Here is a 138128-nt window from a genome sequence, read left to right on the forward strand (position 1 = left end):
ACCTGCAAGCGCTTGGGCTGGCAGATCCCCTCCGACGCTGAAGCGAAGCGTGCCACTCCGCCCGCACACGGTATATGGCTTTCTCATGCGTCTTGATTGTTGTTTTTTGTTTTGTGCTTGCCCTTCGACTCCCATCATGGATCAATTGCCTTCTCTTGCCCTCTTCCGGTGCACATCTCTGACGCCGCCGTCCTTGCTTTGCACCACCGCCACTACCTCCTCCCCCGAGAAGTGCACCCATGCGCACTCCGAAAGCGCATCTGCTGCTTATTGTTGACATACCAACACACGTGCACACAAGCACACAGCGACCAATACGCATCTGCGCCCCCCCCCCCTTCTCCCCCTTGGAGGAGAGAAGGCGGTGAGCGTGTGCCGCTGAAGGAGGAAGACAACGAGGAAAGCACGAAAAGGCAAAACAGCTCACCCTACCAACGCCGCAAGACAAGATTTTTGGAGGAGGTGGGGAGAGGGAGAGGCCAAACAACCGTGAAGAGGTGCTGGTGCCTTTCTCACTAGTTTGCCCGTCAGCGGTTCTCCTTTTCCCTTCTTTTCTGTCGTCTTCGCTCTTCATCCCTTCTTTTATTTCTGTGCTTCCTGGTGACTTTGCTGCCCCCACCCCCCACCCCCTCTTGTGCCTTGTACCTCCTCCACCCTTCAGTGGCACGACGACCCCCTCCTTTGCTTCGTTCGTTTCGTTTTGCCTGCGGCTCACAAGCATGCGCACACGTGCACACAGACATACACACGCGCACACACCCACACCCGCAGTGAACAAGAGAGGGCGCACCGTGTTTCCTCTCTCTTTCTCTCCATCACCCCCTACCTCCCTCCCTCCCTGCTGCTTCTATACCAACTTGCATTCATCATAGTTTTTGTTTAAGGTTTGTTGTGCTAGAAGGAAATGATTCACGCATGCTTTAGTTTCGCACCGACACACACGCACACCCACACCCGCACCTATTGATAGCGTATTCTGCCTGCCTCCGCATCCGCGTCGCCTGCAAGAGTGCGCCCCACTACACCGCGCCGCGTCTCCCACGACCATGCTCCCTGCCAGCTGCAACAACGATGAGCCCTCTGCCGCGCCTGCTGGACAGGCGCCTGCGGGTCATGGGCAGCTGCATCCGGCGACGCCATCGTGCTTTTCTGCAGTGCCGGATGTTCTGCCTGTTGAGCTACAGGTGGAGACCATGTCCACCCTATCTAGCCGCGTGTTCCTGTACGTCTGGTACGTCGTCCTCGTGGTGGCGTTGGTGGTGCAGTCCAACGTGCGCTTGCAGTGGAGCAGCCGCAATTTCTGCGGGGCGGCGGAGGAGGTGTCTGTCTATCATTTGGATGAATGGAACAGTAGTGCCTGCCTGACCTGGGAGGCGTACTGGTTGCGAAAGGCTTATCCACGGAGGCGGTCACAGGATTACTTGCAGCAGCAGCAGTGGATGTCGCTGAAGGGAGCCGGCGTAGTAGCTGACACAACTCGAGCGTTGGAGAGCGGTGACTCAGCTGTGTATCAATACGTGGCGTGGCCCCCAACGGATGGGGTACTGCGCGCCAGATCTGCCTACAGCTCTTGCAGGGGCAGTGACGCAGTCATCCCGTCTGAGCAGTACCTCTCGCCGCACCCACCTCAGGAGGAGAGAGAGGTGGGCAGTGCCTCGGTGCGCCAGCGCGCTGCTACGTTGTCCTCGCCGCTGGACTCCTCAGTAGTCGGCAGCGCATGGGCTCCGAGTGGCTCTACTATGCCGCCGTCGCCGTCGCTGTCGACAGGCCCGACAATGCCGCCGCTGCACCTCAAGTACAAGCTGCGTTGGACGGCACAAGCTCTGAGCGGCGTGCTGGATCACCAACTCAATCGATTCCTGCACGTCTTCATTAGCCTTGCCTCGCCTTTGGCCATAGAAACGGGAGTGTCGTCTGCCAGTGCGACGTGGGGTAGCTCTGTGAAGCACTCGCTCTGGGGTGTGTCACAGCGAGTCTACGAGGTCCTTGTAGCACTGGAGGAGACGTCGCTCGCTCCATGTGAAAACAACTCGGCAAGCAGCAGCGGGGGAGGCTGGAGCAGTGACGGTGACAGCAGTAGCAAGAGCGACCAGCCAAAGTACGTGTACACGTATCGCGCAAGCGTAACGTGCTGGCGTGATGCGCCGCGCTGCAGCAACATTGTGCTCCCCTCCAGTGTGGTGATCCCAGCCAACCACAGTCAGCTTACCTTGACACTGATCGACGTGGACGCTGAGCTGGCGGAGGCGTCACTGCGCAGCTTCATGGTTGGCCACGGTGACGATGACCTGAATGCGGTGCCGACGTCGCGCCTTCTCGCATGCGAGGGAGCTCTTGCAGGCGCAGTTGACTCACCCTGCACGCATCAAGGGCCATCAGTGCGACACATTCCTCTAGCATCGAACGCGACACCGAGGCCGACCCCTTCGAGTGCGGTAGGGGTCATGTATCAACGTTCGCAGTACACGATCGGTACGCTGGTGTTTCGCTACCTTTTCCTCCTCGTGACTCTTGCCTCGATGCTCCGCTTCCTCTGCAGCAGTCGACAGGCGCACCGCATGCAGTTTGAGCAGAAATGGACCTTGGCGGCTCAAATCGGGCTCATATTCTACCTCAATCCCGTCTACTTGTGGTGCATCTACGCCGGCGAGGGCACGCGAAGGGGCAGTGCGAACGGCATTAGAGGCGCGAACCACGGAACGCCAACGACACCGCCTGCGCTTGCCCGTTTTCTCTTACAACTGCTACGGCTCCTCCTCTACTATATCGAGTTCCACGTTCCGACGCACTTTGCGGCGCTCATCGTGTGCTATATATGGAGCATCATCGCCGGCTCGTTTCGCTGGCGCGTGCCCACCAACCATGCTGCTGCGGTGGAATCAAAGCACGCGCTCCACCCTCCTGCGCGGCAGACGCGCACGTCGAGCTCCGCGTCTGCCGCGCAGGAGGGTGATCTGCAGCCGTCGGCGAGGTCATCTCACGAGTCTGCTGCTGGTCGCTTGGCCGAGGCAGACGCGCAGGCGGTGCCGAGCTCGAAGGCGGCGCGTTTCCGTGCGCGAGTCCTGTTGCTTTCGTTTCTTGCCCTCGTCACGAGTCTCGACGTGGCCAAGTGCTGCTTGGAGGAACAGGGTGCTGGTGGGAACGAGCTGACATGCAAGAGCCCGATGTGCCTGCGTGTTGACAGGTGCATTGGCTATCTTCTTCTGTGCGGGATCTTGTCAAGCGGGGTGGGGCTCTACTGGCTGCGCCGCAACCTCGCCCGCCACCCGTACCTCTCCACCCGTCCCCAGCAGCTTGCCTGCCGCATTATGATCTTCATGTACTTCACGGGTGGCATCTACAGCGTTTCCCAGGTAGCCCTGCTGGACGCCCTCTACGCACAGCTTCTGGGGGTCATCTACTACCAGCCCCTCGTCCAGCTCCCTCATTTGCTGGTGCTGACGAGTTTGGTGAACCACATGACGTACGTGTACACGACAACGCAGTCGTCGCTACGGATCCCGCTGCGGCCGAACGATCCACGCTGGAAGCGCGTCGGCTGGTCGTCGCGGTGGTACCGCTGGCTGAACTCGCACGGCGGAAGCCTGTACGTCTTCTTTAGCGAGGCGGAGGAGCGGCTGTTTTACGACGTGCAGGTAGCCTATCAGCTGGCGAAGTGTACGTGCAAGCTGGAGAGGAGGCAGAGGAAAAAGAGCCAAAAGAGCGCCGAACCGCCGAAGACGAGGGCGGGGGAAAGGGCAGAGGCTGGCGGCGAGGGCAACGGCGGTCAACATCGGCGTCGACCTTCGCTGACGCAGAGCAGGCGGGACATCAACGAAGCTGGTGTCGAGGGCCTCCAGGGTGGCAACCGCTTTACGCCACCGCTCCTGCCACCAGTCGACGCTTCCGCTTCCGCCGCTGCCGTTGCTACGGCTGCCCCTTCCACGGTAGGCAGAGAGGCAGCCGAGGATGCAGGGTTCGCCGATCCACCATCGCGCGAAGAGAGCGGCTGGTTGCCACCTTTCGACATGGCAGGTCCACGCCGTACGCTGTCCGCCATCACCACCCACCCGTCTACCTCCTCTTCAAGTCGAAGGGCCCACGCTGACAACGGCGGCAGCGACGAGAAGATCAGGATGCACGACAGCTCGAGCTCGCTAGACCTGGGTGGGTCTCTCAGCTGTGAGGACGAGGCACGCGCACTAACGGTGTTGTGCAACCCCACAGACACGATGCCTGGCGGCGGACTGGAGGTCATCGGCACGCCTGCCTTGCCACACCCCTCGTCGGCTTCGGACGCCGACGACGCAGCGGCCGGTTGCAGCTTTCGTCTTTCGCAGAGCGGAGGGGATCCGCGTTACGTGTCGAGCCGCGTCGCCGGCCGTATGCAGGACGCACGGCATGGTGCCGAGAGCAGGCTGGTGGACGGCACAGCGACCTTCCTCGACTTTCTTGCCGAAACGAGCGTCGAACGGCCACTGCGTGTGCGGCTGCGGCAACGAGCGCGGCAGAGCTTCGTATTCTTCAACCTGGAGACCGCGATCGACTGCCTGAATTTGTCGTGGGAGGCGTACGCGGTTCAGGAGAGCCGCGGCGACGACTTTATCTCCACAGGCATCCAGGTAAACGCGGCAGAGGTACCGAGGGCGGCGCTGGGGTTTGTGGAGCGCGTCGCCATGGCGCTGCTCGGCCTGTGCTTCAACCCATCTCCACACGTTTGTCATGCCCTCGATGACAGCGAAGAGGACGCGGCGGCGGCCATCTCATTCACATCGGGGGGTGATAGGACGCCACTCTTGGATGAACGCCGCGCATCTCGATCCCGATCCCCCGTACGTGCGCCACTTGGCGCAGAGGTTGCGTCATCGGCGACACGGGCGACTCAGGCTGATCTGGCGGCGGCGGCGCTGTTTCCTCACTGCGGCAGCAGCAGCACTAGAAGCGGCAGCTGTCAGCCCTTTTTTCGGCAACCCGCCCCTGCGGCTTCCGCAACATCGCCTTGTTTTGGCGGGACCTCGTCACCGCCAGGTGCTGCCGCAGCCGGCGCATCGTCGTTTTCTTCCTCTCCTTCCAACAGGATTGGGTCGTTCCCGACGAGCGCCTCGGCAGCGACCGCCAACGCCGGCGCCGATGCTGCGCGACTGCCACACATGAACCCGGAGCAGTACGGCTACCATCGTGTCGCTGTCCTGGAGGCGCGTGGGGTCCAGGTCGTGGTGGTGCGCATGGACACGTCAGGCTCCTGCCCGGTGCACATCGGCAAGGTGCCGCGCCTCGTCATCGCCTTCCGCGGTACTGACAACGTGGCGAACGTAATGGAGGACATACGGTTCCGGCAGCGCACGTGGAAGGAGATGAAGACACCGACCCTGTCGGGCCGGGCGTCTGTGCACAGCGGGTTCCTAGAACTGTGGATGTCGCTGAAGGAGCGGGTGATTGACGTGGTGTTGAGGGAGCTGCGCAGCCAGTGTACACCGCTTGAGGGGTCAAACGCTGAGGTCTCTGCTGCTGGCACGACAGGCCACGCAGGGGAGGGTGCGAGTACCGTGGCTGGCTGCTCACCGTCGCAGGCGGGCCACGACATGTTTCATGCTACTGTGCCATTCTCGGATATCTGGTCGTTGCGACGCAACGGCGGCGGCAGGGGCTGCGCTGACACTCGCCAGGGTGCCTTTGGCAGTGAGCAAGGCGGTTTCGAGGGCTTCATGCGTGTCTATGTGACCGGTCACAGTCTTGGTGGTGCGCTGGCGTCTCTGTGCGCCTACACGCTGCGCCGCATGCTGCTGCTCATCCAATACCCGGAACCGGATCTCGTCGTCTACACGTTCGGCCAGCCTCGCATCGGCAACTTCGTCTTCAAACAGTACTACAACCGCGCCGTGCCGTGCACCTTCCGCGTCGTGAACGAGAGCGACGCTGTTTCCGGCTTCAACTTCTTCGGCGGCCACCACGTTGGCGTCCAGGTGAACATTGACCGCCACGGCAACTACATCTGCAAGCCCATGTACATTGAGCGCATGTTCCGGCCCACGCGCGGGCGCGGATTCGCTCTCGCGAACCACGCCATCTCGGCCTACGCGAGTTCACTGAATGCGATGGCCAACGTGTACACACACGGCGCATGCCCTTTGCGGTGTCGCCAGCCCTACATGGGTGAGATCGTGTCGGTGAGCAGCACCAACAGCGAAAAAGACACCCGCAACGTGGAGACGGCCGGGGAGGAGGACTAGCAACTTGCACGGTTGACCCTGCGCTTCCTGCAACGAGAGGCGTGGGAGGGAGGCCGACGACGCGTCGAGTTGAACGGAAGGAAGACACCATGAAGGAGGGAGGGGGATGCGTAGGCGGGGGACCCGTCGCAGGAGTCTTGGCTATCCTTCTCGTTCTACCGACCAACTCTGTCGTCGCTCTCATGGCGTGCGTTGCTGTGCGAGGTTTGGGCCTCTCCGTGCACGGTATGCTTTCGGATCCTATGCCGCGTTCCTTCTCCCCCCCGCAGGTGAACGTGCCTCTTGCCTTTTTTTTTGGCTGCGTAACACTCTCCTCACCCGAGTGTCGTGGGGGGGGGGACATGCTTGTCATGCACTCGGTGCCGTCGGCTGACCAAGCGAACAAACGTAACCAACAGATCACAGGAAAACGTGAAAACGAAAGCGAAAGGGGTCGGCGCGCGTGACAGGGGCAACGGAGCATGTGCGCACACGCCGCGCGGCTCTGCTTTAACAGGCGCTACTCCGTCTCCTTTCTCTGCGGCAGGGAATCATCGCAGCTTCGATGATGAACTCGCCCCTTGCCTCTCTCAAGGGAACGTGCCTCGACGACTGTACGAGGCGGAGGGGGAAGGGAAGGAAGCGCTTGCTCTCCTCGCGTCATTTCTCCTTGACGGTCGGCGTAGGCTCTTTCGCGATAACGGGCATGACGCGCTGACCCCAGCACCACTTCTACCCTCCTCCCATCGCTGTCTTTCTCTCTGCGGCGTCTCTGTCGCTATCACTTGCAATGCCCCTTCTCCTCCTCTTCTGCAAACATCCTCGTTTCTTCACGCACATGTCCCCCACCGCATGCACGCGTGCAAACCACACAGATACATCTTGCATACCGACCCTCACCTACAGGCTCCAAAACATATCGCGCTCTCTATCTCTCTATCTCCCTCCACCCGTATTTATTACAGTCACGAGACATTCGAAAAAAGCAAACGAACAAAAAATATAAATATCACGAGCGGATTGAAACCCGCGTTGTTGCTGGTTGTTGACTGTATTGTTGCTGTGTGCTTCTTACCTTTTCCGTCCCTTCCCGCCCCCTCTTCCTCTCTTCGTCACGTCGGCTTCTTCACTTCCGCTGTTTTCTTTTTTCTTTTGTTCTTCGTGCTTGTCTTCTCTCTCTCTCTGTGCGTGTGTGTGTGTGTGTGCTCTCTTTTTTCATTTTTGAATATTACTACTGCCGGGTCATCACGCGTATCACTCGCCGCCGTTGTTCTTCGCTACACCGTGTGTGCTACCGGGGCTTTGTGCCGGATTTTTTTACTTTCTCGACCCCCCCCCCACCCCTCCCCCTCTCTCCCTCTTTCTATATCCTCGCGTCATTTCGTGTGCTGTAGTCTCGCTTCGCCTTTTTTTTGGGCCGTCCACTCGTGAGTTGTGCAGTGAAACAGAGCGACGGGACGACGTACGGGAAATAAGGAGAGCCGAAACACGAAGAGTCAGCCAATTACTCTGCCCGGTGCACCTGCCGCGCCGCGCCCCTCCTGCTTCTCCGCTTCTCACCACATTAGACTTTGGCGACGAAACGAGTGCGGTTAAGTCCCACCGACGCAAAAGCGATTTGAAAGGGCACTGACACTGCCCAGCGCCTCATTGCTATTGTTCCGTGTGAATCTTTTCAATTCCAACCGTTGTTGTTTTCGCTGAGCGTTTTCGGTACGCGCGCTCTCTCTCTCTCTCTCCATTGGGCCAGTCAGCGCGCAGACGTACAACGGAAGCGCAAACAAAACAACGACGACGACGACCACCACCAAAACGGGAAAAACGATTCAGTACCGCATCATACAAGGACATTCAGGGAGACGCGCAGTATCCCCCTTCCCTCTCTTTATCTCGTCTATTTCTTCGTTTCGGTGTCCCTTCCCTTGCACGTGCCGTCTTTTAAGCTCTCTGTGCGTTTTCTTTTGCGTGCTTTCTTTCACTTTTCGTTTGTGTGAAGTGGCCTGCTTCTTTTGTCTTCTGTGGACGTGTTTGCCTGCTGGGTTTTGCCGCCTCATCGAGCATCCAAACGAGGGAAACGAACGAAACAGACCCAGCTGGGCATCCACGCGTACCCACACACGCACCAGCGGCGAACAGGAAACAAGCTCGCTCATCTCTTCCTCTTTCTCTCGTGTACATGCGAGAAGCGGTGAAACAACACGGGCAAGCACGCGAAACGGAGAACCCACGCTTTCGTAGGTTCCTGTAACGACGACACAAGGCTTACGTGTCTCTCCCTCTTTCTCTCTGGCTTACACACACACACACACATACACATACACATACACACACATACACACACCGTCTCCAGCCCATCTTTGCTTTTCGTCTGCATCCTTCCCTTGAACTCTCCCGTATCCATCCTTCTCTCTTTCTGTCATCATGACGACGCAGCAGCCAGAATGGACGCAGGCGGCGTCGGACTTGATGGCTCGCATGGCGGCACTGGCACGCAAGAAGGCAAACGGCTACCTCGACCCCGTGCATCTCGCCTACGTCATGTTTGAAGATGAAAACAGTCTTGCTTCTCGTGTCGTGCGCAAACTCGGTGCCGCCTCAGTCAAGGACGGACTGGAGGCGCGTGTCGACGCGATTCCCACGCAGATGCCTGCGCCCACGCAGCCGCGGCCCAACTCGGACATGATGCGTGTCATGAACACGGCGGAGCAGGAGCGTGCTGCCCTCGGTGACACCCTCATGGCCGCTGACCACTTCCTCCTGGCCCTGCACGAGAGCAAGGAGGTTGGAAGAATCCTGGATGCTGCAGGGGCTGGAAAGAAGGCGATTCGCGCCACGCTGCTCGAGATGCGCAAGGGGAAAAAGATAACCTCCGACTTCCAAGACGACAACTACGAGTCGCTGAACAAGTACGCAGTTGATCTCTGCAAGCAGGCGGAGGACGGAAAGCTGGACCCGGTTATTGGTCGCGCAGACGAGATTCTGCGCACTATCCGCGTGCTGTCACGCCGCACCAAGAACAACCCGGTGCTTATCGGGGAGCCTGGAGTGGGTAAGACCGCGATTGTGGAGGGCATTGCGCAGCAGGTGGTGCGAGGCGACGTGCCGGACACCCTCTCCGGTATTCGCATCTTCTCACTGGACATGGGCGCGCTGATCGCCGGTGCCAAGTACCGCGGCGAGTTCGAGGAGCGCCTGAAGGCCGTGCTGAATGAGGTGAAGGAAAGCGACAATAAGATCATCCTCTTCATTGACGAGATCCACCTCGTGCTCGGCGCCGGCAAGTCCGACGGCGCGATGGACGCCGCGAATCTGCTGAAGCCGCTGCTGGCCCGTGGCGAGCTGCGCACGATCGGTGCCACAACGCTCGAGGAGTACCGCCAGTACGTGGAGAAGGACGCCGCCTTCGAGCGCCGCTTCATGCCAGTGCAGGTGCATGAGCCGTCAGTCGAGGAGTGCACGAGCATCCTGCGTGGTCTGAAAGACCGCTACGAGCAGCACCACGGTGTGCAGATCACGGACAAGGCCGTTGTCGTGGCGGCGCAGTTGGCTGGCCGCTACATTACGAACCGCTTCCTGCCGGATAAGGCGATTGACCTCATTGATGAAGCGTGCGCCAACGTGCGCGTGACGCTGTCGTCGCGGCCGGCCGAAATCGACGCCCTCGAGCGCAAGAAGCGCCAGCTGGAGATCGAGGAGAGGGCACTGCAGCGCGACAAGGACGCATCGGCCAAGGAGCGGCTGAAAGCCGTGAAGGCGGAGATTCAGAAGGTGGAGGAGAAACTTGGCCCTCTACTTGCCAAGTACGAACAGGAGCGTGGCCGTATTGACGAGCTGCAGGCAACGCAGGCAAAGCTGGACGAGAAGAAGGTGAAGCTGGAGCGGGCAGAGCGGATGCGCGACATGGAGACGGCAGCAGACCTCAAATACAACGTCATCCCAATCCTCCAGGACAGGATCCGATCCCTCAAGGAGGCGATCGAGAAGCAGAAGGCGACGATGCTGCAGGGCACCGTGACCGAGACGGACATCGCCACCGTTGTGTCGCGCTGGACCAATATCCCGGTGACAAAGCTGAGCCAGACCGAACGCGAGCGCCTGTTGCACCTGGCCGACCAGCTGCACCTCCGTGTGAAGGGCCAGGATGAGGCGGTGAGCCGTGTCGCGGAGGCCATTCTGCGCTCACGTGCCGGCCTGGCCCGTTCGGACCGGCCCACCGGCTCTTTCCTGTTTCTCGGTCCCACCGGCGTGGGCAAGACAGAGCTATCCAAGGCCGTTGCCTCAGAGCTCTTCGACGACGCCAAGTACATGGTGCGACTGGACATGAGCGAGTACATGGAGCAGCACTCTGTGGCGCGGCTGATCGGCGCCCCGCCGGGGTACGTCGGCCACGAAGAAGGTGGCCAGCTGACGGAGCCGGTGCGCCGTCGCCCATACACGGTGGTGCTGCTGGATGAAGTGGAAAAGGCGCACCCGAACGTCTTCAACGTACTGCTGCAGGTGCTCGACGACGGGCGGTTGACTGACTCGCACGGCCGAACCGTGGATTTCTGCAACACGATCATCATCATGACATCCAACTTGGGTGCGCAGTATCTGCAGAACATGGACACCTCACCGAAGGCCTACGAAGTGGCACAGGCACAGGTGATGGGCGAGGTAAGGAAGTTCTTTCGCCCGGAGTTCATCAACCGACTGGACGACATCATCCTCTTCCGCTCTCTGGGCTTAAAGGAGATGACCGGCATCATCGACCTCATCACAGAGGAGCTCAATGGCCGCCTCAAGGACCAGTCCATCCGGGTCTCCCTCACCGAAGAGGCCAAGCAGTACGTATTGGAGTCCGCCTTCGACGCGGATATGGGCGCTCGCCCGCTACGGCGCTGGGTTGAGAAGAACATTACAACAGAGCTCAGCCGCATGATCATCTCGCAAGAGCTGTCGCCGAACAGCACAGTAAAAGTGACTCTCAGCAGCAATCATAAAAAGCTCTCTTTCTCGGTGAAGCGGACGGCGGCGCAGACATGAATCGCAGCGGCGGTTGCGGACTCGGACAGCGCGGATGCTGAGAACGGCGCCGAGAGCCGGTCTGCTCCCGCCAATGGACATGAAGAGGCAAAGCGAAGACGAGCTGAGTAGCGGCAGGCATGGCCGGTGCCGCCGCCGCCGCTGTTTTTTTTCTGCTCGTTCTGTGGTGAGTACTACCAGCGTTTCAGCTCTCTGCTCCCTCTGCCTCAGAACAGTACAGCGCCTTACCCACCTGCGCTGACGAGGTTTCTGCTTCTGCAGTTCGTGACTACCTATGCGCGCGTTGGCGTTCTTCTGGCCACATCGCGTCTGCTGAGCTTCTTTTCCTTCTCGTTGTATGCACGTCTGCGTTGTGTGCGCCTCTTCATGGCCCATCCGTGATCGCGGATTTTTTCATTGGCACTGTTATTATTGAGTGTGCGGGTGTGGAGTGTCCTTCCCTGCCCTTCATGGCCGCCAACTCCCTTCCTTCCCCTCTCTCTATCTCCCTCTCGCCTTCCCACTCGCCCTCTCGGTCCGCTTCTTTTCGTTTTCTCGTTCTCTCTCTTTGTTGAGGCCTCCCTTATGGAAGCGCAGCTGAGAGTGTGCATGTGTGGGCAGGCGATCCATTCCTCGTTTCGCGTGCGTGCTGGAGAGAGGAGAGGCCCTGGGGATGGCGCGCCCCTGCAGAGGCAACCAACTCAAAACGCGGAAACACCGAAGCGAGAACAACAAGGCCGAACATACACACGCACACATAAACGCGACACGAATGCGCGTTGCGGCGGCCGCCGCTGTCCTCTTTCCCAGGCGTCCATCCTGTGCATACTTGACACACCTTTTTCTTCGCGTTCCCGCCCTCCTGATCAGGTGTGCGCGTATGCGTTTCTGGGATGGTGTGCGTCCGTTCTGTACACTCTGCTGACCGCGGGAGAAGAGGTGTGCGTGTGCAGGCATCGGGAAGGTGCTGCGCTGCTGCTCTCGTGGATGCGGGTGTTTTCTTCCGTTTCTGTGCCCTTTTGATGTTGTTGCTATTTCCTCCCCTCCCCCGTACCCGCTGCTCAAGATTTGCGGTGACCTTTTGTTTATGCTGCTACTGCTGATGCGACGCATCAGTGGCACGCGCTCGTGCTGTGGCGCATTGCTGGGGCGCCGCGCCTTTTTCGCCTTGCCACTGTTTGCCCTCCCTCTTGGATCTCTTGCCATGATGCCAGCGAGGGGAGGAGGGGGAGGGGGATGCCTCAGCGCAGGGTATCGTGGGGTGCTGCACTCCCACGCTCTGCGGAGAAGCTAAGCAAGCCCCCCCCCCCCATCCCTTGCCGAATGCCGGTCCGCCTCTGGTGGTGACACGATCAAGGGTCATGCGTCATGGAGAAGTGAGAGCGATGTGTCGCTACTGACGTCGGCAGTCAGGTCGTGGATGGCGCTGCGTCGGGGCGACCTGCGGCAGTGGACAGACTTGTGCCGCTTATAGGATTGCCAGAGTGGAGTTCAAGCCTTGTATTGTGCCAGAATGGACACGCTGACAAGAGACAGCAGCAACCAAACGAAAAAAAAAATGGCACTTTCAATGTGCAATATTCAAGCCTGCTGTGGCGGCGCCGTCGTGCGAGAGTGTCGTACAGCCACTAGTGCTTTTCTTTGCCTGTTCCCACTCCTCTGTTCTCATGGAGAGACGTTTCGTACTTCCCTCCTCTCTGCCTGCCTCTGTGAGGGAGATGGCGCCATATTGTTAGTGGCGTTCACGACGACGCATCTGTCGCACTGGTGTCTTCGAGCCACCCTCGACCCCGCCCTCTTCGTGACTTTCCGTTGTGTCTTTACCTATCCCTTTTTGTTTTTCTCCCACCCCCAACGCTATAAAGCCGACTTTCTCCCTCCTCTTCTTTTCGTGTGTACTTGGGTCCTTGCCAGGCACCTCACCATGTGTGGCGCTGATGATCATGCGGATGGACAGCAGCTACGGAGTGGGGCCGCGTGATGGTGCGCAAGAGCTCGACGACGACGATGAGCACCGACACGTAACTACCCTCCCGTCGGTTACGCACAGACACGCGTAGGCGTGCGAACAAACGACGACCGAAAAAAAAACGAGATGAGCGCGTCAGGAGAAAAAGCAGAGGCCGGAATGGCCAAGGTCCCCTTCATCGGCGCATACATTGCTTTCAGTAAAATGCATTCCCGACAGAGCATTCCGCTGCGGCTGCAGGTCGGGCAGATCGACTGCCTACACAATCGCATGTGCGCTCTGGGCGTTTCCATGGCCTTTGCTGTCGTTGGCCAACGACTGCGTGCCGCTCTTGCGCTGCCATCACTCCACCTCTCTCTCCTCACTTCCTTTCCTCTACGCTGCGTATTACTGGTCTTTGTGTTCGTCTCTATCAACCTCCCTCTTTCTACTCTTCCGTTGCACCGCCCGCTGCATCGCGCCGGAGTAGCGACCACCAGTGAGGTGGTGCACAGAGAGAGAGAGACGTATACCTCAGTGGCCATCGCCCTCTGCTGCCTCCGCGACAGACGCGGCCGCTTCCGCCCTCGAGCAGGACGCTGAAGGCGGTCTCGTGTGGATCAAGGCATGCAGTCCACCCCTGTGCGTGTGTCGCCGATGGCGCGGCGTGCGTGAGAGGAAGGGACGCGCAAAGGCAAGAGAAGCCTGTTAGATGCATGGTCCGATTCGACGGCAGACTGCTCGTCCTGGACGACTCGGATGTAGCCGCAGTGCGACAGGGGCGTGCGAGCTGTGGTCGAATGCTTGTCTTTGCCGACTTGCCCGTGGCATAGGGGCGGGATGAAAATGGAAAAAAATCGCTTTGTTGCATGCCGACTGCTAGGCTTGCCGCCCCCATCAGCTCGCTCGCGAAGCGCTGACCTCCCTTCCTCTTCTACCTTCCTTCACATACCTTCCTTCTCTCTCCCTTCTCTCCTTCAGTTTTCGGCCACCGCTGGCCGCCCCTCTGCTGTTTCGGTGGTGATCACTCTTGCTGTCCTCTCGCCTCGCGTCGAGGGTTAGTCTTTACGAAAATTCGTCATCGTCGTCGTGGTTATGCCCCCTCCATTCGTTGTGATAAGCGCTGACGCGGAAGGTGGATTGCGCGCCCCTGAGTGTTTCCGTGCGTGAGTGTAGACGTGTGGTAGCGCCAGCGTGTCTTGTGGCCGTGCCGTCCTCTTCCCTTTCTCCGCTTCACTCTCGCCTTCTTTGTGCTACCTTTTTCTGCTGTTTCGCTTCTGCCCATGTCCACACACCTTTTGTGATCCGTTGTGCAACCGGTGCTCCCCCCTCTTCCCATTTCTCCATGAAGAGCCACACGAGATTGGAGCATCTTGACAGAAGCTCGACGTAGACAGCCGCAGTGCTTGATACAGCTGCTATGAGGGCTCTTTCTTTTTCACTGAACCGCCTCTTACACACCCCCTCTGCGCCTCTGCTGCTGATCGACACACCCTTCCGTCGAGAGCCTTCTTCTTGTCTTTCTCCTCTACATAGTTGCCTCCCTCCTCGTGGCTCTCACGCCGCTTGACTGAAGTGTGGAGCGACTGTCATTGAACAGAACTTCAGAGCCCTTGTACACGGGCGCTTGCCGCTCTCTCACTTCTCCGGGCCACTGCCTTCTACGGAAGTCCCTCGCTCTCCAGAGTAGCAAGAGAGACAGACTCGATATGCCCTCCGTAAGCCTGCGCAGTGGCGATGCTGCAGCAAATTTAGCATCAACGCAGTCACCCTTCGCAGGGAGACCAAATGCCTTTTTCTCCTCTCACGGCAGCGCTGAGGGCAGCGGCGATGGCAGGCGATTAGCTCGCGAGTCGGCGCCGCCGCCGCCGCAGCAGCAGCAGCAGCAACGCGCACCGAAGCCCTCCGCACCGATCTCAAAGGGCGAATTCGTGCAGAAGGCGCGGGAGAGGGCGGACGCGTCCGCCAAGGCGCGCGGCAGCCGTCCGTCTCGGAGGGAGTGTCAGCCCGAGGAAAAGTCTTGCAAGCGCCGGAAACAGCAGTCGGACAAGGAGCACAGGCAGGAGGTGGCACTGCGGCAATCATCGGCGCATCGCCGTCGCGTCATCCCGACCGCGCCGCACCGGCAGATTTTCCTCGTTGGCGACTACTACTGCGGCGCAGGTGTGCTTGGCGCGCAGGAGCACGAGAGCTTCCACGCTGCGTACTCGAGCGGCGGCGGCGGCGGCTTTGGTAATGCCCGCGGCGTTGATGGAGGGATGACGTATGCAGGTGCTTCGACCACGGTGCTGTCCAACCGCGCCGCCACCGGCATGTCTGCCCCGAAAGGCATGTCGCTTCACGCCTCCCCTCCTGTCCCATCCGGCGTCCAGCCCTTCAGCAACTCCTTGGGCATTCGCAACATGCAGACGGACTCGCCATCGCACAGTCCAATGGCGCAGTCGTCCACTAACACTGCTGCTTTTGCAAACTCCCATTGCAGCCATCGCAAGCGCAGGGGCCCCAAGAAGCTGCGTGTGATGCAGCGCTTCTACGAGCCGGTGGAGCTGCAGGTGGAGTCCATCTCAGCCTTCGCGATGCGGCTCACTCTTGTGCTGTGGCACGCGTGCCTTATCGCAGCTCTCGTCGTCGAAGTCATTCCGAAGGTGCAATGGTCGATGGTAAACATCTGTGGCCCAGCTTACGGCGTAGATCTGCGGCGCATGGACAAGTGGACGAGCCCCTGCGTGACCTCTCCGCCGACTGTAGCGGCTAACGGCACCCTCACGACACCAGCACCGGTGTCGCTTAGGTGGGGCGGCTTGAACTTGACCCATCAGCATAGCAGCATGGTGCGCTACCGGCGCGTGGCCTTTAGTCTACCTCCGCCAACTGACCAGGCAAGTATAGTGCAGGTGTACAACGTCGTCGCCGAGAGTCGCATATCGGGCAACGGAGTGGAGCGGGTCTCGAAGTACCCCTTGTCGATTCGCTGCGACAGGACGAAGACTCGGTGTGATGTGGCGCGTGTGCCGGAGCTCTTGCTTGGCAACACGCCCACGTTTGCGGGCGAGTTCAGCTTCACCCTGACCTTGGTGCCGGAATCGCTGGCGGCCGGGGCGGCCGGTGGCTCCGTCGGCATTGCCTATCAACGCTCTGCCTACACGGTTGCCACGATTCTGTGGCGCTACACGCTGATGGTCTTTTCCCTGATTCACACGCTACGATTTGTCGCGTACTGCAAGTACACGAGCACCCTGTACGAGCAGAGCTGGACGCTTGTCCTTCAGGTGGCGCTGCTGTGGTACATGAACCCGCTGTTCGCGCTGAACATCGCGAGCTGGCCCTTATCCTCCATGCTAGCCTTCATGGAGTACCGCATCCCCACCTACTTCATGGCGGTGTCGATTGCATACATGCTCTCCGTCATGACCGCCTCGATGATGTGGGCCCGCCCCCTCGAAGCGAAGCTGAACGACGGTGCTTTCGCCAAGCTGAAGGCCTTCCTCGCGCGAAGCCGAAACGTGTGCGACCCACCCATGTGGACCAAGATCCTTATCTTTGTCTACATGCTCAGCATCTGTGTGCTGGACATCGTGGATGCGGGCGTGAACAAGTACATGTGGCAGCTCACCTCCAACAGCGAGGTGCGGTTCAAGCGGCTCTACTGGTTCGTCATAATCCTGCAGATTGCTGGCGGTCTCGTCTGCCTGTTGCTACTCTTCTACCTACGCAGCTACCTCGGGAAAAAGCCGTACTTGGAAAGCCGTCCGCAGCAGCTTGCCTGTCGCGTGTTCTTGATGGTCTTCCTGTCCGCCATTGCTTACTGCGTGATTCACTGTCTCGTTTTCTTTTTGCTCTACAACCGCGGCTACCCGGCGCTGGCCTCGCAGCAGCCGTTGCTGCAGCTTCCGATGCTGATGGTAGCGAGCTTCTTTGTGAATATCATGACGCTCGTCTACACCTCACAGAGCCGCGACGAGAACGTACCCGTCAACCCGAGGGACCCGCGTTGGAAACACATGGTGTGGCCCGACACGTGGTATCGCTGGTTGGCGCGGCACGGCGGCAGCCAGTACATCTTTGCCACAGAGCAGGAGGAGACGCGGTTTTACCGTCTTCAGTTTCAATTTCGACGGCGGCAGTACATGGCGAAGCAGAAACGGCTTCAGAGCTCGGGCGGAGCAGTGGCGAGATTCGTACCCACTTTGGCCGGCTCCACCGCCACCGCCACGCTGTGGGAGCGCGCGCAGAACGCAATGCCATCCGACCTGTTCTCCTCCATGCGTGAACTGCAGGGTGACGGCTGCCGTGCGACGAGCTCGCTGCAGCGCGACGGCAGCGCTCTCATGTCGTGGCGCACCGACGTATGCGCGTCGCCGCAGCCGAGCCGCCTGGTGAGCACAACAGACACGGACGACGACGCCGATGACGGCGACAGCCAGCGCGATGAGGAGCCACCGATTGTGCGGGACAACGGCCGTGGCGCCATCAGCCCCGTGCGCTGCGATGATCCTTCGGGTGCGCCGGAGGCACGAAGAGCAAGCCACCCGGCCATCAAGTCGAGCCCGTCGCGACGCTTCGACGGTGACAGTGGCGCTGGTGCTGCGACCACCACACTCGACATGCAGAGCAGTGGCTTGTGGCGCAGCCATAGCCATGTGGACTCGAATGGCTTGATGCCGGTGAGCGTAGCGGCACGCTACATCATCAACATGGATCGCTTTAGCACCTACTTTCTAGCGGACGGCGACGGCGCCGCTGGTGGTGACGGAGGCGTTGCGGAGTCGTACGCCGGCGTCAGGCGCGATAGGTCATTGGCAGGAGACGCGTACGCTATTGAAGGCCCCGCGCGATGGCGGTCCCGGATGCGGCAGAACGCATCTGCCGCGCGAGGTCTTGACGGCAGAGACGGCAGTGCTGCATGTTGTAGGCTCTCGCAGCGTCAGGCAGCATTGTCGGAGAACGCCTTGGCGCACACGTACACTGGTTTTGACCACCACAGGGGCCGTGCTTTGTCACTGGCGCCGTTGAAGCTCGCTGGCTGGTGTCAGCACCACGCACGCTCCCGCTCGGATGGGAACGCTCTCACTAGCTCGTGGGGGGATGCGGACGCGGAGTCCGCCAGGCGCAGCTGCAAGACAGCCTCACGGCATGGCACACCTCCACTGGCGCCGCAGTCACGCTACCGAGATCCCTCCGCCGGTGCAGACGTGCCAGGGGACACCGAGATACCCATAGCAGCGTTCGCGAGAGCGTTGCAGGCGGCAGCTGCGACGTCGGCGGAGGCTTCCATCTCGGTGATGCCGCACACCAAGGTAGACGAGGAGTGGCACAAAGATGACAAGCGGCGACTAGGCGAAAGCGAAGTCGCCTCAAGCACCAACAAGGACACCTTCGTGCGCCAGCGCGATCCTCTGCCTTGCGCGACGCTTCCGATGCAGGCGCCGACTGCAGACGCATCCGATGCCAACGATGGGGGCAATCTCAAAGGGATGCCGCTTGTGAGGAAGGATGACCCTCCCACTGCGGCGTGCATTTCACCACTGTTGACGACAGACGTGTCTTGCGTTGCGCCAGCGAGCGACGGTGTTAATGCCGATGCGCAACAGGTCTCTGTACGTGACGGCACAGGAAGTCATCTGCGCATATCGCGCTCCAGAGACGGCGACGCGCTATCCGACCTCTCTTTGCGCACCTCGGGCGACAGCGATGATGTCAGCAGCAGCGACCGCGCGCGTGGCCGCACTCGCTCTTTGATGCGTACTCTGGTTCTGGCGCGGGAGCGCTTGGGAGCGCTGATTGGGACGGCGGAGCGGAACCTGCTGGAGCGGCCGGTTCGCGGATTGGAGCGGCTCGAGACGCACATCTTCGACGCAGCATATCGGCCTTTTCAGGCAATGCAGTACCTGCCCTTTTTCAACCTTGAGACTTCCATCGACTGCTTTAATATCTCCTGGGAGGCCTACGGTGTGGAGGAGAGCACCGGCGGCCAGGCGATCGAGACGAGCATTCAGATGACGCCGCAGAGCGGTCCTCGCGCTGTGGCCAACGCTATCAAGAATCGGCTCTGCGGCTGCTGCCCAGCGGAGGAAGACACGGGCGGCGACGACGCCGAAGATGACAGCGAAAGCGAGGCGGAGCAGACAGTCGCGGCCGCGCGGGAAGTCGCTGGCCCAATTGTCGGCGCTACCGACGGGACTGCAGCAGTCCCGTCTGCCATCGGCGACGCTCGCACGGGGCAGGAGATGCATCTGTCCACCACGCCGTCCACGCGTAACTCGGACACGGTCATTGTGTATATACGCAGCGACGATGCCAGCGGCGGCGCAGCCGCGTTGCTGCCAGCCTCCACGCCTGCACTCGCCGGTAAGCGTCCGCCCAGCCGTTCCGCCTTGTCACCCACTGAGACTGAATCGGGGGTGCCGGCGCCGACGGCAGCCGCAACCGCCGTCCCCGACTCAGCGGTGCTGCCCATCAACGTCGAAAAGTACGGCTTTGTGCGGCTACTGGTGGCGGAGGCGAGGGAAGTGCAGATGCTCATGGTGAAGATGGATACGAGTGCTCGTGAACACAAGGGCAAGGCACCGCGCGTCATCATCGGCTTCCGCGGGACTGCGAACATGAGCAACGCCAAGTACGACATGAACATTCACCGGGTCGTGTGGCGGGAGATGGAGAAGACGGCGGATAGGGAGGCAGCGAATGCGGCGGGCGAAGAGATGTCCGAGTTGGCGAGCACCTTTGACGATGGCAGCACCACAGCTGCGCAGCACCTCGGCTGTGCGTCGTGCATCCATTCGTGCATGCGCAAGACGTCGTGGCGGCCAACCTGTCACGCCGGGTTTCTTACCATCTGGAAGACGCTGAAACCGACAGTGCTGTCGCGGCTGCGCGACGTCCTGTGGGGTGACCGCGGCACCGTCTACCGCATCTTTACGACTGGCCACAGCCTCGGCGGCGCCCTGGCGTCCCTCTGCGCGTATAGCATCACCTACATGCTGAGGCGCATGGACTACCCCATCGCCGACGTGACCGTCTACACGTACGGCCAGCCACGCATGGGCAATCGAGCGTTCCAGCGCATTTACAACAAGGCCGTTCCGCGCACATTCCGCGTTGTGAATGAGAGCGACGTTGTCGTGAACATGTTCATCTTTGGCGGCTACCACGTCGGCATCGAGGTGGACGTGGACCGCAATGGCAACTTCATTGTGAAGCCGACAGCGATTGAGAAACTGTTTCCGCCGACGAAGGGGCGGGGGCTGATGGTGGTCAACCACCTCATGACCAGCTACGGGATTTCGCTGAATGCGATCGCCTCTCGGACCCTATGCCCGGCGCGCGGGCTTGACTTTTACTTGACCGCCGACCCCGAAAAGGTAGAGGCCAAGACGGTGAAGATGGAGGCAATCCACGCGGCGCCGTCGTCGAGCCGAGAATCAAGGCGACAGGACGTGTGCAGAGAGAGGGAGAGAGAGGCCCGAACTGGCGATAGCAAGGGGGGGAGCGCGGCCCGGTGACGACCACTACGGAAGATCGTTGCTGTCGTCATATCGATAGTGGTGCCCTCATTTCGAGGGTGTGATGGCTGGCGTGCAGCTGCCGTCACTGCTCACGTTTGCGAGAGGGGGAGAGCAAAAAGAGGGACCTCTTTTTTGATCTGCCCACGTCATGAGCAGGTAAAGACACATACGCTCAGCCGCGCTCGTACGCGCGTGGCAAGCACGATGCATGGACCCGCGGCGTGCGCTCTTGCTGTTGTTGTCTGCTGAAGGGGTGATGACAAGGAGCCCCTCTCATTCACGCGCATAACGGAGGAGATACTGATCTTTACGGCTGCGCGTGAGGACGCACCACCGCCAATATCACCGCCTCCTCCCTTTATGTGTGGTGGCTCACTACATTGTGCATAATGCAAACTTGCAGCTTGGACATCCATGAATTACCTCAGCGTTTTGCGCGATTTAAGGATGCCGCGGCCCGGACGAGAGCGGCGGGGCGCACTTGTGTGGCCCTTTTCAGTGTTGCGAATTCATGTTGTTGGATATCCTCGTCGTACTCATGAGCATCGCTACCGTCCGTGCCTCCCCTCCATCGGAGACCTGCGCAGCACACGTGCGTATCTATGCTCCTCTCTCCCCCTTCACCTCTTTTCTCGTTGGCGTCTCATCGGTCGGTCCAGCGACTGTGTCGCACTGCCCATCAGGAAGTTTTACAGCGACCCCCCCCCATACACACACACACACACACACTTCTCCTCCACGTCGACAAAAGTTAAAGCAGAAAGTGCCGCACCCACGAGCAGTGACAGACACACACACACACACACACAACGCGTGCAAGAACAAAAAAAAAACAATCGCTCAAATGGCGGCGACGGCAGCGAGCACAACCGAGGTGAAACCGTCTATTCTCCAGACGACAGACGCACTCCTCGCCGTCCCTTCGAGCGAGACCGTGTGGTCGGCGTGGTACAAGGAGTCGGAGGACAAGTTTTTGGAGTTCAAGAGCTTCGAGCTGGCGCCGGCGACGGGAGGCCCAGGCAACATGTCCCGCGCCGGGTCTGTTCGCACGTTATCGATGCGGCAGATCAGCGGGCAATTTGAGGAGGAAGTGGCCAAGTCATGGGAAGAGGACTGGGAGGACGAGGATGTGGAGGACACCTTCGAGCACATCATCGGCCAGATTTCACAGCTTCACGCCACCAAGGCTGCGTCCAAGTAGTGTGATCAGAGACGACCAATGGTTGCGTCTGTGTCGGGGATGCGAGGGGGTGCTCGGTGGGGAAGGGGGAGGGTTGTATAGACGGAAACCAGTATCAAGGCAAGTCGACGACGCGAGGAGGACGCGCGCTGACCTGATTAGCCTTTGGGTGCTGTTTTCGTCTTCCCTTCCATCCTCTTTCGTCCCTTTTCTCTGCCATGTCTAAGACCTCCATTATGTTGCGACATCTTTCCAGCTTCGATCATGTCGTCTGTGTGCGGCTTGTCCCCTGACACGTGGGCGCGTCTCTTTTGAAGGATTCGAAAACAAAATGAAGAAGACGCAGCCGCGCGTTGCCGTGGCTGTGCGTGGGCGTGTTTCATGCCTTCCGTTTACGTGGCAGTGGCGGGTACTGTCTGACCGGGTCATGTCAATGTCCTCGACCGCCTCTCGATCCCCTCCTCGAGAAGGGTGTGAGGCAAGAAAAACGCGCTGCCCGGGGCTAGCAAAGGAATGTGCTGTCGCTGCAATCGGTGGCGGACGACTGAGGCCAAAAATGGTGCGCTGGCTCGTTCAGTGCGGCGACTTACTTTGCTAGGGCATTTTGTTTGTTGCTGTTCAACACCTCGTCTCATCCTAACGTCTCTGCCGCTCCTTTCTTTCTCTCTCCCTCGCTCGCGTATTCCGCATCTGATCACCGCACACCTCCCCACTCCCCCCTCTCTCCCTCCCCTCCCCCCCCCCCCACCACGCACCCACACACGCCCGTGCGTGTCTGCGACAACGACTCAACCCACCTTGGTGAACACTGCCATGCATGCCAGGTCGTCCTTTGCAGAGATTGATATTAAGTACCGTAAGTTTAAAGGCAGGCAGAGGAGTCGTACGAAGGGCTGGGGTGCTCGTCCGGCTAAGTGACGAACTGACCGTCTCTGTGAAATCGACTTTTCGCTCGCACACTTCGGTGTCAGTGGGACAGTGCTAGCAAAGCAGTCCTTCACGGCATCTCGCACGACGCCAAACACGGCAGACCACCGCGAGCTCGTTGACTCCATCGTATTCGCCGCCGCCCAAACAGTGAGCGCGGCCGCGGCGTCGATTCGCACGACATCCACAAGGCGAGGCAAGTAATTGTGGCGGCAGCTGCCCGGACGTCAAGTCGCTATGTTCTCGCGTAGCGCTTGGCGCCTGGTGGAGAAGACAGCCATTGCAGCTGCCAGGCATGAGGTCCCCAACAGCGACAATGCGAGCCACAAGAGCCAACCCTCCGCCTCCATGCCATCATCGGCTACCACCGGCGCTTCCGCAGCCTGCTCTTCTGTCGCTACGCCTGCGCCGACGTCGTGGATGGCGGGGGCGGCGTGGGCCAGCCTGGGCAGCGAGTTCAAGAGTGTTGCGGAGGACAAGTTTTTGAAGCCCATTCCGGACCAATTCCTGACGCCGCGGGCCACGACCGACATCCAGCCCGCCGAGGAGCTGCTGTCAAAGCTGGTGGAAGAGAACGCGGAGCGGTACAAGGGCATCGACGTTCGAGACCCATCCTCGATGGCCATCTACGAGGGCGAGCGGCCGCGGTGGATGACGATGGGCGGTCAAGTGCGTGCTGTATCAGAGTTCATCTCTGGCCACCTATGCCACCACATCTCGCTCTCTGAGTGGAAGGATCTGTTCGACCTAGAGTACGCGGAGATGGACCTGACGTACTGGCTGTACGTGCTGCATGTGCACCTCGTCAGCCGCCGCGCGACAAGCATCCCGATCGAGAAGTTCAACCGCCGCCGCGAAGTGCTGGAGGAGCTGCTGGTGACTATGTTTGATGGCTGGGCGGCTACGTCCGAGGACATCATGGGCCGTCCGCCACTGAACAAGATTAAGTACTACATCCGCGACATGTACTACGTGACGGCAGTTAACTTCGAGGAGGCGCTGTTGCACGACGGGCCAGGGGCGGATATGATGCTGATGGGGTTTCTAATGAAGTTCTGCCCGCTTCCGCGGCCGGAGGATGTGCCGATGTTCACGTACTACACTCTTGTCCATTACGTCCGCTTTCACACAGCCCTCTTCGACCGCATTCCGGATGAGGAGTTTGCCAAGGGGAACTTCAACTTCTTGAGCCCGACCGACCCGCTCATCTTCAGCAAGTACAGCGATATCGCGTACGACGAGGTTATTCGCGGCTGGGCTGTGGAGGAGGGGGAGGACGGTGCCGGTGAAGCGGCACCGGCTCACTCGTAGCGTCGTTCTGCTGCCGCGCACTCGTGTGGCACCACTTCGTTTTCCTTTTCTGCAGCGCTGACTAAGCACGCACAGTGTTGTGCTGCCTTGTAGTGGTGCTGCCGGCAGCTGTGCGGATGCCCCCCTCCCTCCCTTCTTTCGTAGTCGTTCGCTCTTCTGTTCCGTGTGTGCGTCCCACAGCCCTCGCGTTTTTCCTTTCCCCTCACGATCCCCCCCTGCTCGACGCATGTTCTCCTCCCTTTGATGAGTCGCACGCTTCTTCGTGTTGTTAGCGCTTCACGACGGCACGAAATTGAGAGGAAAACCGCGTCCGGTAGAGGCCTATGGACGTGACGGTTGAGGGATGCCGGAAGAGAGATCAGGGACGGAGCAGTAAGGTTATGTGTGTCTGGTCAAGGCGTGTCGATTGCTTCAAGGAGTGTTGCTGAGGTGGTGGCGTGTCTGTGTGTATGTGCGTGTGTCTCTCTCTCTCTCTGGTTGAGCAAGGACGCCTTCTCCCTTGTTCGCTGGGTGGTGAGTGCCCCTCCTCTTGGCGATCCAAAGCACTGTGCGTGGGTATCGTTCTCCATGCACGTCTGTGGTGGCTTCGGTTTTGTTGTCCGGTTGTGGGGCTGTCGACGTTCACATTCTTTCCATTTTTGGTGATTTCCTTGCTAAAAAAGGAAACAAAAGCAGGCACCACTGGCACACAGCCACACACACACACACATATATATATATATATGTACACACACGGCTGCCTCTCTGTGTTCGCGCGAATGCACGAGTATGCGTGTGCTTCCGTGTGAGGTTGCTCTGGGTTCACACCTCTGGCGTCTACGCCCCTCCCCCTCCTCCCTTTCTCCACACAGACACGCCCGCACAAAGTCTCAGAGGCCCTTTTTCGCGGCTGCACGTCTCCTCAATGTTGTTTTCTGTCGTTTCCCAATCTCTCTCTTCCCCTCTCTCTCTTGCGCGCGCTCACACACTTTCTTCTGGGCGACGCGGCTGTGCATCTGTCGGTTGCATCCACGTGCCTCTGAGGAAGAATACAACTAGTAACGCACACAGACGCACCCCGTACTCAAAGCACGCCGCCATCCACGAAAAGCACGCACATACACGCAGATTACGCGATTTCTTCGTCCTCTTTACCCTCCCTTTCCGTTTTGGTTTGGGTTTCGTTGCTTCGATTATTTGTTACTCCTCACATCGGAGACACGGTGCGTCACGCACAGTTTTTATTTTTATTGTTCCCCTTTAACGACGACAAAGAAAACAGAACCAAGCAGAGGACAAAGTATCCCTCCCCTTCCCCCTCCCACCACCATCACAGACGCTCTCCTTATCATTCCCGCTTCTCTTTGGGCATAAAAAAAGTGTGAAAAGGACACCCCCAATTTTTTTTTCTGTTTTTGCTTTCGTTTAGCGTTAGTTGGTTCTTTGGCGTTTGATGTGTATGTGTGCTGCGCTGCTACGACGCGAAACGGGTCCCACCTCCTCACCATACGCACGGCGCAGAGCACTCCACATAAGAGAGAGGGACAACCAGCGCTGCTGTCTCTCCGCAGTGCGCCCCTCCACGCACGCGCGCATACACACCTTGTCGTCTGTGGTGTGGGAGCTCGTTTGACTGCCCTCTCGCGTGTAGTGAGGGAGCGGTGTGTAAGCCTCCACCAAAGCGGCGGCGAAAGAGACGATATCAGACGGTAACGGTCTCTCTTTTGTAGACTCTGTTTGCTTCGCGTATTGGCACCAGCAGAACGCGTGTGACGAAGCGCTCGTGCACGAAGTGACGAAGACGGATCACGCTTCCTCGCCGTCGCACAACAGAAGCGTCTTCTTTGTTTTTCTCAGTTGCGTTCCACAAGAACCCGCGGGCGTCCGCGTGATCGGTAAGGGAGAGCGATTTTCAGCGCCATTCACTTCTGACCTTTTCGTGACGTGTCTTGATACTTAGATTGTTTGTGCACCCCTATTATCTCTTGCCTTCGCGGAGAGCGTGAGAGAGACGAACCCAATCGCACACACATCTGCCATCGCGAGCGGCTTCAGCCGAGACGGAGCAGCGGGTCATCGCTCTTCTTTCGGGCTTATATTTTATCGCGTTGCAGAGACTGTATTCCCTCTTCCCCCCTTTTTCCAGCTGATCATGAAGCGTATCAGCGCCACCGAGCTGCAGGGCAACGTGCTCAAGCTGCCGCGCCTGCCCATTCCGTCGGTTGCGGCCACCATGGACGGGTACCGCTCATCGCTGCGTGCACTGTGGTCACCCGAGGTGACGGCACCGCACCTAGCCAAGCTGGACGCCTTCGTCAACTCCTCCGCCCCTGTGCTGCAGAGGCATCTGGTGGACGCGGACATGGCCGCCGCCGAGTCGGGCAAGGCACCGTTCACATATGTGGAGGGCCTCTTGGCACAGTCGGCCCTCAAGAGCCGTTCCCCACAAGAGGTGAACATGAACGCTAGCTTTGTTCTGCAGCAGGACATCGCTGGGGCGGATAGGACGCAGGCTGGAGTGGCATCGGCCCTCACATACGGTATTGCGTGCTGGATTCAGGAACTTCGGACGAATGGTCTCTCCGTCCCGGCTGATCCGGCGGCGCAGTACGATGTGTCGCCGCTCCTCACCGAGTTTGGCCGCAGTCTCATTCCATCCAAGGAGACGGATCTGCTACACACCACGCCGCTGGAGAAGCTAAGCCACATCATAGTACTGCATGATGGCCACCCTTACATGGTCCGCGTCTTTGATGAGCACCAGCGCGTGCTCGACCGCAGATTGATCCAGAAGGCCTTCGAGCTGATCCTCACCATCACTCCCGACCAGGACAATACGTCTCCTGTGTCGGTGCTGACGGCTGGTAGCCGCGCTGTGTGGGGCCAGGCGTACCAAGAGCTCCTCAAGACCCCCGAAAACGCCGAGGTGCTGCGCCTCTTCCACGAGAGCATCCTGGTGGTGTGTCTCGACAGCATGAAGTGGGGCAACGACGAGAGTCTGGCAGAGGCCTCCGCTCTGCACGGCAGCAAGGAGGAGCTGGAGAACCGCTGGTACGACAAGCATCAGATGATCGTCTCCGAGGATGGGCAGGTGGCGTTCAACTTCGATTCGACAGCGAGCGACCGCGTGCACTGGGCCAAGTGGATAGGCGACGTACTCTCTATTCTGAAAGAGAGGGGTGTTAGCGGAGGGTCGACAGATGACATCGACGGTGCTGCCGTGAGCCGCATCGTGCGCCACCTGAGCGTGACATACGGCAAGTCGTTCGTCTCTCACATCCGCGCGGCACGCCAGGAGGCGCTGGCGATCGTGACGGACACCGAGGTGCACTCCATTCACCTTCCCTGTGGCAGGGCGCAGCTGTCCGCGCTAAAGGTGAAGCCGGATGCGTTTGTGCAGATGTGCCTCCAGTTAGCCATGTATAAGATGCGCAACAAGCTGTACAGCACGACGGAGGTGTGCAGCACGGCCGGCTTCTTTCACGGCACCACGGAGCTGGTGCACACGACGTCTGAGGAGATGCTGGCGCTGGCGAAAAACCTCGCGCAGCTTCAGCAGGACGGCGAGCACGCGGCGGCGCTGGACACGAACGGCAAAGAAATGCTCACTAAGCTGATCCGCGCTACGAGCGACCGACACGTCGCCCTCACAGCTGCCGCATCACGTGGCGAGGGCTATGATCGCCACCTTATGGCTCTACGCCACGTTGCGCGGATCAACGGTGACAAGGCCGCGCTTGCCTTCTTTGAAGACGACCTGTTCCTCAAGACGAGCAGGTCGGTGCTGAGCACCAGCGAGTTTAGCCAGTCGTGGCTGCGGTACTACACTTTCGGCCCCATGCAGAGCAACGGCTACGGCCTCGGGTACGTGATCGATGAGCAGGAGGTGCGCATTTCTCTCTCCGCCTTCACGAACAGCCCGACAACGAACGTGGCGGACCTGAAGGCGGCTCTGATGCTGTCCTGCAACACCCTCTGCGAGGTGCTTGGAGGCGTGCCAGCCGCAAACACCGCTGCAGCAGAAGCCCCAAAGTGAGCGCCTTGCAACAACAAAAACGAAGGAGGAGAGGTGTGTGTGTGGGGGGGGGCTCGAGGGGTAGAGGGAGAGGGGAGCATCCGACGCCTATGAACGAGAGACAGACGAGAGGCTTGGCGTGCGCACTTTATCGCGACAACCCCCCCCCTCCCCAACCAAGCCCACACGGAAATCCAGCCAGCACAGCGAGCCGCTAATGCAGCCTTCTTTCCTCTTGTTTTCCGCTGTTCAGGACGCGCCACCTCACCCGCTGATCTCGCGCTCTCTTTTGCGCAGCGTTTCTTCGTTGCGGGTCATGGTTCTCTTCGCTCTGTGCGTTGCTATACACACACGGATTACTGGCAGTCCCCTCCCCCCTCCCCCTTCTTCCACTTCTCTACACAACGCACGGGCACTATTGCTGGCACCAACCCACAGGCAGAGAGAGAGAGAAGGGTTATGGTCGTGGCGGTGGTGGGGGGGTGAACACAATAATCAATACGAACATTGTTGGCCCAAAACGGGCCTGCGTTGGTGTATCGTGGGGAGGCGTTTCGCAGGGTGTCTGGCCCGAGTTGGCAACGCTCATCCCCCGCTCCTCCCGCCGCGAACATCGTTCTGTCCTGGTGCTTTCTGTCTCTCTGTCTTCCGCCCCTTTTCTTGTCATCGTGTTCGCCCTTCTCCTTCGCCTTTGTGGAGGGTACGCGTGAATATCGCCGTCTCACCTTCTCGTCCGCCCCCACCCCACCGTTTTCTCTACCAGTTGTCCCTCCCCCTCCCCCCGCATTGCGCCTGTGCGATCTTTTGTTTGTTGTGTCGCTGACTTTCTCGAGCGCCTCCTTGTCGAATTTTGTTTTTGTGTGTGTGAGCGCATAGAGAGAGTCCAGGAAGAGGTGGCCCACGGGGAAGATGGGGAGAGAGGAGGGGCGGGGAGAGGGAGGAAGGCACGCCGAATGTTTTTCGTTGCGCTTTACCCCTCCTCCCTCGGCATCACTTTTCTTCGCAAGCGTCTCCGCACCTCTGCGCACTTGGGTCGGTGCGTCTCTGTCTGTGTCTGTGCTTCACATTTTCCTGTTCTTTGTCAGGGCGGTGTGTCTATGTGTGTGTGCGAGTGAGCTGCTTTTCTCATTTCTGTTGGCACGCTTGTTTTCGTCACTCTCTTTTTCTCAGTAGCTTTGCTGAAAAAGGTTAACGTGTTATCGTTTGTGTGATGATGTCGCTGATGTTGGTTTCTTCATCTTACTGTCGGCCCACTTTGCACCTCTCCTTGTTTTTGATTTCCTATGGGCGCTCTTTTACATCGTATGCTCCGGCGCCCACCCTTTCTTTTTTTTTTGTTTGGTTGAGACTTGCTTGTGCTTCATATCCCTTCCTCTTATTAGCGTCTCTCTCTCTTTCTTCGCGTGTGTGTGTATGTATGTGTGTGTGTGTGCGTGCTCCTTCTCTACGCCGCAGCCGACACGGGGATGTTACCTCCTCCTCTTCTATGCCTGTTAGGGGGAGCATTTTTTTTGTTTGTCCCTTGTGGCGTGGTTCTCGCGTCCATTTGAGGTGAGGGAGAGGGGCTATATGGTGTGCGAGTAGCAGGGCAGAGTGTGTGCTGCTGGGTTTGCCTGTATGTGAAGTGTTCGTCGTTGATTGGTGTGCCCGTTGTTTCTTCTCCATAATCTACTCAAGCCAGCTTCACTTTTGTGGCTTGGTGTACTCTGCAGTGAGATTAGGGCACGCTGCATGCGCCCTCTGAAGTAGGTCTCTAAAGGGATACCAATCGGTCAGGTAAGGGGACGTTGCCGGTAGTCGGTCGTTTTGGCGTGCACCTTCGCTGAGGCCAACGACACGGTCGGGTCGAATGGGGGAGGCTGGGTGTAGCTGGAGACGCGGAACGAAGAGGGACAAGAGCGTACGAAAGCTGCTTTTTCTCTTTTGCGTCAATGCCGCTTACGAGCAGCCTCTGGCTTCCGCTGAAGGGAGTGCATCACGCCAACAAGAGGACACGTGTTTCTGGGCCTTGCTCAAAGGGCCTCTTTCACGTTCTCTCACGGACGCTGCTTGCGAGTCTGTTTCTCTCTTGTTTTTCGTTCGCCTCTCTTCCGCTCCCACGTCTCCCTTCTCTCCCCCTCGTAGTCTCACATTACTTTCTACTTGTTCTCTTTCGGGTTTGCTGTCGTGAACTGTCTCTGATGACGGAGGGCACCGCAGTGCGTGGTATCGCAGGCTCCCGTGCACCCCCTCCCCACACCCTGTGTGGGACGGAAGCCAAGCATCCCTCCCCCTCCTATCCCTCCCGATGCTGGGCCGCTTCTGGTGGTGCCAGTGACAAGTGCCGACGACGTAGCGAGGGAGGCCAGAGAGATGCATCGCCACTGATGTCGGCCTTGTGGTCCTGGATGGCGTTACGCGTCGGAGCCGCCTGCGACAAGGAACACGTCTGTGCCATTACCGAGATGGTCAAGGTGTCCACGGGACTCGAGCGCATCGCACTCGACCCTCTCGCTACCTACCGGTGTGTGGAGCCTAAGTGCCACCCCCGAGGGAGGGGTGCACCGAGAGTGGTGACCGGCACGGTAGGGGAGCGGCTGTGTGGCGACCCGCGAGGCCGCGGGTGGGTGGGTGGGTGGGTGGAGTTGGAGGGCAGAAGTCATGCTCTCCGATGACACAGTGGAAATCTTGCGCTGTAACGCGTGTGTTCACGGCTGCTTCGCGCCGGGCGGTGGGGTTCTGCGACAGGCCAGGCAGAGTGAAGCTCAAGACATGCGCTATGTCAGAATGGATACATTGAAAAAAGGGGTTTCTGTGACTATTAGCCAACTGGCGTCCCTATGCTGCGTTGTCACCCCGCCCTCCTTCCTTCTCATTGCGAATCTTTCGTTGGCTCTGTCTCTGCCCCTTCCACCCACTGGCAGGTCCACTGCATTCGCCCTCCATCCTCTCTGTTCCTGCCTCCCTCATGGCGTTCTTGTTGCGTGTTGTCCGCCTTCTTTTACCTTCTCTAAAAGACACGCACAGCAACCTCTGGCGAGGACCACGCACGCGCGGAGGCGCGCTGGCATCCCAGATCCGAGACACACGGATCCATGAAGGTAAGATCAGAAGGTAGGCAAAGGAAGATAGACAGTCAGAGCAACACAACTCACTCGCCTGCTTGGCTGTGCACGCGCACACTAAGAGCAGCTCCCACAGCCTTCCTCGTCTCTTCCTCGCGTCTTTGCGCCAGGTGCGTCCAAGGTTCTTGTCCAGCGAAACCCTGAGTCTTCCGCAAAAGCGAGCACAGCGCGGCGGCGAAGGCTGCGCAGGCTTTATCTTCCCTTGCTCCTTCTTGCCTTGTTCTCTCCCCTCCTCCTCGCTTCTTCCTTCCACTCTAGGTGTACGCTTGTAACACCCTCGCACCCTCTTCGTACTCTCTGTGCCTCTTCTCTCTCCTTCTGTTTCTTGCTCGCGTTTGCACTCCCCTGCTCACCATCGCCACTGCTGCGTGAATGCTGCCGCATGGCAGCCACGCGTCTGTGGACGAAGTCGTTTTCCGCGTGCGTGCTCTGAGAGAGAACACCAGGAAGGCAGGCAAAGGAGTCGCCAACTCACCGCTGCGCGGGCGCCTCCTCATCGTCTTCTCCCCACCACCAGCGCTGTGTGCGGCTAGGGCTTTGGACGGCAGAGCGGCTGATTCCTGTGCCGCCTCCGCTTTCATTGTATTGGTAGGCGTGTGTATGTCTGTGTGTGCCTGCTCGTCTGCCCGTCGTATGTGATTCCTTTCAACTTGGAACCGAAGCACTCCTCGCTGATCGTGCAAAATGTCCCTCTCATCTTCCATGACGGTGGAGCAGCGCATCCTGCAGCGGCTCTCCGCCTGCGCCGAGGAGGCCATCCCTTATGAGCGGCTCAAGAGGGAGCTGCAGCTCGGCTCCAGCGGCGGCGAGGGAGCGGTGCGCCAGCTGATGGAGCAGAATCGTGTGCGCCTGCGCCGCGGCAACGGCGCCGACACGCAGATATACATCTCCATCGTGAACAACATTAACGAAAACCTGTCTCTGGTGCTCGACGCGGTGCGGGGGAGCGGGTCCAGTGGGATCGATCAGACACAACTGCTGAGCAAGGTGCGGATGCCCAAGACGGAGCTTGGCAAGGCCCTCGCGGCGCTAACGGCGAAGAACCTCATAAAGGAGCACCGCTCCTTCACGAACCGGGCGAAGCGCATCTACACACTCTTCAATATTGACCCGTCGACGCACATCACGGGGGGCGCCATGTACTGCGGCGAGGAGCTCGACGTCGCCTTTGTGGATGAGTGGCGTCGCGAGTTGACACGGTTTGTGTCAACGCGGCGGATGGTCAGCTTTGACCAGATCAAGCGGCATGTCGAAGCAGTGCAGAGCGCTGCCAGTAGCCGTGGCAGTGGCAGCGCTCTGCCCACCGCAGGTCTTGCGGCGAATCACCCGTCCGGCACATCCACTCAGCCGTACAACCTGCCCGTTGTCTTCACCATGATTGACTCAGCGATGCAGCGGCATGTCGGCGGTGGCCCGTCGTCGTCGACGTCTGGCATGACATCCGCGGGTAGCAGCTACGCGTTTGTAGCGAAGCAGCTCTCCGACCTGGACCTGCGCACCCTCGTTCACACCCTCGTCCTCGACGGCGTACTGGAGATGCTTATTCCAGCCACCACGGAGGAGGTCAACACACCTCAGTACCAGCTTGCGCACGGCCAGAGTGTGATGCGGCACTTCACGGCGCAGGCGCGGCGTCCTCGCCAACGGACTTTGTCGACAGGCATGGAGGGGTCGGCGCTGCAGCGCGTGCGCCACGAGAATGACTCGGCGTTGGGGCTGTCTGGGCACCCGTCCGCTGCTCCGTCCTCTTTGGCGTCAACTGCTGCGGCTGGTGTCGGGAGTGGGTGCATTCCCGATATAGAGGATGACGGACTCAGCAGCAGCACCATGGAGGTCCTTCGCCAGTCCAGCCTCTGGGAGCCGGCGCCCGTCTCGCAGCCATCTTCGAAGGACGCTGTTGACGGCTGGTCCTACATGCCGGCTGTGGGTTTTCCCTGCCTCGGGTGCCCCCTTCTGGATCAATGCTCCGTTTCGTGCCGTGGCGTGGTGAATCCGAAGGGATGCACCTACCTGAAAGGCTGGCTAAGTTGATCCCCTTCCTCCTCCCCCAGAGACAAGTCCAGAGGTGGCACCACGAAAGCGAAACATCGAGCAGCACCGTCGCTGTAGTCTCAGCAGTTGTGGAGGGAGTTGGACCTTCCGGCGGAGTTGGGAGGGGTAGGGGGTTTGCACTGTTGTCTATGAGCATGTGCAGAAACGGAGGGATGTGGACGGTGGTGGTGGTGGCGGTAAAGCTGCCTGTCCGTACGCACGCCTTTTTTTCTCGAGCGCTGCGAAGGAAAGACTCTCTCACACCCGACCCTATCATCTCTCTCGTCTCATAGCGGCGACACAAAACTCGGAGTGTTTGTGTGTGTGTGCGTATCTTCTGCAGCGCAGTGAACCCTCACTCCCACTCCCCCAAACTAACGTAGGCGTTCCACTGCACACCAACAGCGCACAACTACAATACAGGCGCTTTTTGTTTACTCCCCCCCCCCTCTATGCCTTTGCCTTGCTCTAACGCGCGCCTAAGAAATAACCGCACACACAGACTCACGCTCACTGCGCTCAGTGCCACCGCTGTCGACGTCAGAGGTGAGGGCCAAAGAACAGTGGCGAGAACGCGGGACTCGATGAACAGAGGGGGCGTCGTCCCCTCACACCTCTCTTTCTCATGTGGGCGGGTGCCCGTGTGCAAGTGGGGCGTTCGCCTCTCTCTCTTGCTACTCGTGTTCGCTCGCCATTCCGTTTCCCTCCCTTGCCTTCTCCCGAATCACACGCCGGGAGAGCATGAACTGCGCGCGGCAGCAGCCGACCCATCAGAGGGTGATGTGGTACACATGGGACAGGCCACACCTTCCTGCGTGGTGGCGGAGAGGAAGCACAGCTTTCCCCCCTTGATGGCCACAAGACGGAAGGACGCGAAAGCTAAGCGAAAACACAAACAAAAGCGGCATGCGCCACCGTTTTCCATCCATGTCCGGGCGCTATGGGCCGGCGAAGAGGGAGGCGGAGGGTGGCAAAGCCCGCGTGGGCCATCCGCATCTCCTCCACCGCCTTCTCCGCACGACGGATTGGCCTCTTTTTGCCCTACACACGAGGGGGCGCAGATGTTTGTGCCGGCAACCGTTGAAAACCTTTGCATTTCGCTTCTGCGAGCAGCTCGGCTTCCTGCAAGCCCGTCTTCCTCTCTAGCTTCTGCGCTGCTCGCTCTCGTCTCCCTTCCGTCTCCCCCCCCCCACTGCTCACGCACCCCCACAGACGGGGCGCCGTTTCCCAGAGAAGGACATCGACGTGGCGAAGCGTGAGTTGCCTGGTTCGGCGGAAAGTAGAAGAGCAGCACAGAAAAAAATCGTTTCCTGCCTTCTCCTGCTGCTGCCGCGTGTGGTGGTGAAGTGAGGCACCGACTCTCACCACAGACGTAGAGATTCACGCACGGCCTTTTTGAGAGAGAGAGATCCAGGGGGCCTGCGCAACACACCGCACAAACACACACACACACACAGAGGGGCGCCTGTGCTCCTTTGCTTCCCTCTCTCCCTTCCTGCCTGCCCATTATCTGCATGAGCATCTAGCCACTCTTGCTGCTGCAGCCTTTACGAGGGGACAATGTCATTGCCGTGCCCCTCCTCATCCTCGCCTCTGCTAGGCAGCATCACCAGCGGTGTTCGCTCGCCGTCAAGGGGACCAGTGCAGCAGCAGCAGCTGCTGCACCAGCGACATGCCTCGATGCGACTGCGTCTCCACAAGGACGGCAGCATTTGCGCATGCCCAGAGAAGTCTGGTGGAGGTGTCAGCCAAGCATGCGCTCCGCCGCTGCCGGCTACTTCGGCCTTTGCTCGAGGGAAGGAGGAACCGAGCGCAAAGCGTCATCATGCAGAGCCGTCATCTTGCCCAGGACCAGGCGGCGACAGCAGTTCTGTCGACCGGAGTGCGGCGGCGACAGTCGTCACCATTGCCGCTCCTCTGCTTTCTATACCAAACCCCTCTTCGCGGGCTGCGCCTTCGCCTTTTCGTTTTCTGTGCACATCTGTCGGTGGGTGCCCGGTGGTCGGGGCGAAGGATGCACGCGTTCACCTGCCAGACTCGTCAGCACGTTGTGACGTGAGCGGCAGTGTCGCTCCGAGGGACCTTTCGACCACATCTGCGCACTCAAAGGCGCATTCCACGGCGGCCGTTGGGCGGGCCTCGCCCTCGTCGGGCGTCGTGTCACCACCGCTCTCTGCGACTTACCCCTCCCTCGTATCTGCGTCTCACGGCGCACGCGTCGTTTGCTCTCATCCGCAGTCCGCATCGGCGTCCACCGTGCCTGGCGCTACCATTGACACATCAGCACCGTCGCCAGTGCCATCGCCGCCGCACCGCATCCATCAACACGAGCTTCGCCCCGCGGATTTCCGTCGAGAGGAGGTCCTCGGTGAAGGGAGCTATTCGATCGTCACCCTTGCCACGCACCGTGCGTCGGGCTTGTCTTTCGCGCTGAAGGAGATCGACCGCAGCCGCCTGCGATGGCGACCGCTGGAGGCGCAGCTGCGCTGGGAGATCAATTTGCAGCGGACGCTGCGCCACCCGCACATCGTGCGACTCTACAGCTACTTCATTACGCCAGACTGCATCAGTCTTGTGTTGGAGTACTGCAGCGGCGGGACGCTGCTGAGTCGGTTGAGAGCTGCACCACAGTACCGCTTGTCGGAGCGGCAGGCATCGCGCTACACTCGCCACGTGGCGAAGGCGCTGGTACATCTGCACGGGCTCGGAGTGGCGCACCGAGACCTGAAGCTGGAAAATGTGCTCATCGATGCAGACGGCATCGCCAAGCTGGCAGACTTTGGCTGGTCGCGCTCTGTCGTGCATCCGTTGCCATCCAGTAAGTCAGCGGCTGCTGCTCAGACTGCAGGCGACAGGAACGACGCACCATGTAGCAGCGCGGAGCACAACACGAGCAACGAGGACCCGACGGAAGGGGTGGCAGAGGGTCGCCGCACCGTGTGTGGCACGCTGGACTACCTCTCACCTGAGATGGTCTCCGGCCAAGCACACTCGGCCAAGACAGACGTCTGGTCGCTTGGTGTCATGCTGGCCGAGATGCTGACCGGCACGCCGCCCTTCTACACCGAGTCGACTCAGGAGACGCTTTACGCCATCCAGCGGCTGCCGCCCAACCTCACCGGCTTACACCCTAAAGGCCACGGACCAGGGCTCACTGGTAGCGGTGCCTCCACCTCGGCCAGCGTGTGTCTGATCCTCGACGAACCTGTGGCCCTATCTGCAGGCGCGCTTTCTCTCATTCACGCTATGCTCCAGAAGGACCCGTCGGCGCGACCGACTATGCCGGAGGTGCTGGGCCACCCCTGGCTGCAAAAAAAAAAACTCGCTAGGAAGTCATGAGGCGAAATAAGTGGCGTGGATGCCCTTCCCTTTGCCTGGCACCCTGTGCCGCTTCTTTCTTTGAATCCCCTTGCGCTGCCTGGTGCTGCCTGGTGCTTATCCGCGTGCGGATGCTATGTACGCATGGCTGTTGAAGCGTCTCAAGGACAGCTGCCGTTGTTGGGCTTCTGTTTTTGTCGCGCATCGCTTTAGAGTTTGGCGTGCCACTGTTGCACGTATGTGTATAGAGCAGCCGCTCCTTTATCGGGGTGAATCCTCCAGTAATTTTGCCCACACAATGGCGCATGAGAACGAAAAGAAATGGCGACACACGGCTTTACTGTGAGACTTACCCTGTACAGCACATGGAAAAGAGGAGGAAAGAGATGAGCCAGCACAGGACAGCTTCTTTCCCACATCCCCGCCTCTCTCCGCTCGCGTTGCGCGTGATTTTTTTCCACCTGACGCAACCCACTGCGACGCTCTCCGAGTCACCTGCTTTACAGAGCCGGTGGCTGATCCCGTTGCCGCGAAAAATCGTCTCTCCTCCACTCCCACGTCTCTCTCTCTCTCTCGCCCAATCTCTCAAACCGACCCCCTTCACCTAAAGCCCTCCACGCACGAAAAGTCACGCACAACACAGCCGGTTACTTCGTTTCTCCTTCTCTTTTCTTTTTTTTGTTCTTATTTGCATTTCATTAAACATTTTAAAGTTCACCTCTTCCTTCACTGTCGCCACGTGTGTGCTTCGTCATTCTGGGTCTGTGTGCTCTGTCCTCGTGTGTTTTTTCTCGTTTTCCTCCCACCCAATCCACCTCGCTCCTCTACGAATCAACCACACGCAAAAACTCAACAACAGCAAAAAGAAACAAACAAGAAAAGGAAGCAATCGACAGAACGGTTGGGTCCATCAATGCCCCTTCCCTTCCTTGGCTCGTCGCTGTTCCTCCTCTCTGGCCCGCAACCGCATATTGATCGACTAGTTTTCTTTCTTTTCCTTTGTGTGTGTGTGTGTGTGTGCGTGCGCTGACCGCGTACTCGACTTGCAATCACCCATTCCTTGCTCGCCCCACCCGGGGTGCACAGGTTATCCACTTCTTTCACTTTCTACCAGCCTTCACCCTCATCCCATCCACATCTCCTCCCCCCTCTCTTCCCACCTACCCATTCACCGAACCCTTTGCCCATCTCTCCGTTTCCGTCTCCCTTGCCTCCTTTTATTTTGTTCTTTGCCTATTTTCTTTCCGCTTCTGCCTCCTGCAACAAATTCACGGGATTGATAAGCGTCTCCTCCGCGGCTGTTCATCAACAACCCCCCCCCCTCCACTCCCCCACCCCTTCGAAAAAAAAAGAATCTGCAGCGGCGCTCTTCGTTTCGACTCAGAAGGCCTCGCTACTCGTTGACGTTGTGTGTGTGCGTGTGCATGTCGAGCGTCTCTCTTTTCGCTCTTGAAAGTCGAATCTCATCATTATCGTCAACGCTTTCTCTCTCTCTTTCTCTCTCTTCGTGTGCGTGCGTGTCAGTGCGTCTGTGCTCTTCCATCAGTGACTTGTTTCCTTTACCTCTCCTCCCCCCTTTCCTCCCTTCCACGCCCCTCACACCTGCCGATTTCTGGTACTTGTCCCTTTTCCCTGTGTCTTTCTGTGGTGCTCTCTTCTTCCTCTCTTCGTTTTCTGTCTGTCTGTGTGTTCCGTGTTTTTGTTTATCTGCCACCCTCCTGTTTTCACTTTTGGGAAGATTTTCTGTGGTTGGCGTTCTTCTTTTAGCGGTTTTTTTTTTCCTTCCCCGTGTCTTTCCCCCCTTTTTGTCGTTTCCTTGCTCTTTCTTGTGCTTCGACGTGTGTGTGTGTGTTTTAGTCTTCTCATCCTTCTCTTCACTCATTTTCTTTTGTGTGTAATTCCTCTCTCTTCTATTTCTCCATTCTCTCTGACCGCTCAAAGGGGCTCTCTGTTTTCTTCCCCCGTCGTAACTCCCCTACGTCATTATCAGCACCGTCCTACACCTCTCCCCATCCCTCATCATCATCTTGCTCTTTGTTTCCCACACAAGCCCTCCCCATCACTCCCCGAACTCTCTCTGACACTCCATCGCACACCCACCCACCCCACTTCATAACCGGTCAGACTTTCACCATCAGCTACGCCTTCTGCATCAGTCCTTCTTTTTTTTTTCACCCCCCTTACCTGCTAGGCTTCTCTCACATTTACAGCTCTTGTGCGTTTCCTATTCTCTCTTTTGCGTCACAGCTACGCTCTGACGACTGCCTGCCTGTGAGCGTGCGCCTGTGCGCGTGCTTGGCTCTGCCCAACCCTGACTCGGTGTTACTGCTTAACTTGTATCTCACGTGTGCGCATAGCTCTCCCTCTCCTTCTCCCACTGTGTGTGTGTGTGTGTGTGTGTGTGTGTGTGTGTGTGTGTGTGTGTGCTAGCACCACAGTTGCAAGCGAAGCTCGAGAACGGGGAAGAGAAAGAGAGAGTGATTGCGCTGCTTGCCGTGTCCATCCCATGGCATGACAAAAAAACCAACATATCTATCTATCTATATATCTGTCTGTCTCTTTCTCTCTATCAATATATATATATATATATATAAACATCAAAAAGGAAAGGAGGGAAGGCAGCGAGTAAGTCGGCCTACGGGATCCCAACAGGGAGACACACTGATTTTATCAAACACGGGAGCGAAGCCAACCGTTCGGCTTCTTTTTCGAGAACGTCAAAAGCGAACGAAACAAGCAAACAAAAACGAACGAAAGGGAGTGAACCACGCAAACGACAACACCAAAACAAACCCACCTTTGCCTTGGAGGAACACACAAGCACACCACATACACGCTTACTAAATCCATACACAGAGCCCCTCCCCCCACCGACGTGTTCGTAGCTCTTTCTAGTTATTCTACACCCGTAACGGTGGTAGCGGTCTATCTAATAGCTACATCACACCTCCAGCAGCTCTTCGCTCTTTCTATCCCGCTTCTCCGAAATCATTTATTCGTTTTCCCCTTACCTTTCGGCGTCTCTCTTTAGCCAGACAGTTTGTAAGCGTGCGTACGTGGGCTTGCTTCTCTTTCGCCTTCTCTCCTTCGTGCTGCATCCTGGCGTTTTCGCTTCCTCCCTCTCCGTCTGTTTCTGTGTGCCGGTATTTTCTTGTGCGCCCCCTCCATCACTATCTATCTCTGTCTTTCTGTGTGTTTGTGTTCCTGTGTGTGCGCGTTATTTTCCCCCTAAACTCTTTTCTCCTCCTTTCGCTCTTTACTTTCATTTTTACCTCTCCCTCTTCTCAGGTCGCATATTTTTAAGAGGGTGTGCACACGTGCACGTGCGTTTTCTTTTTCTTTGCTTGCCCATCTCTCATCATCCCCTTTACGCTTCTCTCTTCTTTTTTTGTCGTTTCGTTGGCTCTCCTGTACCTTTTCTCCCTTCTTTTTCCCTTTTTTGAATTTGAATCGCCTTCTCACGACGACGGAATACCGCGTGCAATCGGTTCCTTGTACGCTACCACCTCCTCCTCTTTTACTCTCTTCCTACGGCACCAGATACACATCTACACATCTATCTATATCTCGCTTCTTTTTGTTGTGTTGCTTGATTGCTACACGCCCTCACTCGAAGCAACAAGCACGCTGAGGCCCCCCTCCCTTCTCCTCCCAAACCTCTTATCCGAACCTTGCTCCCCCATCTCATTTCTGCACTCACCTCAACGCAAGGCGTAAAAAGAAAAGGAGATACCCTTACCATCACCTACGCAAACCCACCCACTAACACATCCTATCTCACTCGCTCGCTCGCTCGCTTTATATAACTCTCTTACATTCGCTTGCGCACACTCACACTCGGCGCCTGTGCGTTTTCTCGCTTTTTTCCCCTCTTCTCCGTTTCCAGCTGTTTTTTTTTTGTTTCCAGAGCACGTGTGCCGTTGTGTGACTGTTGTGCCCGACAGAGAACGTGACCGCTCCAGCACGCGCAGGCTCGCTTTTCCCCCTCTTTCCCTCTTTCTCTCTCTCTCTCTCTCTTTGATTTCGGTAGCGCCGCGAGACAAAGGTCGTCCGTTCTCCCCCCCCTTCTCCCTCCTTCTCCCCCCCCCCCCGCACACACACACGGCGGCGGCGACGACGACGACGACGAGAGCAGCAACAACAAGAACAACAGCAAAAAAGAAAACAGCAAAGGATCTTGTTTCAGTGCGTTTTTTTTTTGGGCGTGCGTGTGTGTGTTTACTGTATCGTTTTTGTTGTTGTCTCACTCACACGTTCTTTGATTGGCGCACGATTGAACCCCACCTTTTTTTTGTTGTTGTTTCTCATCTTCGATCATCTTCTTGGCTTGTTCTTGTGGTGCTCTCCTTCAACTTGCTCTTTGCGTTGTCGCACGCACACCACATCTTCCGCTTCTTCAGGCCTCATCGATAGAAATACAGGAAGCGAGAGGAACAATCGATAAAAAGAAGTGTATGCGTGTGTGTGTGTGTGGCACACAGCTTATTTGTCACCGATCATTATCTCCTCATCTCTCATAACTGCCATCTCTTCTCCTTTGTTGATTCAAGCTCTTTTTATTTTTTTTTTTTCGTTTCTCCTCTGTCGCGCGGTTTTTCTTTGGCGTCCTCACACGAAGACTCGAGCGACTTGCCTCTCTCTCCCCCCCCTTTTTGCTTATCTTGAGGTCTTTCCCTCTCTCTTTGTAGCCCGACTCCTCAGTATCGTTTACGTATTCGCTTCTTCTCATCACCGCGCACACTTACAGGCCAAACAGGAGGCGCGTTAACGGGATAGTCTTTGCAAAACAACCACAGCAACAACAACAAACTAATGTACTTTGTCGCAGCCGCCCCGACGCCGGTGTCGCCGCCAGGGGTCATCGCGACATCTGCCCCTTTGCCGTTCGGCACCCCGATGAAGGACATGTCGATATCGTTCAGCAACAGCAATTCTTCCACCGCCGTTTCTGCGGCACCGCCATCGTACGAGGCTGTCGCGCTGGACCCGAAAGGCCCTCGCAGCCAGACAAATCTCTTTGTGCGCAAGCTGGCCTCCGCTGTGACGGAGGATGACATGCGCAAGCTGTTTGAGCAGTACGGCACGATCATGTCCTTCGCACTCATGCGAGACATCCACACCGGCGAAAGCCTTGGCACTGCCTTTGTACGCTACAGTACCCACGACGAGGCCAGCGCGGCCATGGCGGCTCTCGACGGGCGTGAGCTCTACGGCCGTCCCATCTCGATTCAGTGGGCAAAGCGTGAGCACGACAGCACTCCGTGTGGCGACGCTCGCCGCAAGATACGCAAGCTTTTCGTGCGCAACATCCCTCTCGACGTGACAGCGCGTCATCTCCGCCAGATCTTCTCCAAGTTCGGATCCATCAGCAACGTTACCCTGCATAGTGACACGGCCCCCGCAGCCGCCCGCGACAACGGCGACAACTCGCGCCCGGCCAGCCAAATGCGCAACATCGCTTTTATTCTCTTCCAGGACGACGACGTTGCGGAGCAGGCCGTGGGCGCGCTGCACAACACGTGCCCGTTTGACAGCTGCGAGGGGATCCCGCTCATGGTGAAGCTGGCCGAGGACAACCGTGACCGCATCGACCGAAAGCAGCGTTTCTGCGAGGGCAGCGTGGCGAACACGACCGCAAAGGCATTCGCAACGGCCATGATGCAGAGCAACCACCTCTGCACTGCCGCCTCCGTCTCGCCGCTGACCGTTCCTCTCTCCACGCCAGCCTCGGCAACGCTCTCGCCCCCGACGCTGTCGATGGATGTCAGCCACAACAACCCCATCTTCATTCACGAGGGCCACGCGGCTTCGCTGCCGCCGAGTGGGCAACAGACGCTGCCCTTCACTGTTTCAGCGCCGACAGCCACAGCGACTCCCATGCTGCAAACCACAGTTGATGCGAACGGGAACACTGCGTACTTCTACGTCCCACCCTCGCCGAACAACGGTGTCGCGCAGCAAGCGCTGCCAGCTTCCGCAGCCCCTGGCCAGTACGTCATCGTGTCCAGCGGGCTTCAGGGCTTTACGGCGGCGAACAGGGTGGTGTCGCAGCCGTCGCAGCCCTTCTACGCGGCGGCTGCGCCTCCATCCGTGCCGCAATACTATCAGACCGTGACGCTGCCGCAGGTCTTTGCGGACGCGCAGGGCCAGCCGCTGCAGCCGCAGTCGAACGTTTTCGTCTCCGGCTACTACTCCTACTCTCCTAACCCGCAGTCCTCTCCGCAGACGCCACAGCAGGTGCCGATCTTTGAAGTGAAAGCGGCGCCCATGACACACCCGCTGCACACCGGTGCGTCGGCGCCAAAGGCGGCTAGCGATGTCTTTCAGAACCAGTCGCCGCTACAGCACCAGCTGGCACACGCTCAGCCGCCCTTCTCGGTCTCACCGCAGCTCAGCAGCCCTGGTGGTGTGCGGGAGCCTGTCCCGACGACGGTCTTCTCTGCGACGGACAGCCCAGTGAACGGGGCTATCAACTCCACCAACACCGTTCCGCTCCAGCTGCAGGTGCCCATGACACTCGTGCCGCACAGCGCTGCGGCGCCGCTGAGCGCCAATGCCAAAGCGCGAGGACACTCTTGCTTGGGCCCGACAAGGGACGGTGCGCACGCTGCGGCACTGATGTGCGAAGTGCCGATGCCCTCCATGGTGCCGTGTATCGAGGACGATGACGTGACGTGGGGCAACGTCTCTGCCAAAACGCCGGCTGCAGCTGGTGTTTCAAGAAGCTTGTGATGGAAGCTAACAGCTGGATGTGGGTCGGGTTGGACTGACATACACAGACGCGCGCACACACACACACACACACACAGGCATACGCCCATCCAGACACCAGCACAGAAGAGATGATGCACTGAAGTGCCCCATTCTGTGTTCGTGTATGTTTGTGTGCCTCTTCCTCGCTGCATTTTTTTTTGTTCGCTCACTTCGCTTTTTCTATGGCGCCTTGTGTCTTGTTTTCTGAGGTTATCGTTTTTTTTTGTTTCCTTCTGTCGTTGATTGACTTTGTCCCCCCTTTTTGCTTAAACATGCTAAGCACTCAACAGTTTTCGATGTACGGTGCCTTCTCACTTTCTCTGTGGGGTCGGCTTCATCTGCGCGTGTTTTGCACTGAACACGACACTCTGCGTCTGCTCGCGCTGATGCAGCTTGCCCATGCTGCTGCACAACAGCCTTTACACTCTTAGGTTGATGCGCTCTTTTTTTTTTTACGATTTTCTTGACCTCCCCATCCCTACATCCCTTACCCTTTCCCTGCTCCTTCTCTCTTTCTCTCACCTGTTTATCAGCCACGCTCTTGCCAACACCGTCGATTTTTTGTTGTTGTCTCTTCCCTCGCTATACTTCACTGGCCACATCTTCCTCTCTCGTGCTCTGGCGCTGTGTGTGACGCTTTGTTAACGGAGAGCGCGTGAGCGCAGGAGGGAATAGAAGGAGAGGGTGAAGAACGAGGCGAAACAGAAAAAAAAACGAGTATAGATAACGGAAAAGAGGCGCATGGGTGACAGGACGCACATTGCGGACGGCTGCTGCTGCTTTGGCGAAATCGTCAGTTTCGCGGCTTCGCTTCTGCTCCCCTTCTGGGTCTCTCCCCCTGCAAGAGAGGAGGCCTCCTTTTCTTTTTTTTTTTAGTTGCCCTTTTTTATTTGTTATATTTGTCGCGTCTGTGCGCTTCCCCTTCATTTTACTGCCTTGGTCTCTGGAGTTTCTTGTCATCTTATTTGTGCTCCTTCTTCTTTTTTTTTTTATTTTTTTTTTCTCCGGTTTCCGCTGTCTTGCATGGCTTTTCTCTCTGCCTCGCTTTGCCGTGCAGGCTTTGTTCTTCTTCGCGTTGAAGGACGAGGACTATGCACAGTGGCGTGCACTGTGCAGTTCGCTCAGCGTGTCCTTGCCTTTCTTAGTCGCGCGTATGAAGCGTGCGCGTGTGCTTTGACTGTGGTTTCTCACTGCGATTCCATTTTCTCGTTGCCAACGTGACCGCATATGTGTTTGCGCGTTTTTTTTCCCTTTCACTTATTGCTTCTCTCTTTTTTTTTGTTGGCCCCATCAAATTCTCGTCGTGTTCCGTCTTCTTATTTTGTCTCTCTTTTCATTGTTTTTTTTTTCTGTTGAGCTCTTCTCTTTGCTTTTCTGCGTGCGTGTATGCGTGTACACATTTGTACAACGTCTCTCTCTCTCTTTCTGTGTTCGTATAGCCCTTTTTTTTCCAAAGAAGGGAGGGGCAATTTGTTCGAGCCAACAACAACAAAATAAGGCAATAAAACCAATGCGCTACGCTGAGGGTTCAACAACAAGCCGCAAACACGGAATGCCGAAGACGAAGCCCCCCCACCCTCCCACCCACACCAATCCCTTCTCTCTCTCTCTCTCCATCGTCTGCTGTACGTTGGCAACTTTGTTTGTTCAGTTTGTTTGTTTTTCGTGTTTTTGCGCTCGTCTTGTGCTTTCGCCTTTGCCTCCTGCCGATGAAGCTGCTGCTTGCTATTCTTCTTTTACTTGTGTGCTGTGCCTTGGATGGCAGTCTGGCGTCCTTCTTTTTCTGCCTTTTATAGCACCCGTAATTTATTGTAGCGCTATCTAAAGCAGCATTGACGATGTATGCCCATTTTTCCCTGCTCGCTTCACATGTGCTCCACGCATGATTCGTCGACTACCACCAGCAGCACCATCTGCTGCAGCACTCTGCGCACGTTTTCGCCCCTTACTCCATTCTTTACCTCTACTCCTCTTGGGCCTCTCTCTCGTTCTCCCCCTTTTCTCCCTCGTACGTGTGACTGCTGTACGTGTTTTTTTTTTGTTTTTGCTTTCGTTCTTCGGCGTGTGCGCTCCGACCATTTTTTCTTTCTCGGCTCTTAAGTGCCAGTCCGCCACGCTCATTCCTGGATTTCTTTGAGCGGCTCTTTCTCATTCCTTTCTCTATGTCTCGCTTTCTGTTGTTGTGCGCGTGTTTGTGTTCACGCTGGCAGGGATTCAGCAGGGACGTGAACCGGCCCTCTTGGCAAGCGAAGAGGGCGCGTTTGTGTGGAAGGCGCCTCCATCGTCCCGCCTCACGTTCCCCTTCCCCATCCACACAGAAATGTGTGTTCGCAGGGTTAGGGACAGCAACAACGACAATGAAAAAAGAACGGAAAGCGATTTTGAAAATGGATTCCTTCAAACAAAAAGGAGGGATGGATGGAGGCAGTGCAAGGCGAGGCCGCTAATAACGAAAAACAAAAGCAGTGGGACGGGAAGGTGAGCCTAAACGAGTGTGTGTGTGTGCGTTCGACAAATAGGCGGAAGGTGCTCGCGGAAACGGAGGTGAGAGGGGGATGCGCGACTGCAGTGCACCGCTTCCGATCATCGTCACACAGGCGTCAACGGAGCAGCAGAGAAGAAGCACGGAACAAAAAAAAATCAGAAAAAGAGGAAGGAGTCATGGAGGCAGGAGACGAGGCGTGTTGGCACTGCATGCAAAACTGATGCTGGGAGGAGATGGCATCTCTGTCGTTTTTCGTTTGGTTCGGTGCCTCGCCCTGCTCCACTCACCTCCTCTCCCTAGGCGCTCTCCCCCTCTTCTGCCTTTTCCCTTGTCTCTTCTCGAGCATACCCATTTTTTTTTTTGTTTTGCTGTTCCGTTGCGTTATTTCCCTTTCAGCAACCGCTGCTCTTCCCTTCCCGCGTTTTTCGGCTCCCCCTCCCTCGCTTTTCTCCTTCATCTCACAGCTGCATCTCCTGCGCTTCTTGTTTTTCTCCTTTTATCTCCTCGTGCTCGTAAGATGTGAATAATACGAAAAAAAAAAAGAATGTCCCTACGCGTGTATGTGTGTGCGTAACTGTTTGTCGTTGTCGCATGCGCGCGCTGTGGATCGAAGCCGTCTATTTTTCGGGTTTGTTTATATATATATATATATATATATATATTTGAATGTTCTTGCGTGCACCTGCGTGCGGCTCCACGTCGCTTTTCGATGCTGTTTTGTGTAAAGCAGCTTACTCTTTCCTTTCCCTCTTTTCTCGACGGGTGCTTCTTTGTCTTCTCAGCTTCTTCTCCCGACCTTTCATCCCTCGTCATTAGCCGCAGACACAGATGCTTGCCTGCTCACGCGATCGATGTCTCTGCGGTTGCGTGCTTGTTTTTCTTTCTCTCCTTACAAAATCTCTGTTTTTGTTTATTTCTCCTCCTTGTTCCTTTTTTATTTTGGACCGATGCTGCTGTTTTTTTTAATTCGTCTCCTTGCTTTCCTTTAAGGAGAGGAGACCGCTACACCCACGCACAATACGCACACACAATACGCACACACAATACGCATCCACGCATGTGCACATTCCAATGCACACCGCTTCTCCCTCCCGCGTGCATGCCATTGCCTACGGAAACGATATCTGCGCCTTTTTCTTTCCCTTCTCCGTCCTCCCGGCTCATACTCGGAAGCGGAGGTGATGGTGATGCATGTGTATGTGTGTACGCGCGCGCCCCTCATCCTCACCCGGTATCTTTCTTTGACACATACACACACACACACACACACACACACAAACCAACGCGGACCAAACAAAAGTGTGGTGGTGGTGAGGAGAGGAATCAAAGAATCACGCAAAGCATAGGAGAACAGTGAAAGCTCATGGCCATGGCCTACACATCCTGTCGTTTCTGCTTTCTTATTTATTTTCTTCGTCGCTGCTTTTTCGATGGTTGTGTGCTCTCTCTCTTTTCCCTCTATGCTTGCGTGCATGTCTGTGTATGCGCGTCCGTGTTTGTGTATGTGTGTGTCCGCGTGTGTCTGTTTTTCTTTCGTATGCGTCTGCGTGTGTTTGTGTAGCTTCTGGTATCACCTAGTAGTAGTCCTCTCTCCTTTTCTTGTATTACTTGGCCTCTTGCTCTGCGTGCGAAGAGCTCGTAACTAGTGCGATGAAGTTTTCACCGCTGCTGCCTCTGGACATCCACACTGTCCCTCACCCTCTGCCGTTCGGTTTCTCTCTTTATCTTTTTTCCTGTCGATCTCTTCTATGCTTCTTTCTTCGTGAGGGTGTGGCTGTAGGACTTTTCTGTTATCTGAGACGTGGCTGCAGGCGCCTTCGTCTTCTGAGCTCGGGGTTTTACATGACTGCCGAACGGTCGATTCCAGCTTTCTTCGCCCTCCCGCTCTCCTCTCTCTCTCTCTGTTTCGTGTCCCGTGGTTGCGTTCACCTCATCTCCATCGCTCGTATTGTCGATCGCTCTCTAATTTTTGTTTACCCTCTCTTTTGTTTTTGTTTTTTTCGCTGTCTCTCTCTCTCTCTCTCTCTGTTTCGTGTCCCGTGGTTGCGTTCACCTCATCTCCCTCGTTCGTATTGTCGATCGCTCTCTAATTTTTTGTTTACCCTCTCGCCTTTTGTTTTTGTTTTTTTCGCTGTCTCTCTCTCTCTCTCTCTCTGTTTTCGTTTCTGTCTCGTGGATGCCACCTCTCTTCTTCGTCCTCGTCTTCCTTCGTTGTGCTGTGTCGCACGTACGCGCTTTGTCTTTTTCCCCTTCTTCGTTTCTCTCCGCTGGTGTGTTTGCCCGCCTCCCTTTTTGTCGCTTTGCTTCCGGCCATCGTATTCTGTCGCGTATTCTCTTTGTGCGAGTGTGTGTGTTTCATGTATGTTGGATGTGCGTGTCGGTTTTTTTTTTTTTCGATTGAAGGACCCCGCTTCCTTTGCGTCTCTTTGTCGTTGGTTGTGCGCTCTTTTTTTGTTGTTTCTGGTTGTGCTTTCTCTATTGAGTTTGCTGCGCGTGCTCCCTTGCCCCCCCCCGTTTTTGTTCTCCTTCCCTCCCTTTACCTGTTTTGTGTGCTTGATGGCTGTCGACGCCGCTTCCCTTGTCTCCTTTTTATTTTGCTTGAATTTCTGTTTGTTGCTCACCTTTTCAACGCGCTTGCTCTCTTTCTTTCTCTCTCTCTCTCTCTCTCCCTCTCTTTCCTTTTCGCTAGCTTTGTTTTCTCTTGCTCCTCCAGGTGTTTATTTATTTGTTTTTGTTTTGTTTTGTTTTGTTTTGTTTCGTTTCATTTGTTCCCTCCTTCGCTTTCTTCGTCCTCCCTCGTACCTTGATGATGTTTTGGAACTCCCATTCTCTGTACGCGGTAATGCACCCGCAAGAAAGCCTTGGGTGCATATGTGATCGAATATGTAGGTATGTATGTGTGCATGCGCGTGCGCATGTGTGCATCTTATATGTCTCCCCGTTTTTCTTTCCCGTTGAGGAGCTTCAGTCGACGCGGGTCATGAACGACCTCTTTTTCTTCTTCTCATCCATAATGCCGCTCACTTACACGCCTATATGCGCTTCGTTTTCGTTTCTTGTGCCTCGGAATCCATCCCTGCGGTCAACCTCGTCGCACAAAGTGCAGAAGGTGTAGAGAGCAGAAAAAACGGTATGCCAACGATAGGCAGGTGAAGCGGTCTCTGTACCCCCAACAACAAAAAAAAGAAGAAGGTGTGGTGGTGGTGGGCGTCCAAGAGAGCGGTGGAAAGGGTACTGAGTGCCTGTGTGTGTGCGTGTTCTCGGAAGCATTGCACCACCCTTACACATTGCGCACACGGGTACATATGCATGAGCAAGCGTCTCGGTGGAGGCTAACGAAATAGCCTCCCACGATCAAGCAAGTGGGGAAATGAGCGTGCACAGGTTTGACAGGCTTGTGTGCCCGCTGGCGGGCTTTCTCTGTGCGTGCGCGTGTGTCTGTGTGCGTGTTTTGCTTTGTTGAAATCGGGTGCTCGTACTTTTGTAGTGTCTGCAGCACGAGCTGACAGAGAAGAGGAAGCGGTGGGATGGCTCAAAAAAAAAAAAGATACTGTCGCCATCATCTGCGAGCGTCGCCGGTGTGTGCGTGTGCGTGCTGCTCTATCTCAAGATCACTTTTTTTTGTGCTGTTCTCGCTGCCATTGCCAGTGATTCCCGTTCTTTAATTTCTCGGGGGAGCTGTTGCACTCTTTCTCTCTGTTTTCTGCTTCTGCATAGGCACCTCACTCCCTTTCCCCGCTCTCCTTCTCGCCCTTGCCCCCCTTTCCCCCACCCAGATCCTTCGCTCTGACCCTCTTGCTCGATCCAGATTCTCTTTTTCTTCTCGCCATTGTCCTCTATTCTCGTGCTTTCCGACGGCGGTGGATACGAGCATCGCTCTCCCCCTCTTCCTCCTACACACACACACACACACACACTTATATTTCTCTTCCCCCCTTTTCTGGCTTCATTTCTCTCTGCGCCCTCTTATTACATCTTTTTCTTGTTTTGCCCCGGGCGATGTGTGTGCGTGTCTCTCTCTCTCTCTCTGTGCTGCATGCTCTTCTGTCTCCTCGTTGCATCTCTCCCTCTCCCCCTTTCTCAGGCTGGTCTCTCCCTCGTCATCTTAGTGATTTCCCTTCGTCTCTTTGCTCCTTCTTTACGTTGCTTGCCCCTGCTCCTCGCCCCCTCGCCTTTTTTTCGTCTCTTCTCTCCTCCTGTTTGCCGTCGCCCCCTCCCTCACCCCCTCTCCATGTCCCTGTCCTCCTCGGCTCACGCGTCTCGTGGAAGAAAGAAAGGAGCCACCTCCCTTCTCTATTTTCTTTTTTACTGTCTCGTCTTCGCGGCGTCCGTCTCTTTATTTGATTTTCGTTTAATGCTGTCCAGGTCGCTCTTTCTCTGTCCTTCTCGTTACCTGTTTTCGTCTTTCCCTCCCTCCTCTGTTTGGACATGAGTGGTGCGGAGGGACGGGGCTATTCTGCCTCTCTCTGCGATCTAGGAGAGCATACCTTTCCTCTGCTTTTCCCCTTTCTCAGTTCCGGCTTCCTTCGCCTCCCCCTCCCCTTCGTACCCCCAATCCACCCCCTCGTCTTCTCTTTCTCTCCGATTGGTGCAGTCGCCACACACACACACACACATCCGCACACACAAAATACAAGATAATAATCATAATAAAACGAACTCCCGTTGATTTTTTGTCTTCCTAGTGCTGTTCTTCTGCGTCGCGTCTTTGCTGCTGCCGGGCGTGTTGCCTTGACTTCGAAGCACAGATTAGCCTACCTTGCGTGTCTCACCTTTCCACGTTTCCCCTGTGCATTCCGTCGCCGCTCCCCTCTGGCTTCACTTCCATCAAAACACCACTCCATCGCCATTTTCTGCGAATGCGTGTGTGTATGTGTGTGCTTCTTGCGCACATGTTGCTTTCCTTCCTCTCTCCTTCGTTCTCCGCGTTTTTCAACGCCTCTGCACCCTTCGTTTTTCTGTGAAGTTACCCACTCTTTCTGTGTGCTTTGCTTGATCTCAACGTTCCTCTGTCTCTCTTGCGCTCCACATGTGCGACGCGGGTTGCACTAGTGTGACACGCACCGTCTCTCATCCTCGATCAACCTTTCTCTTTCGTTCTCCTTCCTCCTTCTGCCTCTCTCTCTCTCATGAAGCGCTCATGCCCACGCCCTTGCAGGGTATGCCTTCCACTACCGTTCACCGTGGCCCTGTGTCAGCGGGCACGCGCGCATGCGTGTGTGTGAGCGAAAGGGAGAAGCGACGGCGTGCAGCGGAGAAAAGGGAGACATATACGTGGATGCGCATCGCGGTAAAACGGACGACACAGATGAGCGTTGCACGAGGACGGCCTTGAGGATCGCACGCATGCAGTGGGAGGGAATGCCTGTGACGTCCTCACCCACCCACCCACCCACCAAAACAAAACAAAACAAAACCAACCCAAAAGGCGTCTGTGTTGTGAGCGTTTTCGCGTTTTGTGGTCCTCCCCGAGCTTCCCCTCCGTGTCCTCTGCGCACGAAAGAGAAGACCGGGAAGGCAAACGAGGCAACACCCACCCAGACAGACACACCCGCAAACGCCTGCGCGTTATCACTGGTAGGGAACCGTAGCGGTAAGGCCGCAGAAAGGGGCGCGCAGGGGGGGGGGGAGGAGGAGGAGGAGGAGCGATGGATAGGACGGGGAAAGAGGCGAGGAACGGCTGCGAAAGAAGCGGAGCGAGAGCACAATGCAGCACCCACAAAGCCGGCAGAACATAAATAAAAGGCAAGCGAAAGACACGCACACGACGACTCCTTTTAGCCTCACGCGAACCAAAAAAAAGGAACACAGACGAAGGCGGCACCAACAACAACAAAAGAGTAAGGTTGCGATGAGCTGATGAAGCAGCGCGGGGTGCAGCAAGCATAACATAAGAACGCATGCGTCTGTGCAGGTGCTCGCCTGTGCGCACTTCTCTTTCTCGCTGTGCTCGCGTGTGTAACCTTTTTCTACATTGCTCTCTGCTTGTGTCACATGAGTGCGAGCGTGTGCGTGCGTTTCTTTCGTTAACTTTTTTTGCTGTTGTTTTTTCAGCTGCAAGGCCTTTTTCTTTCGCCTGTGCTTACTCCTACGCTCACATAAATATATGATCTTGTCGACAGACCGACACCGGCAGGGACGCCCCTATGAAGGCCCGTGGTGCAGGCTTCTGAACACCGAACTTCCTACTCGTAGAAGATGCCACCCTCTTTCCGTATAGGCGCGTACACGCACAACATTCCGCAGAGTTATACGCACGCAAGCAGTTTTGATTTCACGCGCGAGCACACATGTGTAATGAAACGGCATACACGCACAAACACAAACACCAGGCAAACAACACAAAAACAATCATAAAGCGAGCAGAAAACAGCAGAAAGCCACAAGGGGGAGGGGATGTGTCTGTGTTGGGGGAAGGGGTGTCTTTCATCCGTCTACGTCTACGCATGTGTCTGCCTGTCCCCTTTTTTTCCGCACCTTCGTATTTCACGTTATCTCACTTCGTTTTCTTTTTCTCTTGGTTTTTGCGCGCACTTCAGTGTCCTCATTCTCTACGCTACTCTTCTTGCCCCCGATCAAACTCTCTCTTTGTGCGCTGCGTGAAGAACTTGTGTGCAGTATGGTGAAATTTCTTTTTTTTCACTCTTGCAGTCGATGGCACTCATGCTTGTCGTTGTTCTTGTAGACGATGTAAGCATGACGAAAAAGAGCAGGCGGGTGTTGGAGGACTTGCAGTAAGTCATGTGCGTGCAGCGTTCTAGGTGCATCTTTTCTTTGTGACACTTCATACGCCACCTAAACAACCCTTAGATGCGCTGATACCTGCAGTGCATCACATGCACTCGAGGAACCTTCATACCACCATGTCCACACACCCATACGTGCACAGACGAACGGCGCATGAAAGGAGAAGCAGAGACAGAGAGACAAGAGAGGAATGAGCAGCAGGTGTAACACGTCGGCGAGGAGTACCGATGTTCTTGCTATTACTGTGTAGAGACGAAACTGTTGCTCCTAGAACACACAACGAAGAGAGAGATGGGGGGGGGACAGCGTGGATGCTGTGCTTCGGTGATGTTGTGGTCTTATTTGTTTCCTCTTGGGTGTCGAAGACCACGTAAAGGAGCGGGAAGCAGCAGGAAAGTCGGTGGCCAGAACGTCACTGTTTTCCTCTCGGCTGCCCTTTCTTTCCGTCACAGAACACAGATACGCCTGTAGCGTTGCGGTTGAGTTGGTGGAGGGTATGTGCGCTTGTGTTTTTGTGTGTGCTTTGGGGCTCTTTGTCCTCAATTTGTGCTTCCTCTTTTCGCCGGGCTCACCACTTTTTTCTTCGTTCTCTGTCAGCGCTGCGCGCTTCAAGCACGACCGACACCCATGACTAGTACGATGCCCAACCGAAAAAGAGGCGACAAGGACGGTGGCGAAAGACGAGGCAACGCGGGACACGAGCGTCAACGCTCGCAGAGTCGTACACACACGCTCCAAAGAGTCTCTGATGCGCGAGTCTCTCGCTCTCTCTTTGATGGTCTGTCTCCCTTCTTTTCGTTTTTTTCTCGGGCTGTCGGTGCTTGCTAGTCTGCACACGCCAGTGTGCGCTCGCGTGCGTGGTGGGGCGACCTCAGCCCCTCCTTTTTGTTTTTGTTTTGTCATCTCTGCTTTCCTTGTTGTCATGCTGCGGGTGTACGCGTTTCTTCTCTTTCTGTTATTAGCGCGTACCATTGGCTGATCCTTCTGCGAGCACACACACACACACCGACACACACACACACACACTCAGACATGCACACGTGATGACGGAGCTGTTTGAAGAGGGTGGCTCCAGAAGACGATCAAAGTTCATGCGACTTGGAAAGACACATCGAAGCCCTCCCTCCCCACACATGCGCTGGACTAAAAGGAATACACGAAAAAAAAGAGTGTAGAATGGACCCGTTGACTTTTTGCGGTTTGTATGTGTGTATGCGCGAGACGAGGAGTAGGCTTGGCAGGCGGCGGGGAGGGGGCAGGTAGGAAGAAACAAACAAGCGACAGAAGAATGGGAGGAAGGAGAATGCAGCATGTGCACGATGCATGCAAAGAGAGGAACAACCGCAGATACGTATATCTGTGCAATTCTTTGGTTGAAGCTAGTCTGCCATACGATGTTCACCTCTTTTTCACGCTTGTTTTAGCCCACCGATGCACTCAAAAGAGAAAAAGAGAGCATTGGCAGAGGGAGAGAGGGATAGAGAGAGAGAGGGGGGAGAAAGGGCGGGGAGATCAAAACTTTGCTCTTGCCCTCGCTCAGCTCTCTTTTTTTCTTCTTCGTTTATCCCGATTGACGTTGACCGCTCTTCGCTGCTGCTCCCGCCACTCTCTTCTTTCACATTTCGTTTCCTTTTTCTTTTGGATTTCTTCGTTGCTGCTCTTCGTTTTTTGTCTTGCTGCCGTGTGCGTGTTTTCTCTTTCTGTGAGCAAATTCTTACCTTTAGCTGTTGCTATTTTTCGTTACCTCCCCTTCTGTGCATGAGCATTGTGTGTGTGTGTGTGTGTGTGTGTGCAGGATATGAAACACCTTTTTTTTTTGCTTCCCCTCCCGTTTTCTGTCTTTTGCTCCGTCATGTGCGTCGATGTCTCCTCCCCCAATCGACTGCAGAGATCACACAGCACTGACACACACGCACACACTGGCATAGAGACGCCATCGGCCATACGTACAGATATGGTTGCCTTCTCGCTTCACTTGTGCATCTCACTCGGTCGCCAGGCTCTTTCTCTTTTCGCTCACCTTTCTACCCCTCTTTTTGTTCTTTGCATTGAAATCATGTGCACTGAGGTGAATTGGAAGCGATGCCGCCCTCGCTCATGGACAGAGAGCCGCCGTTCTCGCCATTTCTTTCGCTCCCCCCTCTGCGGTCCTTCGCTTTCAACTGTCGGCTGTCTCGCCTCGATATTTGGCGAATCCGCTTTTGTTTTTGTTTCCCCCTCTCCGCCTTCACCGGCTCAATGGCCGAGCTTCTCTTCCGTCGTTGTACGTCTCTCTCCCTCTCGCCCTCTCTTCCTCTCCCTCCCACTCCCTTGCTTTTCTCCACCTTGTCGTTTTACACCTACACGCGCGCGTCCCCTATCCGCGGACTCCAGTGTGAAAGCAGTGCATGCCAGGCATGCGCGGAGAGCACCCGCTGTTTACCCCCCGAATTCCATCTTCTCCCCGCTCTCCGAGCGGCAAGCGGTGCGCTGCGCGAGTCCGAAGGAGATGAAGCGCAGGGGTAGCGGCTCACACGTCGATGCAGCAGACGTCCAGTAGAAGCGCCTTCTTTTCCCCCTTTTTTGTTCTCAACGGAAATGGAAGCGAATAATAAGAACAGTAAAGGCACAAGACGGCAGGACGGGGGGGGGGGGCAGTTGGGGACGGGCGGGCAGGAGAGACACAGCCTGTGGTTGTGCAGAGAGAACCACGTCAGAGCGAAGCAAACTTTCCTTTGGTGCCATCTTTCCCATCTGTCTGCATTGGCGCGGAGGCTTTGGACTCTGCTCTCTCCGTCTTTCCCCCTTTTTTTCGTGTCTTTCAGTCTCGTCTGTCTGCACGGTGTGCTCTTCTTACTGCAGCTGCGTCATCTTTTCTTTTTCTTTTGCCTTGACTATCCCTTCGTCTCGCACGCTCTCTCGCATTCTTCCTTGTCTTACTTTTTTGTGTTGGTGTTCTGGCTGTTTATGAACCATACTGTGCTATGCACCACCCTGGTGCCCGGGCTCGCTCGCTCGCTCTCTCTTTCTTTCGCTGCGCTCTCCTCTGTTTTCCCCCGAAAACGTTCACGTGCATATGTGTGTGTCTTCCTTTATGCATGTCAGCATTCTTTCTGCTTTCTTTTTCTCCTCTTCCGTTCTTCGTGTTGTTTTTCCAGTAGCTGCTCGTTTTCTTTCTGATGGCGTGAGGAGCACCTGTCTCGGTGAGCGTGTGCGCGTATGCGTGGGCGGTAGTTTTCTGCAGGACCCACCCATACCTACACGCTCAAATCTGCGTGCTCACAGCTATTGCAGACACGTGTGCACGCAGTGTGGTTTCGCATCACCGGCCTTGTCGTCTCCGATGACTTTTCCGCTTCTTCCCTGCGACTCTATCAGTGATTTGCACGTCCCACCCCTTTTTTCTGTCTGTGTGTTCCGACTCTCTGTCCGGGGCAACACCCCCTCCCCTCCCCCAAAACTGCGAGGTAACACACACACACACACACACACACACACACAGAGGCCAATTTTCCACCCCCACAACAAAGACGGAGAAAAGAACTGAAAAGTGAGAAAGAAACAGAGAGGAACGATGCGCTGCTGAGAGTATGTGTGTGCATGTGTCTTAGTGCGGTCTGCGCGTCTGTTGCGAAGGAGACCTGCGGGGCTATGATGGTCACCATGTGGTGAAGGAAAAACGACCAAGACGCATGGGTGTGAGCAGAAAATGCAGCCGGGTTACTTCAAACATGCGGCGGTGCCCCACATCATCCCCTTTTTTCGTTTTTTTTTTCGAAAACACAAAGGGGCTCTCAAGTAGGTTTGCGTCTGCATGTGATGTCTACACGTGTGCGTGTCATCCCACGCGACTTCTCGGCCGCTTCTCCTTACCTTTCCCCCCTCCCCCCACGGCAACCCGCTTCTCACTAGACCGGCACGACGTACCTGGATGCTTCTCTTTCTTGTGCCTTTCTCATGCTCGTTTTTCCCTTTTTTTTCCTCCTTTTTAGATACCATCTAGTGTACGTGTATAAGTGCGCGTGTGTGCGTGGGCGGCCCACCACGCCATCTTTGCCTCCTTCTCTTTCTCTTTCTCTCCCTCTATGGCTGCCGGCTGCGGTGTGTTCGAATGCGCATCCGTTTTGTTGTTGTCACTATGTTTCTGGGCTGTTTTTCTTTGTACATATACGCATGTAAATATATATGTATGTATCTTAGTGGAGTTGGTCTTGTGTTGCAAGCGTCAGTGCGAGGCGTCGGGAGGTGACGAAAGGGGGGAGGAGGGTGATAAGCAGTAACAGCAAAGAAGATAAATGCCGAAAAAAATTGAAAAACCAAACCAAAGAAAACATGATTGATCACATTTACCGCAACAGCAGAGAAAATACACACACATACACGCATGCATGCATGCAGAAAAGAAAGTAAAGGCAGTGCTTGTACGCGTCTGTTAGCGTGCCACGATCGCACACACACCGAGAGGGAAAACAGCGGTGTGGTATCTTCACAGCGGAGGAACCTCCGCCTCGTTTGGTGACTCTCTTCCCACCACACACACTCTCTCCCTCTCCTCTTTTCTCGTTCCTATTCTTCGCCCCTTGCCATCTCCTTGTCGCTATTTTGTGCTTCTCCTCGCGCCGTCCCCCCTCCCCCCACTACCCGCTCTTTTTTTTTCGCTCTCGATGTTCGTGTGCAGGTGCGTGAGCAGGCGACGTATCTCCCTCAACCTCTTTCTGACGTCGTTGTCTTGTTCATCGCGGGCCCTTTCATTTTCTTCTATTTCACACGGCAGTGCCGATGTCTGTTGTGCTCTCGCACTCTCCTTCCGCTGCCGTGTGCGCTTCTTTGGCGTCGACGACACCGGAAGACTCTCTCCTTTAGTCTTTCCACTCCCTTTATCACTTTGCTCTCTCTCCTCCCAGTCTGCTACATACTACTGTGAAGGCGCGCGTCTTGGACAGGGAATGCCAACGGGCAGCTCGAGTGCCCTCCTTGTGCTCGACTCCTCCTCTTCGCCCTACGCCGGCAGGTGAGTGCACCGGACCCTGCGGAAGGATGTGGATGCACCGCAGTTCGTCAGTGCCACATTCCGTTTGATCGCACTCCATTCAGATCCCTCTCTCACGCTATTCGGAGGTGTGCCGGCGAGGTGTGTTGCGTATGCGGCTGTGATCTTGGTGCTGCAGAGGTGGGCGGGGGTGCGCGTACGCTGAGCTGCGATGGGCTGATCGCGGAAAAGCAGCTGTGCATGGGCATTCTCATGCATGGCCAAGCCCCGCGCGGCTTCGCACTTGCGGGGCTCTGGACGGATTACGCCCGCTACCGGTGGCACCTCATGAACACCGAGGACTGGGGAAAGGGCGGGCGTCCTGCGCAGGTGGGGATTCTGACTGCGGATGACTCGATCACCATGCTGCTGAGGGAGGGGGTACAGGTGTCGGGGGAGTGCATCCATTGCCTTGAGGCGGCTGTCAGCCGATTCACGGACAGCTGCCCGCGCCCGCTGCCGGGAGACGAAACGAATGCTGGCATGGGACGAGTTGCGGCGGGTCTGGGAAGACATGGATGCTGCCGTCTCCGATGGAGCTCCATCGTGGACCGATACACCCACGGAGGAGGATCCGCGGGCACTTTTCTGTCTCACCGCTTCCGTGCTGGACCCGTGGTAGGCACGCAAGGCGTCGCTACAGGGCAGACACAGCGTGCGCCGGCTCATTCTGGTAGCGGCATTGAAGGCCGAGCAGACGGATGCACCGCAGGCCCGCTGCTGGAGGTGTCGTTGTGCTGCTCGACAGACTGATCGTCCGCACCGACGGCGAGCACCTGCAGGTGCCACCCCATCTAGGCACTGACTCGTTGGCGTGCCTCGTGCAGCGGACGAGCCATTACCGGCACCGCGCCATGCGGCTGTGGAAACTGCTGCGCACGTGTGTGCGCGGCGTACGGGCCCCACAGAGCCCGGCGACCGTGTCGGAGGAAGGTGGCGCAGCGCTCGGGGCGGCCGATATGATGGAGCGCTGCGGCTGCCGCAGCTGCGTGGCCGGCTGCGTCCTCTCCGTGGTGGGTGAGGAACAGGGTCTGATGAGGGGACGGTTCATGCTGTGAACGCGGAGGGATACATGGCCGGTGTCTGGGTGGACTGCTCGCCGTGGCTCTGCGTGCTGTGCAACGCTAGTGGAGTGGCAGACCGGAAGGTATCGCTTTCCCTGGGACTCACGCCGGAAGGGCTAGCGCCCCCGGCCGTGTTGGGCACCGCTGGCGCGAGGGCCTATCGGCTGGGAGCTGTGCCGGTGGGGTGAAGCATTATGCCCTGAAGCGATGCAGGTGGTGGCAGCACGATTGGCTGGCGGCCCCTGCAGCGCCGCGCGACGTGCTAGGCATGTGCGAGTCGATGTGCGGACAGGCCGCATGCAGATCGCAGGCACGTGTCGAGCCGTGAGGCAGGCAGCGGGGTCGGTGATTCGGGCGGCATGCCGGTTGAAGGCCACTGTCAATCGGGCCGAAGCTGGCGTCGCTCTCCCCCAAGTGTTGCATAGATGATGTGCCGGCGCAATGCGAAGGTCGTCTACCTTAGAAGAAAAACTGTCGGGAAGCGGCCCGCGGCGTCAGCTGGGCACGTGACGATGGAATAGCCCGAGTGTTCTTGCGATGACTGTGGCTGAGGGCGGGAGTTGTGATGGTTCTTGCTCATGCTTTTTGGGGGGTTCTTGCAGGGGCGGGGCGGCTGTCCTCCAACGGATCGCGTTTTGTTGCAGGGTGGCCGATCGCTGGCCGCTGTCCCGGGAGCGCCCAGGGTGAGTTGGACAAGCGGCACAGGTGGGCCGCAGTGAATGCACCACTGCCCACCAGGCCGCCGCCGTCGACTGGCGCGGTGCGTGGCCTCTGCGCCGACGCGACATTGGGCGCACGGGGAGAGGCGTGCATGAAGCGGGCGGCAGAGCAAGCGGGCTTCACGGGCATGCGATGGGGACACGGCTCTGCCGACCGTTTACGTGCGGCGCCTCTTCTTTTCTGCTGAAGCTGCAGTTTACCTTCATGTGTGTTGTGCGTCTGCCATCACTGCTTTCCACAAAGGCTGTCCACAAAGTCATGCAGTCATTGTGGAACTCCATGAATGCGTGCCTCCCTTGCTATGCACGATACACGGCGCGTTGCATGGAATCCAGTGCAAACTCTGCCGACAGTCCGAACCGTGATCCCGCACACCAGGCATGAAGGGGTACGACGGGCGACTCGCTAAGGTGCGACAAGAAACTGGACGGACAGATGGCTCCTTACGCTCGTCGGTACACAAGCACGAGCACATACGCTCATCGATGCTGTTGCATGAAAAGACGCGCTCGATATCTGCCGATATGGCGCGCTCTTCGGTGTACAGCGGCCTCGATTTCATACTCTTCGGCGATGAGATCGACGGAGGCGAATATGGTGGCCCATTCATGGCCTTGGTGTGATTCTCTGGCTCTTCCACATCTCTTTCATTGCGTTCCTTCCCCCTCTCTCTTTCTTTCTCACGTTGATCAAGGAAACGCTGTCGCCAGCTGCACCCGCGAGCAAGAGAGTGACTTAAACTCATCGACACACTGTCCACCACGCGCTCTTTCGGTTCTTGTAGACTTGCCCTTTTCTTCTTCTAAAAGTGACGAACAACGAGCCTGTGTACACGAAGCCAACCTCTTGGCGCTCCTTACCACCTTCCAGGGGACAAATCGGCAGACCCGCCGTAGGGCGAAAGGATAAAGGGGAGGCAGCCAGGGAGCGCCCCTCTCGCGCCGCCGTCACCACCATCGACAGTCACAAGGAGCAGGAGCTATTGCCACCGTGCATCACCTTCCATTGGGCTTCATTGGCTCTTTGCCTTTTTTATTCTTGTTGTTCCTCGTCGGTGTGTGTCCCACACCTTGTTCGTTCTCCTGGTGTATTGCTGGTGTTGGGTTCTTGCGATCTCCTTTTGTCTTGGTGCGTCGCTTCGCTTTTCTCCTGACCGCTTTGTGCTTGAGTGAGCTGCATTGAGAATGTTTTTTTGTTGTGTTGCCCACGAGTCCTCCTTCTCTTTCAGTTCCCTGAGGCACAATCTCGCGCTGACGTGGGCACGTGTGCTGCCCCCTGGAGCCTGCTCGTTTCACTAACGCTCTCCTTCGCGCTGCTCTTCTTGTTCTTTTCCTTCTTGATCCGCCTAAGCAGGCACAAACATCTTTTCGAAAAAAAAATTTCCTGTTCGATTTCGTTCTTCTCGCCGTTTCGCTTTTCTTTTTTCTCCTTTCTACGTTGTTGACGCTCTCGGACCCGTGCCCGTGTGTACTCGTTTCTCTCATCGATTGCTACCTGTGCGTTCTTATTATTTGTTTGCTTGTTCTATGCATCTGTCCTTGTCTCATCCTCCTCCTCTTCCTCCTCTCTCTCTTTTTTTTTGTAAAGGCTACCTTCTCTGTTACTTTGGGTTTTATCGTAAGAAGGACGTAGCTCTGTTTTTTTTTTTTGTGTGTGCTTGATTGTTGTTCTTGGTGGTTTACCCGTTTATTTTCGTAGCGGGTGTGGGCTCTCCTCTCTCTCTCTCACACTGTCACTGAGCGTGCCTTTCGCTTCGCTCGTCGTCGCGCCTGCGAGGATTACTTCTGCCTCCCTTTAAGTCTCACGCACTCGCGTATACATCCGTACAAAGAGAGCAGCAATCAAGCAGACCGAGTAGTGGAGCGACGCTCAAGGAGGAGCCTACGCACACAAAACCACACAACAACAAAAAAAGAACAGCGCCACACAGTCGTGGCGGCCAGGCATCCACCCATCCGCTGTGACACACTGCATCTCTCTCTCTATATAGAGACCCCCTGGTACACACACCTACGCACAGATTCGTTCAGGTATAAGAGTAAAACACCCTTTGCTCTCTGTCTTTGCGCAGGGGAGGGCTTGTGTGACACGGAGTCCGGAAGCACAACGAAGCACACAAAAAAGGGAAAACAGGAGCAACAAACCGAAATCAAGATTCAGAAAGGAAGGAGAAAAACCGAAAAAAAAAGAGCTCGGTCAAGAGCTGAGAAACGCCAAGCAACAAGAAGAAGCTGTGTGTTTTCGTGTGGGAGCACGATCATCGCGAAAGGAAAGTTAACATCACGTTGCACTTTCCAGATTGGTGTTCTCTTCCCTCTCCCCCCTTTTTGCAAGCCTTTTGCTTCTTTTGGCTTGAAACTCGTCTCGCATGCGCGTTGTGAGTTTGCGCGACTACGTTCTGTGCGTGGGTGTGCGCATTGGTGTGCGTCTATTTCTTGCTCAGCCGTACTTGTACTTGCTTGTATATATATATATTTTTGTTTCGAGTCCCTTTCGTTGTCGTCTTTTTTGTTTCGCTGAGCTGCGCTCTCTTTGTTTCCCTACTTCTTGAATTTGCGTTAAATTTTTTGTTTTGGATTACTTGGTGGCCGATCTCTGGTTGCTGTACTTGTGTCGGTCTTGTGTCTTTTCTGTTTTCTTTTCTCGGATTCGGCCCGCATCACAAGCGCTGCTGTCCTCTGTCGCTTGTGCTTGGGCCTCTGTTGGGCTCAAAGTGTGTACGAGTCCGTTGTCACTCTCACTCTCTTTTTCTCGGACAGTGTGGTGGAGCGCCTCTTCCCCCTCCTTCTCTCTCTAGCTTTTTTTTTGTGTGTGTGCGTTTTCGCCACCGTGGTGCCCGGCGTTGGCGTTCCCCCCTCGTTTTTGTTTCACTTTTGTGTATATCTCCTCCCCCCCTCTCCTCTCCTCCCCTCCCCCCTCCCCGTTCTTGATTCCCCCCCTTTTTTTTTCTCCCCCACTCCTTTGCGCGTTTCGCCCCGTGTGTTTGCCGCTGCTCGCTTTGCGCACACGACTTTCTCATTCCGCAGCTCCGCCCCCCCTCTCTCTCTTATAGTGCCTGATTCTGTGTACGTGTTTTTTTTTTGTGTGTGTGTGTGTGTCTGCCTTTTTCTTTTTCAGCTGTTTAGTTGTGTTTTGGTTCCATCCCTGCCCCCCCCCCTCCCTTCTTCTTCCTCTGCCCTAACCCGCACGTACCTTGTTGTTACCATCGCCCCCTTTTTTTTCGTTCGTTCTACGTCGGGTTTTTCTTTGGCACCGATCTGCCTTTCTTTTCTTTCGGTCGTTTTGTTTCCTCATTTGGTATTGGGCTTGCTCACCTCTGACCCCACTGCATCCCCTCCCCCACCTCCTCCTTTGTTATATATATATGTATATTGTTGTCGTTCTTGAAACAGAGACCCCCCTGCGCGAGATATTTCTGCGCATCGATTTGGAAAGCAAACAAACATTCACCAAGCAGGGATTGCTACCACCACCTACCCCACAAGCCGACTTCTTTCTGCGCACGCATCTCTCTCACACGTTCTCCGCTCCTTTTCTCTGCAGCCCTCCCCCCGTCTCGTCACCTAGCTCGTCTATTTGTATTCGCGTGCTGACTGCGTGTCTATCCTGTTACTCCTTTGTTGAATTGTCTGTGTTCAGGGGTGGGGTTGTGTGTCGCTAAACCGTTGTGCCCCCACGGTGGCGGAAGCGGTGAGGCCACAGCGCCGCCGCAGCGGTCCTCTTTCAACGACAGCTACACGCAAAGAAAGACTGTGCCGGAAGAGACAGCAAAATCACGGGGGGAAACGACGACAGAAGAAGCGAAAGCGGTTTCTGTTTGCTTGTCAACGGATTTTCACGTAGCGATTCCGTTGGTATGCAGACGTTTTTCCCTCGTTTTCAACTTTCCTTTCCTTCGTCGTTCTTTCAACACCTCATCATTATCTTCACCTCTTCTCTCCTCCCGTTTGCTGATCCGGCAGAGTCGCATATCCTCGACTCTTTCCTGCCCCATATCAGCGGAACATCGTGAGACGCCGCGAAAAAAAAAGTTGCTCATTCTTTTTACTTGTCTTTACAAGGGTGCGCGTGCTGCGTCTCTCTCTCTCTCTCTTTGGTTCGCCTTTCAAGGAAATCTTGGAGGTGGAAAAGGGGCTCTAGCAACAGGTGAAGAACGGGCGAATCAATACGTAAAGATAGACAAAAAAGAAAAAACCGAAGGAGGCAGAAACGAAAAACCTGCACATAGTGAAGGGATTGACGGCACACATACCCTTCCCCCCTCCTCCCTCCTACACGCACACAGACACACACACACACACACACGAGCGCACGTGGATACGGCACTGAAAGACAGCAGGAAAAAGAACTTACAAACAGTATCACCTGGCTTTGTTTTTCTTTTATATTGGCTCTCCTCTCCTCCTATTCGTGTGCTGCGCCGCATTTTATATTCTCTGCCTCTTAGGCATTTTATCGTGTCTGCTCTGCCCTTATTTTTCTCGTTTTCGTTTGCCTATCTATCTACTCATACTACAGTCGCAGTACTTTTTTTCCTTGCTTGGCTGCTGTTTCACTTTCTTCGTGAGCATCTGTCCTGTATCGAGTGCTCACTCTTGCCCATCCCTCGTTTTTTATTTTTTTCCATTTTGGCTTGTGTGCTTTGTTGTCGGATATTCTCCATTGCTTGTCTCTTGCTTGTTCGCCTCCTTTCGCCACCCACTTCCCCATTTTTGATACACCCGGCTGAAAACGCACACCAATCAGACCGGCACGCACGAAAGACAACGGAGAAGCGAAACACAAAAGATCTTCGCACAGACGTTATCAAGAGCAGCAAAAACCAAACAAACCAATAAACAACCGCTTCAGGACCACCTTATCTCCGGTGTTGATTCGTCTACTGCCGTGTAGCCCTTGAAGTGCCTTTTTTTTGGCCTTTCTACTGTTTTGCTTTTACGTCTTTCCACTTCTCTTCTCGTATCTGTCTACCCTGCTTGTATTCATTTGTGTTTGACTTCGCTCTGGCCTTTTTCGCTTTCGATTTTCTCTCGGTATTCCGCAACTGCGCTGCGCCTTCTTTTTTTTTTTTTCTTGTTATCGGTGTCCCCTGCGCGTGGGTCTTTTCGTGGTGCAGTGCTTGCGTGCGCGCACTTTTTTTCTCCTTTCGAGTGTCCTTTTTTTTTCGCCCTCTTATTTCATTCTCTCTCTCACCATGAAGACGCCCCAGATGCATTCGATTGTGACGGTTTCGCCCATTCCCATCGATGTAGAGCAGCAGCAGCAGCAATCGCATCCGCGTAGGACATCCTCGTCCTCGCCTGGCACCCCACCAATGAGCGCAACAAAGCTGCGCCATTCGTCCGGTGTAGCGGTGCCGACATCAAGCCAGTCGCCGATGTCTGTGCACATACCTGTGGGTGATGGCGGGGCCCACGCAGGTTTTCCAGGCCTGTCGGTGGGCTACGTGCAATCGGCAGATGTGATGCAGTCGTCAGTGATGGTGCCTGCCAAGGAACTGGTTCCGCGCCAGTACACGCAGCAGCAGTTCCGCACGGACGCCATCCGTGGCCGTTCCCAGACTAACTACGGCACCGCTGGTGGTATGGCGGGCTCTCGCCCGATGCCGGCTCTCTCGGTAGAGCGTCTTGGCGAGGCGGTGCTGATGCCAGGACCACCTGGCACGACAGCCTGTGCGGCAATGGCCATGAACTTTGTGACCCCGCTCTCTGGCGTGCTTGACACACCGTCGACGCCGCCGTCGTCTACCACCACACCAGCCAACAAGAACTTCTCGATGAGCGAGTGTCCGGGCCTGATATCGACGTCGCCCGTACCAACGCCCGTGACGCCGACGGAGCACAGCAGCACGAACTTGATACTCTACAACATTGGCCCCCACATGACGGAGGCTGCCTTGCACACCTTGTTCGATCCGTTTGGCGCGGTAGTGAGTTGTGCTGTGATGCGTGATATCCACACAGGTGCAGGCCTGGGCACCGCCTTTGTGCGCTATTCAGAACACATGGATGCGTGCCGCGCGCTGGAGGCCTTCAGCGACCGCACGAATCCTGTGTGCGTGCATGAATCGAAACCGCTGGTGGTTCAATGGGCGCGAAAGCAGCACGACGGTGCCCCCGCCGGTGAAGCGCGCAAGAAGATCATGAAGCTGTTTGTGCGCAACATTCCCCTCGACTGCTCCATCGAGGATTTGGAGGAGCTGTTTGGGGCGTACGGCAATGTGCGCCAGGTGACGCTGCACAAGGACACGTCGCCGGTGCAGGATGAGGCGATGGTGCGGCTGATTGCGTTTGTGATCTACACCGAGGAGGGCGCGGCGGAGCGGGCGGCGCGGGAGGTACACAACACGAAGCCGTTTGCGTCGTGCAACGGCATCCCCATCATGATTAAGCTGGCGGAGAGTAGTCAGCGGCGACGGTTCATGAAGAACGCGGAGGCGACCGGGCCGATTGTATCGGTAGCGGGTCCGATCGGGTTCCCAGCTGTGCGTACGTCGCCCATGACGCCTGGTATGCCCAGCTCACCGTTCGACATTGCTGCGGCCGCGCAGCATCATCAGCACTTGCAGCAGCAGCAGCACCTAACTGCATCGCAGCAGGGTATGTGTGAGACTCATGGCTTTGAAGCATCCCCGTCATCGTACAGCATGCCCGTTTTCGATGGCACCGCTGCGTACGCGCCGCCAGATCCTCGAGAGGCATCGACAGGCAGCTACCAAGGCACGTCGCAACGCCTGCAGATGAGCGTCTCTGGCGGTGGCACTCCGGCTTCGGTGACTCCACTGGCCTCGAACATCGTGGGAGGCTCACCAGGTCGGCATCACCAGCCAATGCCGACTTACGCAGGTGATAGAGAGGGCCGTGTTAGTCCTCACTTCTCGTCGTTTGCCGCGCCGATGCTGGCGCACTCGTATCGCCAGGCTGCCTCTCTGTCTCTTGACGCCAACGCTGCCGCCGCTCATGGTGGCCTCTCGGCCCCCTCGAAGTCAAGCGGCCAGAATTTGTCTGATGGGATGGCGGGCGCTGGCGGTACGGGCGGCTGCCCCAGCGGCAGTTTCTTGTATTTCAGTAGTAGCCCGGGCGACACAAAATTCACGGCCGCCACAGCTGCGTCTAATGGTGGGTCTCCGCCGGTGTCGGCCAGCGGCCCGTGGTGCGAGACCACCGGCGATGACCCCAATCAGAATAGCAGCCTTGTGGCGTCGACGCAGACTACCCGAAAAGGCACGGAGGCGAGCTGTTCTCCGCCAGCCGCTGGCTCAGCGCCACCGCCAGGATCGCTTCGCCTTTGCTCCACCCCGTCAATGGCATTCTCCAGCACCCATGGCAGCCCGCAGCAGAGCACTGGGCTCCACCGCACCTCTCCAACGAGCATGACTGCACCGGGTGTTGTGACGACAAACCGCCCCGTGTCCGGTGCTTTTGTGCCGATAGGTGTTCCCACGAATGCAGCTCCTCAGTCGGCTACAAGGCTGTCCGTTGCCAGCAGTGGGAGTACTTCCGACATGAACTCTACCCTACCCAGCAACAACTTTGGCAGCGGCACCACGCCTATCAGCGGTGCGGCGCACAACACGGAGTCGCCGACGGTGCGCATGGGTGCGTCTGAGTCGTGGCGCCGTGCTGTGCGGACACACGTGCACAACACAAAACGGCAAAATGAGCGCCTCAACGTGAGCGGCTCCCCGTCATCCATGCCGTCGATGAGTGCGAGTTGCAGCGTACCAGCACCGGCGGCTTCACCACCGACGGCAGTGCGAAAAGGGAGTATGCTCTCCATCAGCTGCAGCGAAGCCTTCGCCCCTGACACCACACCGCCCACGTCGCCCATCTCAAACTCGACGCTGTCAGCTGATCAGGCTGGCACGAAGCCCACCAACACGGGTACTCCTTCATCGGGGCGGATGCGATACTACAACAATCCGTACTCCTCTGAAAGCACCAAACTCTTTTGCTGACACCGCCACAATCCACACATAAGCTCTGTGGAACCTTCGACAGTGAGGGTGGAGGATCGGAGAGGGCGTTCATTGCCATCACCCGCAGCAGAAGGCGCTCCTCGACATGCAGCTCGCTGCTGAGATGCGCTCGTTCGACCACTTTTTCTTCCTCTACCTTATCTGCAGCGGACGACAGCAAGAGCAACGGCGTGACTTTTTAGCAAGGACGATACCAGCGGTGAGGTGACCTATATACCACGTTGCTGGAGATGGGAGGAAGAGTGCGAGGGGAGGTGAGACCGGCTGAACCGACAGCGCCCGTAGGTGAGTGTATGCTTGTTTGCCGGCAGCGCCGACGACCGTATCAACCAGCCACAGCGCAAGGGATGACATGATTTTCCTACACCGGCACTCTTTCGCGCTTTATACGTGCCTTGCAAGCCGTGAACTTCTTTGCGGCAGGTGGAGCGCCGTCATTTTCGTTTCAAGGTGCCCTCATGCACTTGATACTTAGTGTTTGGCTCCCCTGTGCAGGCCCCTCGCTGCCCAGTCGTTGTTGTCTTTCCCTCGCCTCTCGCTCTGTTTCTCTGTCTCTCGGTGTTGTATCTTCGGGTTGACATCTTTTTTTCGTTATTACGGTCGTTAGGGCGTTTTCTTTTTGTTTCTTCGGCTCCTTCCTCGCCGTGTGTCTCGCCACCACCCTCTCCCCCCTTTTTTTCTTCGCTCGTTGCTGTTTTCATTCCCGTCTTTGCCCTCCCTTTCCTTATACGCCGTGAGCTTGGTGGCCGCGGTGGTCGCTATCTGACGACACCCGTGATCTCTTCTCCCTTTTTTTTTTGTCGTTTGCTCGCTTTTTCGCGTTTTCCTACTGGAGCAGCTCTCACATGGGGGCATGCAGACATGGAACCCGCCTGCGCTCTGCACACACACACACACACACACACACACACACGCCTCTTTCGTGCACGGCGGTCGCCTGCGCTTCCAAGCATCCACCCCCTTACGGGCTGCGGGCGCACTCCCCAGACGAAGAAAAACGAGCGGCATGCTGCCAACGGCTCTCCCGCTTTGCGAAGCGCCGCTGCTCGCTGGAAAGAGATGGTGCGGCCACACACAGACATCGAGCCAGGAGCGCCCGCGATGCGCCACGATACAGCACCCATAGATGCAGCGACAAGAGGCTGCAGCCGCGCCTCGTGTGCAGCGATGGCGCTGAGGGCGAAGCAACGGAGCTGGGGCGCGACCCTGGTGCGAGGACACCCGGATCGGCCAAGGCACAGGCAGACAAGTGTGGTGCTTGCCACGGACTTGGTCATCAGTCTCGTGCGCCAGGCCGACATCCCGCGAAGCCGCGCGGCACGAGGCGACGGGAGGACCATGCTTGCCCAGCCCCGCACCGGCACCTGCCCCCGCGCCGCGGATCCCTGCAAGGGTGGGTGGCTGGCAGTGACGGCATGGGGTGCTGATGCTGCGCTGCCTACTGCTGCGCTGGCGCGTGCTTCTCCGCGGGCCGCCTTCCGCTCGACAAACCCCCGCCTGTGAAAGGCCTGCGGGCTTAGCGGAGGGCGGGATGCCCCCCTGCTGCCTTGCCACACACGCATAGCGGCGTCCCACCTGTGGTGCGGCACATGTGGTCAAGCGGGCCAGCCACGCCCTCTCCCCCACCCCCAGGCAGCGTCGTCGTCCTGCAACAAGCCCGAGGGCGCAGGAATGCGAGCACTGCGCGCAGGTGCGGTCAAGCACAGCCGGCATGGCGTATGAGACCCAGAACAGGCCATGCGCAGGTGAGCAGAGCAGGAGCGATGGGCGAGCCAGGCGCGTGCGTGCGGAGCGTGCGGTGGCCCCTACGTCCGGCCGGGTCTGCGCTGATGAGGCGCAGACGCCGGAAGCACGACGAGAGCACCCCCGAATGGCACCAGCGAGTCGTCCCGACGCGCATGGGGCGAGTCCCCACGCCACATTACGGCACGCCGCGGTTTGGGGCGACTGAGGGGGGAGAGGCATGGCATGCAGGCAGGGTGTGCAAGGTCTCGGAGGGCCCTGGCCTGGGTGTGGCCAACTGCGTTGCTGCGCTCGCCCGGCACGCCCCCGTGACCGCCACCCCCTTCTACACGCACGGCAGACGCCACGGCCTCCGCCCTCGAGCAGGACGCTGAGGGCGGTGTCGTGTGGATCAAGGCATGCGGTCCACCCCTGTGCGTGTGTCGCCGATGGCGCGGCGTGCGTGCGAGGGAGGGCAAGAAAAGCCGATGGGACGCATGACCCGGTTTCGACGGCAGACTGCTCGTCCTGGACGACTCGGATGTGGCGGCAGTGCGGCAGGGGTAGGTGAGCTGTGGCCGAATACTTGTCTTTGCTGACTTGCCCGTGGCAGAGTGCCAGGATGAAGGTAGAAAAACGATGCGTGCGGCAACGGGGTGGTGTGCGTGGGTGACTTGTGGACCTGTCTGTACTTGTGGGGATGCGGATCGTGAATGCCCGTATCTCTGTGTGCTGCGTTTTTGGGTTTTTTGTGCGGAAGTCTTTGCTGTTGCGTTGCCCGCACAGGCGCATGCAAGACCTCTACGGATCTGCTTGTTCTCGTTGCACTCGCCAACCCGCCTTACGTGTTTTGTTTCTATGTGTTTGGTGTTTTTATGTTGCTGGCTGTTGTAGGCTCGGCGTCGACTCCCTTTTTCTCGTTTTCTTCGCTTTTCACTGATGTCCCGCGTCTCGTGATCGTTTCACGCCTTTGTTCATGAGCAGTTGTTATTATTTCATGGCGGTATTTTTTGTGCTGTGCATGCTTGCACTCGGGATGTTTTAGTCTGTGTGCGTCTTTCTTTGCAGTAGTTTGTGTATGGTGCGCTCATTTACTTTTATATTGTGCTCTATCTTTCGAGGAGGCGTGAGCGTACCTGACAAACCCGGATGTGTGCTTGTCCTTGCTCGCCTCCACCGCTTCTTCTGCGTGAAGCCCTTCTTTCCGGGCGTCTGTAACTTCCCATGGTCGACGCACCGCACTCTGTGTCAAGCCTCCGTCATGCGTTGCTGTATTCAGTTTTGTGTTCTTTCCAATGGATACATGTGCTTTATGTTTCTTCTTTTTGCTGTTCTATACACACGCACACATATATATACATATATATATGTATTTGTGCTCGACCCTGGTGCTCTCCCCCTTCTGTCCTCCTTGCCCGTTCGCGTGTGCGCAGGGGTAGGTGAGCACGTGCGCGTGCTCTGCCTTCCATCTCTTTTTTTGTTCGTTTGTTGGACTCTGTCGTGTGCGGGCGTTTTCGCTCGTTGCCTTTACGTGTTTCGGGTGTCTGTCTTTTTTTTATGGTGTGTGTGCGTCCGTTCGCTGTGCGTCCCTTACTTGTGATGACTCTCAATCTCCCTCACGTGTGGGGTTCGTCTCCGGCATCTTTCTCCTCTTTTTTTTCCATCCTCTTCATCCTCTCCTCTTTTGTTGTTCCCCTTTCAGTTACGTGTTGTCCGTCTCCATCGCAATCTCATCAGGTCTCTCATGGGCTTTCTGTTTCGCCTGCACTTTTCCATGAAAATGTGGGTACAGCATCCAAGCGCGCGGATCAGTGTGCTTGTGTTCGTGCGCTTGCGACGACAGCAACAGCAGCCATGCACTTGCATGTGGCCACTCCCGCGGTAAAGAAAACAAACAGACATGAGCGCACTGCACTTTCACATGCACGCCGCAACAGTCTTACATGGACTCATGAGAGACACCCTTGCCTTTTTTCTTTTCGTAGCGTTCGTCCTCTTGCTTTGCTTTCAGCGACTCGTTCTCCGGTTCACTTTTTCTACCCCTGTGCACCACCCTCATCGCCTTTACTACTCTCGTCTCCAGGTGAGGCCTTCCCCGTCGAGCCCACGCACATGTATCTCCGCGTTTGTCGGTGCTCAGCAGCCTTCCTGTCTGTCTGTCTGTGTCGCGCGCATGAGCGAGCATTTGAGAGAATGTCGCAGGACGACCTCTCCCCCAACGAAAAGGGAAGCTGGGAAGAAGATGTGAGGAAAGGCGACGCATCAAAAGCATCAAGCGACCACCAGTCCGGAAAGGACACCCCCTATAGGCGTGATTTGTGTATTGTTCATTTTGTGTTGCTTGCGTGCATTGAGTGCGTTGCAGTTGTCCTTCTTCACTTCTTGTACACACTGTGCCCCACTGCCGTGCAAGAATCGGTGGATGCAGGGATTGCTGCCATATTCTTTTCCTTTGTTCATCTGACCCTTCTCCACCCTCCCCCTCTTCTCCGGCGCATTTCTCTAGTCGTCTCGCATCCAAGTACCGCGATCTTACCCCCCTCGTGCTTCAGTCCTTGCCCAATAAAGCTGAAGATGAGCCAATGCAGCCCCCCCCCCCCCCCCCCGCCTCTTACGCCCATTTCCTTTCGCACGTTCACACATCCGATCGGGTCCTTCTTTTTCCGCCCCACCCACCACTCACCTTGTTCGCCACACACACATACACGATGTATGCACATGCGGAGTGAAGAAATCATTTTTGTTTGGTTTCACATCTGCCTGCTTTCTCTTCTTCGTGCTGTGCCCCACTGCCACGAAGCGATTCGAGCTTGCTCGAATTTGGTGTGCGTTCTCGCACCCCTTCCCTCTCTCTATAATATGTATGTCTATCAAATATACATACATGTGTGTATGTGTGTGCCGCCTCTGCTTGTATGGTCAACTGGAGCGTACAAACATGCCTTTGCGGTTACGTTGTTGTTTTCTCGTTTGCTCCTTTTCCTTGCGTGCGTTGCGCGCGTGCCTCCACGTGCACCGGTTGCGATGCTCGTCTGTGCGGATGCTGCTTTGCTTCCTTCGCGGTCTCTTTCTCTCTCGTCTGATTTGTTATGCGTCGGTATGACCCGACCATTCATCTCCAAGTCGCTCTGGTCTCCTCCGCTCGCTCCGCCTCTTTTCGAGAAGCTGAGGGTCACACGCACGAGTGCATGCTCAGACGCACAACACAAGCGAGGTCTATCGCTCTCCTCTTCCCTCTTGTCAACACTTTTTGCTGTTCTAAATATTCTCTTTAACGCTTTGTCCTCTCTCTCTCTCTCTCGTCAGTGCTGATCTCGTGCGTTGTTTCTCTTCTCCCTTGCCCTTTCAGGGCTGTATGCACGCGCGTGCGTGTACGTGTCCTTGCTGCGCTCTCTCTCTTTCAGTTCGAAGCCCTTCACATTTTGTTTGAGGGGCGGAGGGTGTCAGAAGACGATGCCTTCCCCCCTTTTTTTTTCGCTTGGGCCGCAGTCGAGATGCCCTCCCCCCTGGCGGTCGTTCTTTGTTCCCCGATTCCATGGGCCTAACACGTGCTGGATTGCTTTTTATTCTCCTTTCCCGGAGTCAGCTGATACCCTCCCTTTGTCGTGTCCTTTCCGGATTTCAAAGGCTGCTGGCGCTAACAGTTTCTATCTTGTCGGAGTTGCTCTCGGTTTTCGTTGCTCCGCCTCGCTCCATCCACCTGCTGTACGCTCTCTCTCTCTCTTCTGAACTACTGCGGAGGCAATCGTGCGCACCAGCCACATGCGCACCCCTCCTCGCCACTGGAGGCCTTAGCAGGCCACCCCCTTTTTTTGGTGTTGTATTGTTATGCTTCTGAGTTCTCTGAGGCATGTGTATGTGTGCCTATGCTGGCGCTTCTTTATCCTTGTTTGTCTGTGTGTTTCTTTTCGCGTGTGCCTCTTTAATTCGATGCAGTCGCTTGCTTGGTGGGTTGGTCGTTGCTCCGCCCATTCCCTTCGTCGCCGCTTTCAGCGGGCCGAGGGCGAAAGGGGAGGGTGCGGCTCGAAACGAAAGGGAGACGATACACATGCTTGTCTTCGATGTCTTATGGACTGTTTTCTTTTTGTGGTGCTTTTTCCGGTTCTTTTCTTGTGTTACTCTCCTTTCTCCATATGTGTTTTTCTTTTTGTTTTCCTTTGCTGGACGGTTTCTTTGGTTGTCCACGGCTGCCTGTACCAGTCGCGCCCCCCCCCTTTCTCATCCTCCTGGACGCTTTCCGATTTCTCCCATCCAGCTTTAAAACAAAAAAAAAACGTGTTCTCCTTTGCTTGCCCCCGAGACGTTCAATCTTGTCGCTGCTTTCTACTGCCTGCCAGTCTGCACTTTTGGTGCGTTGATGTCTTTGATCTTGCTTGTGTGGTCGTGCAGCTGCTCTGCGATACCGCCCCCCTCTTCGTTTGCTTCCCTATTTCTCATTCAGCTTGTCTGCCACTTTTCGTTGGTGGTTTTTTTCTCTTGATCGCTCGTCACCGGCCTCTCTCGCTTGGGGCCTCGGTTTGGTTTCTTCCGCCTTCGGGCTTCTATGGTTTGCTCGCGTACGTTTTTTTTTTTGCTTGTTCTGCGTCACCTTAACTACTCTCCATCATTTTCTCTGGCTTATTGGGCCTTCCCGCACACCTCCTTTTGATGTGAGCATAATGCGTGAGTGTGTGTGCATCTCCTTGGCTTTATCGCGTGTGTGCGTGCGCGCGTGAGTGTGTTTATGTTGGTCTCATCGCTTTCCTCCGCTTCACGGGTGCGTCGGCTCTGTCGCTTGCGCTTTGTTTCCCCTTCTTTTCTGAATTCTGGAGTCTCCTCACCGACGCCACCGCAACCGCCGCTGCCAATCGCCCGTGTTTTGTGTTGTCCTTTGCCTCCTTTCGTTGGAAAGACCGTATATCGCATTCATCCCTTCTTCCCTCTCGATTCCGATCGCACCCGTCTTCTTGTTTGCGTCATCCCGGCAGACGCGCAGTGCTTTCTTATCCCCTCTCCCTCTCTCATTCTCTGTCGTTGTTGCCCTGCTCTTCCTGCGAACGGCAAACGATGCCTTCATGCGCCACCTTGCTTGCATTTTTTTTCGTGTTTCGCTCGCTCTGCTGTTGTTGCGTTCAACGATCTTACGGTCCCTCTGAACTCTTTCTCCTTTCTCTTTTTTCTCCCTGGCGCCTCTTTATCTCGTGATCGAATCTTTTCTGTTCACGCGCGCGTGTTTGTGTGTGAAGAGCATCATTGCTTGATGAGAGGGCTGGAAGGTCAGCTTCTGCTGTATGACCAAAAGCGAAAGACGGATTCAAGGAGTGTGCTGCGTGTGCGGCTGTGTCTGAGAATGCATCGCGTCGAGTTGTTAGGAAGGCGCGGTCTCACATGGCCAGTTTTCACGGTTGCTTGTGGCGCTTCACGCCGTCGCAGGTATGAAAGCGTGGGATGATCAACACGCGCACATGCACACCTTACAACCCCCGAGAAGACGTTGAAGGGAGTGCCTCGGCTCTTTCGCCTCTCGTCTTGCAGCCTTCATTCGGGCCTTTTTCTTCTCTTCGCCGCTGCTCCCTTGCGTTTTGCCTCCGATGGTGCGCCATTCGGAAAGAACGGGGGGGGGGAGGAGATAGCGAAGGCCATGGCAAGCTTGCGTTGTGCATCACGAGTCCCACCGCCAGGCCGAAAGTGCAACGAAAAAAGCCAAACGGGTGCACAAGACCACACACACACACACGCACGCACACACACACACACACACACACGCACGCACACACACACACACACACACACACACACACACACAAAGAGCAACACTGCGGCAGGAAGGAAGATGACGTTGACTAAGGGGGTTTGGACGGCAAGTATATGTAGATATATGCGCTCGTACATGGAGGGCTTTGGGCGGCACCGATTGCTCGTAGCTCTCGTATGCTAGACTCTTTGTACTCTTGCACTGTGTGAGTATGTGTGGTTCACAGGTGTTTTGGTTGTCAGCTCGCCTCTGTGCCTGTGTGTGTGTGCGGGTATATGTTTTCGCGTCTCTGTAGATGTGCGTGCGTGCATGCGTGTGTGTGTGTGCTGCTTGTCGGGGAGCTATATTTTTACTTCCTTCTAAAGTGAACAAAAGCGGTGATAGTGCTGGCCTTAAGCCTCACTCTCCTTTTTCTCATTTTGTCTTCGCTCTCATTCCTGTGTGTACGTGTGCGTGTGCGGTTACGTGCATCTGCGTTTGCATGTAATTATGCTTGTCTTGAAGTGTTATTATTTTCTTTTTTTTTCGTGTTGTTGTTTTTCTCCCCTCTTTTGTTTTCGTCCACGACTGTGGGTGTCGTTCATGTTTTCGCCGTTTTTTTTTTCGGGCTCGGTGGCGGTGTTTTTGCCTCCGAAGGGATGCCAGGAAGAATGCCCACGCCAAATATAAGGCCGAAGAGTCAATCCGCCGGAGAAAGAACCGAAAAGCGAAAGTGTCCCCCCCCAAAAAAAAAAATCAGTCAGGTGTTAAGCGACGCTGGTGAGGTGGCGCACGTGTCAACAGGCGACTCTCTCTTGTAGGGAAGGAGAGAGCCACAGTGGCCAAAGCGCGGCTACTCCTCTATTTTTTTTTTTTTGCGCTCCTGCCACGGGTGTGAAGTTAGCAGCGGGGTGCAGTTGCAGAGACACCTGTTGTGCTCGTGCAGCACTCGAAGAATGTATTCCCCCGGCATGCATTTCTCCCTCCTTCACGATCAAGTCATGTTTGTGTGTGGGCGACTGCTCCTGCCATGCCACTTAGCCATTGTCCACCTTCTGCGTCTTGCTCTGTGCAAAACTATTTTTCGTTCGCCTTTCCAACCCAATTTCTGACATCTCGTCCTTTTTCCCCCTCTCACGCCGATGCACACACACACACACACACACACATACATATATATATATATATGCGCACATCAACACATCCGCGCGTTAATCACCGGCTGGCCATTACCCCATAATAGACCCTGTGATTTGACTACCCGTATCAAAACGAAGCAGCAGCCATATGTCTTTTTTTTTGCCATTATCTCCCCCCAGCTGCCACGCTTACGGGTAGATGATGTACAACCCGAGAGCACAAAGATCATAACACCACTCTCCCCTCCCCCAATCTACTCCTGCCTCGCTGACTCACTCGTGCTCGCTTGTGTACCGTTTTGTTCGTCTTTTTTTCCTGTCACACCCGTTCTCTTCCCCCCTCCCTCCAACGATCACAGAGCCGCGGTCGCACACCTTGAGATTTGACGGATCCTGAGAAGGCCAAAGAAGCACCAGAACGGAAAAAAAAATTGCACGCAACAACAACACACAACGTCCGCCAGCAAGCAAAAAGGGCGGAGAAGGGGAAACAAGAACATTAAAAGCTGCATGAAGCCACCCCGCCCACATACATATACAAGCATACATCTCCTTCTATATGTATCCATATATCTAGACGTGTAACTACATTATATATATATATAAACAGACAGAGATACGCATCGACAGATAGGCACGCGAACCGGGAACAACATATCCCTCTCAGACACTCGCCCCCCCCCCCACACACCTCCCCACACACACACACACACACCTCCCTAGAATGCTCCGACGTTTCTTCCCTTAACCGTCGTGCAGTACGGTGTAGGTGTACGCAGGGACGGTGAATCATGCCGAATCTCTGTTCTTCTGTCCAGCAGCTAAGTTGGTGAGATCAGCTCCATCCACTGGAGCAAAGAAAGGGAGCCGAACAGTTGGCTTCGTCCGAGTGGTGTCCAAAGTGCTGATTTGTCATTGTTTGTTTTTATTGTAATGTTGGAGCGACGCACATGTGGACTTCGTTCTCGCCTTCTCAAACGTTTTTCTCGCACGTTTCAGTCGCATGGCCGGATTTTTTTTTCTTGTTTGTCTCTTCACGTTCTCACTGCAAAAAAAAAGTGTCTTGCCCTCTTGTGTTGGGGGTCTCTGCGGCTTCTTTCGGCCAGCCCCCGGCAGCGTCGTACGAGCGTGCGCTCGTGTGTGTCGGTCGTGATAGCTCTTCCTTTCCTCCCTCTTATGCTGAGGAGGATGTGAACTGTTTCTGCTGCCTTGCGTGCTAGTTCGAGTCAGCCCTGCTGCGGCCAATCACTATCATGTCGGCCACCGGGTGAGGGGTGATGGATAAGGAAGGGTGAACGCCGCACTTGCATAAAATTCATGGAAAATATAAACAGCGACTTCGTAGGAGAGAAATGCCGATTTCAACTTCTCTTTCCTTATGATTTTCAAACCTGTGGGCGTCGCCCGCAATCGATTTGACGCATGGGATGGGAACTCCTCCAAGACGATGGTCATCCTCTGCTCCCTCTGCTCCCTCTGCTCCCTCTTGAACCTCTTCTCTCTCTCTCTCTCTGATCTCTTTGATCTCGCACTGCTGAGGACAGAAAATATTCATCTTTGTCTTCCATCTTTCCTGTGCGCCTTTCACGTCGAACACATCAAACACATCACAAAAACCCACACACAAAAAAGGAAAAGAACAACAACGCCCTCACCCCCTTCCCTAAAGAAGAAAGAAACACGCGCAGTGCATGCAAAGAAAAAGTGCGAAGGAAAGAACGAGAAGAAAAACAAACAAGAAGACACACCTCACTCCATTTTTTCTGTCGTTTTGGAGGATTCCTTTGTTGCTTCTTTTTCCTTCTAGGCGTCTTTCTTTTTTGTTGCTGTCGTTGTCACGGGCTCCCTCCCTCCCTCCCTCCCTCTCTCTTTCTGTCCTCAACACACGCGTTCTCTTTCTCTCTATCTGGAGTCCTCGACTACATCAAGAACAGTAATAATACGGACTATTATCTATCTCCTGCGTGCTTCTCCCCCTCTCTCTATTTTTTTTTTGTTTTGCGCTCTCTTTATTCATATTATTATTATTATTTCGCGCTCTTCCGTACTTCGCGACGCTTCTGTAGGAAGTGGTGCAGCGAAACCAAAAAAAAAAAAGGAGAGAAGAAAAACAACAGCCGCAGGAAAGGAAAAGAGAAACAAAAAAAGGAAAACAACGGCAGTCAGAAACGCCGAAGACGAAGGACAGCAAACATAGCACACTCGCGCAGATTCACGCACGCGAACTCGGAGCTTGTGCTACCGCTCCCTCTCTTTCCTTTTTTTTGTTTTCTGTTTCCCTCTTGCCCAGCCGTTTCGTCGGTGCAAGCTTTTTCCGCCCTTTCGTACGGCACGCATTTCTTTTTTTTTGTTCGTTTTTCGCTCCGTCTCTGTGCACGCTTGCAGGCAGGTGTGGAAGAGTTCGAAGGAACGAGAGACTGGCGCACAAGCGCAGACACCCCATTTCTTCGCCCTCCGTTGTTTTCTTTGTTGTTGTTCCTCCTCCCCTCCCTTTTTTTTCGTGCTGGGGCTTTGTTGTCGATTGACTGTCGTCTTCTCTTCCTGCGCTGATTTACTTCTTCCCCCCTCTCTCTCTCTCTGTGCATGTGCATGAGTGTGTGTGTGTGCTCGGCTGTGCTCCCGCTACTTTTCTCTTCTCGTATCTCTTCTGCCTTTCCCGTTTTTTGTTTGTTTGTTTGTACGGTGTACTTCACAAACCTCTACTATTTCGCTTTTTTTTCTGTTTTGCACTTATTTCTCTCCTCATTTCTGTTTTTTTTTCATGTTCGAAGGGTGTTATCTTTGTTTGTCTTCTGCGTGTTTTTCCCTCTCTGTCTCTCTCTCTCTGTCTGAGAGTGTTGTTGTCCTGTTATATCGGTAGTATTGCTCGTCGTTTTCAGCACGTACTGCTTGTGTTGGGATTTTCAAAACTACAGCAGAGAAGAACACCCTAAACCCCCGCATTTCTCTCGGGAGGAACAAGAAAGGAGCGAAAATACAAAGCTGGCTGACAAAGCAGGAGAATTTCATCTACACCTCCTCCGCCCCCCCCCCTCCGAAAAAAAAAACAACAACAAATAATATTCGAAGTGCTTTCGGGCTTCGGCATCACACTCAGCTCCCGGACGAGACGTGTCTTATCCTTGTCGTCGCTCTCTTTGTGCACCCAAACCTTTCCCCTCGTGTGCTTTTATGTGCTTGCTAGGGAACGAAAAAGCAGGTTGGACAGCACAGACATCTCTATGCAGCAGCTGCCCTCTTTTTTCTACGTCTGACGCATCTCTCTAACAAAGGCTTGTCGCATATATGTGCATACGTTTGTTTATTCCGGTTTTGTATCCCACTAATTTGATTGTTGTTTGATTGCTCTTCGTCTTCCACCCCTTCGTGTCTTCTCCGTTTTTCCGCCCCCCCCCCTCCCCTCCCTCCCCCCTCCTCCTCGCTTGTCGATTTGTGCTTTTCGTTCTCTCCCCCGCCCTCTCTCAAACCCCCACCCCCTCCTGGCTTCTTCCACCCGTGTGCTCACCTTTGCAGAGTACTTGCGCGTGTCTTGGTCTGCATGTGCATAACCCCCCCCCCCTCACTCCCTACTCGAGTGTACACACGTCTGTGTCTTCCCTCCCTCCAGCCGCGCTTCGCGTGTCACCCATTCTGCCCCTTTTAGCTTGCTTGTGGCCTTTTCTTTTCTCTTTTCCCCCCTCATCTCCCTTATCTTTTCGTTTGCTTTCTGTGCTGTGTCGTTTTCAGCGCCACCCGCTCGCTGTACGCAATTTTTTTTTTTGCGTCTCTGCGCGCCCCTCGTGGTCTCCACCATCTTTCTTTCACGTCGCCTGCTTTATCAGCAATTCATTGTTTGTTGTATGTTTCGGGCTTCCTCATTTCGTGTCTGTACGCATCTGCACTTTTTTGCTTCTTTGCGTGTGTTTGTGTGTGTGTTTGTGTGTGCTTGTCTTTTCTCCTCTTTTTTTGTTCGTTCTCTCGTGCCTTTTTTTTTCTCCCCAGTAAAACGTAAGAATTCTCAGAGTGCCTCTTTTTCGTTCCGTTGGACCTTGCTGCTGGCTGTTGTGCACCGCCTCTTCTTCGACCCTCTCTTGCCCCTACGGCCCCCGGCTGCCGCTCTATATTCTGTGAATTCCCTTCTTTTTTTTTTCGTGTGAGCGACAGGCACTTTCTCCTTCGCCCCCACACACCGCACAAAGCAACCACCACATCACGTTTCTCTTGTGCGTGCGCGCGTTTGGTGTTCGCCGTTCCAGACTCGCACGCTCTCCCCCGCTCGGTTGAGGTTCCAAAGACTACCCCACCATTGATTCATCCATTCGTGTTTCGTTGTTGGTACCTGAGGGCATTTCCTGTTTTTTCCTTTTGTTTTTGCGCCTCTGCGTCTGTGTGTGGTGTGGTGTTACGGAAGTTTCTTCTCTCTCTCTTTCGCTGTTTTGTGTTCTACTGGCCATTTCCCTTTCGAATCTCTCTCTCTCTCTCTCTCACTCACTCACTCTCTCTCTCGTGTCCAGGTGCCTACTTGTTATTGTTTCTATCGTGGTGCGCCTCGCCCGCTCCGAGTTTGCGTTACGGTTTGTGGGTAGGTTGTGTATCTTTTTTTAACTGCTCTTCTGTTCGATCACCTACAAGTTGTGTGGGCCTGCTTTTCTTCTATCTTCCGATCTTCTCAGCTATCTGTCCACCCACCTCCATCGTCCTGCACAATAATGACCCGCCTCAACTCCTCTTGCGGCTCAGTGCGGAGGAACAGGCCAATTTGCGAGAGTGCCGCGTCGCCTGAAGCGGTGCTGCCGTCTGCTTCTATTCTGCCACCACCTACCAGAGAGGGAGTTTCTCCTGGCGGTGCATATTCCCGCCCTGACGAAGGGCGCAGCAACGACAACGTGACCCCGCAGACACTGAATGCGGTGAGCTCATTCGTGGCAAGCGGCAAGACAAAGAAGATTGCCTCGGACAGTAGCAGGTCCAGTGACTCCAACCTTTCCCAGCCACGCGCCGCCATGCAGACGAATCAGGCGCCAGCTACGAACACACGTTCCAGCTATGGCGCGGCGGCACCGAGGAAAGGCCGCAGCAGACGCGCTTCCGCCGCGGCACATGTCACCGCCTCCGAAGAGAGCAACCTGCACAACAGCAATCTTTTTATTTGCAACTTGGACCCGAGGGTGAGCCAGGCAGAGCTCGAGACAGCGTTTGCCGAGCATGGCACCATCCTGAGCTCTGCAGTGATGCGCGACATTCACACAGGCGAGAGCCTTGGCACCGCCTTTGTGCGGATGAGCTCGCACGATGAGGCCCGATACACGATGGAGGCGATGAACGGCGTGCACGTCGGCTCTCGTTCCATCTCTGTTCAGTGGGCGAGGCGCAGTGAGGGCGGGCCAGTTGGCGAAGCGCGCAAGAAGATTATGAAGCTGTTTGTGCGCAATGTTCCCCTCGACTGTACGAAGATCGATCTAGAGAAGCTGTTTGGGGCGTACGGCAATGTGCGCCAGGTGACGCTGCACAAGGACACGTCGCCGGTGCAGGATGAGGCGATGGTGCGGCTGATTGCGTTTGTGATCTACACCGAGGAGGGCGCGGCGGAGCGGGCGGCGCGGGAGGTACACAACACGAAGCCGTTTGCGTCGTGCAACGGCATCCCCATCATGGTGAAGTTGGCCGAGGACCTAGCGAAGCACTACCGCGAGCACAATCACCAGCACCAGCAGCAACAGGGCGAGTCGACCCCTACCGCAGCTGCCGCCAAGCAGCGGCACCGGCGCAGCCACAGCCAGCGAAACAACTTGACCCGTATCGCGAGTAAGAGCCCCAGCCACAAACAGGCCATCAGCAGCGGTAACACCATCATGAGCCTGAGCAGCCACACCAGCAGCACCACGCTGAGCATCCATGCTGGTCAGTCGAGCGGCGCCGATGCATCGATAGCAGATATGGGTGTTTCCGCTGACGTCTCGCTCTGCAAAAATTACCCTCAGCTCACACCGCCGGAGTGCAACGTGCCACTGCTGAAAACACCGCTGGGCGCGATGACGTCAGCAACGCTTCCGCAGCAACACAGAATGAGCTGTGTGAGAGGCGCAGCTCCGCCCTCTGCCGCCCCACTCTCTCCTTTCAACGCTCTTCAGTTTCTGGCGACAACACCGCCAAACGCTGGCGGACGGATGCCAGCGGTCAGTGTCCCACCATGTAAAGATGCGACGGCGATGCCGTTCGTGGCGGACTCGCAGCGGCCCTCGCTTATCGACATTCCCAACAGCCAAGCGGGGCAGAGTTTCTTCTTCAACCGCTCGACACCGCAGCTGTCGCAGTACGCGCCGCCTCAGCAGCAGCAGCATCACCATCTGCAGCTTCCCCAATTGAGCGAGCTACCCATCAACGTGCCAGTGACGCCCAGGCTCTACCACTTACCGGCAGTTCACGCGGTTCCGGAGTGTCAGGACGCGCGCGCTGCGGTAGTGGTTCCAAATCTTTGCTGCGAGGCGCTTCCGGTACAGAGCCGCTCTATGAACGATTCGCAGCCCATAGTGGCCTACTCGGACCGAGGGGAAGAGAGCGACCTGCGGATTGTCGATACCGCACCGGTAGCGCATCCGGTCTCGCTGCGACCACAGTCGAACGTTAAAATGGCGTCGCCAAAGCTGCCGCAGACATACCGCCACAACCCCTACACCAGCTGCAGCTTTATTCGCGTGGGCTGAAAAAGGCCCGCTGCTCTCCTGCTCCCTCCCTCTCCCTCTCCCTCTCTCTCTCTCTCTCTGTATCTCTGTCTCGCTCGCTCACTTTTCGTGTGCCGTACAAAGCAGGCCTGGTGCCCGCTGCTCCTGGTCGTGCGGAGAGTATCCATCTGTGGTTTTTCTTTTATGGCGGTTTCCGTGCGTGTGGCGGCTCTTCTCGACCTCTCTCTTCTGCTTCGCTATGTTGTGCGCGGGCGTACATGCATCACATGGTCGTGTCTTCAGAGGGAGAGAGAAGGAAGAGCGAGGAGAGAAGACTTGCATTCCATTTTCTACACACGTGTGACGTATTTTTTCTTTGGCTCGCTGATGCCGCTGCCGTTGTATGCTCTCTCTTACCGTGCACATGCGCGTGTTGCTTTGTGTGAGTTTGCCGAGCAGCAGCAGAAGACACTTACGCAGTTCTCGCTCGGGTTTTTTTTTTGCTTCAGTTGTTTCCACTTTTTCTGCTGCCACTCGTTTCTCTCACCTTCCTCCTTCTCACTGCCTTCATCCCCCCCCCCTCCATCCCCACATGTTTGTCTTTTTGTTCCCTTGCCAGCTGTCTTCGTCTACTTCAATAACATACCCTCCAGTGCTCTTCTGTTGTTATGCTTTTTTTTTGTGTGCATGCCTTCCTTCATATTGCGCGCGCGCAAACGAAAACGGCTTTGATTCTAATTTCGCTTGCTTACGTTCTTGTTGCTCATCACACCATCTTTGTTCCCCCTCCCCCTCCCGCGGGTACTTGATGCGCTCGAGTCAAATTTGATTCTCCTTCCCATATGCGCGTGTGTCTATGTCACTTTTCTTCTCTACGTGCAATAATAAAAAGAAAGAATCGTTTTTTTTTGCGTGTCGGTGATTGTGCTGTTTTACGTGTGGTGATTAATAGCTGTTGAACATCAACTTCTCTTATCTTTTTCGTTGTTTTTGCACGTTTTAGCTGTTAACATGTCTACATGTTTGTGTGTTTTCTCTCATGTACGCGACAGCACACTTATCCCCCACCCTGTTTTCTTGTCTACTGTAAGCTCCCTCAAAAGGCATATGGACGCTTCAACGAAAAAAAACAATAATCGAGGAGCGAAGTCGGTGTGCGTGCGCTGATGGTATCTGTCTGCCACAGGACAAGTGGTGACTCTCCGTCTGCACGGCTGTGTGCGTGTGCGCTCGGCTTTGGATTTGGATGTGTTTTAGTTCTAATTTTGTTTGCCTCAACCTCTCATTGCTATGTACGACTGCGCGCATGTGCCGCACGCCCGTCTCCGAGTCCAGGGGCAGCGGTTTTGCGTGTGCGGGGCTTCCCTTGTTGGTTTCTTCCTCTTATGTACTTCCTTGTCTGGTGACAATCCTATCTTCCATTTTTCTTCTTCAGCTGTTTCCGTTGGTCTGTCTGTCTCTCTCTCTCTCTCTCTTTCTATCTATATTGTTTCTCTACGTATACTCGTAACGTTTTCTGAGTACGTATTCCTTCCTCTTTACTATTCCCTACAACTTCTGCTGGTTTTCTTCGTTCTCCTTTTTTGCGCGTCCCGAAGCGCTGTGGCTTGTGCGCTCGGTGGCCTCTTCTTTCGCCCCTTTCCCCCACCGCTGCCGAAGTTCGGCGCCTGCGTTGTCGTGTCACACATGCAGGTGTGTCTGGAATTATCACAAGAGGACGAAACAGGAGGAAACAGAAGCATCCCTCCCTTTTGTATGGATTTCGCTTGCTCTTCTTCGTCTCTCGGGAACGTGCATGCTTGTATATTTTGTTGTTGTTGTGTCGTCTTTGTCTGTGTTCGAGCCTCTCGACGGCGCAGAGGGCGGCACTCCCCCTCAGCTGCGTGAGCACCACCAGAGAGACATGAGGCATCGAAATAGGAGGAAGCATGCAAAAACAAGAAAACAAAACACAACGAAAACAGAACAGAAGAACGAGAGTCGTGTCTCAAGCATGGCTGTGCAATACCACCAAGCAGTGAGCGCGGCGCGGTGGAACACGAAAAAAGCGGAACGAATGGGCGTCTTTTTTTTTGTTGTTGTTGTTGTTGGTCAGTTGTGATGGACAGTCTACGCCGTAATGCGATGGACCGGAGAGGACATGGAAGCGAATCTGTTACTCTCTCTTTCCTTTTGTTTGTTTGCTTGCTTGTATCGGTTCTTGTCACCTTCTTCTTGTTTTATTGTCCGGTGACCTTCGAGGTGTTTTTTTTTTGGTTGGTTTTATCGCTATCATTTATGCTCGCTTCCTTCGTCTCTTCGTCGGGAGCCGCTTCATCTCTTGGCCTTTCCCGCATGTGTTTCTGCTTCTCCGCGTTAACGAAGCGGAGTTTCGACTCGCTTCTTTTGTCTTTTTTTTTTGTTTGCTCGCTGTTGCTCCAAGCTTTACTTCTCTCGCGTACGTGTGTGTGGGTTGCGTTGCTGGAGTGTTTGTCCTCTCCCTTAGAAAAAAATAGCCCTTGTATGCATGCGTGACTGCTTATGGGAGACACGCTCTCTCTATACCCTTTTATTTGTCGTTTCTTTGTGTGTGCGTGTGCGTGGCGCACCCTGTTCGTTTCTGCTTTCGTTTTCGTTATTTATTTATTATTGCTTTTTTCCTCATCTAAGCAGCCGATGGTGTCTCGTCATCTCTTACCACGTTCTTTCCATTCTCCTACTCACTCCGTTTTTTTTTGTCCCGGGCGTGCTGTTTGTTGTATGTGCGCATGCGTGGTATTACTGCTATAATGATTGGATTTTTTGTTGTTCTTTTTAGTACCTGCATGCATGCATGGGAGCCACCACGCCTCCTCCTCTTCCTCCCCCTCGAAGAAAGACAGTCACAACAACGAACCCCTAGGCCCGCGCGCGCACACGTGCACAAGTACCGAGCCTTTCTTTTTGTTCTCAGTGGGTTTGTTTTTAACCCTCGAAAACGATATCTGCCACGGCAGAGAGAAGACGAAAAAAACTTGTACTTTTCTATCGCTCTCCTCGTCTATTGGTCTCATTTTCGTGTCTTGCTTCTCTATAGTTGAGGTGACCATTCGCACGCTGCATCCTTTCTATGTGTTTGTGTGTGTGCGCGCGAAGACCTCGCCCTTCTCTTCCCCCCTCTCCTCTTCTTTCGAATGACCCACACGGTGGGCCACTTTCGCACATGAGCCCCGTGCGCACACTCCCTCACGCTTACAGGCCCCAGGTAATTTTTTTATTTGATTTGCAGGCTGCTCCTTCTCATTCTCTAGGGTTTTGCTTTGGATTGTATGATTAGCTGGTCTCTCGATAGTGGTACAAAAATATTTTATTATTATCTTCTGATGTTTGTTTGCTTTAACGGATGTGTGAGTTTTTTTTTTTTGAGTTTGATTTTTTTTTTTCTGCTCACATCTCATTCTCACTCTCTTCATCTCTTTCCCTCTCTCTGTGTCCTCCCTTTTCCCTCATCTCTTCCTTACCTGTTGGCATTTTTTCCGTTTCTTGCGTTTCTTTCATTATTATTTCTTTTTGACCTCCCTTGCCTTTATCCTCATTACTCCGCACCCCCCCCCCACACACACACGCAGCCTTTGAATAACGCGCTCTTGAGGCACAAGAGCCACGTACAACAACAACAGGAACACACACAAACCCAGTGAAAAGGGAACGACCCTCAATTCCCGTGTCTCACGACGAGTGAGATGCGAGGATGGAGTGGATAGTCGACGAATGTTTTTTTTCGTTTTGATTGTCGTTGTTTTTTGGTTGTTGTTGTTGCGTGTGAGAAGGCCTTGTGGGTAGAGGAAGGACGAAGAGCGAGCAGAGGCCCGACACCGTACCGTCGAGGATTTGTGAAGGACACCTGCAATGGCGCGCGCACACGGTTTGCAGCTCATCGGAAGAACACAGCCCCCGTTGTGTGTAGAGCACCACGTCTGCAGCTTCGCGACGACTTCACCAGGAAAAGAAGTCTTCCGCAATACCCCATTCACTACTGTATACACTTGTATGGGGGTGCGTGTTTGTGTATCCCCTCCCTCTCTGGGGATTTCTGTTGAGCTCCTCTTTCGTACGTGGGGAGGCTCTCCCTCTCTTCGTCTTTTGTCTCGTGACATCGCGCGCTCTGTCTGTCTGCCTGTCTCTCTCTCTCTCTCTGCACGCCCTTTTCACCTCGTTATGTCGGGTCTTCTGTGCTGATGTTGATCACTTCCTTCTTTTTTTTGTACACTAGAACGAAAAAAAACAACAACATCACCGACCAACAACCCCCCCCCCTCCCTCCCTCCCTCGAAAACAAAAAAGAGAAAGAAACAAGGAAATGGTTGCCTGTCTGTTTACTTCCACTCCCCCCCCTTTTTCCCCCTCTTGTCTCCCCCTTCACTTCTGCTTTTCTGTTTCTTTTCTTTTTTTTCCGATGATCTGTCGATTTCAGTTTCGCCTCCGGTTTTATTTTTTGTATATTTTTTTTGACTTTTCTTGCTTTACCCTCGTACCTCTTCACTCGCTCTCGCTCTTGCGGCATCTTCGGTTTCTCTGTTTCTCTTTTCGTTTGCTCGGTTGTTTTCTTGGATCTCAACGACTTGCCTATTCTCTCTTCCTCTTTCGCTCCATCTATTATGCCTCTCCCCTTCTCTGCCCTCTGCTTTGCAGAGAGTTATATGATGAGTAACTTATCGGCGCTCCCCACACGAGCACATCTACACACGTGTACACTCTTGCATTATTCACGACGTGCACCTCCCATATTGGCGTCTAGCATGTGCTCGTGGTTTGCTTATTGTGTACATCTATCTGTATATATCTATATATACGTGTGCGTGTGTGTGTGCGTGTGTGTGCCTCTCCCCACTCTCTCGGCTTTTATTTGCTTCTCTCTTTCTTTTTCACTCCTCGTTGGCCGCGCTGCAGACGATGCTGTTGGCGGTTTTTCTTTGGCTTCCATTCTTGGTGATGAACGACACCGTTGTTGCTGCTGCTGCTGCGGTGAAAAGGGGGAGGGTGTAATCGAAAGAAGCTGCCAAGCAAGAAAAAGGCAGAACTGAGAAACAACACAACTACACAAACGAGCGAGGTCGAGGGTCGAAACGCCAAGGCAAGCAGAAAATGCCATCAACAGCAGAAGGGAGGCAGCGAAACGAAACGGCGGGAGAGGGGGTATATAATCCGCCACAAGCATCCCCCGCCCCTCCCCTTCCCCCCAGGCCGGGCGGAAAGGATGATGCAAAAGGGGAAACCAAACAAACGAAAAACAAAACAAAAAAACGGAGCGAGCCGCCGCAACTACCCAAGCTCATTAGCAAAGAGTTTTCTAGCTGAATGAAGGATGGGTGGGGATGTGAACAAAAAAAAGATGCACTCCGGGAAAAAAAAGAACACAGAAAGATGTACATGGAGTGCGAGAGTGTGCGCGTGCGTTGGGGCTTGCCTCTCTGCTTTCCCTCGTCGTTGGGCATGGACACAAACGTACATGCACGCACAAATGTAGGCAGAAGAGGAGCGCTGGGCAACGCCAAGAAACACGCGGCAGGACACAAGCACAGTCAAGCGCAGAAGCCTCTTCGCAAAGATCTGCACGTTGGGCGGACGTGGCGGTGACCGAGTGTGCGCAGATACGGTGATATCTTTTTTTTTTCCTGTTTGCTTTGTGCTTCCCTCCTCCATCTCCCTGCGTTTCACACCTCACCCGGCTTTTTTGTTTTCTTCTCGCCCTCTCTCACTTCGGTGCGCTCTACTCCGTGTTTCGTCTTCTGCCCAGTCTTCTCTTTTATTATTATTTCGCCCGTTTCTTTTCAGGTCGTTTGTGCTCCCCTTCCCTCCCTCGGCCTTCTCCCCCTCGTGCCCCCCTTTCCACGGTTAGTGCGACTCGTACGACCACCGCACGAATGGCTAATGAGTGCGTCTCGTGTTCCCATTTACCCATTTTCTGTTCTTTGTGTCTCGCAGGATTTTGATGCCATTCTTGCTACTTCCGTGCTTCGTCTTCCGTGTGCTTGTGCTGATGGCTTCTCAAGCCATAGCCGGCAGGTGCGCGCGACGGACAGGGAACGCATGAGGCGGATGCCTCTCCCTTTATCCGCTCTCGATGAAGTGGCGGAAGTTGCGTGTGCGAATGAGCAGCGGCGGCGGCAGAAACGAGGGCGTGCATGAAAGACTGCTTTTCACTCCCGTTGTGACCACCAGTGGTCTCTCGTTTTGCTGTTTTTGTTGTTTTGCACCCCCAAGAAGAGCGGGGCACACAATAGCATGGCTGTGGCAACACCACAAACAGAACGAAAGAGGTGCTTGCCAGGGCCTCAGCTGACGTGTGAGGAATGGAGGACATCTAAAAGGGCCGGCTTAGGGCTGCGATGTCCGGCACACACATACAAACGCGGCTGACTGTGTGCTCTCTCCCAGTGAGATGGGGCGAAGGGGAGTAGATCAGGAGAACGCATGAGAGCTGCAGAGATCGACGCGATGGAAAGGCGAAGAAAAACGCGCTCGGATGCGTTGATGCGATCTTTCTCCTCTCCCGCTTCTGACCCTTTTCTAGCACTTTCTTGCTCGCAATGCGCTGTGGAGTTTCCACTGTGCGTGCGCGCGTGCGAGTACTCTTGTACAATCACTCCATCAGGATTGCGCCCGACCCCACTCGTGAGGAACGCCTCCTCTCCCTTCTCCCATTTTCCTTCCTCATGCAGACGCAGATGTGGCTCTTGCGCTCGCACTTTGTTTTCAATTTCTCGTTGTTTGTGGTGTGCTCTTCCGTTTTCTTTGCGTGTATTGCGGTGAAGGCTCGCATTGGACAGCGAATGCAGACATCCGCCAGTCATCCTCTGCCCCTGCGGTGTCTTCTGCTTCAACACTTTCCCTCCCTTTGTTCCTCTTCCACAGCCAGTCAGCGAACCCCTGTTGTCATCTAAAATTGTTTTTTTCTCGTTTTTGGCTTCTCGTTTCTTCAAGTGCTTATTCTTTGCGTTCTCTCGCTCCGTTTTCTCACGCGGTCAGAGCGAACGATCAGCACCGGCATCGTGGGCAAGCGGTTGCTTTCATGCTTGGATACACTTCCTCATGCTCTTTGCCCGATCGCTGCTTTCTTGTTGTTGGCATTCAAAGTCCCGATCGGGCCATCGTCCCCTTAACTATTGTAATGCATCAGAGTCCGTCTCACCCGTGCCACCCCTCGTTTTTTCATTTCCACCAGGTGAGACAAGAAATCCGGAAGGGATGGGTGTTTTAGCACTCTCGTGGGTCCTAGTTAAAAGAAGAATATACATAGAATACCGAAATATCACCTAGGGTCGTAAAGCTCGGTATAGGCAGCGTGATCGCGCGCATACACACACACACACACTTCGTCTCGGATCATCTGACGGTATGCACACTATCGGTGGGAAACTTTATTCTGCGCTCTCTCAAGCTTTTTCTCTCTCCTTCCCCTCTGTTTTCTCACACGGGCAAGATGAAAAAACACAGAAAAAAGGAAAGGAAAGATATTTATGCTTTACTTTGTTCCCTTTTCAAGCAACGTTTTGTGTGGTGCCTTCTACGGTTGTCTCCGCGTGCTCATCAGCATGTGGCGATGCGTAGGGACGTTTTTTTTTCTGTAGTGATGCTTGACCTCTCCGTGTACTTTGTTATGTGTGTGTGTGTGTGTGTGTGTGTGTGTGCCTCTCTCTCTCTCTGTGGAAGCCTTTGCTTTCCTTCCTATTAATGCCAAATTTTTTGTTGTTGTTTTGATCGTTTTTTTTTTTGGGGCGATGGGTTTGCGCTTGTTTGTCTCTACTTTTACTGTTTGTTACTCATATATATATGTTCGCTCTCGTCTTTTCTGGAGTTGTCTCTACGTGTGCATCTTTGCGTGGTTGGAGAACAGTTTTTTTTTTTTTATTGCTTTGCTGTCGTTGTTGTCGGCTTCGTTCTCCGTCTCTCTCCGTCTGTCTTGATCTGTTTCGATATGTGCACTTTAGTGTGCAGGCGGACACTTTCCACTCATGCTTCACTTCTTTAACTCAACGTGCCTTTCAGCCCATCATGAGCAAACCTCAGCCGTATCCGAATGCGGCTTTGCGTGCTGGTGTGCTTGCGCGTGCGTCTGGGCTAGCATTTACTTGCGCGTGGAGATGACGCGGTTTCTGGAAGGCAGACAAGTGACCAAAGAGAGGTGCGCTCCTCTCGTTCTCTCTTTATCGATCACGTTCCTTGCCTACGCTGTATTTTTTCGCTCGTGTTGCTTATCAGCTCTTGTCGATCACGCGCGCGTCTCTCTCGCTCTGCGTTGTTTTCTCTTAGTGGATGCTTTTTTTTTCGCCTGCATCTTTTCATCTCCTGTGTGTCCCACCATCCCGGACTTCTCTTCTTTGCCTTTCCCCCTCTTTCGGTTTGCTAGTGCTTAAACCGACACAGACCGCGAGGAGAGGGGAAAACCAGAAAGCAACGACAAAAAAAAAGGAAGTAGAAACGAAACTAAAGCGCATGCGCGCGCATGATCGCCGTGAGCATATTCCTTTGCACGCTCGCGTGATGTAGGTGGATGTGCTCATCCATAGGTGCTTCGTGTAGGTGTTTGCCGATGGAAACTAGATATATAAGTGCACCAGCCTTTTTCTTTTACTGAGCCCCTCTTCCGTTATATCCTTTTTTTTCCTTGATTTTTCTGATTGCTTCTCGAACACGAGTGGTGGATGCTCTTGTGTGTCCGGTTTACAGGGCGGTAAGGAAAGCCGAGAGCAGAGGAATAGAGAACGAAAAAGAGGGAAGGAGAACGTTTCGAAGCAGGCGAATTCCCCGAAAAAAAAGCACATGCCAACTATCTCCCCTTTCGCCAGCTATCTTTTTTCGTGTTACTGTTGTCTTCCATTCACTCGCCTGTTTTTCTTTTTTACGTCCTGAGGGAAGTACTTAATGCCTTTTTCTTTCCCCTTCTCATCATGCTTTTAACATCTCCCTGTACCTCTCTCCTTTTTCCAGATATCATCCATTACCCACTTACTTGTCGTTCGTTTCGTTTTGCGGTATTTCTTGATTGTTTTCCCATTCGACCTGCTATCCCTTCTTGGGCTTCCCACTCCCTTCACGCTTGCTCTCGCTCACTCTCTCTGTCTCTCTTCACGAGTCTGTGTGCATGCGCTGATGCGTGGGGTATGTGTGCTTGTAGGGGAGGAGGAGGGAAGGGCGATAGGATTGCAGTTTATCTGTTGTATTCGCTGATCTTTGCCGTTGTTTCGCCCCCCTCCCCTCCCCTCCCCTCCCCTCCCCACTTCTTCGCGGATCTCCTTCCCTCCGTTTCGCTTTTTCGCCCCTCATCGGGCGCTTGCGTCTTCATAGAGGGGGAAGGGGGAGGGGGGGGGGGGCGTATTTGGTGGATATGAAAGAGGCGGCAGGACAACAACAAAAGAAAGCACCGGATACAGATTTGGGCGCGTGTCTGTGTGGGGCACCGCAGATCCCACGATCTCTCTACTACGCCACAGCTTTCTTATTTTTGTATCTCTTCTTTTTTTTTTGTTGTTGTTGCTTTTGAGCACTCCCTCGTTCGTCATGAAAACACCTATGCTCCTTCTCCGCGCATATGTGTGTGTGTGTGTGCGCGTGTGCCGTTTTATTTTATTTTCGTACCCCCCCCGTTTCTCGTCTGCTTTTGTTTTCAATCTCTTCTTGACCGCTGTGTGCGAAAGGCTATCACCGAGTGCGAGGCTGCAACCTTTTTCTTCTCTCAACGCTCACGCACGTCGGCGGTGATGGAGAAAAGCCAGTGGGCGGTACCGAAGTGACGCACTACCAAGCATCTTCGATCTACTTCCGTCTCTCTCTCTCTCTGTCTCTCTTTGTCTTTCACTTGCGCACGAAAATGGGCTTCTCTCAGGCCGCAGCGCCCAGTACACGTGTTGCTCTGGCGAATGGACCGCGTACAGAGGAAGCCACACTATGAGAGAGCTGCAAAACGTGCTTCTTCAATGCGCCGCCCCATTCTCTAATATCACCACCCTCTTGTGGAGTGGCTCCGGTGGTGGTGGCGGATCCATGCATATGTCAGCCCGCGCATCTGTGCACGAATCGGGGAGGAAAAGCGAGCAGAGAGCAGACAAAACAAAAGAAACGTCAGCAGGGCTATGTGTTCAAGGGGTCACACGCTGGTGGTGAGGTGCGAGTGGAGGAGCTGGGGTACCGCGGCGCATGCACGGAGCCAAGCATAACGCACCACACCCTTGCCAAACCTCATCCAAACGACCGGACATCGAGATTTTTAAGCGTATGCACTTACGGAATGTCGGCTCAACAGAATGCACACCGTCGAGATGCCTTCACGTTAATGCTGTCACATCTTGTCTTTTTCATCGCTGTTGCGTGTATTTACTTTTTCGTTGCATTATCACTTCGGCTCTTGATATGTTGGTTCACCTGCGCACCCACCACTGGCTCCTTTCATTTTCTTTTCAACGTGCCATCCACCGAAGAACGTCATCTTGATGCTCTTCCTTTTCACTTTTAATGTCCTACAGCTCTGCCGTAGTTGACGTTTCAACTGTTCTCCTTGTCCCCTTGTTCCGTCAGCTCTCCTCGCTGTACCCGTTGGTGTTTCGCATCCGCACATCTTTTCGTCGTTGCTCGTGTGGAAACCTCCGTCCTGCTCGTGAGCCTTCATCTTCACCCGACAGCCTTTTCTCGCTTTCTGCACAACAACTTCTCTCTCTTCTCCCTGCACTTTCGTTTTCGTTTGCCCTTCCCCCCTTTCCGCCATTGCTGCAAGGGCGGGTGGCTGGCAGTGGCGGCATGGGGTGCTGATGCTGCGCTGCCTACTGCTGCGCTGGCGCGTGCTTCTCCGCGGGCCGCCTTCCGCTCGACACGCCCCCGCCTGCGAAAGGCCTGCGGGCTCAGCGGAGGGCGGGATGCCCCCCTGCTGCCTTGCCACACACGCATAGCGGCGTCCCACCTGTGGTGCAGCACATGTGGTCAAGCGGGCCAGCCACGCCCTCTCCCCCACCCCCAGGCAGCGTCGTCGTCCTGCAACAAGCCCGAGGGCGCAGGAATGCGAGCACTGCGCGCAGGTGCGGTCAAGCACAGCCGGCATGGCGTATGAGACCCAGAACAGGCCATGCGCAGGTGAGCAGAGCAGGAGCGATGGGCGAGCCAGGCGCGTGCGTGCGGAGCGTGCGGTGGCCCCTACGTCCGGCCGGGTCTGCGCTGATGAGGCGCAGACGCCGGAAGCACGACGAGAGCACCCCCGAATGGCACCAGCGAGTCGTCCCGACGCGCATGGGGCGAGTCCCCACGCCACATTACGGCACGCCGCGGTTTGGGGCGACTGAGGGAGAGGCATGGCATGCAGGCAGGGTGTGCAAGGTCTCGGAGGGCCCTGGCCTGGGTGTGGCCAACTGCGTTGCTGCGCTCGCCCGGCACGCCCCCGTGACCGCCACCCCCTTCTACACGCACGGCAGACGCCACGGCCTCCGCCCTCGAGCAGGACGCTGAGGGCGGTCTTGTGTGGATCAAGGCATGCGGTCCACCCCTGTGCGTGTGTCGCCGATGGCGCGGCGTGCGTGCGAGGGAGGGCAAGAAAAGCCGATGGGACGCATGACCCGGTTTCGACGGCAGACTGCTCGTCCTGGACGACGCGGATGTGGCGGCAGTGCGGCAGGAGTAGATAAGCTGTGTTGGGTTTCGTACATTTATTGCTTCATGGTAGAGCGGCACCCTAAAACGAAAAAAAGAAGTGCTTTTTTTTCTTTGGTTTGTTGTTTCGTTTCGGCTCACCCCGATCGCGTGAGCGGTAGTGCATCTTCCCTCTTCCCCTGACTGTTTTACCTGCGCGCGTATTCCCATTGCTTACCCCTCCCCTCCCCTTTTTTTTCGTGTGTGTTCACTCTGTTTCGTTGTGCATGTGGGGCTCCTCTGTACGCCTGTTGCGTGCCTTGCATATGTGATTTCGGGAGCTCCTTAGTTTATATATTTATGGTTTCGTTTCCGTTTTTAGTTACGCATATGATTTCTTGTTTGGCACCGGACAGCCGTTATGAAAAAAAAAAAGGTAACCACGCACACGCACACACATACACACAAACAAGCGGTTATGGAGGAGTGGGGTCATTATTCCTGCAAGGGGGAGGCTGAGAAGTGCTTGTGTCTCGTTCTTTCTGCCGTTGTGTACCTTCACCTTTTTCTCTGGTGCTGGTAACGCATACACTGAACCCCTGTTGGGCGTCTTCTCTTCCCCCCACCGTCTTCGTGGTCTGTCAAAGCGTTGCGATGTAGTAAAGGGAAACTTGGACCTATAGAGGTGCCCACCATGCGGTCGAAGCCAAGTCTCGTACCGCCCACCACCACTCCTTTTCCCTTCCTCTCTGTATTCTCTACTAGCTCTCGTCTTCTCCCGCTCTCGTCCTCTGTCTATTACTCGGAGTCATGTACTGGCGCGCACCTTTCTGTTTCGTTTGTCTTTGCATCACAATCTTGTCTCTCCGACCCGCACGCACCCACTCACACCCCATCATCCCCTCCTTGCCCCGTTTTTGTGCACGTGCGCCACTCTTCACCACCACCGCCACCTCCGTAGAGTTGAACATTGTTTTGTTCGTATTTTTCTTTCCCCTCTTCCTGCCTACACGAAGCACGACGCCTACACGCAAATACGCCGACGTGCGCACTGGTTTCCCTTTTAGTGTCTCTCCTTCGCGGCCCTTGACCTTGCTTTGCTCTTCTCCTCTCCAAATCAAGCACTGCCTCTCGCACCTCTACTACCAAGTGCGCCCCCCACTTTTCGCGGTGGCCGGTTCTCTTGCGTGTTTCGTTTTTTCCCCTTATCTCGTGGGTTCCACGATCTTGCTCCGTCAAAGTCTCGGGAGTTCGAGCTCCACGACGCGCTTCTCTGTTTCGCACGCATCTTACTCGCTTTGCCACTAGTTTCTCTCCTGCTCTTCCTTTGGGTGTCTCTTTGTGTGTGCGTGTGTGTGTGTGTGTGTGTGTGTGTGTCTTCCCGCGCTGTTCGACGATCCTTTCCTCTCTCGCTCGCTCACGCACCCTCGGAAAAAGGCGCGTCTGCATGTCTGGCGGCAGTGCTCAGAAATAACGAGAGAAGGTTACCGTTGTCATCGGCTGCAGGCCGAGGCGAACAACAAGGGCTGTGAATCGACACACATACAGAGACTCGCGAATCACCACCGATTGCGCTAGCAACACACTTGCGTACACTAATTCACACGCGTCCTGAGCACCTATTGAGATAGACAGGCCCACAGGCGAACGGACCCCCTCTCCCCTCCCCCTCTTCCCTCCCCCGCCTTTAGTCGTTCTCCTGCGCTTGCGTGAGTCGGTGAGTGCCGTCTTTGCTTTTGTGCGCCTGCGATCTTGAAGGGTATTTTTGTGCATGAGTACCTGCGTCGTGTGCATCAATCTGTGTGCACTTATATATATATATGTGTGTGTGCCTATGCCTCTGTTACAGGTTCTCATTGTCTAGCTGTTTCTTGTCTTCCTCCCTCCCCTCCCTCCATAGTACAAACCATCACCCTTCTCTCCTCCTCCCCCTCCCCCTCCGTCATCCACTGTCTTTTTGTCTCTTCAACGCCCCCCCCCTCTCACTCTTTCCCCCTCTTCCTCTTCTTTTGTTGGCTCCTCTGTGCGTGTTGCTTCTTGACTTGTTGCTTGATCTCTGCTCTCGGTGTCGTGCAGGAGCATTGTGAGTTTGGGACTCCTCGCTGGCCATCCCCCTCTCCCCACTCTCTCCCTCTACCTGTCCGTCCCATTCTTTATCTACTTTTTCCTTCGAGTTGTGTCGCCCCGCTGCTGCTCTGTGTCTGTCCGCGTGCTGTGGCCGTATTTTTGTATGGTGCCATTTTGTGTCATCGACGCGTCCAGTTCTGGCCGCTGGTAAAATATATATATCTATATAGATACGCACCCACAAATCTATCTATATAGATGGATATTGGGGTGCGTGCATCGCTCGTTATTTTGCCTTCGTATCGTCTGCTACCGCTGTTTTTGTTGACGTTGGCGTTCATCTGCGCGTGCGTTTGTTGTCCATCTATCTTCCTTGCTCTCGTGCATCGAGTATAGTGCTGTCGATTGCGTGTGCTCATCTCCGCGTCCCCCAAACAGACGGGGTGTCAACATTGTAAGTGTCTTCGCGCGCGTGCGTTTGGTTGTCGATTTGTTGGTGTGCTGGGTGTGCTGTGCGCTGTGGAGGGATCAGCATCGCAGCAGCGGTCTCTGTTCGCGCGGAGACTGCCATTAATCGAGGTCAAACAAGACAAGAGAAAAAGAAGGCCAAACACATTAGCATCCATAAGCTCGTTACTTGCTCCCCCTTTTTTCTCTTCGTTTGGGTGTTGCGTTTGTGCGTCGTTCCTGGCTCAGCTGTTGCCAGTGCTTCTGCTGCTGTGTCCCTCTTCTTCGTCTTTCTCATCTGTTCCCCTCTGCTCACTCCCCTCTGCGGGTTTCCCGTTTCCTTGCCGCCACAACACTTTCCGCGCTGACGTTCTCGCATCCACTTCTCGTCACACACCTGTTCCCGCTTCCACGCTTGGGTGGTGTCTCCACTTTTGCTCTTTCCCTCTCACCGCTGCGTTTCAACATCTTCGTTCCTTCTCTTTTCGTGCTTGTCTTCTCTTCCTGTCTGTCTCTCTCTCTCTCTGTGGTTGTTGTGTTTTAGAGCGACGAGGACGCCGATCAGGAACTCCCCCTCACCTCCCGTCTTTGTCTACTTGGGTGCTTGCTTGACCATTTCCCTTCCCCCTCCTTCCTCGGCAATCCCGCCTTGCCCTTCTCGTTCTCTGTCGGCTTGCGCTTGCCTTGTAAAGCCCTTCTTGTTTCCTCTTTTCTTTTCCGCCTGAAGGGTCAGGAGCAGCGCACAGGCAACTTCTCTGTCACGCACACTCAGAAAGACAAAACGAAACACGAAAACGAGTACAAAACACGCCCCCGTTTTTTTCGTAATTCTCATAACATAGGCTGAAGGAGCCAAACTGCTGTGATTTGTCTGTGTTGTTCCTTTCTGTCTTTCGATTTTCCTGGCTTTGGTTTTCTTGCTCTCTATCGTTTTTTTTGTTGTCGTTGTTTCTCCTTTTCGCTGAAGACAAACCTCTCTTCCCCTCCTTTTCATCAAAGACGGCCACGACGACCCATTTTTTTTCCTTTTCGTTCCGCTCTCCTCTACCCCCACCTCCAAACACCCCTCCGCTTGTTGTCCGGGCCTCACAGCGCACCTGCTTTTGTACTACCTCCTCCCTCTGCGAGCATAGACAACGTGCTTAAGCGCGCAGCGTGGATACTGGATTTTGGTTTGCGCCACCTCATCCCTTTGAGACTTGCGCTTGGCTAGGGGCGTATATTAGCCCTCGTGTGCCTGTCGATTTCTTTCCTTCCTTACTTCTCACTTCTGTGCGTTTTTTCCTTTTTCGTTTGTTTTGTTGTGCAATCGCGGCGTATCTAAACGACCTAACGGATATATATATATATATGTGTGTGTGTTTTCTTTCGGTCCCTCTCTCTCTGTTGTGCTGATTCTCCCTGTTTAACGCCATCTTTCCTTTTTTTTTGTTGCCATTTATGTTGGCCTCACCGCGCAGTCACGCCGGCACAGCGTAGCGAACGACGAAACGAACGACAAAAAAGAGAGAGAGATAGTGAGAACAAAAAAAAAGGTGTGGCGAAGGGGTTTGGCTTGTGCCGTCTCTTTTCCATCTTTTGCTGTGTTGTTGTTGTCTTTAGTCGCATGCCCTGAAGGAAAGATCGGAGAAAAAACAACAGAAATTCACATTGTCGTTGACTTCTTCGTGTTGACGTTCTTTTTGTCTCGTTTTGTTTCGCTTCGCCTTTCCTCCTCCTCTTCCGTTCCGTCTGCCGCTATCGTCTACTTTTGTTGTTGGCCGGACTAGTTGTATCTTGGCAGTAGCGTGTGGCGTTTTTCTTTCTATATCTACATATCTGTCTCTGTGTGTCCCGTTCTCTGCAAACCATCGGCTTCCCCCGGCGGCGTTAATACCGGGAGCGCAGGAGTACCCCCCCCCCAAAAAAAAAAGGTAAAAGGGAGCGAAGGAGCGAGGTCGACACCACGGCAGTCGAAGAGGCAAACGGAGAAAAAAGGAAACGAGAGAGAGAGAGGGGTCCTGGCGGGAGACGTAAGATCAGGGAGAAGAACACGAGTCGAAAAAAAAAACCGCGTGAAGAGGAAAACAAATTCAAGTGTTCCAGACAGAAAGGGTGAAAGCAGGGGACCAAAGACGTTTGATTCTCTCGGCGAACACTGAACAGATACGGCGCGGTGACAGAAAAAGAGAGGGAGCTATAAACGGCAGCAGCAGCACGCCACACACGTACACGCGCAGCAAGGCGGAACATAAGTTCCAGCCACATTTCTTTGCTTGTTTCGCTTTCTCTCTCTCTCTCCCTCTCTCGGCGACCACTCGCCCCATTAACGTGTCTCCTGCAAAGCAGCAATAAACAATACACAGTAGGCACACACGTGCACCAAAAAAAGGGACTAGTTGAGACACAATCAAAATCACGCACAGGCAGTCGACTCTACCGCATTCTGCGTAGGGCTGAGAGGTAGGGGCTACATTCCATCCCTGTTGCACTTATCCTGGCTTTTTGATTTCTTTTTTTTTTGGATGTTCACCGCTCTCACATCTATTTTATCGTATCTTGCTCTTCGACTTTGAGGGAAACAAACGCGTTGTTCTCAATTGGATTGGCGTTTCCTTTTTTTTCCATGTGTGTGTATGTGTGTGGACTTCTCTGCTTGACGTTCTCCTGAAAAATTTGTCTTCGACTTTCCTCGCTCCCGTTTTTATTTTCTCCTTGCGACTTTGTGTGTGCGTGCGTGTCTCTGTGCTGATCGTGCGCTGCTTGCTCGCCCTTCTCTCTTTTTTTTTTCTTGCCGTCTGATTCAGTTTACGTGTTTTTTTTTGTTGTTGTCCGCGCTTGCTTCACCACTTCTCTCTTTTTCTTTTGTTCGTGTCCACTTGTGCCCCCGACTTGTCTCGCCCCTTCTTTTTTTCTTTGTTTTGCGCTTGTGCTTTTGCCCCCCCGCGACTACCTCCTGCACCCTTTTCCGTGCTCAACTCGTATCACGACGTTGCTGTCTTCGCGTGTGGATACTACTGGTGTAACTCCATCTCTGTCTTTCCCTTGTTGCTTCGCTCCTTTTCTGTGTGTGTTGTGCATCTGTGCTCCTTACGCCTTTTTTTCTTTGTTTTGTGTGGCTGTTCGCTGTTGGGGGCGCTTCCCTTTTCGGCCCTTTGCCGTTGTTGTTGTTGTTGTTGTTGCTCTCGCGCTCTCCCTTTCTCTCTTTCGTTGCGTTTCTTTTTTTTTTGTTGTTGTTGTTCTTTGTTTTATCCACTTTTTTTGTTGCTTGTGCTCTCTTCTCCCGGCTTCGTTACGCGCTTCACCCTGTCGTTCCCCTCGGGCCGTGTCTCTCACAATTTGTCCGTTAGCCTTCACAACTATATATTTTTTTGCTTGTTTCGTTCTCCGTTTGTCCTCTCCCACTCTCTCTCTCTTTCCCTCTGAATTAACCGTCCCTCTTTCTCCCCCCTGCATCTTTCTCTTTCCTTCTCTCTCTCTCTCACACACACACACACACACACACACGCCTCTCTCGTCGAGTTCATCGTTTTTTTTTCCGGTTCTCCTTTGTGTCCTGCGTTTATCGCGTGCTTCTTGTTTGCTTTTCGACGCCCTGTTTCCTTTTTTTTTTCTACCGTCTGTACTGTCTCTTCTCAGCTTGTCTGTCTGTCAGTCAGTGCGTCTCTCTACCTCGTTTTCTTTTCTTGATTTTCCCTGTCTGTGCTCAAGAGAGCATCGAAGGGAGAGAGGGGGGCGGGGGCACAATTCTCTCGTACCCACGCATTGGGAGGGCGACCGCCTGCTCACCAGACGGCGCAGATACGCCGACTTGCATATTCTTCCCTCCCTCTATCCCGCCCACTCATCTCTCGATTGCTTGCTTGGAAAAAGAAGAGACAGCTTTTTGTTTGCATTTTTTTTGTGTGTCCTCGTTTGTACTCTCTTCCTGAGACGCGGCTTCTCTCCTCTTCCTCCTCGTTTTGCTTCTCTGCGTGTGTGTCCTTGTAGTGGTTCTCTTGTCCCCCCCTTTCTTTGTGCAAGTGGTTCTCCTGTGTCTCTTTCTTTGTGGTGTTGCTATTTTTTATCATTATTGGCGCGCACGCGCGTCTCCGAGAGACATCGAAGTAGGCGCCCCACTCAAAAAGAAGCAAGCAAAAACAAAACAAAAAGGAGGAGAAAGAAGAGCAGAGTAGAAAAGTAGAGGGCGGGGGCGGGGCGGCCATCAAGGAACGGCCAACACCGAACTCTCCCTCCATCGGCGTCTTATCCCCTTTCCCCCCTTCCTCGCCTCTCTTCGTTTTTCTTCAACTGCACTTGCCTTCTTGGGTTGGTTTTGCTCTCCTCTTCCCTTCCCCTAGCAGAGACGTGTGGCCGCCAACATCAAGAGACGCAGAGGGGAGCGAAACAACAACAACAAAAAAAAAACATAGAGACGTACTCGACCTTTAGCTTGTATTCCTTTCTTCGAAGCCTTCGCACCTTCTCCCTCCTCTATCGTACCTGTACGCGTGTTCTCGTCGGCTTTGCCAGGTACCTCCGCCCTCCTTTCCTTCATCGTTTCGTCGTCTTTGCGCCTACCTACTTCTTTTTTTTTATATCGTCTTCTCGCACCGGCATATCGTAGCACCTTTTCATCGTTTACTTTCACGCTCTTTTTTTTTGATTGGCGCCGCTCGCCACCCGCGTGTGTGTGTGTGGGGGGGGAAGTACGTTGAAGGTTTTATCTTTCTTGTTGCTGTTTGTGTTCGCTCTCTCGTTTTCCCTCTGCTTTTCCACTCCACCCCTGCCATTCCCACAGCAGTTCTTGAACTGAGGCTCTCTCTCTCTCTCTCTGCTGCCTTGCCAAAGTTCGTGGCGACTGAAGGGGGTGTGAACTAGCTATTTTCTGTGCCTTTTCACTAGTTTTCGGAGGTCGCAGACTTCTTTGCTCAATCCGTTAGACAGCAAAAAAATAGTGAGGCATCTATGCAGTTTGCGGCTCTTGCTTCAACCCACTCCCCTGCAAACGTGATTGCCCCCCTCCCCCCCCCCCCCCCACACACACACGCGCGCTCTCAGGCAGCAGCTACAGCAGCAGCGACGTGTGGCATCCAGGTCACGCTATCGGGGAAGCTCCGCCCTCTTGACGAGCGAGAGAGCTCTAGCGCCGGTACAACATCTCTGGCGTTCACGAGGGCGACGTCATCGTCTTCCTCTTCGAAGCTGTGTGCGCCGTTGGCAGCTGCCGCCCCTACAACGCGCGTCATGGATCCTCTTTCGAGCAGCGGGGTCATCAGCCGTCGCGTCGACGATGCTGGTGCCACAAGCGATCCTGTGCACGGAGGACATCACGCGCGTCTCATTCACGGTGGCGTTGGTTTAGTCCGGCACGGTCACTATTCCCCTCCCGCGTCAGCGCCAGTGGGTTCACCGTTGCCACCATCCCCCCCTACACATGACTCCACCGCTCCGGCAGCCTATGTCCCGATGGGACTGCGTCGCACCGATCCTCTTGACCGTCACCGGCGCGATTGCGGCGAGGAAGGCAGCAGCCAACTGAACACAGACGCCGCCACCGATGGCGCGGAGGATGCTGAGGACCAGGCTAGCATCCGCAGTGAGCAGTGCGGGCGGGCAAAGCAAACTGGCCGTAGCACCCCGTTCCCGGCCAACCTTTCTCCACACGCCTTGAGCTCGCAGCAACTGCTTCAGAATCAGGTCCAGCAGCAGCAGCGCTCCGGCAAACCTCACGACTCTGCCCAGATGGAGTCGTCTTTCAGCAGCAGTCAGATTGGTAGCTTGGTGCTCAACAGCTGCAGCGCAACACTACCGGCTGCCTGTAGCGGCGCTACAGGTGGTAACGGTGGTGACCGTCGTTGTGGCAGCACGCCCGGAGCCGCTGGTAGCGGTGGCGATGGCGTCTCCCCACCGTCCTTGCGCCATCTTCAACCGCCTGCAAATCACAGCCATGTGAATCTGTTTGTGCGGCATCTGCCGCTCGAGCTGAATGAAGAAAAGCTGCGAGCGATGTTCGCCCCGTTCGGCGAAATTGTCAACTCGGCTATCATGCGCAACATTCACACCGGCGTCAGCCTCGGCACTGCCTTTGTGCGGTTCGCGAAACACGAGGAGGCGATGCGGGCCATGGAGGCCTTTGCAGGAGGCCGGTCGGTGACGGGTTCGAAACGGGTGACGGTGCAGTGGGCCCGCCGCGAGCATGACAAGGCCCCTTCCGGGGATGAGCGGCGCAAAATGCGAAAACTGTTTATTCGTAATGTGCCAAAGGACGTAACGCAGGAGATGCTCATGGCCCTCTTTACTCAGCACGGCTCGGTGAAGTCGGTCAGTACCCATCGCGACACGGCAGCCGCCAACGCCGTTTCGCAGCCAGGCGGCGGCGGTGCCACTGCTGCGGTGGAGGCGGACCCCTCATCCCTCAGCGGACATGACAGCGTCGCCGCCGGTTCCAGCACCGATGACCGCCGTATCGCGTTTGTCACCTTCGAGCAGGAGGGCGTTGCGGAGCAGGCGACCGCCGCGGTGCACAACACAATGCCGTTCGCTTCGTGCCAAGGCATTCCACTCATGGTGAAGTTAGCGGAGGACACACCAGTGCGGCACAATGCCCTTGGCGGCAACACCGCCAGAGCCAACAACGTTGGCATCCTGAACGGCGTTGGTGCGAATGGGAATGGGGCGCATGCGCCTCACAACAGCAGCGGCGGTAGCGTAGGTGCACGCCACTCTGCCATCATGGTCGGCGTCCCCAACAATACTCTCAGCTGGTCCGACGTGCCCGTAACGGACTATATTGTCACACCAATGACGTCGCCCCCTGCTGCGCAGTTGCATAGCACCACTGGGCTAACATTGCCGCCGGGCAGTGGACGCGGAATGTCACTGAGGTGGGGTGGGGCGTCGGGTAGCGGTGCCGGTCGAAGCTTCCCTCGTGTGCCACCGGACGGCAGCGCAGTCCAAGTGCTCTCGCCACCGCGCTTCTTTGCCGGGACAACGGGCTCAGCCGGGTCACCGAATGAAACCCCACCGTACGCCGGCCTCACTCCAGTTCACAGCAACTCAGCAGTGCTCCCCTACGGTGGGCAGACCTCTGGGAGTGCACAAGCACCCCGGCAGCCCGTTCAAAGCCCCACACCATTCTTGGCGCCGCCGAAGTCCTCGTCAGCCACGACGGCCACTCCGCAGCACATCGGGGTCTTCAACACTGCAGACGCTGTGCTTGACGGCTCGCAGACGCCTGGCAGCATGGGGCTCATAGGGGGCAGCAGCGGCTCACACCCAGTCCAGGCCGTGGGCAGCGGTTCACCAGATCTTATGGGCTTTGCTGGTGGCGACTACGCTGGCGGCTTCCCGGTATCCTCGTATGAGACGCAGGAGTTTTACACGATGCTGCAACAGTGCAGTAGCAACCTTGCCGCCGCCAGCGGCGCTACTGCAAAGTCGCCGCCATCGAGGCAGCTTTCCGCATCAGTGCCAGGTGCCGGTGCCGCTCCACACTCAGGCAACGGCCGCAACCATAGCAACAGTAGAGCCAACGCCGGTGGGTTGTCCTTCCACGTTTCGGGCTCCCACACCGACGCCGTGCAGAGAGATGGAGTGACCAGCTCATCTCTGCCGCAGTCAGCGCAGCCCTCTTCCACAACACCGCTCAGCAACTCATCTTTTCAGCAGTCTCAGCCAAAAACCTTGGTGCTTCCGCAGCCTCGCTCCGGCGCGGTGCAGCAGGCGCAACAACAGCGACCTGTACCAGCAGAGTCTGAAGGTGGCAGCACTTTGAGTGGCGGCCACGCCCCAGCGCCATATCGACTCATCCCACAGCCACGCAGCAACGCGAGCACCAGCCCCTCCGTGCCCCTCAGCCGCTCAGCCGCTGCTGCTGCGGCGGCCGCCGCTGCCGCTCCTTCTTCCTCTGCCTCTCGGCGCGCTAACACACTGCCGCCAGACGCCTGTCCGCCTTCGTGCGCATCGACTCCGCAGAAGCATCTCCCGCGAGTGTTGCCGCCAAGCACCAGCGCATCCTTCACCGCTGGCGGCGGCGCCCGTTCCAGAGGCAACGGCACATTCACCCACCGTGTCGCCCCAGAGGCAGGGGCCGGTGCGGTTAGTGGTGCGTCGAACCTGCGCCATGGCCCACGTGCCACTTCCTCGCCCATGCACGCCATTCGCGGCGGGACGAGTGTTGGCGGGGGCGGCAGCAGCAGTGCGAACAGCGCTGGCGCCGCCACTGTGACGTTGGCAGCCCCTCTCAACTCGGCGCTTGCGGCCTCGTTTGCGAGCAACAACACCAACGACTTCCAGTTCTACCAAGCCACCCGCACCCTTGGTGCCGGCTCTGCAGCGAGCTGCAGTGTGCACGGCGCAATAGACACGCGCGGCAACTCGACGATGAAGTACACTGCTGCTCCCCCAGCGCAGCCGACTAGTCTACCGCTGCCACCAGGCCGCTCCCCCGCGCCGCAGTCGCCGTCGCGGCGCTTCTCTTCTGAGCCGACGCAGCCCGTCACGGCAGCCGTAGCGCCGCCAACGTTCACGACAGCGCCCTTGATGGCGGCGGTGGCCAAGATGATATCAACAGACGACGCTGCGTTGACTCCTGACAATACGAATACCTTTGACTATGGCGCTTACACGACGGACGACATCTACGCAGCCAAGTCTCACTACAGTATCTCGTGTGCGACGAAGTTGATGCGTGCGGTGGACGGTGTCGACCCGCCGCTGTGTGGTTCAGCCAGTGGCACCGGCAGCAGCGAGAACGTGAACACGAATCTCAAGAAACAGAGTGCCACCAGCGCGTTTCGGGCCCAACTAAGCAGCCCTGCTCCTGCCGCGACCGCCTCTTCCGGCGCGGCCGCCTCGACTCTTCGCAGAAGTGGCCAGCTCGGTGACCCGAGTCCGTGCTGCTCCCTCTCGCTCGGCGGTGCCGGTCTCCTTGACAACAATCTGCTTTTCCAGTGGGAAAGTAACTCGGCCGCAATGAATGTCGCCTCCGGTAGTACCGACTTCGCAAGCATAGCCGGAGCAGCGGCCCCGACAGTGCTGCCTTTTAGTGATGCTCAGCGCAGCAACGAGACCACAGGGGTGTTTGATATGATGTCCATGCTGTCCGAGTCGCGCACGCAAGACCTGATTGTACTCGCAGATGCGCCGACGGCCGGGTCTGTGTCAAACATGAGGTCGCAGCCTGACGCTGGCGACTACTGGAGTGCCGCGCAGATGCGAGATACAGAAAAGCTGGGTTTCGGCGCCGTGGGCGGCGGCGATATGGGAGCGACAGTCCACCACGGATCGTCTACGGCGACGTCGACATCGAAGGAGTTGAGCCGCCGCAGCACTGGCAGGACGTTGCCCGGCACGTCTGCGCAGCCGCCTTCGCGAATCGGCCGCTCTGACGACGAGGACGACGAGCAGGCAGGCTGGATGGTGTACCCGGACATCGACCTGAACCTCGGCTGGCCCCTCGGCTCCACCACAAAGTCAAAGAAAGGCGGTGGGGTGGTCGGCAGCGGCCTCAACAGCGGCAGCAGCCGCGAAGATGCTGACCACCTTGGCTACTCGCAGCAGCTCGGCCACGCGATGGACAACCTGTACAATCTCATGAGCTACGACAACGCCTCTTACTAAATGCGATATGGCAGCCCCATCGCATGACAAGCAGCGTGCACACTCAGCTTCTAGCCCCCATCCGGCATCACGAACACACGCAAATACATACGAAAAGACAAGCCACGATTACGCATGTGTGCGCAGCCGGTGACTGACGCACAAAGGCATCAAGAGCTGAAGCAAACAAATTCAAAAAAATAAGCAGCGAGGTACATGCAGCTCTCGTTCGCAACAGTTCCTTTCTCATGCCAAGACTGGCCTACTTTATTCTCTGCCTCCCTTCCCCTCACCTTTCTCCTCTGCTGCGTACACGGCCACTACAACTTGATGATGCCCGCCACATCACCGCGGTATCAGGGTTCCGTCTCCGTTCTTTGTGGGGGAACCAAAAGCCTGCACAGCCTGCCCTCGGGTACGGTTGTGAACTCTTGTTGTCGGCCGCCAGGTCTGGGCTGGCGCCGTGCCAAAGATACGTGTGGTTATGATCACGCTCGGACCAGCTCATTACGAATCGTGTCGATCAGTCAGGAAAAAAAACATTTCCTGCATTCAACTGGGTCTGCGGTGATAAGGCGCAGACGCCGGAAGCACGACGAGAGCACCCCCGAATGGCACCAGCGAGTCGTCCCGACGCGCATGGGGCGACTGAGGGAGAGGCATGGCATGCAGGCAGGGTGTGCAAGGTCTCGGAGGGCCCTGGCCTGGGTGTGGCCAACTGCGTTGCTGCGCTCGCCCGGCACGCCCCCGTGACCGCCACCCCCTTCTACACGCACGGCAGACGCCACGGCCTCCGCCCTCGAGCAGGACGCTGAGGGCGGTCTTGTGTGGATCAAGGCATGCGGTCCACCCCTGTGCGTGTGTCGCCGATGGCGCGGCGTGCGTGCGAGGGAGGGCAAGAAAAGCCGATGGGACACATGACCCGGTTTCGACGGCAGACTGCTCGTCCTGGACGACGCGGATGTGGCGGCAGTGCGGCAGGGGTAGGTGAGCTGTGGTCGTGTGTTTGTGTTCGTGAAAAGGTTGGGTGGTGGAAGGAGACGCTGAGAAGCGAGAAGCGCATACGCGTCTTCTCTTTTTGTTTGCGGTGTCGCTCACTGTGCTGCGTAGGCCGCAGCGGGCGAGAACGTTTGCGTGCTCAGCTTCTCTTGTTGAGGACAATAGGGCCTGGAACCCCCTTGTGCTGTTCTCTCTCTCTCTCTGTATCTGTGTGTGTGTGTGTGTGTGTGTGTGTGTTTCTGTGTGTGGAGAACGCGAGCGTACTTGGGAGCTGGCTTTGCTGTGTGCGCTGCGTTGGTGCACCACTTCCTCCTCCTCGCTCGGGTCATGGCTTGCATTCAATTTTCATCTGTGTTTCTTGGGGTGTAGTGCGGGTGAGCCTCCTCTGCCAGCTTTGCCGCATTGCGACGCGCACGTCGGATTAGAGAGCCCGCGGGAGCCGTGGTGAGCAGAGAAGTTGGATGAGCAAGAGTCCGCCAAGGCAACCTCCACAGTGAAGACGAAAAAGAAAGGAAGGGGGCGCTTTACAATCTACAGAACAGGGTGAGGGTTGTGGCGACATCTGCATTTGCTGAAAAGGATGCTGATGTGAGAATGGCCTCTCCTGCGTCTAACTATTTACTCTCTTCTTTTTCTTCTCTCGCATACGCGAGCCTCGACTCACGCACTCTTCCCGCTTTATGTGCATGCCTCTCACTTCGAGGTCTCTCTCTCTTTCTTTCGCTTGCTGTATGTTGTTACTGCGCTGACTGCTATGACGGAGGACTGTCTCTCTTCTTCGTTTCTTCTGCTATGGACTTGTACTGTTCTTTCAGTGCTCTTATTATTCTTTTGTGTTGCTCTTTTTTTTTTCTGTGTCTCTCTTCGTTTTCCTCTCCCGGGAAGCCTTTGTGTGTGCCTGTGTGCAGAGGGTGGGGGGGGGGCGTGGGGAGGCTTTCGCCTCTGTGTAGTCTGCGGAGTCGCCCTTCCACTGTCGGAGAAAAAAAAACCAAACAGTGCAACCGCTGTAGTCTGACGTCAGACTTTCCAGGAATCAAGAAAACGGACGTGCCTACGGCTTCCGGGATCTCAGGTGCGGTGCCAGTACTTCTCGCGACGGGTAGTCCAAACTTGCTGTCGTGCTCTACGGCAAAATCCCGCGTAGTGCTGTGTGTAGTAGATGGAAAGACGTGGAGAGACGTTAAGAAAGAGGAGCGCCATGCAGCGCCTCTCTCTATCCGACGGACATCGTTCATGTGTCTTTGCAGGATGTCCTCCACGCTGTCCGTTGACCAGAGGCCCCGCACGGAATAAGTGAGCGTGCACGGGATGAGGTCTGCTGCTTTGGGCTTTTTTTCTTTGCTGGTGTCTCCTCTATGATCTCGATGGGGAGCATTTATTCACGCATAAGGCTCCAGCCGAGCCGCCCTCATCTCTATTGCCCCGCTCCTCTTCCGCTCGCTCCATTTTCTTCTTCTTGATGCTGACCCCATCCCCTCCTCCTCCTCCTCCCTGCCACACTCCCTTGCGCACAATGAGTGTAGCGATTGTGCGAGTACCGGAAACGTGCCAAGGTGGAGCACAAAGGTGTAGACACTTCTTCCCACTGTTTCTCCACGCGTGCAGGCAGGCCCGTTGTTTCCCGCGCAACCGTGCGCTTGTCTTTTGTATACTTTCGATTTTACTTTGCGTCTCGCGTGTGGCCGGCACGCCCACTCGCGCGTGCCACTGCGACCGCACCCTTTTCTTTCGCATTCGTGTCCCTGTGTATGTGTGGGACTCACAGCATCTTGGGCCCTCTCGTGAGACTGCTAAATACGTGCACCCCAGCGCCGCAGACCCCTGAAGCGTACGTTGTACGCCGCACAAGGCTATCCAAATCTTGTTAGCTCTACAGAGATGCCGCGCATCAAGAAGCCGCGTAACAAGGGTGTCACCTACAAGCTGGTGCCCCGCTCGTATGGCGATGCTGATGGCGAGGACCAGGGCCCTTTGTGGGTGAGCGAGGCGGAGCTCTTTCGCCGACACCAGAGCGCCGTTCCTGCCGAAGATGAAGACGCGGCGCGACGCCAGTTTAACATGTATGCCGTTGCCGCGAACGCCGAGTTCAACGACGAGCGTCGCCGTCGCCGTGCCGAGGAAGGTGAGGACGACGCGTGTGGCGTGTACGACGATGGAGAGGCGGATGCAGAGGAGGGAGCGTATGAGGAGGAGTATTATGACGAAGAAGGCGAGTACCACGACGAGCACGGCGAGGAGGACGGTGAGTGGGTCGACGGTGACTGGATGGACGAGGAGAAGCCAGAGGCCCCACACCTGCGAGCGCCAACGCAGAAGGCGGCGCTGCCGCCCACTTCTGCTGCTGACCCAGCGTTGGCGTCTAGCTGCCCACCGGCGGCCGCCGCTTGCCCGCGCGACGAGGAGGGCCACGGGAGCGAGGTGGCTGGTGAGGCCGACGAAGAGCAAGAGGAGGAGAAGCTCTTTGATGGCGAGGTAGAAGGTGAGGTGACGGACGACTTCCTGCGCCAGCTTGTCTTTGGCAGCGGTGGCAGTGGCGAGGGCGACGAGGATGCCGACGACTGGGACGGACTCGACGAGGAAGATAGCGAGATGTGGCGGTTGCTGACGGACGACGAGAAGGCGGCCATCAAGGCTTCACGCCGGCGCGGCACGGCACGGCGACGCCGCGTTGTCGCCGCAGCGGTTGGCGAGGAGGGAGGGCTGAGCCGCACTCACGCGGCCGACGGGACGGAGTATCCGACGCACGACACCACCCAGCGGGCGTTGGATCGGCAGTTCACGGAGATGATGCACGAGTTTGATGCCGATGCGCGACTCAACGACGCCTACACCGATGACCCTCGTACGCACGGCGCGCTGCCGATGGATAAGTACCTCACTGCCTTGGAGGAGTTTGTGGCAAGCAGGGCTGGCATAGATGTCGAGACTGCAGAGCCGCACAAAAACAAAGGCCTCATTCAGCAGCTCAAGTACCTCTCATACCACGCCGGCGCCTTCGACTCGGACGCGCGCGGTGTTTACATGACGACGATACTGCCAGAGAAGCAGCAGCGTTTTGTGGAGGAATTTCAGAAAGGCACTGAAGAGATACGCCGTGCCGCGCGCATGCGCTTGGCAATACGCAACGCTGGCGCCACTGCCGCCGCTACTGCTGCTGCGGTGGCATCGCCGTCGGACCAGGTAGCTGTCCTGTCCTCGCCTTCAGAGGGAGACGGCACGACCGGCGAAGAAGAGGAGGAGCTGATTGTCATGGAGATGAAGTCAAAGGCGGATCGACTGGACTGCGAGACGGCCATCAGCGCGCTCTCGACGTACTACAATCAGCCAAACGTGATTCAAGCACCGCGCCGCTCTGCGCAGGCGCGCAGAGTGAAGAAGGCGCCAGTATCGCGTTGCGGCGGCGAGCTAACAGACGCAGAGACCGAGAACACTGATAGCCACCGTAACGGCGGCGCCGACACCACCACCACGACAGTGGTGAGGGGGGACATGATCAGCGCCGGGGCTACGCCTAGCAACAGCGGCAGCGGCAACACCGCTACTAGTATCATCAGCAGCTCTGCCAAGAAGGGCGCCAATGCGGTGCAGGTGTGTAAGCCGACCTGCGCCTCTGACAGCGAGGGCACTGCACCGGCAGACAGAGCGCACCGAGGCGTCGATGTTGTGCTCACGGTTCGTCGTAAGGACGAAACCAAAGAGGAGAAAATGACGCGCCGGCAGGCTGTGAAGGCTGCACAGCGCGAGCGTCGGCAAGCAAAGAGCGCCCTCAAGCACACTTACAAGGAGGTGGAGTCGGAAGAGCTGAGGCGGTCTGCTACCTCGCAGGCGGCGCGTCGTACCGTCCACTTTATGTGAGAAGGGGGAGAGGGAGGCGGAGGGGAGGAAGAAGGGATGTCGGGGGACTCGCTGCAACGCCCAGGCAACACTTGGCGCCCTTCGCGTGTGAATGTGTGAGCATGCGTGCAGGGTTTGTAGTTTGACGGGTAATACATCGATGGGCGCGTCTCTTTTCCTTTGTCTCGTTTCTTTTTGTGGGTGATGCCAGCTAAAACAGAATGCGAGCTCCTCCACCGATCTCCCTCCAGCCACCGCCCCCAACAACGAAAAACGAAAATAACACAGAACTAATTCGACGCGGTAAACCAGTAAAAGGCGAGAGGACATGAAGCGAGGGCGCTGATGTGCTTCATTCTTCTCTGCTAAGCACTACTCTTCATACTGCCTCTCCCTTGCTCTAAAATATCTCTCGCGACTGTTCGTGCGGACGGTGCAGTCCTCAGAAAGCAAAATGCGAGACGCGAGTGCGAAGTAGGCATCGTGAAGGCACCAACAACAATGCAGCGAACGGATGCTGCACCAGGCGTGTGCACAGACACCCCTCTACTAAATGCAGATGACGGCAGCGTACTCTGCTGCACAGCAAAGGCCCCCTGGTGAGTAAAAAGAAAGCGGTGAGTCGGTATTCTCCCGTTCTCGTGCTTGCCTGGTCGAAAAGGAAGCGCAACGAGCGAGCGCGAGGGAGTGAGACAGCGGTGCTGAACTCTTTTCGTAGTGCTACCGCGTCCCCTTTTCCACCACGTCGTCAGAGCCTGTCTCTCTCTTTCTCCGCTGCGCTATACTCGCCTCCTTCTCGGTCTGCACTGGTTTCATCATCTCTTCTCTTGTTTAATTTCACCGTTCCACCCCACGTCCTCCGGCGAATAGAAGTAATTCTCCAACGATCGCAGCGCCCACGTCTGGAACGCCGCTACCCCCTCAACCCCCGCCCCTTTCAAGAACTTCGCACAGCGCTCCACCTCTTTCTCTATCTGTCTCACATAAACGAACTACGAAAAGAAGCAGCAGAGCTTTTTTCTCTCTGTCCTTTGCATACTCATCCCGACCCACGTAGAGCGCCGCCTCCATCCCTTTCCCTGCCCCAAGCTTACCGACGCAGTGCTGCCGCACCACCTTTCCCAACTCAGTATCGCCATCAACGGCTGTAGAAGAAGACGCGAGGACCGGTAACACGGGGAAACGCAGGCAAACTCTCAGACGCACACCCTCACCTCGGCCACACAGTAGAAAGCAAGTCTTATCTTTTCTTGTGAGGGCATTGTCGTTGTGGAAGGCAGATCTCTTTTTTTGTTGTTGTTCTTTGGGTGCCTTTCTGCTGCTGCATCCCCTGCGTGCGTTTATTTTGTGCTTGTAGGTGAGAGATTCTCACTCGATACGAACCCGCCCCAACACTCCACACACGCACACACGCACACACACACACACACACACACCTCGTCGTCCTCTACTCTCCACGTCGCCAGCCTCTCTCTTTCTCTCTTTCTCTCTTGTTACTCCCTCCGCTGCTGCCTGTTGTTCTGATTGCTTCCTTTCAGAACGTGTCCCTTCCTTTCCTCTCTGTGCTTGCGTGCATGTGTGTCTCCTCCTGGCCTCCCCTTACTCTCTTATTAGCTCCCCGTTGCTGTTGAGCCACTGACATCTACCACCACCGCCACCATCAGCACCACCACCATCAGCACCACGGACACCACCACGGACACCACCGACATCTTTTTTCCCTTCGGTCTCGCGCTTTTTCAGGAAACGACAACGCACACACACACACGAGCGCACACACACACGAGCGCACACACACACGAGCGCACACACACACGAGCGCACACACACACGAGCGCACACACACACGAGCGCACACACACACACGAGCACACACACACACGAGCGCACACCCTAAAGAAAGTACGCGGAAACCCTAAAAAAAAGGCGGGTTGCAGAACAGGCAGACGAGTAAAAGGAAAACAGCAACACTGACATCGACTACCACACCAAACAGAAACCAACCAACAAGAGACGGCTAGGAAAATCAGTTGGGTTCGAAGTGCGGGCAACTACTTACCTCGCGTGTGTATTCGTTTTCTAATTTGCTGTTCTGTATATGTACATATATATATATATACATATATATATTCCATCCTCGCTACCTTGCCTTGCGGTGATATTCCTGTCGTTCTTTCTCATTTCTTGTCTCTCTTTGTGTTGGTCCTTTTGACTTGCTATTTGTGCACACCTCCTTCCACCGGAGCCGCCCTTCCCCGCCCTCCCTCTCCTCGTTCTTCTCAAGCCCCCACTTTTGTGTTGTTGTTTTTGCCGTTGTTGTTTCCTCTGTCTTTCTCGTCTCCTTCAGTTCTTTGTCCTCATCGCGTTTGTTCGTTTTCTGTGGTGTTTGCCTCCCTCCCGTGTGTCACCCATTTCTGCTTACTTGCTCCACAATCACACGAGGCAGCAGCACACCATTCCTCCCCCTCCCTCCCTCCCTCTCTCCGTCCGTCCGACAACTCTCTTCGCCTTTTATTGTTTCTTTTATTCTCTCATCTTTCTCCTCTGCTGCTGTCTGTAGTAGTTGGTTGGTACAAGCTCTCTCTCTCTTTCTCTCTCTCTCGCTGTCCGTATTTGTGTATATACACACATACACACACATATATATATATCGATATATATATATATATATTCCTTTTGCAGACGTTTGCTTTTGCGCACTCTCCTCTTCCTTGCCCTCTTCTTTCTACGTCTTTTGGCTTTGACCATTTTTGTGTGAGGGCCTTCTTTCTCTCTCTCTCTCCTCTCACACGCCCACTTTTGAGCCTTCGTGCTCGCACCCTTCTCACGTGCGACCATGCCACAGATGACGGAGAACATCTGCAGCGTGCAGGGCGCTGGCAACACCGCGCCGCAGGCGGACAGCCCATGCCACTCCGTATCCTCTGCGCTCCCAGCTACCAACGGCCTGGTCTCCAATGACCTCACCAACTCGTCCTTCTCGGAGCACCCATTGAGCGAGTCGAGTGGCGGTGTCTTGGCCCAGCCGCAGATTTCTGGTAACGTTGCTGACTTCCAGAACTTTCTCGATGAGCCGAGCAATTGGGAGTGGGCAGTGAATGCCCTATCCGTGGAGCCCGGGCACAGCGATCGCAACATCTTTGTCTCGAAGCTGCCGCCCACCTTCAAGGATGCGGATCTGCAGGAGCTGTTCGAGAACTTTGGCCCCGTGGTGTCGGCCAAGGTGATGCTGAACGTGAAGACGGGGATCTCCAAGGAGACCGGCTTTGTGAAGTTCACGAGCTACAAGGACGCACTGCGTGCCCGCGCTTTTTTTCGACTCCGCCTGGCCTCCTCGCCGACCACGCCTGCAATGCCGGAGGTAGTGACGCAATGGGCGCAGAACAAGCACGACGGCGGCCTCTACGGCGAGCGATGCCAGCAGGTGCGCAAGCTGTTCATCCGAAACGTTCCGGCGCGCATCACGCAGGCGGATATGAGGGTGTTTGTCAGCCAATTCGGAAACGTGAGTGACGTCTCGGTGCACAGCGATACATATGACGCTCCACCGGCCTCCCCCCCTGGGCGAGGGCGGCGCCTGAAGCAGATGTCTCCCTCCGAGGGCACCGAAGGGGAGGAGGCAGAGGCGTCGCGCCCAGGCCCTGGGCCGGAGGAGCACGAGACGATAATCTGTTTTGTGACCTTTGCGGAGGCCGGGGCAGCGATGCGGGCGTGCCGCGAGATCCACAACACAACACCGTTTGATTCCTGCAACGGGGTGCCGCTGATGGCCAAGCTGGCGGAGGATAACAGCTCTCGTCACGCCCGGCGCCACCACGGCGCATCTGTGGCGAAGGCTGTGCCCGCCTCGTGGGGCGCATGCGCACCCTTGTGCGACGGCAGCAGCACCTACAGCAGCGCCTACAGCAGCGAGGCACACACGCCCCTCACCTGTACGGTCGGCTATCACCGCATCAGCCATCCGTCTCAGGTGTCGGTGTCACAGCATCAGCAGCAGCAGTACAGCGCCGCTTCTAACTGCGTCATGCAGCCACCCCCGCCGCCGACGCTGTCGGCAAGTTACGTGAACACAGACTTGTCGCCTGTGCACCGCAGCCATCCATCGACGCCGCAATACCCTTCGCAGAGTGCACAGCACGCTAGCTTCGGCATTCCGGCCCCGCGCCGGACTTTTCAGCAGCGCAGCGCCGCCATGTCCCCAGCGTCGGCTGTGCCGCCAGCAGCGGTCATCACGCCTTCCTCTCCTTCCATCCTCTCCACGACGATGTCGCCCACTGCTCCACAGCAGCCCCACTCGACTCGCACTCGCCACGTGCCGCTGCCGCCGGCGCTCTCCATGGAAGCGACCGAGAGCGGGTTGGCGAACGTGGCGATCCCGACCACCACCACGTCCACCCCAAGCTCGCCGCCCCACGCCGCTGACGTCTACGCACACACGCCGCTCCGCATCGGTAGGGAGACACCTGTGCAGACGCCACGCCGCCGACAAAGCCCCCCATCTGCGACGCAGATGGGCAATTACTTGAGTGATGCCTACACGGCCGTGCACACTCCGTACACCGGGCATCAGCACCAGCAGCGGCGCTTGCCCATGAACCATGGTGACGTCCAGGGTGCCTACCACGCGAACGGCGACTTCTATCAGGAGTACAGCTACAGCGACCCGATGGAGCTGAACATGCACCCCATCTCGTCTTCGGCGTCGTCAGAGGCGGTTCACGAGTACGGCAACACTGGCGGCGCTGAGCTGAGTGCCTACCGGGCTTGCGACAACCAGCGCGACGTAGCGCCACTCTGGCAGCGACGCATGGAGCGCCACATAGCGACAACAGTGTGTTCAGCCGCCGTGGCGGCCCTTGCCGGGGTGCCACATCTTTCACCGTGCGCCGCTTACGGTGCGCCGCTGGCATACGCGAGCGCTGAAGGCGCGCTCTCCATGGGTGCGGCCATGCAACCGGAAGTCTGTGAGACTACGTCGTCACCGCAGACGAAGTCTGCGGTGCCCTCGCCGTATGTGCTATACCCCCCGGCCGTGGTTGTGAATAGCGGTAGCCGGACCAAAACCCCGAGAAGCGGTGTGTCGGGGTCAGTGAGGTATCGCAACAACCCGTACAGCATGCGCCTCGTCCGCACCGTCGCGCTGGATTCATCACCGTGCGTGGACAGCTGAGGCTCTGGTGCACATCAGTTGTATTACGATGAGTGTGTACAAGCCTAATGGAGAAGGTGAGGAATGTGAACGCGTTGCTCCGTCCACCTCCGTTCACCACCACCCTCTTCTCCGGCCGTGCTTTTCCCGGCACTCTCCTTCCACCTCGCACGCCTCACCGTGCTCCTCTCTCCAGCTCTTTTCCAAGGCGCATGGATGGCTTTGCTCGTATCTAAACTGCCATAGCGAATGCGCGCAGGAGTATATATATATATATATATGTTCATGTCTTTAAGTGTGTATGGACCGCTCTTCTCGTGCTCTTCCCCCACCCCCTCTCTGTTGTGGCTCTAAAGTTGATGTGCGTATATTGCTTCTTCATGTTACGCGCTCTTGCTTTATCTTTTTGCTGTTTCCGCGTGATTCTACTATGGTTGCTCTGCCCCTGTCGACTTCCCCGCCGATTTATGCTGCTCACATGTGTCGGTTCTCTGCAGCCTCCTCTTCCGTGTAGTGCCTTGTGCTTGTTCCCTCCTTTTACAGTGAATACGCTGCCGCGCTGTTTGGCTTTCACCGCTACGCGCCATGCTCCTCTTCGTTTCCCAAGCAGTGAGGGAGGGGGAACACGCGCGACCAAATGTGATGGAGTGAGTGCATGCACGAGCGCGCTGGAGTGCATGTGTGAGCGTGTTTTGCAGCAACGGTGACTGATCTCTTTCTTACGGAGCACCTATTTTTTCTTGTTTTTTTTTTTTTGCGATGTGCGTGCTTGTCTGTATGGTTTGTGCGTTTCTGATGCCTTTGTCTTAGTACTTGCCACTCCAGTTCTTCTCGTTCTATATGATCTCTCTACTACCGATTCCACGCCACCGCCTCCTCTTTTTGGGTTTTCATTTTCTTTGGTTCCTTTTCCCTTCCGTCTTTTTTTTTGTTTGCTTTTGCGCTCGTTTTTGTGTGGTAGCCTGTTGGTCTGCTAATGAGTCTTGCATATAGTTTGCAGTAGTGCGCTCACTGGCGTTTTGTTGTTTTTTCCGGAGAGCTGTTTTTGTTTTCGTTTTTTTTGCAGGTCGGTAAGTTCATGTGCGTATGCGTATGTATCTATCTGTGTGGGCAATGCGAAATCTCTGTCTCGTCGGCTCCCGTTGTCCTTTGGCCCGTCTCATTCCCATGGTGGTGCGGGAAAGTGGTGCCATCATGTGTGTCTCCGTTGCTTTCTTTTTCAGCTCTTTCATCTCCCCTCCCTTCCTCATGCTTCTCCCCACCCATGCCGTTCTTTGGGTCGACGCACAGGCGAGTGACAGGCAGGATGGAAGGCAGAGGAGGAGAGAGCAAAATGTGTGCCTGAAATATGGTCGCTCTTTGTTGTGTACGTGCTTCGATGCTTTCTTCGTGACCCCCTTTTCGTCCCTTTTTTTCGTCTCTCACTCTGCTGTTCAGGTACATTGTTTGTATTTAGTACGCGTGCATGCGCATGCGCACGTTCCTTCTTGTTTCGGGGATGTGCACGCATGCGTCTGAGTGTCTGTTTCTGTGTGCGTGTATGTCTCTCTATCCCATCGCTCTTTCTCTCATGTGTGCTCCTGTTGAAGCGGTGATGGCGGAATGTGCACGCTGTGGTTGGATAGACATATATGTGCGTCTCTTCTCTTCTGTGAGTGTGTGACGAAGACGTAGTCGTCTTCATGAGCCCCTTACTGCACCTTCTACCTTTCCATCTCTCTCTTACTTCCTCGCTTGCTCTTCTCGTGTTTTTTCCTTCGTGTCTCTTGTATGTGACGGGCCCCTTCCCTGACCCTCCCTTTCCCCTTCTCTAACACGCACGCTTTCTTCCGTCTTTTTTTTTTTTGCGTACTTTCTTTACGACTCGGTGCTTTGTTTCTTCCTATTCTGAGCGTCTTGCAGATGTTCTCTTCGTTCTCGCGCACACGTACATAAACACGCAGGTCCCTCAACACCCAGGCTCGCTTCTCTGCTTGCGGTTCAAAAAAAAAAATATATATATGTACTCAACCCTTTTGTTTCAGTACAACGGGCGAGTTATCACTGAAAGAGGGATTCGGTGGAGCTGATCAGCTTACAATTACGGGGCTATCTGTTCTCTGCCCCCCCCCTCCCCTCTCATCCTTCGACAACTTCCACGTAAGCTCCACTTTTTTTTCTTTTCGTGCTCCCTGCTGCTATGTGTTCATGTTGTTTCCGTTTCTACTCCCGCCCTTTTATCTCTCTTGCCTCCGTGCGACACAGCCTCTTCTACCATGTGTGTGTGTGTGTTTTCATGTCTTTCGTTCTTTTCTTGGATTTGAATTATCTTCTCGTTGTTTGACCCCTCGACTCCACACAATGTTTTTTTTTTGTTCGTCATACCTCAGTAACGTATATGTAGACCCGAACGTTGCGTTCTTGTGTGATGTGTTGCGTACGCGTACACATGCGTTTTGTTTTTTCTTTTTTTTTTTCGCCTCGTTTATCGCTTATTTTTTTCGGTCAATATTTTCGCGTGTGTGTGTGGTGTGTTGTATGTGCGTGTTTTTGGTCATGCTCCAATGCTCTGGCGCCTCCCCTTACCTTTTTCTTTGTTTGTTTAACATGTATTTTGTTTTCTACATATATATATGTAGTTCCGTGTCATGTTTCTTTGTACGTTATTTCATGCGTTCGTGATTCACACATAAATGCGGTTTGCTCATCTCTGTTGTTTTTTTTTCCTCCCTTTCTTTTCTCTTTTTCTCGGTGTGCTTTTCCCCACTGGTACGTATTTCTTTCGTCCCTTCCACAACCGCGCGCACACTCTCTTCTTATGTTTTGCGTTCGCTCTCTGTCGGCAGATTTGTACGTGTGTGCCTTGCTCATGACCTCCTCATTTTTGTTTATGCCCCCCCCCCTCCTCCCTCCTCCCTCCTCCCTCTCTTAGGTATATTTCCGATTTCTTCCATTTGTGCCTTTTTCCCGACTTGTTATTGTGCTTCTATTGTTTGTGCTTGTTTTTCCAATGTGACGTGATGAGGAACTTGTCTTCCATGAATCTGTTCCTTTTCTCCCCCTCACCTTTTTTCGCTTTTTAGGCTGAACTGCTCTTTTCATGCGCGTTGGTGAGTCTACTTCCACCCTCGCCCTTTCCTTCCCTACGTGGCTGTTTCGCTTCGTGCGTCGTTTGCTTGTATGTGTGGATGTGGGTACCCCTCCCCCTTTCCATTGGCTGGTGTGTATGCGCAGCGACGAGAATGTGCTCTTGTGTGCGTCTTGGCGTTGGGACATGCGTGTTTAGCTCGCTTTGTGGTTGTGCGCGTGCTCTATGCTTCTCGAATCGTCTGCCCTCCCTCCTCCTCCAAGCCATCTCCTCCGTATGTGCTTGGCGACGTTTTTTTAGCTCTCTCCCTCATACCGCATGACGGCACACGGAAGCGGGAGTCTTTTGCTGTTTCGTGTTGTACTATATGTGTGGTCGGCATTTTTTTTATGTTTGTTTTGCAGGCTGCGGTGTGTGCTTTGCGACTCTATGTATATGTTCTGCGTCGATGACACGCATATGCGTGTACATGTATATATATATATACATATATATATATGCATAGGTATACATATGTGTATATATATGCAAATAAGCTCCCCTATTACTTTTTCTGCGCTGTGCAGTTTTCCTTTCCGTGGTTCGCCTTGACTGACCTCACTGTGACATTTTTTAACCCCCCACTGTATTTTGCTTTTCGTTGTTTCGTCTTGTACTTCAAACTTTTCTTCTTTTTTTTCTCGCTCACGCGCGTGCGTATGCTGTCATTGTTGACTTTGTGGTCCTCCTCCCTTTCTATTTCTCCTCGCACTCGGGTTGTGTGCTTTTCTAAGTCGTTAGTGCCAAGTTTGCGTTTTTATGTTCATCGCTCTAGTTGAAGTCACGCTGTACCTGTATATATATATATATATATATATTCGTTGTTTCTTTTAGTGTGCTGGCCTTTTCCCTTCCCTCTACCTTTCGGCGTTGATGTTTTGTGTATGCGTGTGTCTCGCTTTGCTGTTCTACCACGGCTGTGCACACAGACGATCTCTTTAAAGTAGATGGTGTGCGCGCACTTGACTACCCGCACCCACACAACCGCCTGCCGAGAGACGCACGAATGCGCACGAGTCTGTGTGCTCCCGCTTATCCGACTTACGTCACTCCAGGTATCATTTCATGCATTTTTGTCACCGGTCTTTGGTCCGTCTCGTGTTCACAGGTATGCATGTGCGTGTGAGCGTATCTGGAAGTCCTCTCCTGTCTATGTTTCCGCCTCCCTTTCTCCAGTGTTTTATTGTTTATTTTTTTTGTTTTGCTGCTTCTTCGTCTTTGCGCTGTCTACTTCAGGGGGCGGGGGGGGTGGAGGGGCAAACAGCTGCGCGTGGTCACTCGTTGTCCTCTCTGCCGTCCCCCGCATCTGCGGATTGGGATGTGTTGTCTGTGTCCCGCAGTGCCTCCAATATCGAGCCGAGACCCGGCAAATAGTGACTGAAGAACAGAAAGGGAGAACAATGCCGACACGAACGCGCCTGCACGCACAAACACACACACACAAGCACACACACTGGACGGAAAACTGCAAAATTGTTTTCTTGTTTGTTCTTTGTACGTGTCTGTGTAAGCGTGTCTGGTAGATCTAGCGCATCTGTCTGTCTGTCATACCACCTCCTTTTCTTTGCGTTTTTCGTTCGTGCTACGTTTCTCTCCTCGCGCATCTCCGCGTCTTCTTTTGAGTCTCTTTGGTATTTCCCGAAGGTAGGCTATGACGGGTGCTCATTATCTACCTTCCTCAAGAAGGAAGCAAGGGACCCCCCTCCCATATGCACAGAGGTAGCTGCTACGCCCCTCCCCCTCTTTCCTGTTTTTCCACTCCCGTACACCCACAGAGCTTTCTGTTGCTCTGAGGTGGCAACATGCACGCTGCTGATCTCTCGTTTTCTGCATCTTTTACCCCCCCCCCCCCGTACCTCTGTCTTTCGTTCCTCCTTTTACACCACCGCCAACACCCCACTCTTACCCGTGCAACAACGCATTCCTTTTTCCACCCTTCATTGTGTGTCTTGTAGTACCCTTGGTGACACCTCCGACACACCTGTACGCTTCGCGGTTTCTCCAGAGCATTTTTTCTCCCTTGATTGCTACGGTACATCCTTCTCTTTCTCTCGTTTCTTCTTTTCCATCACCTTTTTAAATATTTTCTGCTGTTGTTGTTACTACCCCTCTTCTTCGACTCCACTTCTTGTTTTTGTTGTTGGTTTTGGCTTGTGTAGAAGGGACCGCCTTTCTCAATGTTTTCGTGGCTCCTGTTGTCGCTTGAATGCTCCTTCTCTACATCTCCTCTCCTACGCGCACCCGCGAAATACTCCTTGTCTGTCTGCCAAGTATGTGTGTGTGTGTGTGGCTCTCGAGTATTTACGGCCTCTTTTTTTTCCCTAGTCCTCTGTGTTCTATTCTCTCTTCGTGCTCTTCTTTTTGTTGCTTGTGGACCGTATCGTACTTCGCTCTACCAAGTCCATCATGTGGAAAGCAAACTATGAAGGCGGATGCTTCAAACGCGCACACGCACTCCCGTGGGGCCCCTCGCCCCCCCCCTCCCTCTTCATGTAATTCCCCCCTTCTAGAGAGAAAAGTGCAAAGTCATCACACGCCTCTTTTTCATCAACTCTTCTCCTCGTTCGTTTCCTTCGTGCGTCTCTGCTCCTCTTCGTCGTGACGCCTGAGGTGACCCTTCCCACCCCCTTTTATTTTTCGATTCGCGACACACTTTGGTGTCCCTGAGCCTGCGCGATTAGAAGTGGTTGATGGACGTGTGTCTTTTACCCCTCTTTTTTTCTGTGTGTGCGTGTGTGTATTTTCGCTTCTATTCGTACCCCCTCTCTTTGCACGCGTGCCTACGTGTGCGCGTACGCATGCGTGAGGATACGGGGCAAGCAAGTGTGCGCAGGGTACCCTTCTTCCCTTGAAGACCAGCGCGAAATCAAGCCCGCGTTTCTCACTGGCACCAAGCCGTCCTCCCCACCTCCCTTTTCCCCTATAAATGTGTTGTCTCCTTCTCTTTTGACCTCCCTCTGCCTACACACACGGCCCCTCCCCCTACTCCTCCTCCTCCTCCTCCCCTGTTGTCCTTTTCCCGAGTCCGTCTATCTCTTGCTTTCCTTTGTTCATTTTTTGTTTCGATTTCCACCGTTCTCGTTTCCGTTGTTCTACCCCTTTCTTTGTCTGCTGATTTGCCTTGCCAATAATGTGAGAGGTGGTGGGTGGTGGTGGTGAAGCGACAAGAATACCGAGACGATACTATCGAAGCACGGAAAAAAAGGTAAGAGGGAGACAAGACGCACGTGCTCTCTCCCCAACCTCACCCACATGTGTACACACACAGCCCTTTTATGCAGGTAGTGCTGGTGAAAGCGGAGAGAGAGAGATGTGTGGTAACTGCTGCTGGCATGCTGTAGGTTCTAGTTCCATCTCGGTTCCGGCGTGCTCTCCCTCTCTCTTTTTTTCACGCGCAGATCTTTCGACCTTTGTTCTCCCATTTTTGTTTACTTGCTTCTTTTTCCACTGCGTGCCCTTGGACTACGTTGAACGTCCCCTCCCCCCTCATCCATCTTCTCTGTCCACGGGATAGCTGGAAGGTAAAAAACGAAACCGAAGAAAATGCTTGTTTGTTTGCAGACCGCAGCAGCGGCCTAGCGAGGACGATGAAAGCACACGGAAAGTTCACATGGCTGAGTGGACGCCGAACGTTTGTTCTCTGTGTGCCTATGCAGCGGAGCTGTTCTGTCTTGGTCCGCAGCCGTACCCTAGAGATCAGCAGCACCAATGTCTGCGGAGAAGGGGCGTGGAAGATCACAGACGAAAGAGAAGGTCAGCTGGCACGCTTTTTTCCGTATTTTGCTCATGCGTGCACTTTCCGTTTGTGCATATCTACAACTCTCCCCCGCGCCACCGCTGAACCACTACCGTCATGTTACTTTTGTGGTGTGTGTGTGTTCGTGTGCGTCCGAATACCTCTTGGATGCGCGCGCCTTGCGTACCCGAACCTTCCTTTCCGTTTTTCGTTTCTGGTTGCTGCTGTTGCCCCCTTCTCCATCCTCTCCCCCTTTTTTGTTTGTTGTTGCTCGTGAAAGCGAACTGTGTCCAAAGTAGTCCTCCGCTTTGTTTGTGCCTTATCTGGTGACTTCGACTCCGCGTACTCTGTATGTATATATGTATATATATATATACATATGTGTGTGTGTGTGTGTGTATTTATGTTGTTTTCTCATGTACGCTTAGCTGATCTAGGGCAGCGACAAGTGCGGTGATGTTGGTGATGCGTGTGTGTGTGTAGGTGTGTGTTCTTCTCCATCTCCTTTTGTCTACATATATATATATGTATATATATATGTATGTATATATATGTATAGACAGATGCATATGCATCTATGTATCTGTCCGCATACGTGCACCATGTGCAGCGGCACTTTTGAACCTCGTCCCGAACACACGCGCACACACGCGTTCGCCTCCCTCGCCCGTCCCTCGTCTACGGTGGCCCCTCGCTCTCTTTGCTCGTTCGTTTTGCCTCCTCCTCCGCCGCTTTCTTTCCTGGGTCTACAGCTGAAGGCAGTCACAGCACACACGCACATGCACACACAGGCACGCTGTCTCGGGTGCTCTTCAACGAGAAGAGGTAGAAGAAAACCACTGAGCGAAAACTGGAGGGGGGGGGGCGAAAAGGGGTTCGGGGTGCGCGGAGGCAAGAGAACGCCGGCGAGACGCAAGGGTGGTGGAATAGGTGAAGAAAATAAGTGCGCGCACACACACGTATGCACAAACGCACACGGCGCCATCCGTTCTCATTTTATCCCTACGTAAATAAGCGAAGAGAGAGATAAGAACATACAAACCAACACAGGTAGAGGCAACAGAAACACAGTCGCTTGCTTTCTCTCTCTGCCTATCCTTCTCCCGCACCGCCGCCCTCTCCCCTTCGCACCTGTTCTTGTATCTTTTCCTGTTGGTCTGTGATCATGATTTTTTTTCATCTTCAGCGCGTCAAGGGGTTTGTCCTTGTCACCTTTGCGTTACATTTTGTTTTTCCTTCCTTTCTTGGAGAACTTACTCTGGGCAGCAACAACAAGCACAAGAAGCAGCACACGCGAAAACAAAAAACGATATGGAAAAGCCCGTCCTCTTCTTTCACCTCTCTCCTCCTCCTCCTCCCCCCCTTCTCCCCCTCACAACAACAACAACAAAAAAAAAACAGCAGGAAACAAGAAACAGACAAACAACTTAACAGAAGGACAACAACATGGAGGGAAACTTCGTTTTGCATTCCACAAAAACAAAGGACATGAAAGCCGACAGATGGTGGGGTCTGGTTAGTCTTTGGTCTTTTGAAACGCCCCTCCCCCTTTCTTTCCATGTTTTTCTTCCTCTCTGAGTTTTATGTCGTTTTTGTTTTTTTTTTTCAACTCCTTTCCTTCGTTTTCATCTCTTCTGCGGTGTCATACTTGTATCTATATATACGTATGTATAGATACATATGCACTTAGCGCGTGCGTGTTGGTCGCTCCTGCGAACTCTGCCTTCCCCATCTGCATGTTTTCAGTTTCGTTGTTGTGTGTGTGTTTTTTTTCTTTGGCGGGAGGGGATTGTCTGTTGTGTTTTTCCCTCGTTTTTGTCATTGTTCTTCGGCCCTCTTCTTATCTGTCTGTGCTGTTTTCAGTTTTGTGTTTCCTTTCCGGATGGGGTTCTCTTTCGTTGAGGTTTACGTGCTTGTGTGCGGATGCCTTTTTAGCCCTTATATGCGGCATGTATGCATGTTCTCGTGCGCGTCGTTAGTAAAGTTTGTTCTGTGCCATGTGTCTCGTGTTCTTGATATCCCAGTGTGCGCCTATATGTGTGTTTTTGCGCGTGGATTCGTGCTTGTCTCTTTCTCTCCACCGTTATCCTTGTTTCTGTCTTGCGTGTGTGTATGCGTGTGTATGCGTGCATGGACGTGGGGCTGTGATTATCCGCAGCTGCGCGAGCGCGCGCGCACACACACCCAGACAGACAGATCTATATGAAGACACATGGAAGCACCAACCGAAACGAAAAAAAACGTGCACACAACTAAACGTACAACAGTAACAAAGCATGCACATATACAAGCGCGCGTTGATGTTTTTTTTTTTGCATTATGTTTTCGTTTCTTCTTCGTCACTGTTTTCTTTTTTGTTTCGTTTTCTGTGTGCCGCCGCTGTTCTCCCCCTTTAATTTGATTTGCTTATTTCTTGCCACTATGTTGTCTTTCTCCTTCGCTATTTAATTTTTCTGTACCGAGCGTTGCATGCTGGCGCACCGCAGTGCGGTTGCGCTTCACGTTGGGTTTTTGTGTGGGTGTGTAGGTGTACGGCATCTACGTGCATGTCTCTTTCTGTGTGTGTGTGTGTGTGCGTGCTCGCGTACGGTTAGTTGGACTGGCGGCTTGTTCTTAAAGGCTGTTGCTTGATTTTGGCTGATTGTGTTCCTCTTCGCTATTCGGATGCATTTTTTTCTCTCTGTGTCTTCTCGCACCAGTGTACAAGAGAGCCTACGCGAACAAGAGTGAGAGCGAGCAGAGTGCGACACCGCCGTCTCAGAGAGGAGGTTGCCCATGTCGTAGCGCGTGGACGTTGAGGTGGTGTTGTGGCTTCTTGTCCCTTTCTCTTCTTTGTTTCTTGTGTTGCTTTCTGGATGAGGAGACGACGGAAAACGCTGAGGCACTCGTAACACAAGCACGGCAACGGATGAAATGGCTGAAGGTGACTTACGCGTCAGAAAGAAACAAGCAAACCAAAAGACACCAGCGTAAACATAAGCGGTTTGTGTCTCTCTCTCTCTCTCTGTGTGGAAGGTGAGGGTGTGGCACTCTTCTTCGAAACAACGGTGCAACCAGAGGCTTCTTACGAGTTCGTGCAGATCGCAGGGCTGGAGGCGATGGCGTTAGCTTCGGGATAGAGAGAGATACAACTGCTGCCTTCCTGTATAGACGCGCCGCACAAGAAGGAAGGGAGTGAGGGGGGGGGCAGGGGCACTTCGGTCTATTCGGCTGTGTATAGTGACAGAGAGGAAGATATGGGAGCAGTATGGTGTGCGGTCACCTTCTCTTCCTGTCCTCCTGCGCGTTGCCCTACGGGCTCGATGCTACTGCTCTGTAACGATCCGGTGTTCCACTGGGCAGCTCTTGACGCGGTGCTTGACTAACACACGGTCACTCTTCGCCAAACAGGTGTGCAGGCCGTGCCTCTCACCTCCTTCGCCTCGACATTATCGACGTCTCGCTTTTCCATCAAGCGAAAGACATACCGTGCTCACATTCCCTCTCTGACCTTCACACTCTCCCTTTCTCACCCTTTTTTTTCACGGCTTGTGGATGTACTCGCTATTCTGGATGGGGTCTTTGCGTGAAGGACGAGCAACAGCAAGGGTCAGACGAGCCTATTCCTACATACACGCACACGCACACTCAGACACACGTGAGACACCACCCACCCCTCTCCCTCGCCCCTCCCATCATCGATCCCGTTCACCTCTATCCTTCCCATCGTTATCGGACGATCATCCTTCACAGACATACACGCTAACACGGGGCAGTAGAAGTTGTTTTTTTTTTTTGCGGTAGTTATGGTGTCCTTTACGTGCAGCTACTGCCAGGATGTGGTGAAGAAGCCGAAGGTGCAGAGTCATGCAAACGCCTGCGGTTGCGCTACCTTCACCTGCGTCGATTGCATGCAGGTGTTCGACTTGGGCACCGTCAAGGGGCACACCTCCTGCGTGACGGAGGAGGAGAAGTACCAAGGAAAGTGGAAGGAAAAGCTGAGAAGCGGCAACAAGGCCGCCAAGTCAGCGGAAGCGCCACGCAGCGGTATCGAGCGCCCGCCGCGTGCGCCAATGAACGACCTCAGCTCTTCTGATGACAGCAGCGACGGTGACTGGGTGACCCAGAGCAGCGGTAAGAATTCAGGTGCATCCAACGGACACCAAAAGCCAAGCGCGACTGCGTACCGCAAGCACCCGCGTCCTGGCGTGTGCCTCTCCTCTTCTGATGACGAGGGGATGGGAAGGAGTGTCGCCACAACGCCGCTGGTACCTGCGCAAAAGAAGGCAAAAACGGTTTGCTCAGCCTCCTCGACGCCGTCATCGACGCTGCCGGCGGCTGCGCCTGTCCTGACAGAGCAGTCGCCTGCAAACGGGAAGCCTGGAGAGAAGAAGGGCACCGCATCGCCTGCCGCGTCGGTGCCGCACCGTCGGCCCAAGGAGGTGAAGGGCGAGGGAGAGTGCAAGGTGACATATCCTGGCAAGAAGGATACGCCACTGCTCCTGCCGCGTTCCACGATGTCGAGGGACTGCATGGTGCCCACCTTCCTGTTAGGCACCAGCGAAGAGGTGGCTGACATCGTGGCGGACGTCCTGCGCAACAGCGGTGTCCCTTCCATGCGCACCAAGGCTGTTGCGAAGGAGCTCGTGGAGCGGTACGCTAAGCGAATTGCTAAGTCGGTGCGCCACGCGGTGGAGACAGCGGCCGAATCGGGTGCCTTGAAGATCGACAGCGAGGGCAACGTGTCGGTTGCGTAGGACAAACACGTGCGTGACGAGTAGTGGAGTCGTTTGAGCGCAGCTGTGTCGTGTGGTATCGGGGTGTGAACATTTTGACAACACTGTTACGCGACGCTGCCTCTGCGCTTGTCTCGGGCGTGTTGCGGTGCGTTTTTGTTTGAGAGCACAAAATAAAACTCTGCATTAGCGTGTAAGTGTAATGGCATGCGGGGCGTCGATGATCCGGGGTCACCTTCAACGTGACACCATCGTTGTCGTCTTTGGCCGTCCTAAGGTGGTGATGGGGTTGCCTGTCTCTCTGTCTCACGCATATCCCGCGTCGGGCTATGTGTGCGTGCGTGCGTGTGTCGAGCACACCTTCGGCTAACACGAAAACAAACAAAAGTAAGGCAGCGGAGAACCGGCGTGGACTTACAAGCGTGAGGTTGGCGAGGCCCGTAAACCGTGCCGACGGCACACGCAAGATAGAGGTTAGAGTGCCTTTTCGACAGTCTCACAGTGGGCCTCCGTCATTGCAGTGTGTGTCGTCTCTTTTTTGTCGTTATTTTACCTCTGGCAACATGCATGAGACTCTGTAGCAGTGAGGGAGCGTCGCCGTTACAGCGCAGTACGGCCCGAACATCTCTCTCTCTCTCTCTTGCTTTGTCGGGCCTATCCCACTCTTCAGTACCACTGCATCTGTCTATTAGTATCACACAGAACCTAAATGACGCTCGACAGGATGAGGGCCGCCTCTTGGGGGTGGGGTAAAGACAAGGGAGTGGGATATGGTCGAGAAGACACGTAGGCGCACTGAATAGGCGTCGCTGTGACACCTTTACTTTTTGGCGGTGGGTGGTGGCTGAACACACACTCGCAGTCGCACGCCCGTGCACATGCAGCTTAGCTGAGTAGGCACAGCGTGAGCCACAGGTGCTTGTGTGTGCTGTCGCCTGCTCGCTTCTCTCTTCAGCCTCTTCCTTCCTTTTTTCCTTACTCTATCTTCTTCGCTGTCGACTGCCGCGCACTGGGAGCTTTTCGTCATACCCGTCCTTCACATGCCGGCGGATGCTCACCTTCACATGCGCCCACGACCATACTCGCTCGTGCAGTGAGTGAAGAGGGAAGTAATCCGCATTCACGTGCTCGTCCGCGCGCCTGCCGTATCGTGCCTCGTCATCGAGCGTCTCTATACAGACATAAATAAGGAAGAGGGGCGGCCGGCATCACTCGCGCAGAGCCACAGAACGAACATCTGCCCCGTAAGCGACACATCCTGTAGAAGAAAGCGGAGCACCGGTAAGGGAGGGGGTTGTCTGCCTGGGCATTCGCATTTTTTTCCGTGGTTTCCACGGCAAAGCGGGATCGGAGCAAGGGTGAAGGGGCGGGCACCAAAGTAAACACTCACCTGCCCAACGCGCCGACCAGCACTGCCAGAGAGAAGAGTCACCAACTTCAGCACCTCCCCCTTTTCCTCTCCCTCTCACTTCCCATCATTGTGGTTTGACACGGAGCCCTCGCTTGTGTGTGTGCGTGTGTGAGCTTGCGTTGTTGGCAACAAGGAAGGAGCATTCAGCGAAGACAACACATCTTCTTCTTCCGCCTTCACATATTACCTATCTTCTCACTGCAGCTCGTTCTGACTTCTTCCCACTCCTCTCTTTTTTCTGTCGCCACATACGCCGACGCACGCATCCCTCTGAGACCCATCATACACGCGCATAAGTGTTTCAGCCGGGGAGGGGAAGGCATACACGTTTTTTTTTGTGTGTTTGTTCTCCTTTTTCCGTCTTTTTTCTGGTTCCTCACTCTTTTTCTTTTTCCGTCTCCGCGCTTGCTTGCTATCACACACATCGATTTGTTTCTTATTAGTGCTATTTCCTTGTGCATTGCTCTTGACATGTGAGGGCCGCGCGTGTTTGTTTTTGGTGGTTTGTTGGTCTCTCTTCTACCTCCCTCACTCCTACACGCCTTTCCCCCTCCTCCCCCTCCCACGCGCACGGGTTCGTTACGACGACGACGGCTACGCACGCGTGCCGGCTCTCTCACGCAGACAGGCAAGCAAAGGAGACGCATAGCCATCGCCCCTCTTTTTTTGTTTTACCAGTCCATCTGTCTTCGATTTTTTTGTGTGTTTTGGTGGTGGGGAGTTCTCCTTTCTTTCGTGAATGCTTCTTGTCATTGCATTCCCCCCCCCCCCGACCCCTTCGTGATTCTCTCATAAGCGTCTATACACATATATACACATACACATATACATGCATATCGTTTACTTGCCCGACTATCTGAACTCCTGTCAGAGGGTCCTTTCCTTCTCCATATTTGTCTCGTCTTTTAGCACTTTGCAGTACGCCGAGGAACGAAAACTTAAAAGTGTGTGTGTGTGTGAGAGAGTGAGAGAGAGAGGGAGCTTGCCTGTCTAAGAGAAAGACGCGATACATAGACATACATACATATCTTGCTTGTGTGCGCGTGTGTGTGTTGAGGGTGCGAGTGAGAGTGAGAGTGAGGGTGAGAGAGAGAGAGAGACGCAAAAAGAGAAACCACGAAGAACAACATAACGGGAACGAAGGCGCCGAGCTCACTTGACAGTCAGTGTGCTTTCCATCTTCTTGCGTCCCCGCACCAGCCTTTCCCCTTCTTCTCCCCCTTCTTTGTTTTCGTTTCTTTGTCTTTTTTGCGTTCTTCTTTTGCTGACTCAATCTGCCTCACTCTGTGTTCTCCGACGCTGCCTTACGCCCCCCTCCTCCCCCCCCCCACACACACACATCATCATCATCATCATCTCTTCTTTGCGTGCGCCTGCTCTTTGCGCCTCTTTTTGATTGTGCGCCTGCGTTTGGTTTGTTTTCGTGTTTTTTTTGTTGTTTGCGTTTTCCATTTTTTTTTTCGTTCGCCTCCCCCTTTTCTCACTCGCCTTCGTTAGTGTACATTCTTATCGTTGACACACTCGCACATATATACATGTATACATGTGTACATGTATATATGCAAAGGTGTTCGCGCTCATGCTTGGACTCATACGCATGCATACACGTTTGTGAGGGTTGCGTCGTAAGACACAGCATGATTATTTATATATTTATTTTCTGCTTCGTCCCCCCACCCCCGCCTCCCTCCTTTTTTTTCTCGTTGATTCGTGTGCGCCCCTCTGGGAACTGCGTATGAATTCGCAGGAGGCGCAGTGCAACACTCGTTTGCAGAAGAGCAAGAGCATCTGCCCGCCCCTTCAGGTTTATACTGGGCATCATCAGAAGAGTTGCACCAGCACGGTGCACATCACTCATCATCTCGGGCCACAGGGAACAGGCCTCCTGTCATGATACCGGACGTGAAGTTTGAGGTTCGCAACCCCACGCCTTCTTCACTGCTGCCTCCAAAGAGCAAACCTCTGGAGCAGCCGTCTTCGTCTATCCTCAGAAAGATGAGCATACCGAGGCCCTCACAGACACCAAATGCTTCTGTGAGCACTGGTGATGCCTCGATAACAGCATCTACCCCTGTAAAGGATAGATCGATCAACAGCTTGCACAACCGCGCACCAGCGTCACAGGAGCAGCGACAGCACTCACTGCCAACCTTCCGTGAGGCAGAGCTGCCGCTGCCACCGAGGAAGAGCAGTGATACTCGCCCCTTGCGCCGCCCACACAGGGTGCCGCGCGACGTCGAAGATGTCGTGAGCGCACCTCTACTGCCGTGCCGCGCCTCGCCGCAAGGGCCGACGCAGAATTCACGGGGAGCTAGGACAGGCTTGGATGACAACGGCGTCCACGTGCACATGTCAGAAACTGCCTTGATGTCCATTTTGCCCGTGGAGGCCCCGCTTAGGGCGGACGCGACCGATGGCCGGGTGCCGGCGGAAAAGCGGCGCTTCCCTACACTCCGCACGCCTCATCAAAGGCAGGCAGGTCCCCGAGCGATACATGGCCGCAACGACATTGGCAGCAGCGGCAGCACCCCGCGCGCCACCGGCGAGCTGAGAGCGCTCGACCCCCGCATCACAGCGCTGCAGCTGGAGACGGTCACTGCTCATGCGATGCAAGCGAACGCTGTCACCGGGAGCGGTACCGCACTTCAGCCCCATCCCCCCTTGACCTCCGCCCCTCTCGCATCTCGCCACCCAACCGTGGTCGAGGTGCTGCGGCGGCCGCAGCCCACGCCGTCTGCACACGCGGGCAGTTCGCAATCTCGTGCGTTAGATGCCCTCCGCCGCCCTGCTTCGGCTGGGTCGATCTCCGATACCTCCCGGATGCCCGCAACCGACTCCGGCGCGTCCGAAGGCAACCATCTGCTCGGGCTACTGAGTCCACATCCGCCGGCCTTGTCGAGGCCACTCGACACCGAGGAGGTCAACGGGGGCTGCGACGGCGGCTTGCAGGTGCCGCCCCCGTGCTTGTCATCGCGGCCGCAGAGGTCTCCCAGCTGGCTGATTTCAACGAAAGACGGGACGGAGGGCAAGAGCCGCGTCGACAGCTGCGTGATGGTCTGCGACACGCAGCACTTACCCCAGTCGGACAGCGAGTGCTTCTCCACGTCATCGTCGACGTGCTACCGCTCGGCGTACAGCGTCAACGCTTCCCGAAACATGCTTGAAATGTTGCCCTTCATCGACCCTTTCGTTAAATGCGTGAAGATGCCGAGCGCGTGCATCCGCGCAGGGCCGACGCGTCTTCGCGGTCGTCGCACGCGCTCGGGCATCACCGACTTACCGGCGAGTTTCGGCACCCCAGCCGGCACGACAAGCTCCGGCGACAGCGTCCTCGAGCACGGCGTTGCAGCGATGCGACGTGATAACAGTGCCCAAACGCGGTCGTCGACGCTCGAGCCTCCTCCCACCCGCAGCAGCAGGAGCGCCAGCACGGCCACTATGCGCGTTGCCGAAACCAGTCATGCATGGGGCACAGCACCGCCGCCACCACCACCTTCCCTCTCTTCGGCTCCCGAGGAACAAGAAGACCAAGCCCTCGAGCAGCCGCCGAGTCGCGACTCTCAGAAGACCTGCAACGCGCCTGCTCTGACCACACCTCACTCTCCGCATCACCCGGCTGCGCACACCTTGACTTTTAAAGCGCCAATCAGTGACTGCGACGTGGCCCAGCCGGGCATCGCCGCGGCATGTGCGCGAAGGAAGTCCATGGAGGACCAGCAGAGGAAGAAGCTGCGCGGTAGTCGTTCCTTGCAGCATCACGGGCGTCCAGAAGTGTGCAGCGCGCCCAACAGCGTGGACTCGGTAACAGCCACCCCTGGCACTGATGCCGCCAGCTCCATTGCTACCACCCCGTCATTCACGTGCACGACGTCACCGCAGGGCAACGGGACTCCGGCAAAGCTAAACAGCTGCGTGTCCCTTGGCGCCTCAGTAATCTCGCTAGACAACAGCGTCATGGGCGCTTCGCCTGGAGTCGTCGCTGCGGCGGCCGTGACGACCACGTCTGAGTCGTCCCCGGCAACACCGGCGGCCAAGGGCGAACTGGAGACTGATGCGCGCCACCGAAGCTTGCTCCGCTCGCTGGAGAGGAAGCAGGTGAACCCCTTCCTCCGCTCCACTTCGATTCTCTCGATGCGCTCCTCGTCCCTGGGACGCAGCAGCCTCAGCACCGCCGCCGCCGCCGGTCGCAGTGGACGCGGTGGTCGGGGGCACCACCGCTCCCAGCCGCTATCGTTTGTGAAGGTGCCGCCGCTTGGGTGCGGTGCGCAGGGGCTGTCCTTCTGCTCGCTCACCGCCTCCGGCGTTCAAGCCTGGGTAGAGGAGGGTGCCGTAGATGCGCCGCTTGACGTCTGCGCGATGACGTTGTCGTCGTTGCTCCGCAAGACCGATTCGCAGCTGCGCACGGCAGACAGCAGTGTTTGCGGTGGCAGCAACTTGTTGCGGCTGATCCCGCGCAGCGAATGCGCTGCCGGTGTGGGCGGCATCCTTCGACCACGCAGTAGCTTCTGTTGCTCTCATCTCGGCTTGTCGAGCAGGGCCAAGCACTCCGGCAGCAGTTCCCTGCAGCGAACGCCACCACCGCCTGGCCCCCCGGTCAACGTCACAAGCTTCGCCAACAACGTCTCGTTTCGTCGCACCATCTTTGTCAACTCCTCTACACGGTCAGTAGTGGGGGCGAGCGAGGGCGATGCAGCTTCGGTGGCGACAACGGCGACAACAATGACGACCACCGCAGCGCACTCCATTACCCGCTCGAAAGCACGCGTGTTCCCGTCGCCGGTTGGGCAGAGCAGCGCCTACCAGGATGAAGAGGAGTCCGAAGTGCAGCGCGACGTGATGATCGGCTTCGCTTTTGCTCAGGACGCGACCATCGCAACACGATCAGTGAGCAAGGAGATGCAGCCGAGCCGCCTCCGTGCCATGGGCGCGATGCTTGAACATCCGGACGCGCCGCCGTTTGCCAAGGCTGCCATTCAGCGTCTTCACATGCGGTCCCCCTACCAACTACCACAAACCCAGTCGCACGACACGCACTCTTCGCCCGACCTCTTGCGCAGCGTACGAGACGACGCCGCCGCGGAAGCGCCGATGATTGTCACCATGACCACCTCTGTGCACTCATGCCGCTGCATGAGCCCTTGTTGCATGGCTAAGCCGCAGAGCTCCAGCGCTGCTCCAGCCGGTGCAGATGATCCGCGGTCCCAGGAGAAGCTCTCGGCAACGCCTTTGGATGAGGGGGTGCGAACCGGGCAGTCCGGCGTGTCTCTCGTCCCGCGCATTGGCCACGATCGCTGCCACCTCTGCGACGTCCACAAGTACGCCAAGCAGCAACAGCAAACAACGACCGTGTTACTGGAGTCCGTGAAGACGATCAAATCGCAACGGCCGAACGCACTTGTGCCACGCAGCGTAGTGGATGCGAGCAGGTCGGTGGCCGGTTGCCTAACAGCGACAGAGGTGCACCTCCCCAAGGTACTGCCGGTCAAGCGGCCCGACCCACGCTTCTCCATCAAGCGCCTGCTCGGCCTGTGATATATGGCAAAGAAGGCGGACAAATCAATCGCCCCCGCGTCCCCACCGGGTGCATTTGAGATGTCTACTTTTCGTTTCCATCTTGCGTTTGTTCCACATTTCATAGACAACTATATATACATATTACCTCGGCTGGCACGCGCATCTCTGCGTGTGTCTGTGTGGGTTGACTTCTGTTGAAATTTCCCGTTTCTATAGTGCTGACTCATTTTTTTCTTTCTCGTGTGTGTTTGTGTGTTCTCTGATTGACATGCCTTGCCTTTGGTTGTATGAGCGGGTGCATACGTGGTGGAGGCTGTCTTTATCTTCTCCCTCTCTATATTTTTTACCCTTCCACCTCTCCGCGGTGCCGTACTCTCCCTGTGTTCTTGTCGAAGAGAACCTGAGGGAAGGGGGGGGGCTCTCTTGGCGTTGGGAAGAAAAACATGGACAAGGTTGCCAACGCGAGGCCCGAAAGACAGAGGATGTGAAAACAGGGGACGGGCAGGCTTATAGCTGTGATCACGGCCGCCCGCTCGTGAAGACCTTGGAAAAAGAGGTGGGGCAAGCATGTTGGCCGCTACTCGGATACAGGGCTAGCGGCAGCCACAGATGAACCAAAAAAAAAACAGCAGGCGAGTGGAGGGAGGGAATGCGGGAGAACGGCTGGTATGCACCATATTTGCATCCAGTCAGTTTCTTCCTTTTTCCGCTCCACTTCGGCTTTCAACCCCCCCCCCCCCCACACACACACACTGCTGCTCCGCCGCCCTTCCACAACTCTTTCTCTCCTCAGCTGTAGCCTTCCCACCGCACCATGCGATGTGTGGTTTCTTTTTTCTTGTTGTTTCCCCCTTTTCTCGCCACTGTTGTGCGTGGGCGGGCGTCTGACGTGTGTGCTCTCTCTCTTCGTGTCATAACTTGGCTTCTGAAACGAAAATAAACCAACTCGTGTTGATCCTCTCGTGTCTCTCCTCATCTCTGTGTCGGCTGTCCGATGCAGGACATGCTTGATTCCTCCGTTTCCTTTTCTCCCTGTTTTTGCCTTCTTTCTTCTTCCTCTACTCCCTCGCGTGTGCCATCACCCTCACAAGCATCTTCTCCCTCCCTCCCTCCCTCCCTCCTTCCATTTTTTAGGTTGACTTCTATTTTTTTCGCCTTTTCTGTTGTTGTGAGCCGCTGTGCTTTTTCGTTTGCCTGTGTGGCACGTGCTCTTCGGTTGCGGTTGAGATTGCCGGTTTCTTTCGTCGTTTCGCTGTGTATGTTGGGAGCGTGCAGCAAGGGTGTGTGTACAGCTGCTGCTAGTGGCGGAAGCAGATCACCATCACCTCAGGAGAAGCCCCTTCTCCCTCCTCATGTGTACTGCCCCTCCTTCCGAAACGCACCGACAACATGAGTGAGTGCCACGAGCGTCCTTCCTATCCCGTCATCGACACATTTCCGTTCGTGGGCGTCATCCGCGTGCGTCCTCATTTCTTTCGATATTTTCTACCTAAGTGTCCACCGCATCCATCTCTTCGTTTCTCTCCCTTCCCTCGTCTTTCCCTCCTCGTATATACAGACTCCACCTGATGGCGTGCGCAGCACTGAAGCACACCCCCTCGCAAGGCCGTCCCGAAGTCTCCTCAGCTCTGGTTAGGTCGCTGTGTATGTGCCTGTCTCTGCGTGTATGCTTGGCGGGGCTGTGTCTGAGGGTCTCGTAACGAATGCGCGCATGTGAAGGTCCTGATCTCTGCTGTGCGCGATCAACTCTTTCTCGCCATTGGCTGCAGTTCTCTGCCACCTCGCGTGTTCATATTTCCTCATCGTTGTCGTATCCCTCTCCCCGACCTTCTTTTTGCTGACTCTTCGCGTGCATGCGCGCACCTGGAAGAGGATTGCCGCCGCCCACTCCCACCCGCTCGGCAGGGGCCTTCAGCTAATGCCAGCGCATTGGCCAACACGTCGCAGGGGTTATCAAAGTAGCCGCGGCTCGACTCGCCAGGCTGAGGGGGAGGGTGCTCGCAGGAGTGGGGCCCATGAAAGGATCCTCTGCGCTCCTCCCACACAGCACTGGTCGAGCCAGAGCTACACTACAGCGCCATCGCGTGATGGGACTGCGCCAGCAGAAACTGCCGGAGGGACCTTGAGCACGTCCACGCCAATGCAGCCGCAGCCATGGCTCGGTACCCCGACATGACGCAGACAGCGGAGACCTGCTCGAAGCGGCGGATCCACTGCCCCTCGGCTCCACGGTGCTTCTGCGCCGCACCCGCCTGCCTGTGTTCCGCGTTCGGCGTGGGAGGTGTACACGCCGAATCACGGCGTTGCCGCGGCGCTTTCGCAGCCCTCGTCCGGGCATGCCGCCAACGGCTCTCCCGCTTTGCGAAGCGCCGCTGCTCGCTGGGCAGAGATGGTGCGGCCACACACAGACATCGAGCCAGGAGCGCCCGCGATGCGCCACGATACAGCACCCATAGATGCAGCGACAAGAGGCTGCAGCCGCGCCTCGTGTGCAGCGATGGCGCTGAGGGCGAAGCAACGGAGCTGGGGCGCGACCCTGGTGCGAGGACACCCGGATCGGCCAAGGCACAGGCAGACAAGTGTGGTGCTTGCCACGGACTTGGTCATCAGTCTCGTGCGCCAGGCCGACATCCCGCGAAGCCGCGCGGCACGAGGCGACGGGAGGACCATGCTTGCCTAGCCCCGCACCGGCACCTGCCCCCGCGCCGCGGATCCCTGCAAGGGCGGGTGGCTGGCAGTGGCGGCATGGGGTGCTGATGCTGCGCTGCCTACTGCTGCGCTGGCGCGTGCTTCTCCGCGGGCCGCCTTCCGCTCGACACGCCCCCGCCTGTGAAAGGCCTGCGGGCTCAGCGGAGGGCGGGATGCCCCCCTGCTGCCTTGCCACACACGCATAGCGGCGTCCCACCTGTGGTGCGGCACATGTGGTCAAGCGGGCCAGCCACGCCCTCTCCCCCACCCCCAGGCAGCGTCGTCGTCCTGCAACAAGCCCGAGGGCGCAGGAATGCGAGCACTGCGCGCAGGTGCGGTCAAGCACAGCCGGCATGGCGTATGAGACCCAGAACAGGCCATGCGCAGGTGAGCAGAGCAGGAGCGATGGGCGAGCCAGGCGCGTGCGTGCGGAGCGTGCGGTGGCCCCTACGTCCGGCCGGGTCTGCGCTGATGAGGCGCAGACGCCGGAAGCACGACGAGAGCACCCCCGAATGGCACCAGCGAGTCGTCCCGACGCGCATGGGGCGAGTCCCCACGCCACATTACGGCATGCCGCGGTTTGGGGCGACTGAGGGGGGAGAGGCATGGCATGCAGGCAGGGTGTGCAAGGTCTCGGAGGGCCCTGGCCTGGGTGTGGCCAACTGCGTTGCTGCGCTCGCCCGGCACGCCCCCGTGACCGCCACCCCCTTCTACACGCACGGCAGACGCCACGGCCTCCGCCCTCGAGCAGGACGCTGAGGGCGGTCTCGTGTGGATCAAGGCATGCGGTCCACCCCTGTGCGTGTGTCGCCGATCGTGCAGCACACATCCAAAGAGGCGAGCAGCGACA

The 138128-nt window shown here is 55.6% G+C and overlaps 17 protein-coding genes and 2 non-coding genes across 19 annotated transcripts; all 19 read left to right on the plus strand.

The window, feature by feature from the left end:
• Window positions 1–1046: 1046 nt before the first annotated feature.
• LMJF_29_1260 (conserved hypothetical protein) lies at window positions 1047–6209 on the plus strand (the record flags this gene model as incomplete). Its single annotated transcript, XM_003722157.1, has 1 exon — window positions 1047–6209. The coding sequence occupies one exon, from the start codon at window positions 1047–1049 to the stop codon at window positions 6207–6209; it is 5163 nt and encodes a 1720-aa protein (XP_003722205.1).
• Window positions 6210–8609: 2400 nt separating this feature from the next.
• Window positions 8610–11213, plus strand: LMJF_29_1270 (putative serine peptidase; the record flags this gene model as incomplete). Its single annotated transcript, XM_003722158.1, has 1 exon — window positions 8610–11213. One exon carries the CDS (start codon window positions 8610–8612, stop codon window positions 11211–11213), a length of 2604 nt encoding a protein of 867 aa, XP_003722206.1.
• A 3636-nt stretch (window positions 11214–14849) lies between these two features.
• Window positions 14850–20642, plus strand: LMJF_29_1280 (putative lipase domain protein; the record flags this gene model as incomplete). Its single annotated transcript, XM_003722159.1, has 1 exon — window positions 14850–20642. The coding sequence occupies one exon, from the start codon at window positions 14850–14852 to the stop codon at window positions 20640–20642; it is 5793 nt and encodes a 1930-aa protein (XP_003722207.1).
• An 847-nt stretch (window positions 20643–21489) lies between these two features.
• Window positions 21490–21846, plus strand: LMJF_29_1290 (conserved hypothetical protein; the record flags this gene model as incomplete). Its single annotated transcript, XM_003722160.1, has 1 exon — window positions 21490–21846. One exon carries the CDS (start codon window positions 21490–21492, stop codon window positions 21844–21846), a length of 357 nt encoding a protein of 118 aa, XP_003722208.1.
• Window positions 21847–23172: 1326 nt separating this feature from the next.
• On the plus strand, window positions 23173–24063 carry LMJF_29_1300 (conserved hypothetical protein; the record flags this gene model as incomplete). The annotated part of the gene is made up of 1 exon (XM_003722161.1): window positions 23173–24063. One exon carries the CDS (start codon window positions 23173–23175, stop codon window positions 24061–24063), a length of 891 nt encoding a protein of 296 aa, XP_003722209.1.
• Window positions 24064–26194: 2131 nt separating this feature from the next.
• Window positions 26195–28078, plus strand: LMJF_29_1310 (putative carnitine/choline acetyltransferase; the record flags this gene model as incomplete). The annotated part of the gene is made up of 1 exon (XM_003722162.1): window positions 26195–28078. One exon carries the CDS (start codon window positions 26195–26197, stop codon window positions 28076–28078), a length of 1884 nt encoding a protein of 627 aa, XP_003722210.1.
• A 3767-nt stretch (window positions 28079–31845) lies between these two features.
• Window positions 31846–33192, plus strand: LMJF_29_1320 (conserved hypothetical protein; the record flags this gene model as incomplete). The annotated part of the gene is made up of 1 exon (XM_003722163.1): window positions 31846–33192. One exon carries the CDS (start codon window positions 31846–31848, stop codon window positions 33190–33192), a length of 1347 nt encoding a protein of 448 aa, XP_003722211.1.
• A 1560-nt stretch (window positions 33193–34752) lies between these two features.
• On the plus strand, window positions 34753–36531 carry LMJF_29_1330 (putative serine/threonine-protein kinase; the record flags this gene model as incomplete). The annotated part of the gene is made up of 1 exon (XM_003722164.1): window positions 34753–36531. One exon carries the CDS (start codon window positions 34753–34755, stop codon window positions 36529–36531), a length of 1779 nt encoding a protein of 592 aa, XP_003722212.1.
• A 589-nt stretch (window positions 36532–37120) lies between these two features.
• Window positions 37121–37347, plus strand: LMJF_29_ncRNA1. Its single transcript, XR_002460966.1, has one exon. It is a non-coding gene (non-coding RNA).
• A 76-nt stretch (window positions 37348–37423) lies between these two features.
• On the plus strand, window positions 37424–37540 carry LMJF_29_1335 (hypothetical protein; the record flags this gene model as incomplete). The annotated part of the gene is made up of 1 exon (XM_003722165.1): window positions 37424–37540. One exon carries the CDS (start codon window positions 37424–37426, stop codon window positions 37538–37540), a length of 117 nt encoding a protein of 38 aa, XP_003722213.1.
• Window positions 37541–41322: 3782 nt separating this feature from the next.
• LMJF_29_1340 (putative RNA-binding protein) lies at window positions 41323–43242 on the plus strand (the record flags this gene model as incomplete). Its single annotated transcript, XM_003722166.1, has 1 exon — window positions 41323–43242. The coding sequence occupies one exon, from the start codon at window positions 41323–41325 to the stop codon at window positions 43240–43242; it is 1920 nt and encodes a 639-aa protein (XP_003722214.1).
• Window positions 43243–57614: 14372 nt separating this feature from the next.
• LMJF_29_ncRNA2 lies at window positions 57615–58805 on the plus strand. Its single transcript, XR_002460967.1, has one exon. It is a non-coding gene (non-coding RNA).
• Window positions 58806–64481: 5676 nt separating this feature from the next.
• Window positions 64482–67244, plus strand: LMJF_29_1350 (putative RNA binding protein; the record flags this gene model as incomplete). Its single annotated transcript, XM_003722167.1, has 1 exon — window positions 64482–67244. The coding sequence occupies one exon, from the start codon at window positions 64482–64484 to the stop codon at window positions 67242–67244; it is 2763 nt and encodes a 920-aa protein (XP_003722215.1).
• A 13283-nt stretch (window positions 67245–80527) lies between these two features.
• LMJF_29_1360 (putative RNA binding protein) lies at window positions 80528–82522 on the plus strand (the record flags this gene model as incomplete). Its single annotated transcript, XM_003722168.1, has 1 exon — window positions 80528–82522. The coding sequence occupies one exon, from the start codon at window positions 80528–80530 to the stop codon at window positions 82520–82522; it is 1995 nt and encodes a 664-aa protein (XP_003722216.1).
• A 19470-nt stretch (window positions 82523–101992) lies between these two features.
• On the plus strand, window positions 101993–106147 carry LMJF_29_1370 (putative RNA binding protein; the record flags this gene model as incomplete). The annotated part of the gene is made up of 1 exon (XM_003722169.1): window positions 101993–106147. The coding sequence occupies one exon, from the start codon at window positions 101993–101995 to the stop codon at window positions 106145–106147; it is 4155 nt and encodes a 1384-aa protein (XP_003722217.1).
• Window positions 106148–109003: 2856 nt separating this feature from the next.
• On the plus strand, window positions 109004–110980 carry LMJF_29_1380 (conserved hypothetical protein; the record flags this gene model as incomplete). The annotated part of the gene is made up of 1 exon (XM_003722170.1): window positions 109004–110980. The coding sequence occupies one exon, from the start codon at window positions 109004–109006 to the stop codon at window positions 110978–110980; it is 1977 nt and encodes a 658-aa protein (XP_003722218.1).
• A 2815-nt stretch (window positions 110981–113795) lies between these two features.
• Window positions 113796–116129, plus strand: LMJF_29_1390 (putative RNA binding protein; the record flags this gene model as incomplete). The annotated part of the gene is made up of 1 exon (XM_003722171.1): window positions 113796–116129. The coding sequence occupies one exon, from the start codon at window positions 113796–113798 to the stop codon at window positions 116127–116129; it is 2334 nt and encodes a 777-aa protein (XP_003722219.1).
• A 10606-nt stretch (window positions 116130–126735) lies between these two features.
• Window positions 126736–127686, plus strand: LMJF_29_1400 (putative RNA binding protein; the record flags this gene model as incomplete). The annotated part of the gene is made up of 1 exon (XM_003722172.1): window positions 126736–127686. The coding sequence occupies one exon, from the start codon at window positions 126736–126738 to the stop codon at window positions 127684–127686; it is 951 nt and encodes a 316-aa protein (XP_003722220.1).
• A 4210-nt stretch (window positions 127687–131896) lies between these two features.
• LMJF_29_1410 (hypothetical protein) lies at window positions 131897–134608 on the plus strand (the record flags this gene model as incomplete). Its single annotated transcript, XM_003722173.1, has 1 exon — window positions 131897–134608. The coding sequence occupies one exon, from the start codon at window positions 131897–131899 to the stop codon at window positions 134606–134608; it is 2712 nt and encodes a 903-aa protein (XP_003722221.1).
• Window positions 134609–138128: the final 3520 nt, after the last annotated feature.

This window comes from Leishmania major, chromosome 29, assembly GCF_000002725.2.
Source record: "Leishmania major strain Friedlin complete genome, chromosome 29".
NCBI classification, from domain to species: Eukaryota; Euglenozoa; class Kinetoplastea; order Trypanosomatida; family Trypanosomatidae; genus Leishmania; species Leishmania major.